Genomic DNA, 121,896 nt, shown 5'->3' with positions numbered 1-121,896 from the left:
TGTATGAAATTCTTTTAATTTTGTTATTGAAAAGGGAAAATATCTTTTCAATATAAATATGACAATATCTCAGTAAAATGAATTTAAATATATTTTTAGATGTCTTTTTAGTATTCTACATGCAAATACCTTTCATTTGATATATAACTCGATAGTTTAAAAGTATTTTTCGAGTAGTGAATAATAAATATCTAATATTAATCGCATTTATGCAAATTGGGTACCCGTGGGACTTATGCAAATTAGGGGTTACGGCCGTACTTGACAACTAAAGTTGTCTATTTTCTTCAAGTAGAGATAGTAAGCTTTCAAATGATGTATAATGTAACTGTATGATGTGGCTGTATGTGTTCAAATTTTAAGATATTGTTATTCAAAGGTTTAAATATTTTTTTTTCAGTATTAATATGAAATATTTCAGTGAAACCATTTAAATATCTTTTTGGATATCAATTTTGTATTCTCCATGCAAATACCTTTCATTTGATATATCACTCAATAGTTTAAAAGTATGTTTAGAGTAGTTAACAATGAATTTCCTAATTTTATATCACATTTATGCAAATTGGGTACCCATGTGAATTATGCAAATTAGGGGGTTATGGCCCTACTTGGCAGCTCCACATCGTCAATTTTCTTGAAGTAGAGATAATAAGCTTTCAAATGATGTATGATGTGGCCGTATGTAAGGTGGGTACATTAAGTGTGAAAATGGGTGTGTCTGCCGCTCGCCTAATAGCTGTGGTGTTTTCGGACAGAATTTCTGCCTTTTACGGGCTGGTTTTGACTTTCACGTTTTCAATCAAAAACGTGAAAGTCAAAACCAGCTTGTGAAAGGCTTGCTGGGGGTCCATAGCTGTGGTGTTTTCAGACGGGATTCCTGCGTTTTACTTTTTGACTTTTACGATTTGGCGGGTTAAAAATCGTAAAAGTCAAAACCAGCCCTTAAAAGGCAGGAATCCCGTCTAAAAACACCACAGCTATGGACCCGCAGCTGAGGAGGTGTTAGCTGTGGGTCCATAGCTGTGGTGTTTTCGGACGGGATTTCTGCCTTTTACGGGCTGGTTTTGACTTCTACTATTTTAACCGCGCCACAGAGCTGTGGTGGTGGCTTTAAAAACTTTAAAGTCAAAACCAGCCCGTAAAAGGCAGAAATCCCGTCCGAAAACACCACAGCTATGGACCCACAGCTAATCATCATAGTGTCCCTGCTGCTCGTTTGGAGCGGAGAAAATTCAGCAAATCCGGTATTTAAAAACATCGGATGCAAATTGATCCAAATTAGTTCAGATGTGTAACAAACCGCCTGTGTTGGAGATTAAACTTTGAATCCATTTGAATCCCAGTTTCTGCTACAGGTCGTATTTAGTTGTCACATCTGTTTTATTTTTATACACTTTCACGAGCTTGAAAACGTCTCATGTAGCTTATTCGTCCCATCTTTGAAATTGTTAGTGTGAAAAGCTAGGTATGACAATCTGCCATAGACCTCAGCATCGGGCCCGGATATTTAAAGCATCAGTTATCGTGCATTATAACTCTATCTATCTGCTGGTTTGAAAACGTTTTTTCTCATGCCTATAGCCAGTCATACTCTGAAGGTTATGCGCACTGGAAATTTAATATAACTAAGACAATTCTGAATCAACGATAAATTTTAAAACGATAAATAAAGAAATAGATAAATAAATAAATAAATGAAAATAATTGACAAAATAAATCAGCCGTATCAATATAAATAAACCGGAAAACTCATGTTTTGAATATGTATTTAATTAAGCGACACAAATTGAAAAATATAGATACCCTGTGAGATTTCTGTCCTCAATATCACAGATCATAAGCTTAGTATCGCTGCTTTTCCTCGACTAAACTCCAAGGACACGGACAGAATTTCATTTTCGAATTTCTCAACTGATTAAATGGGCAACCGTTAGAACATTACAGGAGAAACTTAACTCACAAATTAATGTAAAATGTAAGTTATGTTTTAGTTGTACTCCGTCAAGCTTTCACCGATACAGTACAAAGGTACTCACTTCTCGAACATTCTCATTGGTAAGAAGTTAACCCAGTGACGAGGCCGAGATGTCAATAATTCATGAGGGGCGGGGCTTCACTGATTGAGAACCACTACACTAGGGAGTCTGCAATAATCAACATGGCTGATAGCGAGGATACATCGCCAAAAGGTGAGAAACTTGCAATAATAGTTACTTAGTAGGTTTACATTCAATTGCAAAGTGTGTTGATGGCAAGTTTGAATGAATGCACAAGTCTCTACCAATGTTGGTTACATCGCAGTGACCCGAGGAAATCTCATAGTACGGAAAATGCGAGCCAGTTCAACTGGCAAAATGCTTTGCATTGAGGGTTATGACCTCGCACCCACAAGTGTCGATGTCGTCGGTTTGATTTGCAGTCGAGTATATAACGTATGTATATATAATCCCGTATCGCAACTACCGATCCTTCGTTTGATGATCGGATGTATTGTAGCTTAATCCTGATACAGATATACTGCCTTGTAATTATATCGATGCTGTCTTTCTACTTAGAACTGTTTAACTTTGTCCAGGCTGTTTTCGAACTCTGCGGTTTACGCGCCAGTGCGCGTGTCATAATTATTTCCATTTGGTTCATGTCTACTGTTGGAGTATCAGTCCCGTTATAAACGACGGCTTTGTGGGAGGACGTCAAACAAAGCGATTACTTATAACGGCACTTGATCCCACTTCAGTAGAGACATGATATGTGCAGATATTAGCAAATGAAATAATAACGGCGTGCAGTGGCGTGACCGTGTTCTGCTCTAGCACGGTAGAGTAAATCGTGGTCTTACAGCTGTCAACAAAGTTCAGTTGTGGTTGAAAACGATTTCAAGGCCTATCATTGTCCTGTATATATTGCGTGTACCATGCGTGTATTCTCAGAGAAAGAAGAGTTGCATTTGACCATGGACGTACCACAGATTTTTGACAGTGTACACAGTGGCCAGTATAGTATTAAATAGTTAATACAACTGGCTACGTGTGATATAAGGCTGCATTTTGTTTGTGAATTGGGCTGTTACTATCAGTGAACTCATGACATTGCTATGATACGCCCCTGTGAGAGTGTATAGCCGAGATAATTAATTCATGGCAACTTTGATATTTACTCTATGCATTATCTAATTATGCATCATGCAGCATAGCAAATACAGAAAGTCTGAACTCTGAAAATGTGAGAAAAATATTCCCAGCTAACATCAATACAACATGGCAAAGGGTTACGCATCTTTTCAGAAATATTTCACAAATATAAAAGAGAATTGTTTTAAAGGTACATTCTGTACATTAATTTTCAAATGTCAGTTTTCATATAATCTGATTTTCTCTTGATTGTAATTGTCAGGATATAATCTACACACCATATGCAACAAAATTGTTTTCACACTTTGACCACCATGGTGTGGCCAAAACCAAAGCAGTGGTGATTGTTGACCTGTTTACAGGGACTTTTGGTGAACATGACGTTATTAAAAGATTTGTTATTCAAATATCTTTTGCCTTATTTTAAGGTCTGACTTGATCTCAAGATTATGATTGCTAGTATGAAGACTGAATTTTTGAAACTTACATTTGCACCATTTTAAATCCTTTATTTCTTTTAAATACCTTTCCAATTCAAATTCAGAATTTACATTGAACAATTTTTAGCTACTATAGACTATAGTCTATAGAAGCTATTGGGATGGGTATCCGTCCGGCGTCCGTCGTCAGTCTGTATGTATGTATGTATGTATGTATGTATGTATGTATGTATGTCCGTTTGTGAGGCGTCCGTCCACTCAAATATCTTGAGAACCGCAGTACTTACTGATTTGATATTTGTTGTGTAGATGAAAAATACGATTTTGAGAAACTAGTTTTTTTAATTTTTTGATATTGTTGAAAATAGGCAAATTAATGCCAAAAAAGGTGTTTTTGGTAAAAAATCTTCTTCTTCATAACCGCTGGTCAGACAGCTTTGTTATTTGGTATACAGGTCCCTAGGGGTAACCCAACTTAGACTTGTTCAAATTGTGATGAAATATGCAAATCTGTATTTTTAAGGAATTTTTTTGTCATTTTTGGTCAAAATTTGACTTACATTGTATGTAATTCTTGTACTGTATAAACCCTATCAATTCACCCAGAAAAAAATAATTAATATGATTTTAAATAATTGAATTAATTAGGAAATCATCAAAGCCAAAATAATTTTAGTGTAGAATTATCAGAAAGTTCAACTTTTTTTGACAGTTCATAGCGAAATGCTTACCATCTTGGAGGATTAAAACATGTAAAGGCAACTTTCCTGAATCCCAACTTTGACATATTCTGAACCGTCATTTATTGTGCCCTGTATGTTATCTAAAAGAAATTGCTCAAAATAGTCAATAGAGATAGAGATAGAGATAGAGATAGAGAAAGTTCTAATTTCCATTTATGGTTGACTTGGTAAGGATAAAATAAAATTACTTTTTGAGGAAAAAAATAGAGTGGTCAATAAAAGAGTGGTCAAAGTGATAGGGTTTTTATGGTAAAGCTGGGCTGTATAAAGATTCCTCATGTGCTATTTATAGCAATTATGCAATCTGTGTAAACAGTGCAATGAAAGTGTAACATGATTCCTTATAATGCTTTTGATGACCTTGAACTTCTTAAGTTTCAAACCTTTGTCTCTTCAGTGTGCTTTCTCTGAGTATGTACAGTCTAAACTTATTAAACAGAACTCACAATGTTAATCAAAGATATCCACCTTCTTCATCAATACATGTGTCACAAAAGGTTATTCTCTACATAACTCAACAGAGCTCTGTCAACTGTTGAGTTGCTTGTTCTTTCAAAACCGCTGGTCAGACAGCTTTAATATTTAGTTTACTTGTCCGTAGGATGACCTTAGTGAGATAATTTCATACAGTAAGGAAATACTTAATTTTGTATCCATGTCTATAGTAGCTTCAGGGACTTTGGCCTATGTTTATGTTCACAGCTTATTCCTTCTCTGTTAATATTCTCCTTCCAATGTTCACTAAGTTAGTCTTGCAAAAAATTGCAGTTCATCCCTGTTCATGTGTATGCTTGGTGTCATTTTGCCAAACTTCAAACTTTAAAAAAACAAAATGATAACATTTATCACTCTGTTTTTTTGTTCTTTTTGTACGTTTATTCTCAGCATTTAAACCATACGACTGGGCTGGTGAAATTAGTTAATCAAACATGCCAAGTATGGATAGTAGGCTCTGACCGGCCTGGAATTTTTGCAGTGAAGGTTCATTAGCATAGCATTAATGGTGTACATAGTAATTAAAATAATGGGTCCGTATATAGCGCACATATCCACAAGTACATGTGATCAAGGCGCTTTACAATTATTATTACCCCAGGTCACTGGACCTAATATGATATCACTCAACTCCCTGGGGAGCAAACAACAGCTCACATGTGCAGCCAATAAGCGCAGCAGAGCTAAACACACACATTACATCCACTGTCCTACCAGGTACCCATCACTCCTCGGTGGGGAGAAGCAATGAGGAATAAAGTGTCTTGCTCAAGGACACAACACCATGGCCATGCCGGGGCTTGAACTCACCATCCTGTGATCGTGAGTCCACTGCTCTAGCCACTGGCCCATGATGCCTCCGTACATGGTACATGGGTAGTATTAATGAGCTTCTGTTTGACACGATAATCTGTACATCTGTAAATTAAATGCAAACTGTAATTTGTTGGTCTATCATTAATCATGACAGCTTTATAAATATGATTACCAAGTATTTCCAGAAAATAATGCAAGAATATATTGAATATAGTCAGAGATGTATACCTTTGCTTCATACCACTTGTTGATTGAAATCTTTTGCTATCCCACTAGCTAGTTTTTACTTTTCCTTTGTATATTTAATCACTATAAATTGATAGCATGACTTCCCTGCATTACTTTATAAGAATTACAATGTCAATTTGCGATCTTAGAAATGGGCAGCATAAATTTATTTGAGCAATGCTTGCTTACCTGGTCTGTAGCCAGATCTTTGACATTGCATATGTCAGCAATGAACTTTGCAACTAAAACAATTCTTAATTCCCTGTATTGATCCATCAAACTTGAAAAGTTCAGAAATGATGTACACAATCATGTCAAGCTATCTCAAAGTTGCAAAGTATGTCTGTTGATCTTGATCACATCATATGGTAACCTTTGACACACAATTTGTATTTATTATCTGTATTTGTATCCTAATGTGGTATAAAACATCGATGAATATTTGTAACTTATGGAGTGCTATCATCACTCAAAACATACGGTAGATTGAACTAGTTCAGTTTAACCTTTGAACAGAATCAGGTGATGACCTCATTAGAGATGAAGGGTCATTCCAGTATTCAAGCAAGTTGTTTTTATTTTTATCACTTATGATTTTGGGCAGGTAATCTTTTTTCGCTCACCTGATCATAATTGTTCACAAAAATTATCCATATATTTTATTAACTGCTAGTGTGTATGCTACTATTATTAATCAGCGGTCTTCTAATGCTACATGTAATCTTTGGTTTGTCATTGTTAGATTGATATTTGAATGAAGAAAAGTTTGTGCTTTGTCTAAAGTTGGCAGTTAAATGCAAATTAAAAATACAGCACAAATTTCGAAGTATACTTGATTTGAGGACAGGCAAGTTGTATTTTAAGTAAATATATCTGGGCAGCAGGTTATCTCCTGTCAGATTGGCTCTGGACAAAGTAAATATATGGTAATGCGTCGCATCAGGTGGCAAGCAGCATTAAAAGATGGGGACATACCTAGAGAGGGGGCGTAGTTGATAGCGGAATGCTCCTGACAAACACACAGGGCTGAGTGACACTGACAAGACACTCAAGATATGCTGGACAATGATACTGGTAATTTGGAAGATTGTTTGTATCATGTTCTGGCTGTAACAAAATTGACCTTGAGTCAGATTAGAATTAAACCTACAACTGAAAAGGGTCATAATTATGCCCATTGAAGGTTTGCCCGGTTTGTAGTATTGCAGAAGCTAGAACGACATAAGCTGTATCAGACATGAAAAAATAGAGATATTCACTCAGAATACTCAGACTGATACCAATATGTATCATGATCAAAGATTTTTATAATCTTGTTAAATAAAATTTAATATTTTATTATAACCATTTTCTGATTATTTGAGTTAAATATAAGCTGTAAAATGCACACTGTCATAATAATTATACATCAGTTTAATTCGCCTCAGTCTAAAACAAAAAAAACTCAGTGGATATTATATTGTATCGATCACAAGCATTCTAAATTAGAATACTCATAAAAATTTTCACAACATTCCAACAATTCACATGGAATAGAAATGTTTACTAGTGTGCATAGTCAATAATACAGACTCTATTGAGTGAGGCAGTTCTTGATTTTCAGCAAAGTGCCTATATTTCATGTCAGAGTTCAGCAGGAGATTTCTAGCTCAGTGCCAACATTTCATAAGTATAGTACAGTTCAGTAAGGGATAGGGCTTCAAGAACAGTGACGTACCACCGTACATTTCTGCACTGTCTGAGTGTCTACCAGGGCTCGAAATAATACCTGTCTGCCTGTCCCGGACAAGTAAAATTTGGCCTGGGACAAGTAGTTTTGAAAAGTACTTGTCCAAGTTGAAAGGTAGATTTTTTCAGCCTGCAACCAGTATTTCAACCTATTGACTACAGCAAATATTCATAAGTTTAAATTTATATACCTTTTACAATTTTGAAAATCATTAGTTGGATATTTACCTGTCAGAAAAAAGTAAAAGAAAGTTCGATAATATCTAATCATTGTTTACAGGAGTCAGCCATGTTGATTTATCTAAGGTCACGTCTCAAATCTCTTAGATTGGGAGATTCTCAGAGCCATCTCGACACGCCATTTTGCATACAATACAGACGTGAGTTTGTTGAATTTTCCCAGATTCACTCGTTGGTTCTGTCAAAAACTTCCTATCAAACTAATCAAAAATGACATTCAATTTCTCTGGACATTGTCTCAGGTGAGTCGAAATTAGTATAGTTTCTTAGAATAAATTATGCCATTTTGGACAGGTACTTTTCTCACTGGGACAGGCACTTTTTATTTTGACTTGTCCAGTGGACAGGTGGTTGAAAAAAAGTATTTCGAGCCCTGTCTGTCTACAGTGAGCAGTGTGTTAACATTTGTCAAATGCCTAGACTGAGACAGAAATTCAGCCAATATCACTTGAGTTATATCTACATAATGAACAAGCCTACGATTTGTGTCACATTTCATTTGTTTAGTCTTTGAGAAAGGGTTTCAATATTAAATGTTACTTCAGTGGATGAGGATGTACCAGTAAATATTTTCTAATCTTGGAGTCTACTGTACAAGTGGTCCATATGATATTACTGATGTAAATTAACCATGATTAATAGCTGAATGATATCTAATTGAAATAAAGCAATGTTGTTCGGGACATATTATATCACTACCTTCATAATGTACATACAGAAAAAGTAATTTAAGCTGGTAGCTTTTCCTGTGTTAAATTTTTGTACATGAAATTTTATCACCCTGCAATAATTTGTGTACAATATACTTTATCAGCCGGCAATAAGTTGACTCAATGTTACCAAATATGTGCAGGTATTCTGTGGGGTTTTGCATAAAAGGGATAACTTTAATAAATATTCATCGTAATGGACTGTCAACTGTTGTCGTAAATGTTGTTTGATGTGCGATTATCGATATCATTGTCAAATTATGAATAGTATTTAAGATGTCTGGGCTTATTATAACAATTTAAAAATGATCATATTATTATTGACAGACCAAATACAGATACATCACTCATAATAGTACTTACCAAGTGTAATGTGGAGGCACCGTGGACCAGTGGTTAGGGTAACGGACTCACTATCGGAGGATGGTGGGTTCAAGTCCCGGTAGATCCAGAGTAGCGGATTCACTGTCGGAGGACGGTGAATTCGAGACTCTAGCTCGGTGTTGTGCCCTTGAGCAAGGCACTTTACTCCTAAGTGCTCCATTGGGGTAGTGGGTTATAGGTACCTAATCCTGTAAATGTCTAGCGCCCATTGGATGATGGACTAAATAAATAAATGATGGACTAAATAAATAAAACACGATGTTGTGTCATCTTATGTAGAGGCTGAGCATATATTTTATTACTCACAAAGTGGTGTCTTTAGGGAAAGTTCTAGTAAGTCATGCAAAATTTATCCTGTTAAACTTGAATTTTACAATGTTAAAAAATGTTGCAACCAAATTAACTATAGTTTGTGTCAAAATCACTAAACATATCTATGATCTTGATTAAGATTTTGTCAATAACTGGCAAGATATTATTGAAAGGTAGCCGGGAAAGGGAAGATGTTCACAGTGCTATCTATAAATAGTGTCATCACCATTCATGGACAAGAAAACCTCTGATGGGAAAGTGTCTTGGCGAAATTAATGAATGGCTGGTCAATTTGTCCAATTCCCCAAAAATTTAACTTGAGTCATTGTGTGACATTTCCATCACTAAAAACTCATTAACACAATATACTTGCATAAATAATTGGTTATATGAATAATTTGTAAATATTACAAATTTTAGTGACTGTTACAGGTCTTGCCATAGATAATTGATGTATTGCCATAGATACCGATGTATTGCCATATATACTGATAGATACAGATACTGGTATATTACCATGCAGGGATGTAGAAAATAGCCAGCAGCTGGCAAAAACAACCGGCTGTTAGCTAAAATTTGCCAGCTGTGAAAATTTAGTTTTAGTAAAAAATCAAGACATTTTGCACAAACTTTGTACACTCACTCACCACTTTACCTGCCCAAACTTTTATTTTTGCCTCATGTAACCAAAATTTTCTACATTCCCGCATAGACACTGATGTATTGCAATAGATACTCAGGGGTGTAGAAAATAGCTGGCAGCCGGCAAAAACAACTGGCCGTCAGCTAAAATTTGCTGGCGCAGGCTGTGAAAATGTAGTTGTAGTAACAAATCAGGACATTTTGCTCAAACTTTATGTGCACATATACTACTTGTAACTGCCTGTACTTTTACTTTTGCCACCTGTAAGCAAAATTTCTTACATCCCTGGATACTGATGCATTGCCATAGATACTGATGTATTGCAATAGATAAAGATGTACATTGTATTGCTTCAGATGCAGATTCTGATGCATTGCCATAGATACTGTATTGCCGTACTGATGTATTGCCATAGATACTGCTGTATTGTCATAGATCCTGATGCATTGCCATGGATACTGATGTATTGCCATAGATACTGCTGTATTGCCATAGATACTGATGTATTGCCATAGATACTGATGTATTGCCATAGATACTGATGTATTGCCATAGATACTGATGTATTGCCACAGATACTGATACCAGGGGAAGATATTTTAATTCTTCTCATTCTCGTTTCAAAGGGACAAAGTTGGCCATTTTTCATGAATTTTGTTTGATGCAAGATACAATTTATGATACATGAATTGACAAGCTGAACACTGTATACCATCTATCAACATGTCTTGGGAAGTAGAACATGAAATTGTGGTTGACATACAAAACACAAATGATGAAAAAATTATCAACAGTTAGCATTACTGGCCCTTTAAAAAATCTTTATAACTACACCTTGTTTCATTATTTTTGTCTTTTAGAAATGAACACTTTTTCTTATGCTTCTTCTTGAAGTAATATTGAAACACACTTAGTGTTTGCCTTGCCAACATACTGTGTTATTAGCCTTGCCAACATATTATGTTATTAGCCTTGCCAACATATTGTGTTATTAGCCTTGCCAACATATTTTGTTATTAGCCTTGCCAACATACTACCCTGCATACACCATGCAATGTCATTGTCAGCAAATGAATTCTAGTTCAGAGTAGAATTCAGGTGTCAACAAAGTCGTGGTCTGGCCTTTTTGTGTCCAGCTGGCATACATGCATTCAGCATCATCTCAAAGCGACCAACATCACACACAAATATTGACTGATTTTCATGTCCCAGGCATTGTCTGCGTGGGCTACCATTTCATGGATTTTGGTAGCCTAAAGGAAAAGTTGTATTCTGTGGACATGGGACTACCCTTAATTTAGAGCTCTGTATTATTATTCCTACAAAATGTATCTACATAAATTAATTTGGAGCCCTGATACAGACTCTGTTGATTACATTTTTTTGGATTTTGACAATGTAATATTTAGTATTTATCAAGTCTGAACAAATATTGCAGAAAGTAATTCAAAAGTTACAGCTAATGGAGTTTCAAGGTGATCAAGGTATAGCTTTTTGAAAGCAATTTGAACAGAATGATATGGTTGGTTTACAATCCGTAAAAGGGAACTGGAAACGCATGTTATATGGTTGGTTTACAATCTGTAATTTGGAACTGGAACTACAATACTTTGTTCAGCAGTCAGTGGTTACACTGAATGTAAAGTAACAATGGTATGATTTTTATCGGTAAAGAGCAGTGAATGTTTACACTTCTAACAGCAGATTTGTTTTCCTTTTAATGACAACTGTTCATGCAGTCAGAAAAGCCCAAATACATACTGTGACTATGATTTTGACAGGAAGACAGTTTCAGTTTATTACCAGGAATGTGAAATGACCTTTTTTATCTCATTTTAGAGACAATTACATCATCAATTTACAGTGTGGGAAAATCTGTAACGTTGCTATGTACCAGGGTATGAGAAATAAATTTATAAATTTTATGATCTTATTAAATTTTTTAAAGGTAAATTTGCATTTTTCCTCCAGGCGTGAGTACAAATGGACAGCGTTATTGTGTCTCTAGAAAAGTAGAGAAAAAGCAAATCTATCAGTAGCCCTAAATATTTGCAATGCAGAGTAATTTTTTTATGATTTTTTCAAAAATTAGGCCTTTGAATCTTTGTACTTTAGGGTAAATTTTTAAAAACCCATCAGAAACATATGTTGCAAGCAAATAACCGAGATTGGATAGTGAATAGTAATTTGATATCACCTGTAAGTTATGAAAGCTGTCATGTGCAAACAACAATTGGTGTCTATTGAATGCTATGATGGTGACCAGTACATCAGGTAGTGCATAGTGTAAGATTGAAAGATTGAAAGGGAAAATGGCTGTATGGATGGTCTGAAAATACAGTTTGTCTAATGGGGGTACTGTATTTACCTCTGTCTGTTAACTAATGAGAGTACTGTACTGTAATTGTAACTCTGTGTTGTCAGTCTTGATATTTCTGTTTTCTAGCTGTTTTGACTTTCTCTTTCTTTGCTTTTTCCTGATGATATTGGTGTATCTTTCAAGGTTATACTATGTTGTAATATTCATCTAGATAAGGACATGAAACTGCTACACAATCTGCTCTGAAACCAATCTGTCTCTCATTGATAAATCGACATCCCGTCAGTTCAAGACCTTTCTATCAATGAAAGTTGAGCATTTCAGTACTTTGAACCTTCTTCATTAAACATATTCTGCATGAAAAGACCAGGTTTTCAGCCACTGCTGTAATAATCTGGTCCTTTCAAGCTGCAAACAATACAGCAGTCATCTGACACAATGTTGAAACACTATATCATCGATGCACTTTGACATATAGGCATTTCATTGATGAACTGGTGGGGAGTGGGGGTGGGAGGTGAGTACAGCTCACTTAGTAAATAGGTACAGGGGACAAGTCTTTCAAGAGTTCTAATTATATTTCTGAAAATAAATTCTGAAAACACACAAATTGACAATTAATGACAGTTCACATTTCAAATATAAAACACTAGGCAACTGATGAATAATTTTTTTTTGCATTAGGTTTCTTCTGATACAATAATATAAAAAAATCAGATGTAAAAATATTGTTAACGTAGAAATTGCATTCTAATTAATTAAGCCATGATGTACCCCTTCCTGGCTAATAATGGACAAAAGCAAACTTTGCCGGGAGGTGGTACATCATTGTTATTATTTTATAGTTTTGGCAATCCCGGTGAATTAGTAGATGCAGAAAACATCTGGGCCACAATGCTGGATAATCAGATACATTATCAGTAATAATCTGAGGGTATGAGGGCACAAAATTCACTGGTATTGACAAAGCTATAATATAATTACATGTAGTGGAAGGAGCATAAATGTAAACGACAAATGGCAACTTGATGCATGTAGTTTCTCGTTTATGTATATGGATTGCTGTTACAGTTAATTTACTGTCATTTATGCATTTTCATCTCAAACTTGCTATCTCTCACAACTCCAATTTATGCATTCAAGGTTTTGCCACGTGTATCCGCACACCTTTGTTACACTTACTTCAGAGGAACACAAAGTCATCAAACTTTCTGTAAACCATTTGTATTTCTCTTTAAATAAAAAAAACACAGATGTTCATTTGGTATCAAATTTTTTGTTAGTTCAAAAAATTCAGTGTTTATTATAATGGCATTCAAAAATACCCTTTGATTTTTATTCTCTTAGGATCATACATGTATGATGATTGCTAAGGATGTGTAATCCTGCCACCTTGTTTCAGACCCTTTGCAAACGTCTATTTTTCCATTATGTCATCAGATACACCGTGTTTCATGCTATGAATATGCTATCCTGTATGTAAAAGCTTGCCATCATTAATATGTACACTAGAACTTTCCTATTACAAAATACATCATCTTGCATTAACTCCAAAAAGACTGAAATAATTTATTTTATATAGTCCAGGATGTTTCCTTGTGATTTAATTCCATTCTTTATTGCCAGTATGGCAGTCTTTTCAAGATTATGGGAAAAAGGAAATGAATTAGTGTAAAAAATTCAGCGTTTCAAAAATGAACAAATCTAGAAAACTTGTGAAAAGCCACATTCCTGAAAAGAGTGAGTGAAAAGAGTGAGTCATTCATAGTTGTATAGTTTGCACAACCATAGACCTTCCAAGGGTTTATCTATCGGTATGTTAGAGCTTATGAAATTCTAGTTGAAAAGACCACCTTGTGATGAGTGAGTGAGTCTTTCAAAACAAAAGAAGAAGAATACACTTTGAATCTCAGAAAACACTCAATTCTACTGATTACAGATTTAAGAAATCCAAAAATGAAAACAGGAGGTAGGGCTATGTTCAGGAAGGAAATCACTTGCTGAATTCATAGTTGTATAGTTTGCACAACCATACATGTACCGATAGACCTTCCAAGGGTCTATCTACTGATATGTTATAGCTTATGAAATTCTAGTTGAAAAGACCACCCTGTTATGAGTGAGTGAGTCTTTCAAAACAAATGAAGAAGAATACGCTTTGAATGGGGAGAACAAAATTAACAAGTCATCTCAGAAAACACTCAATTCTACTGATTACAGATTTAAGAAATTCAAAAATGAAATGAAAACAGGAAGGCTATTTTCAGCAAGGAAATGATTTGGTGAATTTGCATGTGTCTGTTGTCCCGCGTCCATAAACTTTTTGCATTCCAAGCTTCTTCTCTGATATCACTTGTATAATTGGTTTGAAATTTAGTATGCAGGTTGCTAGGAGTGAACTTAGCCAGTTTTGTTCAAATTTTAGTGAAATTTGCACATTTGTATTTTGGGGCCAATTTTCATTGTTTTGGTCAAAAAATCTTTCTTCTCTGAAACCACTTGTCCAATTGGTTTGAAATTTGGTATGTGGATTACTAAGGGTAACTGAAGTCAAGTTTGTTCTAATCATGCTGGAATTGGCATATTTAAATTTTTGCAATTTGGTCTACCTGTATATCAGTTTTGTACAAATCATGCAAAAATCTACAAAACTATTTTTGGGACAATTTTTGCTGTTTTCGGTCAAAAAATACTGAAAGTCATCACAGTTCTTAGAATCTCCTTGTCAGATTGCTTTTGCATGCAGATATATTGGTATGACATGATTCACGTTCCCTGATATCTATGAAAAACCTTGCCTACTTATATTTTTTGGGAATATTTGCCAATGTTGGTCAAAGAAAACAGTTGTCTGGACAGTTTAACTCAATGGTTTAACGTCATATTTGAAGCAAGGTTATCAATATTTCGCTCCGCTTTTACCCCCAAGGACACTATCATACAGTGCTTCTATGACAAGGATACTACCATGGAAATATTCAGTTTGTTCCTGATCACCCTATAGTTTCCGTGAGTTCATCAATCATATTTCCGTTTTTTAAAGCCCCACTAGCTGTATCTTTTGGCATTATTTATTATGACTTTAATTCAAGCTAAAATACTAATAAGTTTGTAAGAATGTGCTAATTTAGGTGTGTATATACACTTTTTATTAACGACTCGATGAAACTGTATGGTACCGTATATGCAATTTTGAACAAGGTAGAGATAACACTACGATTAAATGTTTGCCCAAACATTGAATCACAGCTCCATGCGGAAAATCAAAAACTGTGGATACTGTATGGTACATACATAAACTGCACAGAGTAGTCCAATGTAATACACAGGGGTGAATGTTTTCAACTGTGAAATTGTATGTTCCGTTTCCTTTGTAATATTACCAATTTTTGAAAATGGTGGGAAATGAAAATGACCCTTACACTTTGAATTTACTTATCTAATGTTTCACAAAGGAATGGTTTTCTAATGCAGTAAAACCCCATATCCCTTCAGTTTTTCTTTGAGTTCAGCTGTTTTAGTATCATTACCACCCAAATGATGGAAACTTTATGATTAAACCATCTTTGAGTCAAGTGTCTTACCATATACTATACCCATCTGCTGTACTGTTATTTATTTGTGAATCAAAACTAACCAAGGCATATAACATGATACTTGTGTGATCCGGTGATGTCTTTGCGACAAACAAAACTATCAGCTTGAAGCACTTAAACTTTGACAGAAAGAATTAATTTGAGAATTTCTGCACAACAAATAAGTTTAAATCAAAATTAGAATATGCACACATCAAAATGTTCTAAGTGTTCTTTCTTTGGTATTCGGTTTCTTTATGTGAGAATAATGATCTATAAATCTGCCTCTTTCTATTTATTTATGACTAAATATCGACCGAGTGTTTTATTTTTATTTTGGATGCGTACTTTTTCAGTGCCAGGAGGCATGTGTGTCAAGTACCTTCTTTCTACTCAGAGTGACTTATGACGTGTTGATTTCAAACAACATTGGAAAATCAATTTACTCTGTAACACAGTGTACGTTCAGTATTCTCAGTGATAATAGAGTTTGTATGTCTGCAGTATGACTGAAGATACTTGGTATCAACTTGATGGCCTTGATGAGTTTGGAGACTTGAATTTTAGAGAGACCTACGACTGCGCAGTCAATTAATCTCTGTGAAGAAATATATATCAATGAAAGCAGTCAGAGCAATAAGAATAGAATTAATATCAGCGAAAGCACCTTTATTCTATTACATATTGAAAAAACATTACATGTGATTTTCTTGTGACAAGTATTGAGATTGAAAACAGGGAGTGAAATTTATTAAAAGAGCCTGAGGACATATTTTATTGTCAGTGTAATTTACGAAATTGACAGTGTAATAACGTCTTATAAGTTTGTCACCTTGTTTTATTGTACTTCGTTCAAACACAAGAATCTGCCCAGTCTATGCTTTGGATTTTGTTCATAGATAAATGCGTTGCATCGAGGGTACTAGTAAAACATCTACCCATGTATATTCTCAAAATATGACCCATTGTTAGGGATTTCTTTGCAAATTTTGGGAATTTTCACCTTTATTCTGTTACATGTGAAGGTTTTCTTATAGCATGGGACATTAAATGTTATTAATTTTTATTGTTATTAAATGTTATTGACCAATATTCAGGTTTTTTTGGTGAAAAATTGGACCCATATTAGGGATTTTTTTTGTGAAAAAGTGACCCATTTGAGCAGCACATACCAGTATACCTTTTCTATGGGAGTACATCCCATCCCTCCCCCACCCCCCGGGATTCCAGTACACTATAAGCGTCTGTAGAGAACTGTTTTGCATCACCATGTGGTTCAATGGATGTAATGTGACTGTTGTCAGGAAGTATTTTGTGAAAGTAAATTATTTTTTGCCACCTGTAACCAAAACTTTCTACATCCCCTAGTAATGCCTTTCAACAGAATGTTACCAATAAGGACAAATTCTGTGAACAAAGTTTGGGTTTTTTCCCCCAAAAATGCTTAAAAACTACACATTTGTGGACAAAAAAAAAAATACCAGTATACTTATACCAGTGGGTATTAGCCATATTACAACTAACAATGCAGAATCTACAAGTATAGGTGGTGTTGATGAACTCTTTGGATGGAATTTTGAAGCCCTTTAGTAGACGTGGAAAAAGTCCTCCCAGGATGCACCATGTCTTTCTTCAAAGAAACACTCAAGAGTTGAAAGGTCATGACCTTTGGGCAAGATACTCAAGAAAAATGAATATAGCTGCAAAGCAGCAATCACCGGGTTTCGAGACATCTCCATCAACAGGGCAATAGAGAAATACATATGCAAAAAGATGGGAGGCTATGGTAGTATTTGTGAAATCGAGGTCAAAAGTAGTTGAGGTGATGTGACATTTTGTTAAAAGAATTCAATATTATAGTTATCCCTTTATACCAAAAATCAGACCTCTAGCTCTATCACCTTAGCCTAGAATTAGATATGTGCATAATTAATGAGGTCTTGTCATGTGACATATTGACAATTGATTTCTATCCCATAGTAGTCCCTGTGTACCAAAATTCGGATCACTAGCCCTATTGGTTAGCTCAGAATTAGATATGCACATCATTATGAGTCTGGTCATGTGACATATTGACAATTGATTTCTATCCCAAACTACTATCTGTGTACCAAAATTCGGATCTCTAGTCCTATTGGTGAGCCTAGAATTAGATATGTGCATAATTAATGAGGTCTGGTCATGTGACATATTGACAATTGATTTCTATCCCATAGTAGTCCCTGTTTACCAAAATTCGGATCTCTAGCCCTATTGGTTAGCCTAGAATTAGATATGCGCATAATTAATGAGGTCTGGTCACGTGACATATTTGCAATAGATTTCTATCCCAAAGTAGTCCCTGTTTACCAAATTTGGATCTCTAGCCCTATTGGTTAGCCTAGAATGAGATATGCACATAATTAATGAGGTCTGGTCACGTGACATATTTGCAATAGATTTCTTTCCTATAGTAGTCCCTGTGCACCAAAATTCGGATCTCTAGCCCTATTTGTTAGCCTAGAATTAGATATGCGCATAATTAATGAGGTCTGGTCTCATGACATATTTGCAATAGATTTCTATCCCATAGTAGTCCCTGTGTACCAAAATTCGGATCTCTAGCCCTAATGGTTAGCCTAGAATTAGATATGCACATAATTAATGAGGTCTGGTCACGTGACATATTTGCAATAGATTTCTTTCCTATAGTAGTCCCTGTGCACCAAAATTCGGATCTCTAGCCCTATTTGTTAGCCTAGAATTAGATATGTGCATAATTAATGAGGTCAAGGTCACATGACATATTTGCAATAGATTTCTATCCCATAGTAGTCCCTGTTTACCAAAATTTGGATCTCTAGCCCTATTGGTTAGCCTAGAATTAGATATGTGCATAATTATTGAGGTCTGGTCACGTGACATATTTGTAATAGAATTCTATCCCATAGTAGTCCATGTGTACCAAAATTCGGATCTCTAGCCCTATTGGTTAACCTAGAATTAGATATGCACATAATTAATGAGGTCAAGGTCACGTGACCTGACCCAAAATATTTCGGTGAACATTAACAGCCAATGATCGTCTATGTCGAAAAAGAACCAGACTCCTAGCTCTATTGGCTAGCCTGGCATGAGCATTTGTAAATCTATAGGGGAGGTCAAAGGTCACTGAAAAATGTGAAAAATAATACTTTAAAAATCTTCTTCTCAAAATCGGCAGGGCCTATGACCTTGAAATTTGGCATGAAGGAGCCTAGCCCTATGGTCTACAAAAATATCTGACAGAATTTTTGATTGGTTTATTTTTATGCAAATTAAGCCAAGTTGAAAGTTTAATTTCAATATGGCTGCCAGGTCACGTGACCCATTGTTATGGTCATGTGATCAAAAAATTACTTGTGAGGAGTTTTACCTATGTGCCAAATTTGAAGTCTCTAGGTGCAACAGTGTTCGCGTGGCAGTTGCATTTAGAGGACGGAAGAAGAAGAAGAAGAAAAAGAATAATAATAATAATAATAATAATAATAAAAAACGGAACGATTACTAGAGGGTTTCGGACCCGTGGTCTCGAAACCCTAGAAAAATGAACATAACATGGTACGTGTGTGACGTTATCATTGCACCATACGTAACAAAACTGTTGTCATGGTTGCAATAATGTCAGTTTCACTGATGAATAATGTCAGTTTCACTGATGAAAATAATTCCTGAAGGATAATTATAATAATCATATGGAAAACAAATATTTACATTTCGTATTCAGAAAATTTGAAGATTTTATGTTGCCATTGGTTATGTTATTCTTTTATGTTACTTCAATAAAGTTTACATTAAGTTTACTTGAGAAGTTTTTCCAAGATCATTTGAGATCTCAGTCAGAAGGAATGTGTCTTTTGAGTTTGACTTTCCTGTACAGGAGGAACACAATTGATTTTCTCAGAAATTATGGAAGGTGAGATAAGTGTATTAAATAGTGATTGTCTGGATTGAATAGGAAATTAATGAACAACTCAAGTTTGGGATGTGTTACAATGTGTTACCTGGTGGCCGATGTCAGATTGCTGTCTAGTCTTGTAGGGGACCTTTAACGCAACTGAGTTTTAGAATTTAGAGATTCAAGTTTGATGCAGATACAGGAACTGTATACTATATGATAGAAATGTATGTCATGTGACAGTATCAGACAATTCAGTTCTTGATTACATATTTATAAGCTTTTTGTGTTTTGGTATGATATATCATGTTGTATTCCAAGACAGAAAGACAGGAAACAAATTCACATGAATCTTCTAGATGAAACTTAATATGCATGATTTATGTTTTGTAGTGTGGGCTTTAATTGCCTGATAATTAATTTGAATTTGCATAGTTTGAAATTGGAGTGATAATGCAGTATATCTCAGGTGATTTTACCGGAACAATTCTAAATGGGATGAAACCTGATACAGCTATAGACTTGGATTACACAAAATTGAAAAACAATCAAGTTGGAAATGGCCATGGATAATGTGAACATTATCAAGTGCTACATGTACAATGTATATTCAAGCTTGAAATTAAATATTTGACACATGGGTCCGTTTGGACCACAAAAAATTTATTTTTGGTGGTCAACAGTGAAAATATGATGGTCAGCTTTCATGGTTATAACCATGAATGTTACAAACTCAGTGATAACACACCTCTATGCAGTCCATACAGGATTGTATTTGCTTGCATTGCCTTCCTGCTTGCATTGCCTTCAATTCATGTGGAGTTGGCAGGGATCAAACTGCATTTGTTGGACCGAGAAACTTTATTTCATCTATGGATTCAATCTTAGACTGGCGGTAGTGACAGTCTAGCAAGCCAACCTTCTGATTCTGATTTGACAGGGACCTAAAGGGTTCAAATTTTCATGTTTAGTAAGCTGGGGTGTTTGGTCCAACACACTTTTTTAATCCAGAGATCTGCAAACTAGTTAAATGAAGCTGTTCAGCTGAGGAGCTCTGAAATCCTATTTGAGGATTTTCTTTGTGGATTTAGCAGAGTGTGGTATCACTTATATTGAACTGACAATTCTTTACGACTTGATCTGCTTTCAGAGAGATTACTGTGATATGGATAGCGAAGGTAATGTGAATTATTCTGTATTCTACCTTACATTACAATATGTCCAGCAGTATTTTCTATCTGATATCAGTCAAAGTGTTTCACAGGTGCTGACATTCAGTTGGAAAGATTTCTCTTATTTTTAAAAACTTTGAATTTTGAAGAGCTATTGCTCGAAACAGTCAGAGATTTGCCAATTTGCAGTGTGTTAAGTGTTCAGATATGATAATGTAGAACATCACTTGAAAGTACATATAATAAATGTCATGACAGGTGATGAAAAATTTTATCTTGCACTGATGATTCACAAAACACAGAAAACATTTATTTTATTTGTTAGTTAATTTCTAAAATACCTGAAAGAGTGTTATTTTTTTTTGCTTTTCCCAAGTACTTGATGCACACAAAATTATACATCATACATTTAATTTTAGAAGTGTTGTAAATTATGTCAAGAGTGTGAGATTCAACAGTTTTATGATGACATATCATTAGGTACTTCATTTCCAATTTTCATCAAAATTCAACCTTTTAGGGTGTGCATTACATGTTCTTGACATTTTATATTAATTGCCAAGACTTCCCATTAATTCATTGACTTTAACCTTGGCAGTGTGCTGTTTATCATAGTTGTCAATGCTGTTCTGGAAATGGCTTTGGCAGAATGCTTCAGGTTCAGTGACAGCAATAGTAAATTTTGCAACTGTTGGTCATGACTTTGATTGTCAGTCTGAAGGTCACTTCTGGAGTATTGTATCATGATTGGAAATTATGGTTTCCATGGTGATGACCTAGATGTTGTTAAACGCTGAAAAGGTAGCGGTAATTCTGCATTCAAGAATGGTGTGAAGTATATATAGTGACAAAATGATAAATATAATCCATTATGATCATCTTTTATTTTATTCAGTCCTTCACCATGTTTTACACTTCACACAAATTAGAACTGTAGAATAGTCATTGGAACTGACATCAAGTAATAAGTACTATGTAGTCTAACCATGTTAACAGTCAACTCAGAGTGGGTTTATCTGGTTCTCTTTTGTTCCATGTCTCTCAGTCACATTGCCATTGTTGATAAGACTCCTCAAAGGAAGGTTATCAGATCCATTATTCTATTAGTATCCTAGGTCACTCAAAGGCAGATCTAATACTCTTCAGTACCAGGAGAGCTATTGTTGCTTGAACTGTAATGTAATGTAACAGGAATTAGATTTTCTGTCAAATTGTAGGGGACTGCAAAAGACGCATGACACAGAATAGTCTATCTGATACTGTGATAGGTAACTCACACTGCAAGGAAGGGGGGAGAGCTTATTGTATTGGGTCCATCCATCCGTTCCATCTGTACATTTGTCCCTACATCTAATTGCCTTGGTAAAAAGGAGAAACAGCTACAGGGTACAGGACCATATCATTTTGTTTTTCAAAACTAAAACGTTGTCCAGAGCTAGGTTTTGATTGAACAAATTTCATTTAAATTTGTTATAAGGGCCAGTGTACAGATTCTTATCATTTTGTTTGAAGGCAGCATAATCTGATTTCTTCTGACAGTCATTTTTTGTTGTCTTTTATGTCAAGGGCCATAACTTAGACTACTCATTAAATTTTGTAATAAAATTTAGTAAAACTTTTCACAGGGCTAATATTTCTTACAAACTTTAAAATGACTCACTGTCTGCATAAAACTGTGTCATCAATGAATTGTTTCCAGTATGATGCATTGATTTTTGAATTGATGTGTCTAAATGTCATGCTTATGACCAAGTTAATAGCTCAGTTACGGTACTTTCCAAAGCTAGGTTAGATGTTCATATTAAAATGTCATAAAATAGACCCATATGGTCGTACCAGACAATACATGACACTTTTACAGCAGAATTTAACAGAGTGAAGGATTGTTGGAATCTTTTGTGTTGCTGACTGTTCACCATCAGTGGTCCATTATGCTTGGGTTGATAAGTGAGTGTCAACTAGTTGCTTATCAATAATGGAAGTGAAGTTCCGTATTGAGACCATGGGACTAAATCTGATGGAAAGGTTATCTGAGCAAAAGTTGAAGTCTTTCACTTTTGAGGCACATACTACCTTGAAAGACCAACCCATCTCTACATCACATTTCAATCAGATTGAATCAGCACATGACATCCTCAGTTATGTATCTTTGACGTCCATGATGCATTGTAATAATTTGTGAACATACACTCAGAAGACTGCCAGATCTAGAGTAAAAATAAATTGCGGCAAATCAAATTTAGAAATTTAGTGTGCTTAATTTGTTATTTATGCAGAACATAGATTGCATATAACTTTCATGATATATTGAAAGTAGCACAGAAATATCAATGTACAGTCATTGAACTTTCTTGCCTACTTTGCACTGAAAGTTGCCTCAGAAAATAAGAGTAAAAAGGATTGATGAGACACATAATTTACGTCAGGATGGTTTATTTGAAAGGTCATTCTAGTTGTATGTCCTTGTTTTGTTCCTACAAATCACATAGAATTGTAGACTTGCAGAGCATTGACTCAACAACGCAAATTACATGTGAAACTAGATTTGCTCTAGCTACTACAGAATTCTGTCTCTGGAAAAATCTGCATAAGTAAGCTTTGCTCATTATTTTCATGAACTAATTTGCAAAACCTGTTAATTTCCATTGAAATGTTTCGAAATTGGATATGTTAAGTTGCTTTTGATATTGAAACTGGAATCTTTCATTTTATTATACAATGCACAGAGTGTAAATTATTATTCTGACTTACATCTTGTTATTTATCTGTTTTTATATGTATTCAGCTTTATCACATGTTTATAGGCTGTGGCGTTTCTGTAATATGATTGTTTGATCAACAAGATTGGGAATCATGAAAAAAATTGGTGTAATCTCGGAGCCTCAGAAATATTTTCTTTCATTTACTGATAAAAGTTGTGGCCTGTGGGTGTCATGAGAAAAATTGTGGATGTTTTGATAAAATAATGCCTTGAGGCTGGTGTGATTTGATTTATTAGCAGTTCTGTAGATCACTTCAGTTTGCAAATACCTGTCAAGAGTCCTACAGAGCTGAAAGGTGGTTTTTATATACTGTCAAAGGTGATTTTCAATTTCAAAGAATTGTCCGCTCTGCCGATAATGTCCACCTTAAGTTAGTTGTGAATCTTGTCTTCAGATGTCAAAACAAACAACTGCTCAGATATTGATTCAAATGATGAAGTCAAATTATCGCATTGCTGAGGAAATTTGAAATTTAGTGTGAAATTTGCAATGACAGTATAGCATTGGAGAGGATAATTCATATGCAGAGAATTTGAAACCCAGGTTGACAGCAAAGCAGGTGTTTCACTCAGAAGTTAACCAATACCTCACGTACATGCACAACTGGTTTCAGAGATATTAAATCAATATGGTACCAAAAATCCAACACTTTTCAATTTGAAGGGTCAGGCAGTTTTTAGAAGAGAGTTCAATCCTTTCAGAGATTGAATTGTTATTTTAATTACATCCCACAGTGTGCTGTTTGCATTTCAAATAGTTTGCTACAAATGCGTCAGAGCTATTGACTGCTGTAGGACTGCTATATGAGTTTGTCATGTCTGTTTCTTTTGGTATTGAGCAGAGCTAAATCATGGATACTTTGAATAAAATTAGAACAACCCAAAGCTAAGGGAATCATATTGATAGAGGCAAGGGTCATTGTGCCTGAGTTGGTATAAGTGGCACATACTCATACATCCCATTATGGCCAGACCTATTGAATCATTGGATTTTTTCATTTGTGATGTGCATTTCCCATGATTCTGTGCTAGAACTCTCTTCTAATGTTGCGCTTTGGCCGCAATATATAATAATAAACCATACAAATTTTGGCTGTTGCAGTCAGATCAGATCTGGTCAGGTCAAGTCAGGGCTTAGGTCTACAGAGCCCACCCCTGACCCGATTTGTGGCTAGTCCCTGAACCTTTGTTAGATCAGAAATGCACAAATAGTGGATTGTTATTAACACCAGATAATGTGATAATCTTATCAGTGTTTAAAACCTTCAAGACAGTTTTGTTTACTCAGTGCAATCTGTGGAACTGTCTTTGGAAATTGAGGTTTTTACTGCCCCTGTAATCCAATAAAACCTGATGAGAACTGTAACAAACTTAACCGTTCATTACTCTCATCAATGAAGTCTCTTTTAACAAAAATGTCCTCACTAGAATTGTGATTTCTCCAGGAATGACAAGTTTGCGTAATGTCAACATTTGTATTGTGCATTGAGTACCGTAGATCATTTCAGAATGAGTTTACTGAGCAAAGGAATTAAGAAACAGTATAAATTTACATACCAACAAGTTTCCTTTCTGTAAGTGGATGCATTATTTGTAAATTCTTTAAATTTATTTGCTCTCAGGGTAATGTTTTAACAACATTTCATTAAGTGGTTTTCAATTATCACATACTAATTGTTTGCTGCTTTCAATATATTATATCCTGAGTACCATATCAGTGGGAAAAAATTATACATGTTTTCCAAATATATCTTTTATTTAGTTACACTTTCAGACTCATTTATCTATGGTCTGAGTCAGTTTCTATGCTCTCCAATTTTACAATGAAGTCTCACTGTTACATTCTATGAAAATAGTACTGATGAATAATTACCACACTGTTATATTCTATGAAAATAGAACTGATGAATAATTACCACACTGAGTACCCTGCACTAGTTCTTTGTTTGTTTGAACTTTTCATCTTCTTTTCTGTTTGAGTTCTTCTTTGATAAGCTTTATCAAGACTGTGACTCACATCCCAGTAATATGAATCCAATTAAATGTCTGACTTATTCAACTGTAAGAAAACAAAAAAAATATTCTGCAAAGAAAATGACAGTTTCATAATATTCATTTTTGAAGTATAAAGCAAATCAGGTTTCAACTTGTCTTTGGTATTTTGTTTCATATTTTTGAAACCTTTCATGATTCATTGTCTGAACACAAATCTAAATAAGGACTGTCTAAAGTTTTTGTCTTCGATTTCAAGTAAGGTTATATAAGCATTGATGTGTGGTATATTTAGGATGATTTGAAGGTTGTATCATTAGACGCCATCCATGACTTTTAAATCTGGGAGGTTGTGATGGTCTATTGCATCAGTGTCAATTTGTTAGACATTGATTTTATGTCTGATAGAGTCATTCTACCAGTATCGTTAGTACTGGTATGTGATCAAAAAGTGCTTTCCTTTGGCTAAGCTTTCTCCTATACAATCATATGACCATAAAGTTTTCATATATTTTTTTATATGAATGGTGCGCTTGAGAGAGAGTAAAAGTTTACAGATAATGCTCTATTGCATTTGAGAAGTTTTGATAAAAGAATACAGGGCTCGAAATTAAAATTTTATCCTGGTAGTCATTTTGACCACCACATTTTAAATTTGGTGGTCATTTTAAGGAAACTGGTAGTCAATATTTTTTTTTGAACTGAATCATATTATCAGGCTTTTTGTATTCATGAAAAGAGATCAATGTCATGGTGGGAGTCTCTGAACATGGCTGTACCCAAAAAATACATGTCTGTACAGTGAATAAAAAAAAATAATACCGATGTTGGATAAAAAAAAACTGATTTTGCCAACAACTTCTCACTACTGACTCGTGTTTTATTGGAACCCAAATAAAAACAGGTGGCACAATTCGTTCATGTTGTCTATCTTGCAATCGTATTTTTATACTTGCAAGAGTTCCAAAGTGATCACTGCGTTGTCTAATGTTTTGTAATGATAAGTAGAAGGATTTTGAATATTTTTTCCATTGCAAGAAATATTAGCATAAATGTCGCAAAATTAAATTTAGTTTATTGGCACCTGTGAAGGCTCTGTGCCACAAAAAGGAATGAAACGTTATGTGTATCAATTTCTTCAAGGCCAATTGCAATGTTGTATTGATGAAATGGTGCCCTCGCCATACCATCAGACAAACCGGCAACCACTGGAATACTAATTTTTTTCCATGGTGGTCAAAATGACCACCAGTTAGAGAATTTGGAGGTCAAGCGTGGAAAAATGGTGGTCATTTGACGCAAGACCACCACTAATTTCGAGCCCTGGAATAGAAAAACATGTTGACAGACTAGCTATTTTCAGATTGATATTCAAATAAATATGTGTGTAATGTGTGATGAAATATGAGTATAAAGTTAAAGTTGCATCAAACTTGAAGTTTCTGTGTTTCTTGAGATTTTATCAGAGTTATCAGACTTTCATCACAGATCTAAAATTAGCTTTCAGAATGATGCTTGCCCTGGGCATCAGAAGTCTTCTGATGAGAAACTGAACAAAAAAAATCACTTCTAAATGCCATCCTAATAGTAGCATTAAAGGATGAAATTGCATATGCCAAAATTAGCTTACAGACTGATGCTAGCCAAGGGCATCTATGGCCCAAGCAAGCATAAGTCTTACAAAGGTCCATTTTGAGGCTAGCTTTGCTGATGTTACTACCCACAGAAAAAATATATATTACAGTGAGGATCAGACAGTAGATCATGGCTGAGAATAATTCAACACGTGATTGACATTTTGCTAATTCCTTTGACATACTGTGAACCCTGAAGGGAGATGTGTTCACACTGATGTATCACTTGGCTTGCTTAGTGATAGTATTTCAGTCTGATCTTGTATAATGCCTATCAAGGATCTTTACTGTGAAGATTTGTGATATTAAGCAGAAAGATAAACTGCAGTCCTCAAAAGTGTCTATTACATGACAAGTCCATTCATTCAACCCTTCATGTACTTTGAATATCATTTTTTCAGCTACCGGTAGAAAACGTTTTCATTAAGGTAGTATGTGCCTTGAAATTGAAAGACGTAATATTTGCTCACACTTCCCCTAAGGAAACTTTATATCATTCCCTTTTGATATAAAGAATAAAAATCAGGGGCCATCATGAAAAATTTGGTGCTATAGGAATAAATACCCAATATTTTTTGACACCTTAAATTCAAAATGGCTGCCATTGCTGTGATAACTCTGTGGGAAAAATTGAATGTTCAATTTCAAGATTTTATAAGCCAGTGAAAACTCTAAGTCATTTAATGAGCATCAAAATGAAACCATACAAGTGGTAGACCAAGAAAAAGTAATGTACAATTTTGAAAGGCCACAATTAACAAATTACTCAATATTTCCGGCACCTTACATTTGAAATGGCTGCCATCCGGGGTTAACTCTGCAGGGAAAACTAAAATACAATGGCATGAGTGAAAACGTTTAAGTTACTCCATAAGCTTCAAACTAAGACCCCAGGCAAGTGGGAGACCAAAGTGTATTGAGAGTCTGAATATCTGTCCCCGAAGCACATTCTGCAGTACCTTAGTGCAACTTCACCTGTTTCTCAGAATTAATATCCATGTACATTTTCACAGAATAAAATCTGTGTTCAGAAGTTAGGAAAAGGAATCAACACATACCTGGGTACTGATATTTCAGTGTTCTGAAATTATTATATCAAGTCTCAAGCAAAATACTTCCAACTACAAAATCAGAAATTCAAAGTGGAATTAGATTTGATAGTTTAACTTACTAGGCTGTTACACTTGCAAGAAAGATTACAAACATCTATTCCAATATTATAATATGGTTAGCTAGAATCCAGCAATCTGATTGGCCTGAGCAGGGGTTTATATTCTCAACAAGAAGACCTGCGCTACATAACATTTTTAAGCTCGCACAGATTTCGAACTCCAGCTTGTGAGAGCTCAACACGCCGTAATGTCGAACAAGTCTAGGGCTTGAGATTGATTGGATTGTATGATTTCAGTCTGATGCAGCTCAATGAACCCGAAAATGAAGAGTTTGTATAAGCATCGACAGCGATGTAACAACAACATCATTTTGAAAGTTCTTTGGACTGTTTTTTCAAGTAAAATTCTTCAAGTTTGATGTGTATTCACGGTGTCGATGCGTTGCGTAGTGTATTGAATCAACTGTGCATGCGTGCTTGTTCTGAAACGTTCTTGTTAGAGTCTGTGTGAGGCTGGGCGCTCCTGAACCCTCGTTCCAACTTTGGTCCTAAATAATGACATTGTCCACCTGTATTTAACTTTAGCATATTATAATGAGGTTATAAACGGTGCGCTCGGGTAATTGTTTGCGGATATAAGACCTCTGGGGTGAAAATTAGAATATTTAGGTGAAATAATCACCTCGCTTCGCTCGGTGATTATTTCCCGTCAAATATGCTAATTTTCACCCCGGTGTCTTATATCCGCAACCAAATACCCTCGCTTGCCGTTTATAACCTCTAATTGTACCACACTATTTCAAAGAAATATACTTGCATGTTGTATCTTAAAGTAGTTCAAAGTCTGGTAAGAGAGAGACATATTGACGGATCATACAGTACTTGATTCATGACAGAATGAATTACTTCTTTGATGTACAATATACCTTGTGGGATAGAGCTGTGTTGACACTGATGGGCCCTGCCATGATAAGACATGTGAATTATATGGATTGAAATTTCCATATCAGTGAGTAGTGCACACATATCATTTGAAGCCTCTATTAAATGATAATCTACATTTTTTATCTCATTCTACTATGACACAGAAAAACACCATACCGGTACTCTAGATAGAAATGGCAAGTCCACCATTCCAAGACTTTGGCATGACAAGTCATCACACTAACTTTCGATTTTCATTGTCTAAATAGAAAAATAATCCCATACCTCAATACTGGCTGAGATCAGATGAAGTGTCTCACATTTGTTTGGTAATTTCTGTCTCACAGCAGCCAGACAGAAATTCCAAAACTTAGATATTCCACTACAGTCTACTCCTGTGTCAGATTATTTCTCTATCATCTTTTCAACACTTACAAATCATGCAAGTGTTGTACCCAGTATGTCGTTGTAGAAAGCACAGTTGTCAGCAATGAATTTCTTTGCATTATTTCATTGCCCTTCAATTCAAAACATGGTGTCCACATTCATTCCCACTTCACACACTGAGCAAAATATGTTTTTACTGATGTTTTCTTTTCACCAATGTACATGTACATCAAATGGCACTATGTAATCAGTGTTTTTGTTAAGGCTGGTACCCCAGTAAATGTTACCAGGTTCCCCAGTCATTTTACTGGGGTTCCCCTAGGTATTTCAATGCAATCAGATTAGGGGACAGCAGAAATGTTACCGGGGTTACAAAATCATTTACCAATATTCCCCAACCTTAGCAAAAACACTGTGTAACAATTATTTTTGCGATGTGTTTGTTGAAACAACCACATGAAATCTTGCTTTGCTTTATTTTCATACATCACCAACAGCAGGCAATATTATATCACCAACAGTGATCACTAAAAGGGGAGTACACAAAACAGTTCATGTGCATTGACAGAGTCAACCACTGGGTTCTCTTCAAAAAGTTGATTGATCGCAAAGTACCAGTGTATTTTGTCAGATTTCTCCTGAGATGGTATCGATCTCAACAGACTTTTATTCGCTGGGGTGCATGTACCTCCAGTGGTTTTACTGTCTCCAATGGTGTAAAGCAAGGTGGGATCTTGTCACCTAAGCTTTTTAATATCTATATTGATCATTTGAGCTTTATGCTGTCTAATTCCAAAACAGGTTGTAACATTGGAGGACTTTTCGTCAATCATTTAATGTATGCTGATGATATTTGTCTGATTAGTCCTTCTGTCAAGGGAACTCAGAAGTTAGTCAATATTTGTAGTGACTATGGTGATATCATGATATTTTGTTTAATAACAAAAAGACCAAATGTATGTGTGTGAGATGCGATTCATCCATGATTCGTCACATTCCTTCTGTGTATCTCAATAGAGTTAAATTAGTATTTGTCACAAAGAAGACACATTTGGGTTTTGTTCTCAATGATCACTTTCGTGATGATGACGATATCGAGCGACAGATGAGATGCTTTTATATATCAGCTAATATGCTTATGAGAAAATTTTCTCGATGTACCTTTGAAGTCAAGAGTGTTCTTTTCAAAACATATTGTTATCAATTGTATGGCGGTCCAATTTGGATGAAATATTCTGTTAATATTATGAGGAAATTGAAAGTTGCGTACAATAATGCTGCTCGTCTTTTATTGGGTTATGATAAACGTAGTAGTGCAAGCTCTATGTTTGTATCTAACAGAATCAATAACTTTGATGCCTTGCTAAGAAGGCAAATTTATGGTCTAAAGCAAAGACTTCTGAGAAGCAGTAATGATATTGTACGATGTGTGTATGACTCATTATATTTAAACTCCGAAATGATAAAGTTATGGAACAAGCTTCTAATGTATAACTTAACCAAGCTGTGTATATTTATCACCAGATTTTCTTTTGTTGTTATATGGACAATGAGTCCGAAATAAAGTCTATAATAATAATAATAATTACACAGCAGGAGATGATTGCAGGAGTCATAAGCTTTTCACTGACCAATCACAGAAGGGCATTCCAAAATGAATATTTGATGTGCAAAAGTGGAAGTGAAAACATAATTTAGTGGGAAAGCGTTCATGACGCATTTTTTAGCGGTTGTTTTAAACCCAACTTGACATGTCTTCGATGTTTTTAGGAAATAAACCTCTCCAAAATGGCTACACCACAAAATGGCATCTTCAGAGAGTGGCTATACAACTCTTCTTTTGGAGTGACTCTGTCATCAACGATGACTTGTCATTCCATTGTATTAGCATTGCTATTACCAGTACATTAGTGTAAAATATATGAGTTTTAAACTTGCAATTTCAAGTTCAACACTGAATGTGCTGTTTGGACAATTTTTGTTTGTAACCGAGTGTTTCCAAGTTCAAGGAGATATTGAGGTAGATATCAGTGTGGAAAGTAAGATTGCTGACTGATTACCCTTGGTAACGCAGTTCCCAATGATGTTATCTATGTACAATCATTGGTTTATTAAGTCACATGGGTTGTTATAGGATATATTTAAAACAGCTACCGCTGTAGAGTGTACAAAAACTGAACATTGTAACTTTCAATTGTATAATCTGTCTTCACTTCGGTTCCACTTTCACATTATGTGACGTCTCATTTGTCAAATTATACACACGCAGTTTGGTGTGGCGGACAGCGAATGACATGGGTATTCGTCCAACTAAAGTAAATATGATCTTTCACTAGCACTACAATACAGTGTGAGAGCAAATCAATACAACACTACTGTTCTCTCACTCACAGCGTACCAGGGACATGAAAATCCAAAGTTCCTATTCATGAAAGTGGTGATATCTCTTAGACATCTTCTTTGTGATGAATTTCCCAGAGGACTTTGCACAATCCTCTCAGTACTGGATTGATAACCCACCATTCTGAAAAGTCTATGTAATATTATAGTTGTTCGTTCAATCAAACCATTTCAATGGAAAGTATGGAGTCTGTAAATTCTGAATGGCAATGTTTGCTTAACATAACTGAATTGTAAGATAACCTCAATATACTTGTCTTTCAAGATAAGGGAAATAGCATGACTGAGGAAAAATTAATTTTTCATGCAAAAATTGAAAGCAATCAAAGGACAAACTGGCATGTTTTTCATATGATATGTCCTTCATACACTTTACCAAGGTTTCCACTTTTTTCAGTTCCAAACTTGTTGTTGGTTTTCTGAAGCAGAAAGGTATTAGCATTGTTAATGTCAGTACACTTTTTGGTAAAAAAATACCTGGTATAAATTCCATGGATTTCATCAGGTACTAGGTGTTTAATTTGAAAATAATGTCTGTAAGTTTTTTAGTCCCCGCGGACGAAGTCCGGCGGGGACTTATAGATTGGGTCCCGTCTGTGCGTCCGTCCGTCCGTCCGTCCGTCCGTCCGTCATCAACAGTTTCTCAGACACTGCTGAACCAATTTTGTTCAAACTTGGCACAAAGGCATAGCACTATGACCTACAGATGCACATCGATTTATTTTGCGATACGATTCAATATGGCCGCAAGGTGGCCATTTTGTTGCGATTTTTTATGTCTTTGGACCATAACTCAGACATCCTTGAGCAGATTCTGTTCAAACTTGGCACAAAGGCATAACACTATGGCTTTCATATCCATGTCAAATTATTTTGCGATATGATCCAATATGGGCGCGAGGCGGCCATTTTGTTGCGATTTTTCATGTCTTTGGACCATAACTCAAACATCCTTGAACAGATTCTGTTCAAACTTGGCACAGAGGCATAACACTATGGCCTACATATGTATGTCAAACTATTTTGCGATATGATCCAATATGGTGGCGAGGCAGCCATTTTGTTACGATTTTTCATGTCTTTGGACCATAACTCAGACATGCTTGAACCGATTCTGTTCAAATTTGGCACAAAGGCATAACACTATGGCCTACATATGCATGTTGAATTATATGGTGATACGATCCAATGTGGGCGTGAGGCGGCCATTTTGTTACGATTTTTCATGTCTTTGGACCATAACTCAGACATGCTTGAACCGATTCTGTTCAAATTTGGTACAAAAGCAAAACATTATGCCCTTCAACATCAATTTATTTCGTGATATGATCCAATATGGCCGACAGGCGGCCATTTTTTTGTGATTTTTTCATGTCTTTGAACCATAACTAAAACATCCTTGAACTGATTTTGTTCAAACTTGGAACAAAGGCAAAGCACTATGGCATACATATGCATGTATCAATTAACCTTGCGATAGGATCCAATATGGCTGCAGAATTGCCATTTTGTTGGAATTTTGCATGTCTTTGAAGCGTAATTCAAAGGTTATTACACCCGTTTTGTCCAAACTTGGCAGAAAGATCAAGCACTATGGCATACATGTACATGTCAATTTACTTCATGACATGTTCCAATATGGCTGCCAGATTGTCATTTTTTTCCAATATCGCTGTTAGATGGTCATTTTTGGATTTTTTCATGTCTTTTAGGCTTAATCATATGCAAATATTCCTTAACCAATGTTGTTGAGACTTGGTACAAAGATAAAGTACTATGGCATACATATGCATGTCTACTAATTTTGTGCTATGATCCATATGGTCAATAGACAGCCATTTGATTTCAATTTTGGTGTGATTTTTTTTATGTCTTTGAAACATAAACATAGGTCACTGTCCCTCGATGGACTGATTTTGTTCAAACGTGATACAAAGATAAAATACTAAAGCTGCATTTTTGTGCACATTAATTTGTTTCATTATATGATCCGAAATGGCTGATTACAACAACATACCCGATCCCATACCATTTTGAAAATTCCACCAAACCATGTGTATAGTATGTGCCGTCATGACAGTAGAGGCTGTTAGGGCATCGTTATGTGTGATGTAATCAAAAGTTCCTTCAGTGGTCATTACCGGCAGAGATGAATCATTTATTGAACGTTCCTCAGATTACTTTATTATGTAAGTCACAGGCCTGATGCACCTGTTACATCAATGTCATTCCACAGTTACCTAGACCACAGCTACCTAGACACCCAAGATTAGAACAAAATGGACAAGCGGGGACTGTGTCATCTACGATGACTTGTCCATAGAAATTCTTGCTCAAAATACTGTGAAGAAAACAATACTATCCAAGTATTTTATTAGTTGCCTTATTTTCCAAAGTTTTCACAACAGAAGCCATCTCATGTCAATTTTTGAAGAAAAACAAAACACACCTGTTCTAGAATGTGATTCTGACTTCAGGCAATAAATTTTGCGTGTAATCTTGATGTTGTGATCAATTTACAACCATATTTTTTTCGTGTAAATCTTATCAGCACAATCATTACCTATGTATAGTTTCCTGATTGTTATCAAATATTACACCAGAAGGGATCTCAGATTTATTAAACATTGATGACAGCAATCATAAATCAGAAATGTGTGACATAGAGTGTGGTTCAATTTTGTGTCACAGGCAAATTATTAAGTTGGAGCTGTACCTTACGAACACAATTTTTTCAAAGCAATATTTCTCATCAAAAATGACAAGGAAACCCCTCATACTATATTTGCAAAAAGCAGATAATCTAAAGTTTAGTATGGTAGCAGTAATTTACTCGACTATTGAAGTGTGTATATATTTGGAGTACAAAACCTCAATTTTGGTATAAATGATAAAAATCAATTTAAGTCAAAAACTTGGCACTATTTTCTGAAGTAAAATATTTCACTTGAAACAAGAATATACATTAAAAAAAACCAAATTAATGTTTTATTTTGCATTGTCTATCCTCATTCTAAAATAGCAGAGGTTGAAAGACTGACACTCAAAAAAGTGATTAAAATCATGATAAGAAAAATTAAAATGCCTCTAGAACTTTATTGCCAAACAAAATATTCATTTTTTGCTCACGTGTTGGCACACGTGGGCATATGTCGCAGCGATGTCTGTCTGTCTGTCTGTCTGTCTGTCTGTCTGTGTACTCAATATCTCAAAAACGGCTCATCAGATCAGAATCAAATCTGGTACATAGATTCAGTTTGCAAATGGCAAGAACTGATTAGTTTTTGGTGGGTGTGGCTTGCTTACTTTTTGCTCATTTGCATAATTAATGATTTTAGAAAAAACTGATATATATTGACAACGACTGCACACAATTTGATGAGATTCGCTACAAATGTTGATCACACCAAGATATATCAGCTTTGAAAGATATTAAGGGGTGACCTGAAAGATAATTACTAATTTGCATGTTTAATGAAATTTCCTAATGAGGAGTATATATCTGGATTTACTCGATCAAAATTGACAAAACTTGGTATGCATATTGAAGATACTATGATTTAACGTTATTGAAAGTCATTAAGCATTTTACTTCATCCAAATCCTAATTTGCATATTTAATGACCGTTTGAAATTAAGGCTATATATTTGAAGTTACATGACCAAAATTGATGAAACTTGCTTTGTACATTAAAGATACGATGATAGAATATGATTAAATGTTATTAAGCATTTTTTCATCAGCCAATTGCTGATTTGCATATTTTATGAACTTTCCTAATTAGGGGTATTTATCAGAATTGACGAGACCAAAGTTGATGAAACTGGCTATGTACATTAAAGATACTATAATAGAACATTATTGAAAGTCATTAAGCATGTGAAGTTTAGCCAATTCCTTATTTGCATATTTAATGAACTTTCATAATCAGGGATATTTATCTGTATTGACAAGACCAAAGTTGACGAAACTTGCATGTACATTAAAGATACTATGATAGGACAATATTGAAAGTCATTAAGTATTTTTACTTCATCCAGCTCCTAATTTGCATATTTAATGAATTTTTGAAATTAGGGATATATATTTGAATTTACATGACCAAAATTGATGAAATTTGCTATGTACATTAAAGATACTATTATGTAGGCTAACTTTATTGAAAGGCATTAAGCATTTTTGCTTCAGCCAATTCCTAATTTGTGTATTTAATGAACTTTCCTAATTAGGGATATATACTTGGATTTATTTGATCAAAATTGGCATAACATGCTATGTACATTGATGATTATACCAGGTTATATCAATATTGGAAGTCATTTCGCATTTAAGTTTTCATGTCAGCTAATTTATAGTTTGCATATCTAATGAGCTTTCAAAGTTTGGAATATATAGTTTGAAGGACTTGACCAAAGGCAATTACACTTGCTATATAAAGTGGTGATACAATGACAGCAGTCAAAGAAATTAATATTTTTTTCAGCTAATTACATATTTGAATACTTAATGACCTATAGAGTTAATCTGTAGTGAATTATGTTCACTATGTTGATCATAATACTTTCAATGAAGTTGCAAACATGTGGCAAAGGTTCAAATTTACACATAACTGCAATATATAATGAAACACGTGAGAATTTACAGTTCATATCTGGTGTTAAATAGTATTTAAAGAACATAATGTGAAAATTTCAGAAAATGTGCCCAGCCAGAGTAGAGTCAAATTTTTTTGAAATCTGTGACATTGGGAGGAAAAAAAAGCCAGGAAATCGGGTTACCCAGGGGATATCCATGTACTGGGTTACCCAGGGGATATCCATGTATAAACAGGGTTACCCAGGGGATATCCATGTACAGGGTTACCCAGGGGATATCCATGTACCGGTACTGGGTTACCCAGCTGCAGGGGATATCCATGTACTGGGTTACCCAGGGGATATCCATGTACAGGGTTACCCAGGGGATATCCATGTACAGGATTACCCAGGGGATATCCATATACTGGGTTACCCAGGGGATATCCATAAACTGGCCTATCCATGTACTGGGTTATCCAGGGGATATCCATGTACAGGGTTACCCAGGGGATATCCATGTACAGGGTTACCCAGGGGACATCCATTTACAGTTAGAATAACAAATTCAAGATAGAAAAACAAACAATTGCACAAAGTAACATAAAGCCCTTACACAATGTTTTAGCTGAGGTTTTGGAACACTGGTAAATAATCAATGATTTGAGAAACTCAGTAATATTTCTGCTGTCCTCTAACCTGATTGCATTGATCTGCAGAGAGGGACCCCAGTAAAATGACTGGGGAGCCCCAATAACATTTACCTGCTCACTTTCCCTAACAAAAACACTGGTTAAAACAAAGCTCAAACTAAACTGCACATGTAAAATAAAAAATTGAAGCTGATAAAGCATTAACACTACACATCAAAAGAGAAGTAAAAGATCGGTGATTTCAGACATACATGTAATCTTTCATCATTATTTGTCCTACATGTATGTTCTACTTTTCTTTTGGAGTACTTTTATTCACTGTTGGCTCAGCACTCGATATGAAAAAAGCAATATGGTCAGAGCCATATTTATAACTGAAAAAAAGATAATATAAATATAAAATTATGATGTTGACTAAAATATAACACATACTCATGAGTCATACATACATGTACAGTACACGTATACACACAGTTGAATTTATTCAAACATGAATATTGGCCATGCATATGATACTCCCTACATGTACCGAGAAAATCCCCTGGTGGAAACTTACAAATTGTCCTCAGGTATTCTATCAAGTCAATTTTCTTTGAAAGCAAAGCCTATCTTTTTAACGTAAAAGCCAGGCTGCATGTCCAGCCACAAAGATTTCATGAAATAAAGACTTGGAGTTTGCTGTCCATTGATAACAAATGAATACAAACCATGTCTCAGGTGTCTCAGTGTTTGCATTGGCTTGCACACCTACATTCCAAACCCTTGGTGATGTGAAGATCTAGAATGAATTATCCATTGTCTGGACTTTTGAATGCAATTCACTGAGTCAGTCTAACTGTGCGTAGAGCCTTCTTTTCTTACTTAAAATGTCTCTTTCAAGCCGAATCAAGCAGCATGTTTCCAACAATGGGATACTAAAAAATGTACCTGATGTTAAAACATTTAGCTTCCATTAAATCTGTACAGATTGATGTCAGCTGAAAGGAGCTTGTATGAAATACGCGGCGTTAATTGACATATGAACATTCAACAACAGAGTAGGTTTGAGTGAATACGTAAGGTTTTTAATGTTAAAAGAGATAACTTTAAAGGTTACACTTATTGATTTTCATTACAATGATTGAAGCAATTCAGGTGATGTTGAAGTTTTTACATGTTCCACTGGTATAGGGACATGCTCAGTGTTGCATTTCTGCAAGGTGCAGTCATTTACACAAATACTTCAGCAACTGTTATAATAAAACAAATTTGTGCAGTTAGTTTCAAAATTGTCTAAATACCACGCAATTCCAACTGTAGATATTTGACATTTTTTAAAAATAAAACTGCCCCATTGATACTTAACTTTTCATTAAATACTGAAAGAACTTTTTTCTAGATTCAGGAAAATACAGCAAAAGTTACAGCGATGGGAGCTGTAAATTACCATTAGTGATGGCCAAACTGTGATACAAAATCTACTTTAGACAACCTTTGACTTTTTGAATATCTTCTCTCCAAACCATGGTAACCATAGAAACATGCAGGACGGGTACAGATGACTTTGAGTTCAGCTTCCCTCAGGGTAATCTGATCTCAATAGTAAAATAAGACTGGTTTCAAGCTGTAATACCATATGGTTTATTCACTCAGTTTACACATGTGAACATCTCATTCCCTTGAGAGATACTATAACTCAGGATTGATCTTTTTCCCAAAATAATAAGCCCACTTTAATGCCGACACCATTTCCCAGTCTATGCATGAGTGATGATTATTGATTCATATAGTCACTGACAGGGTTTGCCTTCAGGCGTCTGGCTATGTCATATACATGTAGTGATATTCTTAACCCAAGACTTCTGGCTATATCCATCTATCCCTGGCCGAACCCCAACAACTCTGTATAGCTGAGTGGGAGACTCGTCCAAGTAACAGATCTGTGCAAGCAGACAATGCTTACTGGTACTTGTGATCAATGCAAAATGTACTCTGTGCACTCATCACCACCCATGCTACAGTACTGAGGGACTAGTCTCCAGCTTAATGTTGACGTCATCAAGGAAAGTAAAAAATCTGAGTAAATCCATGATGCTGCCTTGTTGCCAACAAAATAATTGTCACAGGACTGGAAGAACTGTTTGAACTAAAATCTTGATAGAAATGTTGAAGTTGTAAACCAGGTGTAGTTTCCGTGCAGCTTCAACATTTCAATCAAAACTTTAGCATTATTTTGAATGACATGAATGTCCTGATGTTTGACTTTACAAAATTTTTGGTCAGTTTACCATAAATTCATTGTATATGAACATCAGCACAGTTCTAAATTAAACTAAATTTTACACATGTAACATTTTTGAAATATTTTTAATATGAGTCAAAGAAGCCATGTTGAACTTTGCTTGTTTACAGGAACAGAGCAATCTATATAATTGTCAGACATACTATGTCATGTATTCCCTGGTTTACTTATGCTGAGTCCACTTTTGTGTCAGCATTACTTTACCTAATCACTGATATTATATATCTAGCAGGGCTCGCGTTCGCAATTTTATTTTTCACGTGCAGTGCACGCAAAGCCCTAAAAAAATTTGCGTGAATACCAATTTCAATTACGTGCAACAAAGTAACAATAGACAAACTGGCTTGGCAGGTAAGTAACCACTTTAATGCCTACATTGAACTGTCTAGTGACGCTAATGCTTTAAACAATGTGGCGAATAAAATACTTTGTACCTTGGAAGTGGTTGTGTTGAATTTTTTTTTCAAAAACACAATGGTATACACTGCAGTACCCCACTACATTTTCGCATATCGCCTACTGGAAAAAAAACGATCGCGAATGTCGCCCGGCCTAGATCCTTTTGTTATGTATAAAAACAATCACGTGAATAACATTTACATACATTATGAAGTTGACACGTGCTCACGCTACTACATTGTTGTTTGCTTGGAGAAGATGAAAGTGCGGGTTGCAAACTTCAAATCAAGAATTTAATACGTATTTTGTTTCATCAACAAGAAATATAAACACAAGTCACTGGGGAAAAGTTCAGACCTATGAGAATGTTCATCATCATAGTTTAGGATCTCTCCTTGATTTTGGTGTACGCTGAGCTGCCTCTGAAAACCTACAGAAGCAGCTAGGCGTACACCGAAACCAAGGAGAGACCCTAGAGTATCATCATCGTCTCGTGACCGCCTTTGAACTCGACCTCAAGGCTTCTGCCTTCGTTTTTGAGCCAAAAAATTTCTCGCGCACGGCGGAAGTCGAACACTGCCATATCTGGCCCCTCTATCGATACACGCATCAGAGTCTGAAGCCTTCTTCCCCTATGCAGCTTCTGAATTTTGATTTTATTCTGTTCTGGCACGAGAAGCCACGTTCACATTCGACGCTCGTTATCGGAATGCACACCGCAATTTCCGCGAGGGATGCGAAGTCGGGAAATGTTGCTCTGTGATTCATAATAAGTTCCTCACAGAAATCGGGCAATAGCAGTTGACGATATCCGTTCGCGAGATATTTAACTGCAGAAAGTCAGCTCTCAGTAGTGCCACATCGAAAAGCCCGTTCTGGTGTCCGAAGTGGTTCACAATCGTCTCCAGGGCCGCCGTACCGAAATTTGCGATCTCTCTCTGTGCAGCTGGAAGACGCTGGGGATTGAATATGATGTCGAATGCGGACAAGACATCAAGGGCATTGATGGGAAATCGGGTATTTAAGTTGTCGATGGTTTGTTCAGGAAGTCGGTGACAGCACGATCAAATTGAGCTTGACGTTGATCGTGTGACTGAAGGACTTCGACGTCGCGAAAGCGTGCACGTTCTCCGTCGAAATGTTGGATGTTTGCCTTGAAGTCGGTTACGCGAACAAGTAGATCGTTATTATCACGTATCGCCGTCAAACTATTGATGGCTGATAAGACCATCACTCGTGGAACGGAAAGATCTAGGTTTTGAGTTTGAAATGTCTTGCTAACTCGCGTAATGGTTGGAAGCACATCCAATAATAGTTTGGTAATTGCAACGAACGAATATTCCTTCACTTTCGTGAGTATTCCATGGGCTTTGGCATTGGTAGTTGCGTCATTCTCGAGAGTTAGGCATATAGCTGGCCAACATTTATCAATCGCTTTAACTGCTGACTCAAGCGATAGCCATCTCACGGGAGTTGGCTTTTTATCACAACTGGAAGTTGTGATATAGTCGAGGTGGTTTCAACCGGTGTTTGATGTCGTCCATTTCCGTAAACGACAAAAAGTCAAAAACTGCTGAACAGACTGCGTTGATATTTGATACCGATACATAGACTGGTTCCAAGGTTCCAATTCCGAAAAATTGAGCCAAACGGAGCGTCGGTTAGACAGTTTTGGGAAATTTCTAACCCCCCTTTTTATCTAATTGATTTTAGGGGTCTTTCATATATGTAGTTTTGGAATGTACACCAATCCTGCATTGTGGACTGTTTTATGAGTTGTTGAACAGAAATGAGGTTTTGATGAATGTTAGAAATATGCAGGATGGCTGATTCGAAGTATAAGAGATTTCTATGGTCTTTTGGGCATCAAAAGCATTAAAAAAAACATATTTCATAGTTTAGATTCTCACTTTTGAGATGACCCCAGGCATTTGTTAAGTTAACATCCTTGAGTCAATATACAGACTTTGACATTCCAGAGATTAAGTATCCACAACCTCACATGTTACAGTCTTTCACTACAATGGTATGGCCCAAACCCATTGTTATCAATGGAGAGTGTGGACCTGTCTACAGGAAATTGGGGTGAACAGGTTAGACAATGACGTTACAAGTTGTAGGTTAGTTATCAAGGTAGCACCAGCATAGAGTCCTGAGCATCTGTCCATGTGTTCTCACAGCAAATTACAGGGAAAAAATTATTTGAGAAGTTTCTCTCCTTTAAATAGAAGTATATTACAATTTAAACCTGTCATGGATAGATTGCTCTCAAATGATCTGAAACACAGTTATTGCCCATTAGCAACAAATCTATAGCAAGATTTATGTAAAGTTCATGAACTTACACAAGGTGTTAGACAAAAGATGACCATGACTTTGCTACTTTTCAACATTTATTTCAATCAGATTTCCCAGCTTAGTGTATAATTTTGTAATCTTAATTACTGTCAACTTAGCTTTACTAACTTATTCATGCCTCATTATTCTTACACTACTGTTATACCTTATAACCACAAAATTTCAAGAGATGCATATATGATCACATAACAAACAATTTACAAATATGTCTTCTGCTTTTTCTCCATATACATATACATGTCTCTTTTCTCATAAAAATGAGCTTAAAATCGCAATGTGATAAATAGTCTTTCAGCTATATGTTGCTCATTGACTTCGTGGTCTGTCTAATTCACAGTGAGTGTGGTTGTTGATAAATGCCGATAATACTAGGCGGTCATTATGTCCAAGCGCCATTGGCGGTATTTTTTAACATAATGACCATAGGTCATTATCACATCTGGAAGTTGTGATATAGGGTTAGCTTCAACTGGTGGTGGACAGTGTCCATTTTCCGTAAACGACAAAAAGTCAAAAACCGCTGAACAGACTGCATTGATATTTGGTAGAGATATTCAGACTAATTCCAAGGTTCCGATTCCGAAAAATGGAGCCAAACGAGGCAACGGTTAGATAGTTTTGGAATTTCTAACCCCCCTTTAACTAATTGATTTTAGGGGTCTTTCATATATGTAGTTTTGGAATGTACACCAATCCTGCATTGTGGACTATTTAATGAGTTGTGGAACAGAAATGAGGTTTTGATGAATGTTACAAATATGCAGGATGGCTGATTCAAAGTATCAGAGATTTTCATGCGCTTTTGGTAATAAAATTGATAAAAAACAACATACTTAATGTTTTAGATTTCTCACATTTGTTATGACCCTTAACATTACAGACTTGATGACATAACTAGCTGCTGGACCTGTTTACTGGCGCATTGATTTAAAGACAAAGATCGTTTTATTTTGTAATAAGGACGTGTGATTTCGTAAAACATAGTCTATTAGCCTGGAAATGTGATTTTTGCGAATATTGCTTACCCCACTGATAAACAGTGTGGTTTGAAAATGGCTGGAATTCGCTACTTCGGGACTTTGTTTTCTGTGTGCATTTACTGACAAACTCCAAACCCGCAGCACCTACCCATTCAGTATTTCATGTACAGGTGTACCCAGAGATAGAGTAGTTTCACAATGTGCCAGTTGTGATCAAGTGCCATTGGCGCTATTTTTAAGTGTTACGTTGGTACTTTCAACCACATCCTGAAGCGCTCGGAGACGTTCGTATCGTTGAGCAGAGGCGTCAAAGTAGTGAAAAACTTGGTTTACAGTGTCCTGATATCGTTCGATTAGTGTTACTGAAGCCGCGGCTTGAGAACTGACAAGGGCGAGTCGATGGGCCACGCAGTGAATGTGTATCAGGTGTGGAATATCAACTTTCAGCCTAACTCCAACGCCACTCCGCTGCCCTGTCATTACGGCTGCCCCATCGCTGCCATGTCCGACTAGTTTGTTGATAGGAATGTCGTTGTCCTGAAAGTACTGAATGACCGCGTTGTATATGGTCTCTGCTTTGCCGTCAGGGACATTAATATTGCCGGCAAACCGAGTCCGTGCCCTTCCATCAATGACCAGCTTTAGATACAGATCCAGCTTCTTGTACACCGCGATGTCAATGCTTTCGTCGAGTTGCAAACCGATAACTCAACTGCGTGTGATGTCCGCGGCAATTTCCTCGCGTATTACGCTGTCGATAGCATCCTGCATGTCTGACACACAATCATGATGCGTATAGATGTTTGCATCAACTACAGACGGACACTCATTCAACTTTTGCAAAGTCAATAAACTTGGAAATAATCGAGATGGCATTTCCTCTTTCATCAGCCAATATGCGCTTCGTAACTGAACAATCAAAGTCTCCTCGCTGGCTTTATTGGCATTGCTTACCGCGGTCACGAAATTCCGTTTCATGGCAAGTTCTTTCACTGCATCAGCATGGTCTTTACTTTCGCTATGGTTGATAAGAGCTGATCGCTGATAGTTGTCGCAACCTATGGTGAATCTATTTTTCTTCTTGCCACGGACACAAATCCTGCACAGCATTTTGGGGGTAGCCGACGATGCATCGCTAAGCGTGAGCCAGTTAAATTGTCGTTCCCAATCTCACTGATAGCGTTTTGTGCGTATCTTGTGTGGAACATCACTGGTTCCTTCGGTAACTTCATCGTGCTTGATGTTACTAGACTGGCTCTCACTCACAGCACTTGCCGTCTTTTGACGTTAGCGACGTGTAATTCAAAGAGCGATAGCTGTCTGCCTGCCATGATTTATAGTCGTTTACTCTAGGATTCAAAACGTGTTCGATAAAGTCGCCACATTTTTCAAAATTGAAACATTTTATTTTGATAATTTGCATGAGAATGTCTGGAAAACGGGATGGTTGCATTGAGTGGCGTCTATTGTTTTGGTTATCACGTACATACCATAGTTGCGAGTGGAGTGATACGTACCGGCCGCCGCGTACTATGCATATAATAATTATTATATGCATAGTACGCGGCGGCCGGTACGTATCACTCCACTCGCAACTGTGGTACATACGTATGCAAGCCATGGCGCCTGGAAGATGCTTATTTAGCTCAGGCAGCGCGAAATTTTCCGTCGCTAGGTTACTGCACCTACATTATCGTGACAATGCAAGGCAGGCGCGGCGTTGACGTCACTGGTAGCGCTATGCGTTGGTATACCGGTTATCAGATATTTTGCGTGCCGGTCACGCAACCGTGACCAAATATTTGCATGCAGAGAGCATATTTTTGCGTGAAAACGCAAGAAATAGACGTGAACGCGAGCCCTGTCTAGCATTGCTAGATTTGGATAATGTGTAATCATATGATATAGAAGGCAAGCCTCAATTAATTATACAGAAAATCAGCAATCCAGTCTCAGGCACGTAGCCAACTCAGGATAACAAACATTTGCATTTTGTTGCAAATTTTAAGCCATCCTGTTGTTAACATTAAAGTGGAATTCGGTATAATGGTAGAGTTAACATGTTGTCATGGTAACTATACCAGGATATTCATTAGACTATATGTTGGGCATTCTGTGTACATTTCACCCATAGAATGCCACTCCCTTTCCAATCGCTGTAAATTTTATGTGTGCATGCCATGCTTCAAGTCATATAAATTATCGATGCATATAAAACACAAAACTAAAGTTCCAACACGAAATGTGTGCAACCAGAATATCAGCTCATCCAAAAATAATACTTTATAAATAAGTTGTAGTTAAATTTAGTTTTTACTGCATCAAGCTCACAGCAATGAATCTTTTTTAGGATTCATAGTGCGATTACTGTTTATTGCAATAAATAGAACGTGTAAGTGTAATCATTTTGGAGCTAAAACACCTACAGCTTTCATGGTAATGTTTATTAATCTCCTAAAAGGCATTCTAATTTTACAGATTTGTCTAGTAAATGATGGCAGTCTGGTTAATGGACTGTAATCTATCAGTTACACATCACAGAAATTTGTTAACCGTGAAAAATTACTTTCTTAACATTTTTACCGATGAATGACCATCAACAGATCACATGCTGCTATTCCCATAATGCCATTTACAGAAAGTTTGGCAATCAAATTTTTCTAGTTTTATTCCGCAACATAATGCCCTTCAGTTTACAAATTGGTTTTATTTATTTCAGAAATTTTGGACTTTTGAAGCTTTATCTTTGTGTTTTGTTACATGTCAGCTTTGAACAAACATTTTACCAATTTATGAAAATCTCTGATATTTTTGTTACAAACGGTTTTATGAAGTATTTGTATATTCACCTTTTAGATAGGTCTTCACATGAAAGCCAGATTGTACAAGCTTACTATGGTATTTGCTGTGGTTGTTCAACAACTCAGATATTAATTAAAGAGCAGTGTGCAAGAGTTTTGATGGAATGACCATATGTGAGATGTTTGCACACTGGTGTTATTAACCTTTTACCTGCCAGACAGTATCACTTCCCCATCTGTCAAGTCAGAAAAAACAGTATTGAGCCAAAGACATAAAATGTATTTTCACCCGCTTGGCTTGGTCTGTTATAGCAGCTTTAATCAGTAAAAATCATGTTTACAGTATCTATGCTTTCAGGTGCCTTCAAACATTCAATTTGTATTGAAAATGCAACATATGGGACATGCTGTGCTCTACTAGTTTTACCAACTTGAAGTTGTCCTGATGGTGACAAATGAACGTGGCATGATAAGAAATTGCCGTTTAATGACAGCAGAATGATTCAGGGAGAGAGAATGGTTGGATTTGAGTGTATCTTAATTCATCTGAACAGTCATGAACCAGAGAATTGAAACTCTGTGATCCCACTATGAAAGCACTGAACATTTCAGTTTTCTCACTGTGAAATTTTAAATTGTTTTCCAGGAGTGACAGCGAGTGACAGTAAATTCATACACATAAAACTCTCTGAATGCCATGAAATATTATAGCCAGTAAATTTTTGTATCGGTGCAAATCAGATGTTAGCAATACTGGCTAATGGTACCTTAGAAATCAAAATGAAACCGTAGAAACTGTAGATTTCTATGAAGCCATGCTGATGTACACTTTTTGACAAATGCTATATCAGAATGTCAAACGTTGAAGCTGTTTGAAGTAGCTAGTAAATACCACGTATTCCACTTTCATCTGCATCCAAATCCTTGATTTACAGAAAATTAACTCCTGAGTGGTGAGTAAGACTTTGGTGCTTCAGTAAGATTAGTATCACTCACAATTGCCATCGGTAAAAGTCAAATCAGCTTTCAGGTTGTATTACAGATGACTGCTTCAAGTTCTCACTGAAAGGAATAAGACATCCCTGCATGTATCAATAACAATTCAAGTAGCTTGATGTATTTGTGTGCCGTATGCATACTGATACATGTATGTGATGGAGAAGTACCGGTACACAGTTCCCTGCTGCAGAGGTTACCACAGCTGTTGAATACCGTACACTGTATCTATATCTAAAACACACCTCTAAAAATATACCAACTTCAAGTTTAGAAAGAAAACTAAATTATATTCGTAGTTCAAATACAGACATCAATATTTAAATCAATGGTCTGATCATTGGAATGATAACAATAAAATGAAATGGTATGTTGGCATCTCTTCCCCCCCCCCCCCCCCCCCCCCCCTCAATGCTGTGTGAAGACTTCATGTCTTTTTAGCTCATTTTCTAAACAGGAAATTTTGATGAATTTTTTTCATAGAAGGAAAATACTTTATAAAAGTCATAATTAGAGGTAAAGTCATGCCCCTGGTGCTTAAAGTTTAAGTATGGCACAGGCAAACTAGGACTGAATTGTCTAAAAAATATGGTATTATTTTCGCAATTTTAAAATCAAATCGCAATTATGAAATAGTGATATCACTAAAACCAAGTTAGTATTTCATCCAGGTAGAGCCTCCCTTTCTGCAGAGCAGCACTCGGTAAAATCGCTTATGTGTATGAGTTGTGTATGACATAGGCGGCCGGCCAGCTGGGGCGTCCAATATACAGATTGTGAAGTATATAAAAAGGGTACTTCAGTATATTGGAAATTTGGACGCCCAGGCTGACCAGCCGCCTACGTCACACATAACTCATACATGTACAGCGATTTAATCAAGTGGTGCTCTGCAGAACGGAAGCTCAACACAGATGAAATACTAACTCTGTTTTAGTGATATCAATATTCATAATTGCGACTTATTACTTTGTAATAATTATAAAAATAATGTCATTAGTGTTATATCAGTACGGGTAATTTGTGAAATATTTATATATATAGAGAAGTTTTATAAGAGGAATTGATAGAATCTAAGGTAAATAATGGAGGTGACGTGGCACTCTACTTGTCATGTGATTGCAACTGATTTGCTGTCAAATTTCAGAAATTTTAACATGGAAGCTATATACCGTCGAGGATACTGGTGTTACTGTCAGAAAACCACTGATGTTGATATGTGTCAGGCTTTTCTTGAATATCGTATAAATCTTGGCCCTATAGGTTGCAACAGATGATATTTGACATTTGTGAGGCAGAGAACTTGTTATAAAGAAGAAGATAATACTTTTCTTCGTAAGATTAAAAAATGCCAGAGTTTACTCAGTGTAGCAACCCATTCTATTCGTCAGTAATTTAATTCCATCTTCAAAGAAATCTCTTGTAGACAGGAGACAGACAGGCACCATTGATGATAGGGAGTAATGTCTCGTAACCAGTGAATTTTGCTGTAAATTTGGCCAATGGTGGCACAAATTGATGTTATTATGTTTTTCAATATGTGACATCGTAGGTCAAAGTTCATGGATGCTTGATACAATTCAGGTGGCATAGTGTAAATTACTAGTAGTTCATATGACTGCAAATTGGAGAAAATTGTAAGATTTAAGAAAATAAAAATACTGATCAGTAGAAAAGATACCAACATGTGAATTGAAAAAGAAATTTCCATACCCTGAAAAAATAATGAACTCAAAAGTCTGAACTGGATCGTAAGACAACTTTGCATGAAGCATTGTATTAAAAATTCATGGAAAATGCCTTTTTACTGGTATACATTTTTAAAAAATATACAGGTAATCTTTTCATCATTCTAGAAATACTGACATAAACAAATCTGGTTTTTACCTCCCGTTTGATAGGACGTACAGGTAATATAGCATTTGGAGCTTTTTTGTATATCTGCATTTAAATATGTAAGGTAGGTGTGTAGTTACTGGTACCCTATGTGTGTATGTGTGGAAATACCGGTATTCATGAAATTGTAGCGGGTGTATTTTTCCTGTACTGATATTGTACAGGTGGAAATATGCTAATAAGGTACATGTACGGTACTTGTTCTGAATCAACCAGACTAGTTGTTGAGTGTCAAATTCAGGGCTAGCTCAGGCATATGCTAGTCCAGTGCTCCAAGATAATTGAATTAAAAATCTAATTTTACTGTGTACTACTACACTATCCACTGTCACTGTTACATGACTTACCGGTATTTCAGATTTCTTCAGCTGAGCATAATATGAATGCATGTAAGTTTTGAGAATTTCAGTCTTGCTTTTTCTCCACAACTCTTCAATAAAACCACTTTTTCAGTGTCATTGAAATAAGTCTTCCAATTAGCTACCTGGTGTTGTTCTCATTTAGTTTGAAGGTTATATTCACAAAATATGAGGCGTTTTTGCTTATTTTTAGTCAACAAACTTCTTATCTAAAACCAATCATCAAGTGGCTTTGAAATGTGGTCTGTAGAATGCTAAGAGTGACATGACTAACGTTAAATGAAGCTATTATGATATTTGCATATTAAGCAAATTATAGAACCAATTTCTTCTGTTTTTGTCCAAATGCGTCATTGAAAGAAACTGTTGGTCCCATGGCTTAACATGGTGTCAATTTCCTAGCAGTGACCTTATTCTGAGTGTTCAATGACCATGAAAATGTCACGTGTATATTTTTGGCCAATTTTTGTTGTTTTTGGTTGAAAGACACATTACACAAATTTACTACTCCAAAAGTGATAAATCTGATACTTTTAAGGTTTGGTCAGCTGGCTGGTTGGAGGCCTACTCTAAGCAACAACCTTATTCCGAATTTGTTCAAATGATAAAATTTGGATTTTGCATATTTCATAGGGGCCAATTTAGTTAGAACACTTTTGTCAATGAAACTTGCACGTCTGACAGTTTTCAAATTGGGTTTCGATGTTCTTTTGGATGACCTTAATTGTTGAAGTAAGTGTAGAAGTCATGTACATGGTCTCAGAGCAAAACTTAGTGGGAAATGGGGTGTGCATGGGGTGATAATGATTGGATTGAACACTTCCTGTAAATGTAAACTTGATGATCAAATTTGGCAAACAAAATCTTTTGAGATTCGTGATCTGACATTAATTTAATTTACCATTGGATAAAATTCAAAAGATCATATCTTGGTATTGGTTGAATCCATTCACAAAACTATGAAAGTTTGAACAGTGCAGCTCCTCAAAGTTTAATGTGTTTTGTTTTATAGAATTAAATGAGTACCTCAGCTCAGCTGTAGTGATAAGTTGTGGAGGCGAAACTTTCCTTTAGGCTCACAAGAGGCAATACTTTATTTACCTTTCAGCAGTAAATTACAAGATATCATGCAGGTGCCCACATATCAATGTCCATTCCGTCTTGGAAACTGAACTCATGCAGCTTAACAAGAATCAATCAAGTCAAAGGGGCACCTTTGTAATGCAAATTGGATTTCTCCATTAAAAAAAATAAGGTCAGATGTTTTCAAGTCAAACTGTTTCCTTTACATCTATGCAATTGCTCAGCCAAGAAATATTGTTTAAGAAAATCCGTTAATTTCCTATATAGGGCTCAGCCCTCGGTGTCGCGCCAGGGGTTAATATTGGCAATGTTGTTTGTATTGATTCATGATAAAATAGATTAATTGTTACTTCATATACGTTTGTATGACAACTATGCCCAGTTTCCCTCTGATGAAAGCAGTTCACGTACGTACACGACGTCAAACCCTGCAGCAAAAATGTTAGATAAAAATTGGCAATTTTTACCATGATAACAGCCTATTGTATCAAACAAGGGACGTATAATATGCCATCATTATCATAGCAATGGTAGCGGCACTGCCCACCTTCCACTTGCAAGCTGAAAACTATAGCGTTCTGTCTAAAATTAAAAACTGGTAATTTTTATCACAACTGGAAGTTGTGATATAGAGTGGTTTCAACCGGTGTTTGATGTCGTCCATTTCCATAAACGACAAAAGTCAAAAACTGCTGAACAGACTGCGTTGATATTTGATACCGATACATAGACTGGTTCCAAGGTTCCAATTCCGAAAAATGGAGCCAAATGGAGTGCCGGTTAGATAGTTTTGGGAAATTTCTAACCCCCCTTTTTATCGATTTGATTTTAGGGGTCTTTCATATATGTAGTTTTGGAATGTACACCAATCCTGCATTGTGGACTGTTTTATGAGTTGTTGAACAGAAATGAGGTTTTGATGAATGTTAGAAATATGCAGGATGGCTGATTCGAAGTATAAGAGATTTCTATGGTCTTTTGGGCATCAAAAGCATTAAAAAAAACATATTTCATAGTTTAGATTCTCACTTTTGAGATGACCCTAGGCATTTGTTAAGTAAACATCCTTGAGTCAATACAGACTTGACATTCCAGAGATTAAGTATCCACAACCTCACATGTTACAGTCTTTCACTACAATGGTATGGCCCAAACCCATTGTTATCAATGGAGAGTGTGGACCTGTCTACAGGAAATTGGGGTGAACAGGTTAGACAATGACGTTACAAGTTGTAGGTTAGTTATCAAGGTAGCACCAGCATAGAGTCCTGAGCATCTGTCCATGTGTTCTCACAGCAAATTACAGGGAAAAAACTTATTTGAGAAGTTTCTCTCCTTTAAATAGAAGTATATTACAATTTAAACCTGTCATGGATAGATTGCTCTCAAATGATCTGAAACACAGTTATTGCCCATTAGCAACAAATCTATAGCAAGATTTATGTAAAGTTCATGAACTTACACAAGGTATTAGACAAAAGATGACCATGACTTTGCTACTTTTCAACATTTATTTCAATCAGATTTCCCCAGCTTAGTGTATAATTTTGTAATCTTAATTACTGTCAACTTAGCTTTACTAACTTATTCATACCTCATTATTCTTACACTACTGTTATACCTTATAACCACAAAATTTCAAGAGATGCACATATGATTGTCACTTAACAAACAATTTACAAATATGTCTTCTGCTTTTTCTCCATATACATATACCGTTACATGTCTCTTTTCTCATAAAAATGAGCTTAAAATCGCAATGTGAAAAATAGTCTTTCAGCTATATGTTGCTCATTGACTTCGTGGTCTGTCTAATTCACAGTGAGTGTGGTTGTTGATAAATGCCGATAATACTAGGCGGTCATAATGTCCAAGCGCCATTGGCGGTATTTTTAACATAATGACCATAGGTCACTATCACATCTGGAAGTTGTGATATAGGGTTAGCTTCAACCGGTGGTGGACAGTGTCCATTTTCCGTAAACGACAAAAAGTCAAAAACCGCTGAACAGACTGCATTGATATTTGGTAGAGATATTCAGACTAATTCCAAGGTTCCGATTCCGAAAATGGAGCCAAACGGAGCAGCAGTTAGATAGTTTTGGGAAATTTCTAACCCCCCCTTTAACTAATTGATTTTAGGGGTCTTTCATATATGTAGTTTTGGAATGTACACCAATCCTGCATTGTGGACTATTTAATGAGTTGTGGAACAGAAATGAGGTTTTGATGAATGTTACAAATATGCAGGATGGCTGATTCAAAGTATCAGAGATTTTCATGCGCTTTTGGTGATAAAATTGATAAAAAACAACATATTTAATGTTTTAGATCTCTCACATTTGTTATGACCCTTAACATTACAGACTTGATGACATAACCCGCTGCTGGACCTGTTTACTGGCGCATTGATTTGAAGACAAAGATCGTTTTATTTTGTAATAAGGACGTGTGATTTCGTAAAACATAGTCTATTAGCCTGGAAATGTGATTTTTGCGAATATTGCTTACCCCACTGACAAACAGTGTGGTTTGAAAATGGCTGGAATTCGCTACTTCGGGACTTTGTTTTCTGTGTGCATTTACTGACAAACTCCAAACCCGCAGCACCTACCCATTCAGTATTTCATGTACAGGTGTACCAAGAGATAGAGTTTCACAATGTGCCAGTTGTGATCAAGTGCCATTGGCGCTATTTTTGAATCTAGTTATTGACACAGGATGCATTTTCTAAAATTCTATCCCAGCATTCTTTGTGTATGCCCCGTCCATATGCACAAGTTTTCTCCCTTTTTCTTCTTTTTATGCGTGATATTAACGATATTTTGCATCAGCGACAAGGTGGATAATAATATTTACTGGCTAATAAGAGGGATATATTTTATAAATGGCATGTTATAAAATAATAATTTGCACGTTTCGTATTTGTTTATTTACGAGTACTCAAAAAAACATGGCGGCGCCCATGAAAGTAGGGTACACTTCCGGTTACTCGCATAGTATATTATGAATATGCGCATGCATAGTCAGTAAGCCGCTGGCACGACTATTAAAGGGACAAAGTCGCCCATTTTTCATGAATTTAGTTTGATATGAGATACTACTTTTATTGTTTGACATGTTGAAAGATACTGAATGAATGGGTGACCATGCATATATTCGAACGCGATTTTAGACAAATGAAACCAGGGCGAAAATGAATTAATAGTCATGCAAGTATATCTCATATCAAACTAAATTCATGAAAAAATGGGTGACTTTGTTCCTTTAAGCAAATGGAAATTTCAGACAACCACTGAAATGCCCACACCACAGTGATGACATCATGATTTGACCATTCTACAAAACAGGGTGTTCTCATAAATTTTTACAATCATATGATTGTCTTTAATACGGTTTTGCAGCTTAATTCTACAAGATTTCTACACAGATGGGCTTTTTACCAAAATTCTTGATAGCAAAGACAATATTCAAAGAAAGTGTTACCCCAGTACATGACAATGTAATAAAATACAGCAAGGTCAATGTTAAGAAGCTAATTAAAAATGAATGTCATTCTCCAACTGCGATGAACTGTTTTACTTATTTCATTTCTGCATTTGCTAGTTGTAAGGTCTCACCAACCCCACTTTCCTCTGTACTGATCAAACTACATTACACATGCATTACCTGAGTGCAGTGCATTGTCGGACAGTAAATGAGTAAAGACATTCCACTAGTTGTGGAAATGTCCAATAAATGAGGTGAAAATTAATTTTTCATGGAAAAGAAACATTTTGAACACTTTACTTAAAGTAATGATGATTATTGTATGGCAAGCTTCTACATGCTTCATATTCACAAATGTTGCTATGGCCTTGAAATTTTTGTTCTCTGGCATTTGAAATCACAGCACAGTCAGAACTGTGTACATATATCAACAATTTTAGATGATTTCATTCTGCTTGACTCACCAATCATATCTTTTTGAATTGATCATGCAGTCTTGGTGACTCTGATAGGAAATACACTCACGCAATTGAACAGCTGTACTTGATGGATGCATGATTTTGTCAAAATCTTTTGTGATTTATCTTCTGGTATGCCATTTCAGGTCAGTTCCAGAAATGACTCTTTCACGTAAGGTGTAACTATGTACCGTATAATATTTCCTGTGATGTTTAAAATACAAGAGATTTTGTCCAATTTTCTGAGTTGGAGGCAAATTCAAATTGAGACCGGACTTGTGAATTTGTGTTTATTTCAAATCATTGTTACAACCTTGTCACTAAAACACTTCATTTGCAGAGAAGACTGACCTCTGATGTTTTGGCATTTGCCAAATTCTTCATAATTTCAACCACTTTTGAATAGAAATGGATAATTTACAATTTTATAATTGTTTCAAATAATATGACAGTCTGTTGTTGCTCAAGATGCAGATTTGGTGATGGTATGTTGTTTTACTTGCTGCTCATGCAATTTTTCTCTTGCCTAATATTATAAACCCAAGTGTGTGCTTATCAATCAACGGAGGAAACTGTAACCAAGTATCTGTAAAGCAGCCAGTAAAAAGCTGTTTTTAATTTGTACTTGTAAGTTATATATGAATTATTAAGTAGTAACACAACCAGTAAAAGGCTGTTTTTAATTTGTACTCGTAAGTTATTTAGATATCATACCCTAATATTTTTCTTCGTTCAGCGAAAGAAAATACGAGTGACGTTATGATCGTGTCACCACAAGTCGAAGACGAAAATTTGCCTAGTTGATGTATTTTGTCAAACTCTGATAGTCATGACTAATGTTTACGATATTTTCACGTCAGATACATTTTGATCGTGGGAGAAATACCAGCCGCCATGTTGTATGTTTACATTGACGATACACTGATGATCGACGCAAAAATAGGTTCGACACACCAAAATTGATGGCATAGACGCTATTTGTCGTGACGTAGAACAACCAGAAAATGAATCCCGTATTTTTTGTTCAGAGACGACAAACTCGGCTTGTGTATGTGATAAATATGAATTATTGAGTAGTAACACTGGAATGCTTGACTGTCTCTGTTAATAGGCAAGATGATGTCATTTATTGAATTGAACAGAGTTTTGTAGGATTGGAATGATTTACTGTCCAATCATAACCTGAACAAATCTGTGTAGGTGTCATCGTGTAAACAACAGTGATAAAACACAATATTGAATGTCGGTAGGATTCTGGTAAGAGTTACACTTTAGACCCCCTTAACCATAATGGTACGGCCCAATCCTGTTATTATCAATGGTGATGGTGGATCTGTACACTTAGAAATAAAGGAGGAAGAAGTTAAGAAATATTGCTGAATATCATTAATCATAAATCATATTAATAGTGTTACGTATAGCACTCAAATATCTATGCACAGAAAAACCCAGCTGGAAATGTAATGTAATTGTCGTTGACATTTGTCTTCTGTCATTTTTTGTCAAATGCAATTTTTAGCTACTATAGACTATAGTCTATAGAAGCTATTGGGATGGGTATTTGTCCGGCGTCCGTCGTCAGTCTGTATGTATGTATGTATGTATGTATGTATGTATGTATGTATGTATGTATGTCCGTTTGTGAGGCGTCCGTCCACTCAAATATCTTGAGAACCGCAGTACCTACTGATTTGATATTTGTTGTGTAGATGAAAAATATGATTTTGAGAAACTGTTTTTTTTAATTTTTTGATATTGTTGAAAATAGGCAAATTAATGCCAAAAAAGGTGTTTTTGGTAAAAAATCTTCTTCTTCATAACCGCTGGTCAGACAGCTTTGTTATTTGGTATACAGGTCCCTAGGGATAACCCAACTTAGATTTGTTCAAATTGTGATGAAATATGCAAATGTGTATTTTTAAGGAATTTTTTTGTCATTTTTAGTCAAAGTTGTACTGTATAAACCCTATCAATTCACCCAGAAAAAAATAACTAATATGATTTTAAATAATTGAATTAATTAGGAAATCATCAAAGCCAAAATAATTTTAGTGTGGAATTATCAGAAAGTTCAACTTTTTTTGACAGTTCATAGTGATATTGAGGATTAAAACATGTAAAGGCAACTTTCCTGAATCCCAACTCTGATATATTCTGAACCACCATTTATGTTATCTAAAAGAAATTTGCTCATAATAGTTTGTCATGATAGGGTGGTCAAATAAATAGACATAGAGAAAGTTCTAATTTCCATTTATGGTTGACTTGGTAAGGATAAAATAAGATTACTTTTTGAGGGAAAAAATAGAGTGGTCGATTAAAAGAGTGGTCAAAGTGATAGGGTTTTTATGGTAAAGCTGGGCTGTAAGATTCCTCATGTGCTATTTATAGCAATTATGCAATCTGTGTAAACAGTGCAATGAAAGTGTAACATGATTCCTTATAATGCTTTTGATGACCTTGAACTTCTTAAGTTTCAAACATTTGTCTCTTCAGTGTGCTTTCTCTGAGTACGTACAGTCTCAATTTATTCAACAGAACTTACTTACAATGTTAATTTGAAAGTTAAAATGTGCTTGGTTAATAGGATGAAAATACTGAGATAACCAGCTCAAGATTCTTTATAACCTGACAGATATGCTGTTTTTTATGACGTGAATCTTCATTTAAGCAAGTCTTGTTTACTTTAATTAGGATGTAATTAACTCTCGTCTATTTGCTGTTATAGACTAATATAGTCTGATGAAATATGCAAATCTGTATTTTTACGGAATTTTTTTCCATTTTTGGTCAGGCCATCCTGAAATGAGCTATCAAAGATATCCACCTTCTTCATCAGTACATGTGTCACACAAGGTTATTCTCAACAGAACACAGCAGAGCTCTGTCAACTGTTGAGTCGTTTGTGTTTTCGAAACCGCTGGTCAGACAGCTTTAATATTTGGTTTACATGTCCCTAGTATGACCTTAGTGAGATAATTTCATACAGTCAGGAAATACTTAATTTTGTATCCATGTCTATAGTAGCTTCAGGGACTTTGGCCCTATGTTTAATGATCATAATACATTGACAATCATTCATGCCTTTTCTAACACACCTATGGTAATTGTAACTCTATCTTATGAATTGAAAAGATGGATTTAGAAAAGTAGTTCAAATGTTTCTCTGGTAAATAAAAAAATCTACGTAGAAATGTTTGAATTTAGGTACTAGGTGCATTATACACAATGAAGACAAGAATGTGAGCTTTACTACTCACCCAATCATTGCAAATTGATGATGTACTCAGTGTTGTTCATGGATAATGACATCACATTCACTAAATTGAAACTTTTCAGTCTTTGATTTTGGTTGACTTGAGAGCATATTTATAACGTTCGATGCACATTGTGTTTACTGCAGAGCTGGGGAAGGTGGCTAGACATTCAATTACAGAACCCTTCAGTTGCTGAATAGTACAGTTTCCTGTCTTTGATAAAAGTTGACAGTTCTTGAGAGAGTCTGTCATGGAAAAAAATCACTTTAGAGGGGAAAACAAATGGAAATGACCTTGCTCTGAGAGCTTTTTAGAAAAAATAGGAAATTTGGGAGTCATTTTTCTGTGCAATGCTGGAAATCCTGACTATGTTTAACCATGCAAAATGTCAAGTTCCTGTCATGTGTCAGTGTTCTCATCACAACATGAAAACAGTATTCATTTTGTTTCAATATTTCAAAGCACAGTAATACTGTAAAGACTATTTTCCATTTTGACTAAATTTTCCTGTGTTGAATGATATAGCCCATTACTTACATGCAAGCAGTGTGAAGCGTGACCAAAATATGCAACCATTTGTATACTGCAGCTTTGACATGCAAACATGTCATTTTAAAAAAGTTTGTCATTCAGTAAGTAACTTCATTATAGGTGTTTTCCTAACTTTTGAAATGCAAATGAGTCATATTAATGTTTTGTTCCAGCTACAAGTTTATCAAATAACATCACTTTGGTTGAACATGACTGACTGAGTGGAGTACTGGGTATGCGTGCAACATGCATCTTCTCCTCATTTTTTGGAGACAGATTTCTAGATGTTGCAATTTACATGACAGACTGCCATAAATAGTGATGACATCGTTCTAGATGTTGGTGAAACAATGTTTGTAGACAGAAAATACCGGTATATTGGGGCATTTGCAGCTGATGACCTACATGTATGTTCCTTGATATACCGTATATAATTCCCTTTGATTTGTTTTTAATATACTGATTTCAGATGAAAAATTTATGTAGCTTTGTTAGATCACAGTGTAGTTACTGTCTGTATAGGTATACTACAGTTGGTGCTTCAATGCCAATATCAGTGACATGGCTATATTTTCTGTAACAAGTCACGTTTTGTGGGCGCCAGCCCTCTAAATTTTTCAGATGCAATGTCAATACTGATGTAATCTGCACAAATATAACTCTTTGTATCTGAGCTGTTGTCATGGAAACGAACGATTGAAGTATAAACCAATGAGTTTTAACTGCACAGTCCCCATTCATTGAACTGGTGACTTGATAAACGGTAGAACCATTGACTTGATAAGTGGTGGAAGCAGTGACCTGATAAACAGTTATTTCTTTTACTTTATGTTTTGTATGGAGGACTATGAGTTAAAAGAGTTAAGTAGTAGAGATACCTGGTATGATATCACAGCAATTGATGTACTGTAACATACTGTAGGCTGTACACCATTTCATAAATCACTCATGGTTTCTGTGCACAGTACCACTACATTGGAATGAACTATCACAGGTATATGTGAATGGACAATGTAGAGAAAGCTGTCCATTGAAGATTTTTGTGACAAAAAAGAAGTCAAGTATATTCCATCTTTTAACTAAAATTATTGTGTTATTCACAATATTAAATAAAATATGCAGATCTTATGTTATTGTAACATACACTGTACCTCTTTTAATTTTACTCACATACAGGCACTCATATATGCTTTGTCTTTTTATGACATAAAAAGACAAAACATAAATACAAGAATTATGAATGGCAGACTACCAGGAGATATTTGTGGAAAATTTACATGTTACCACTGGAATGGAAACAGTGTAGTAGATTATGGTCTTGCAACAACAGACATCATCGATAACTTTGAGTATTTTAAAACACAATTTCACAATTTTTTCAGATCACTGTCAAATTTCAACTCTTCTCAAACTAACAAATTTTAATCCAAGTAGTGTTAAAGATACTGTGAATTTGTTACAAATGCCCCAAAAATGGAAATGGGATAAGTTATCTGTTTTCAATTACACGGATAGATTAGCGTCAGATGAGCTACAAAAAGATTTTGCAGAATTTTTGAATACTAATATTGGTAATAACAAATCTGACATTAACTCAGCCACTAAGCATTTTAATGACATCTTAGATAAAGCCTGCAGTGGAATTTTCAATAGACAAAAGCAGAGAAAGAAAAATTTAAAGAGAAAGAAATCAAAATGGTTTGACAAAAAATGTGATGCAGCAAAAAGGGACCTAATAGCAACAGCTAAACTATTAAATAAAGCTCCATATGACAGTCAGTTAAAAATTATCTATTATACAAAGAAAAAGAAGTTTAAAAAACTTGTTAAAAATAAGAAATTGCAATTCTGGCAAAGCAACTTAGACAAACTAAACAGTCTACATGCTAACAATTCACATGATATGTGGAAATTGATCAAGTACTTAAAAAATAATGATAAAGATAATACTGGAGATTGTGTCTCAGCAGCAACATGGATGGAATTTTACAAAAATTCTTGCTCAATTGAAAATGACAGGTATAATGATTTCCAACAGCAAATTATTGATAGTTTAACATCTGAAGAAACTAAGAATCAGGCTAATCAGCAGCTGGATAAGTCAATAACAACTAATGAAGTGTTATCAGCAATTAGAAATTTAAAAAGTAAAAAAGCAGCAGGGATTGATGGGTTTTGTATAGAGTTGTTAAAACATGGTTCCTCCTTTCTCTGTAAACCCTTAGCTAAATTATTTAATGCAGTTCTAGACACATCCAACTTTCCAGACATCTGGAATACAAGCATTATGACACACTTATTTAAAAAAGGAGATAAATATGACCCAAAAAATTATAGGGGCATTTCTGTTGGAAGTTGTGTAGAAAAGTTTTCTCTTACATTCTAAATGAAAGGCTAAATAGTTTTTTAAATGATAATTATATTATACATAATAATCAAGCTGGGTTTCGCAAAAACCACCTCACAATAGATCACATATTTACCCAGAAGACAATATAATACACAAGTATATTAACAATAAGCAGAATATGTTTGTTTTTTGACTTTGCTAAGGCTTTCGACTCGGTATGGAGAGTTGGTCTTTTTCATAAACTTCTCAAAAATAACATTAATGGCAAATTATACAGACTTATAAAACACATGTACACCAACAAAAATACACATCAAAACAAATAATTTTATCTCGCCCAGCCTGAAAGTTGAAAAAGGAGTAAAACAGGGCTGTGTTTTAAGTCCTAGTCTGTTCAATTTATATGTCAATGACTTGAAAACAAATCTAGACAAAGTAGATACTCAACCACCAGTGTTGAATAATACCCCAGTTAACTCATTATTTTACGCTGATGACCTTGTCTTAATCTCTACTTCAAAAGAAGGTTTGCAGAGGGAGTTAAATACACTACACACATTTTGCTCCAATTGGAAACTTGATGTTAATTTACAGAAAACCCAAGCAATTAATTTTAGTAAATCTCCTTTGATAGATAAACACTTATTTAACTATGGTAGTACATGCATCAAATCTGTTAAGAGCTATACATACTTAGGACTGACAATTAAATCAAATGGCAGTTTTAGTGACACAATTACAAATTTGGCTGATAAAGCAGCAAAATCTTTGTATAGTTTAAAAAGGGTTTTATTGCACAACAAAAAGATAAAATTTTCCCTACATCTATTCAATGTTTTCATTAAACCTGTTTTACTGTATGGCTCAGAGATTTGGGGACAAGATTTCATGGACTACAAGAAGTGGGATAAATCAGCAATTGAAAAAACTCACCTCAAATTTTGTAAGAACATTTTACAGTGTAATAGACAAGCTTGTAATGCCGCTGTGAGGGGTGAACTAGGACAATTCCCACTTCTACTTGAGATCAAACTTAATATTGTTAAACACTGGCTTCATATCGTACAACTGCCACATTATAATCTCGCTAAAGAAGCTTTTCTGGAGCAAATGGTAAACAACACTAACAATAGATCCTGGTTTAACTGTTTAAGTGCTTTAATTAAAGACAATGGAATGGACTTTCTCCTTGATAAAGCTCCATCACTTAAACACCACAAAGTTATAACTGGATTAATGAAAACAAATTTAACAAACAATTATGTGGTCTTTTGGAAAAAATTGATCACTGATGAAATAGTAAACTAAGAATGTACGCCAAAATAAAGCATAATTTTAGATTAGAACCCTACTTAACACAGTTACAAGGTGAGAAAAGAAAATTACTCACCAAACTTCGCATTAGCAATCATGATCTAGCAATTGAAAAAGGAAGACACACTGTTCCAAAAACCCCAATTACTGAAAGATACTGCAATCAGTGTAACACCAACAGTATTGAAGATGAAACACACTTTTTATTAGTCTGTCAGAAATACAAAGTCCAAAGAAAGAACTTTTTCAGTAAAATCAACTTCCCAAACGACAATACTGAAAATCAGCTTATTTCTCTACTAACAAACAAGAGTTCTCTTTTAATGAACAACTTGCAGATTATATTTTTACTTTATACAAACAAAGAAATACCTAGTTATATTTATTATTAGCTACTATTATTATACTGTAATACTTTATCTTTATTGAAGAAAATTTTAACTTATTTTTGTATCACACTTTTATTGCCACAAATGTGATGTAAATCCTATATTTACAAGCAAGCAATAAAATATTATTATTATTATTATTATTTTATGAGCATGAATTATGTTACTCTGTATTAATTAAGTTCCCGAGGAACTTTGTTTTACAGCTAATCCATTTCTTGAAATGCAGAACATGTCATAATCTACCAGTAGTCCTGGTGCTGACGTTACTTTATTTTGATATTTTGTATCCACAGTTGATAACAAGCTGCATCAGATACACAACAAATCAAGTGTTAAGTTTCCAGAGGATGTCCATGAACCTGACATCATCGTGGAGAAAGAGACAGACTCATCAATCAGTGTCAACTTAGGTTTTCTACAAAAAGATCATCGATATGAGATTTCATTTACCATTGAGGATGATGTACGAGGTGAAGTGAAAATGTCACCAGAAGAGCATTTTTGGATCAAAGTAATCGGTGCATACCCGACACAAAATGGTAGGTCATTAAAAAGGTCAAGCATTCCAACACAGCAAACTTTCATTTCTCCAAGGTATTAAAATCAATAAAATAACAGTGTGATGTCATCTCAGTGGAGACTATCATTGATGATGAGTTTATTCTTTTGAGATAAAACCTACACTTTCTGCTGTTAGCCGTATAATAGCCGGCACCTATTTTGTGTTGAACCTTTATTATGAATAGTCTGGTCTTTTAAAGTCATTCTCTGAGACTAATTGTCTAGCGTGGTTAAATGCTCATTAGCTGTATCTTTTTGCGTTTACATACCAAATAGACCATGCAATCTCGAGAAAGATTTTTTCTTCCTGTTATTAAGCTGTATTGTCTTTGAAAATATCTTTGTTCCAATCTTTTTTGGTCCGTTAAATTTACATGCTTACATGTGTGAACCGGTACATACGGCGGCCATATTTGAGTTGCAACTTAAAAATTATTTATTTGTTAAAATCTAAGCTGTGTTTTCATCACAAATGTTTGAAAAACTTTCCCTGATCACACTTTGGTAATCATTTTACCTTAGTTGTATTTTATTTGAAACCATCTTATTAAAAAAATGCAAAAAGATATACCCAATGAGACTTTAATGACGTTGGTCTAGATTAAAAAAGGAAAACAAAGTAAACAACAGATCACATTGGTGGAGGGACAGTAAATAGATGTAAAAGAAGGGATACATAATCAAACACTATACCATAGATGAAAGCAATGCTATGTATGAACATATGAGTCAAATCTAAATGAAATACTAGTCAATCATACCAAAAGATCTCATCAATAATTTAATCTCATAGAAATTATTAGTCCCCACGGACATCGTCCGGGGGGACTTATAGGTTTGGTCATGTCCGTGCGTGCGTCCGTGCGTGTGTGCGTGCGTCCGTCCGTTCACACAGATATCTCAGAGATGCAAGAAGCGATTTCATTCAAACTTGGTACAAGGATTACTTCATATGTCATACAGATGCACGTCGATTTGTTTTGGGATACGATCCAATATGGCCGCCAGGCGGCCATTTTATTACGATTTTTTCATGTACAGAGCCATAACTCAGACATATTTCAACCAATTTTATTCAAAGTTGGTACAAGGACATTGACCAATGTCATAGATATGCACGTCAATTTTTTTTGTGATACGATCCAATATGGCTGCCAGGCGGCCATTTTATTACGATTTTTCATGTACAGAGCCACAACTCAAGACATGTTTCAACCGATTTTATTCAACGTTGGTACAAGGACATTGACCAATTTCATAGATATGCACGTCGATTTGTTTTGTGATACAATCCAATATGGCCGCTAGGCTGCCATTTTATTACAATTTTTTCATATACAGAGGCATAACTCAGGCATATCTCAACCGATTTTATTCAAAGTTGGTACAAGGACATTGACCAATGTCATAGATATGCACGTCAATTTGTTTCATGATATGATCCAATATGGCTGCTGTGTGGCCATTTTGTTACGATTTTTTCATATACAGAGGCATAACTCAGGCATATCTCAACCGATTTTATTCAAAGTTGGTACAAGGACATTGACCTATGTCATACATATCTACGTCGATTTTTTATGTGATACAATCCAATATGGTCGCTAGGCAGCCATTTTATTACAATGTTTTCATGTACAGAGCCATAACTCAGACATATTTCCACCAGTATCATTCAAAGTTGACATTGACCTATTTCATACATATGCTCGTCAATTTGTTTCATGTCATGTAGCAGTAACATGTCAATTATTGAAGTTTCGTAAGTAGGCTGATATGTCAAGAAACATGTACTGCATCAAATTCATGAAACTTTATACAGATGTTAACTGATGTTAAGCTCACATTGCTTTAACATTGAAAAAGACATTTATCAGTGTCATTTTAATTAATTTGTAATTGCATAAGTGATGAACTTTCCTAATTAGGGTGATATAGCCACAAATTAATACAACGTCAAATGTGATGAAACTTGATACAGATGTTGATCTCATAGTGTTGTAAATACTGCATCAAACTTTATGAAATATGGTACCAGTGATAATCTGTTAAGTGTTAGAATTGTATGCAAAAATGTTTTGCAACATCCTGTTGATTAATTCTTAGTTGACTTATTTTATGAACTTTAGGATGGTGGCCTACATTGGTTCTATGTTTTCATGACCATGGAACTCATTCTTGGCCATTGAGCGCCATGTGTATCAAAGTATTTTTATCACAGACCTTATTAATGAAGAGGACTCTATCCTCTCTGAGGACATGTAATCAAAGTACCCATTATTAGCAAGTGGGGACTGTGTCATCAACGATGACTTGTTTACTGTAATTCAAAATATCTCGACTGTACCTTATTACAAATTTAGTATGCTGCTCTTTTATTACCACTAATTAATTTTATGATTGATGGTTTTTTTACTTTCAGAAAATGGACATGATGTGATATTAGAGCTTATAGCAAGGAAAGACGGAGTTATGAGTGAAGAATTCAATCTTGTCAATACCACAGATGAAAACCAATCTGTAAAAGTTGTTTTACATGCAAGAGTTTTAGGTAAATAGTTGGAATAAAATGAAAATGTTAAATTTATTCATCCACAATTAAACATTTGATCACAAAAGTTCATGTTTTGTTTTAAAAACACACCTGCTTTTAATCTTGTCTGATTTCATGAAAAATTTGATCGGCAGGTTTAAAAATTCTACTATTTTTGTCAAATTTTTTTATGTTTCGAGTAATGAAATTTTCTGCCGTTGTTAATCACTCACAAAATATTCCAGTACTATTTGATATAATGGAAACAGCTGACATTCTGGCATGCAGGATTTCTCAACATTCACTTTAGGTTTTTTCAAAATTCAATTCTCTCTCAAAGCAAAGGAGAAGGATTTGCCATTTTGATTTGGAAAAGTGATTGACAGCCATAATATTTCATACATTCACTGAGGGGTCCTTTCCACCATCAGTGTTTTCTCTGCATGTTCATTGAAAGGGGCACTTTCTGCCCCATTCATCAAAATTAGGGGGCAGACTTGACACTTTAGGGGGCAGTCACTTTTGATGTTGATGTGCCTTCCTAGGAAGCGCCTCCCCGATATCATTACGATCGTCACCAAGTACGGTTGCAACGTCTATGTCTCATGCAGCACCCGTGCTAGCATCGACACCATGATGTTTGTCAGCTTGTGATGTGCTCGCCTGCTCTCCATCTTCTGTCGATTTGTCACACACAGATTTTCAGAACTCGACATATTTGTTCCATTGGACACGCTTTGGTCCTAATTTTGGGGTTTAAATCCATGAAAATATGCTCCGGCCGAATGGGTCACTTTTTTACGAAAAAATCCCTAAACATAGGTCGATTTTTATCAAAAAAAACCCTATAAGCATGGGTCAATAACAAAGCAAATGTCCTATGCTTCAGGAAAACCGTCACGTGCAACAGAATAAAGGTGAAATTCCTAAACTTTGTAAAGCACATCCCTAACAGTTGGCCATAATTTCTGAATATACGTGGGTTGATGTAATTGGCAATTGGCCAGCACATCCCCGTATGAAAATATCAGGTGTAGGCCTACCCCTCCTTGGTGCCAATAAAACGATTGTGTTTTATTGTGATCGAGATCGATCGTCTAAACCTAGAATTTTATTCATCATTGATGATTGTTTACTGCTTTCAAACTTTAAAAACATGAACATCAAATTGCACTAGTATCCGTGGAGACTGAACCGCAAATACGTCCTTGGCTGTTATTTTCGATGCGTACACTCCACGTCATGCACGTCACCAAAGCTGAATGACAGGCGGTATTTTGTCTTTTCCGAGGGAGTATTATGCCTAGAGACAACAGCAAATTCACATGTCGCTACACTATGCGCTAGGGACACCCTCAAATAACAAATGGACATCTTTGCTTACTGTGTTTTTTTGCGCGATTTCCGCGCAGTCAGTAACTTTTTCAGGGCAGACAATGGCTCGAAATGCGCAGTTTGCGCAATTGCGCAGTCGAGAGAAAACCCTGAACCATACATGCTAAAATACAATTTATTATATCATGCTACCATATGGCATTCTGATTGGATGAGAGCTCATTAGCTCATTCCATCATGCTAAAATACTGATTTAGTAGTGCTAAACCGGGCCCTTAAGCCAGCATAGAGGGTTATTGCAGAAACCAATGAAGGGTAAGGCATTTAGCTTGCAGGGAAAGGAGGGGGGGTAATAAATAAGTCAAATAAATGAATGCTTAATTTAATAATGAGTATTTTGCAAACACTGAGAAGACAAAGACTATCCCCATGACAACTACAAAACAGTGTCAGCATCCAGGTCTTGCTGAATCAGGAAACACACACTGCACAACTGTTTTTCCAGTCATTCCACTTCTGGATTATTTCAAAACTGCACATTTTTCTGGTTCAGTTGCAATGGTTTGCAGATATGAATGGACAGTGAAATTGATCTAGATGTTATCACACTTGTGTAATTAGTCCCCACGGACACCGTCCGGGGGGACTTATAGGTTTGGTCATGTCCGTGCGTGCGTGCGTGTGTGCGTGCGTCCGTCCGTTCACGCAGATATCTCAGAGATGCAAGAAGCGATTTCATTCAAACTTGGTACAAGGATTACTACATATGTCATACAGATGCACGTCTATTTGTTTTGTGATACGATCCAATATGGCCGCCAGGCGGCCATTTTATTACGATTTTTTCATGTATAGAGCCATATCTCAGACATGTTTCAACCGATTTTATTCAAAGTTGGTACAAGGACATTGACTAATGTCATAGATATGCACGTCAATTTGTTTTGTGATACGATCCAATATGGCCGCCAGGCGGCCATTTTATTACGATTTTTTCATGTACAGAGCCATAACTCAGACATGTTTCAGCCGATTTTATTCAACGTTGGTACAAGGACATTGACCAATGTCATAGATATGCACGTCAATTTGTTATACATATATACGTCAATTTGTTATGTGATACGATCCAATATGGCCGCTAGGCAGCCATTTTATTACGATGTTTTCATGTACAGAGCCATAACTCAGATATGTTTCGACCGATTTTATTCAAAGTTGGTACAAGGAGATGGACTAATGTCATACATATGCATGTCAATTTGTTATGTGATACGATCCAATATGGCTGCCTTGCGGCCATTTTGTTACGACTTTTTCATGTACAGAGCCATAATACTCTCAGGCATATCTCAACCGATTTGTTGGTTTGTAAAGTTTTTTCAAAACTTACTACAGGATTGATAATTGTAGTTGAGTTGCGGTAACAACAGACGGCTGATAGCGTTGTTTCACAGTAGGCTTCCACTATAATTGTTGATAAAGCAACAAAGCCTGTCGGCGGTAGGAACTGATTAGTGTCTGTGTGTGTAGGGTTAAGATTTCCCGACTTTCCATCCCCATTTATTTCGACAACTTTCTCACATACTGCTTGTGGCTTATGTACACCTCTTTTCCCGTGGATCATGATTTTTTTTGCCAAAGAGCTTCATACAATGCAAAGGCAACAAGAGTCTAATGACAACTAGACTCTGACTTGGCTGTGATACAAATGTAACTCAGAGCGGTGGTATAAGGTATAAGGAATGTAATATGATTCTGTGTGTATGTGAAGTGCACTGCAAAGTGTATACGTACTCTCAGGTGTGTGTTTATTATGGGTCCATAACAGCTCTTTGATTTTCACCGCAGTTACAACAAGTCAGTGCAACGTTTGTGGCAAGTTTAAGAACAACTTTACAAACCAGTTACACAAGCGTGATAATATTTAGATCAATGTCACTGTCCATTCTCATCTGAATTCAGTGTTATGTCCAAATTATCCATCCAATAGTACATGTGACCTCACTTTACCAACTCTGAATGTTGCGACACTTGACATGTAGAGTACAGAGTGAGCCAAATCTGTTTTAGTATAGCAAAAAAGCCAGGACTATTGTTCCTTATAATGTATATTTAGTGAAAAGTTGTTAGTTTTTTGTTCTGAATTCTTGACCCATTTTCTGTGTCTGCAGCAGGTGTCTACGTAGTTTTTAACAACTTTTTGTTCGCCTTGAAATGTGAATAAATGCTTGTGTTGTTGTTGGATACTGTGTGTGTTTGTTGTCAACATGATCCAACTTATAAAAATGTACAGTCTCAGGTGCTGAATTTTCGACGTTCCATCTCTCAGATGTCAATTTTCTGCACTTTGGGCTTAATGTGACAAGAATACCCAAATAAGACAACAGAGACAAACAAGTTGATAGAATATAATAGCAATAATCACGTGTACACTTTATTTTGGTACACTTTGCTCCATATAGCACTTGCTATTGGATCATGCTATATGTCATGAATTGTACCAAAATACAAATGAAACACTTGTACTGGTGTCAGTTGTCTTCAAAGTCACTAGAAATAGACATGATTGCTTCAAATTGTCCAGGGACATCTGTTATTTAAATCTTATGACATTAACTGAAATAGGTGAACTTTATTTCTGCAGGTAGACACAAAGGGACGCCATTACTGAAAGAAGGGATTCATTGCATTGGTATGGAAGCACCTGAAGATGAATCTGAAGCTAGTGATTGGGCAGGGTTTGACTAGGGGCAGCTTCAGCAGTGCATTAACATGTACATACATCACTTAGCCTGTCCACCCTAATTCCCTGTAGTCTGGCCCACAATCATCATTAATAACAATGGGGTTTTAGCCAGACCATGGTGTTGAAAGGGTTAAACATGTTAGTTTTGGAAGCATCCAGTGTACAAAGACATCACCGAAGATGAATTATGGGCTTGTAAAGGGATAGCAGTTCAACCTACTGTAGGAAGGCTTGTAGAGTAATAGGGTTTGGGTAGAAAACTTGCAAATATGAATATGCAGAGGTTGAATGTCTGACAGTAGAAGGCATAAACAGCAAAACATGTTTTATGTAATCGTAGAGTTAAAAGAAATTGTGAAGTTCGATATCATCTGTTCTCAATCAGGACTTGTCCGTTGTGGTTTGACACTTTCATAATGACAATTTTTAATCTGTTGCATTTTTTATGAAGTTTATAAATTCATCAACCTCTAAATGTACATAAAATTTGACAGAATATTTTGCATCAGTGATGAGTGCTGAATGAATTTTTGTCACAGTATTGTTCTGGGATACAAATGTGATGTGACTTGCCTGTGAATAAGCTATGCAGCAACTGTTATAAGATATTAATGCACAAATTGCTTTCTTTTTAATATTTTGTCAAAATATAATATGTACAATAAGTGATTACATTCCACTTGCATAACAGTTGAAATCATGTTTGTAGATGTCCTTAGTTCATTTCTGTGAAACCTACAGTATTTCTGTCATTACTACTTCCATTTAAGGTGTGATGTACAGAGAATATTGCCTAATCATTTGTAACATGATTGTTCATTGGCTGCAGTGGATATTCACTGATCATTTTGTACACGATTGCTCATTGGTCACTCGGGACATCAGTTGCAGAGGTTGACAGCTGTTGATTGATTGACTGATAAACAAATTAAACTAGCTGATCCATGGATATCTATCAGAAATTAAACATGTCAATGTTTAATGTTGGGTATCATGGATAGCCTTCTTCCTGATCAAAAAAGTTGGGAAATGAAATGGAAAGTCAGTGTCACATTTGTCCTATGTTATCTCTTGGCAAAGGAAAATCAAATCCCAAAATGTCATGGTGCCATTAGTTAGTGTTTATTTTTGTGGAAAGAGTGATGATCAGTGGATGCATACAGTGTTTTTTACAAACCACATGAAACATAATAGTCATTAGGGGTTGGGATTGAATATGCAGCTAAAAAAACCGTGAGGGAAAACTCACTTTTTGCATTCAAAGTGATTTATCCAGTGATCATTACATGTGCCATCTCTACAGAGATGTTCTTTTCTGCCTTTAACACGATTGGAACTAATTTGGGATAATTGGATGGTGAACTGATATCTTTAAAATCTGCAAATGTAAGTGCATCTGCTTTTCTTTTTAGTTTACATACTTGTTTTTATGAATAATTTGTAATATCGCAACATTCAGCTATAGGGCACCTACCATTTTTGAGAAATATGAAAAATATGAAGATCCAATTATCCCAAATTAGTTCCAATCATGTTCTTGGAAAAACGCAGTGACTTCTAGTGTTGTAAGGTAATCAAAGTTTCCAATACAAACAGAAATACCATGGACAACAACAAACAATAACTGATACTGATGCTTGACAGATTGGGAAGATGATTGCTGTAATATGTCAGATGATTGAGGCACACTGAATTTTACAAAAATGATATCCGGTGAACATTTTGGATCAAATCCTCTGATGCACTTAGAAAAGTCATTGTCAATCATGGCTTGGCAGGATTCATATTTTTAAGCTAAGGTATATACATATAGTAGAAATCTTCAAAGCTTGTGCCATAGACTTACAATGTTGATACAACTCATTGATTGTAGTGAGAGAGAGAGAGAGAGAGAGAGAGAGAGAGAGAGAGGTGTTATCATTCAAAGTCACACTTGCCAAAAATCACCAAAAACTCAAAAACTTTAACTCAAACACATATCATACAGTAATTGCATGATCGTTTGCTTTCAGAATTCTTCAACCCGAATTTGTCGCCAATTTGAAACCTTTGACCTTTCCTACTCACTGAATTTATAGTTTTCTTATATTTCCATGCACATTATCAGGCATTGTCATTCCGTGGCAGAGACGTACAGGATTTTCTTTCCATGATTCAGCATTTGTAAATTTCATGATCACATTGCCGACTTCAAAAGTGTGCTTTGAAATTATTTCTTTTGTACAGCCAATGTTTTTTGTATGATAAGTGTAACATAATACATCGTGAAATAAACCACCATCTGCAAATATAAAAAAATGTGTTCCATATCCCTTGGTCATAAGAAATAGATTTTTGTTGTGCCCCAAAGACATTCATCACATTGCTAGCTGCTGTATATTTTTACATTGTACCCTAAGGAATATATTCATAGATATCTAGTGTCAGCAAAGATATTTTGTATATCTAGTGTCAGCAAAGATATTTTGCGGTATGATTCATTTTTTTGCCGAGTTCAGGTGTATGTTATTCTAACAACAGCCAACTACGGTGGTGTAAGCTCAGGTCTCAATTGTTGTTTTGCTTGTGTTGCACTGTGACCACCACATGGCACACTTTAAGTTATTGAATTGCAATTTAAGATAATGGTGTAGTAGCCTTAACTTGTGGTCAAACAAAATATATAAAAAATTAAATGTATGATAAGTAAAGCTGAGAAATCCAAAATTACTGTTCGTTAATGTAAGTTAGGAGATGGTAGAAATGTGTAGTGATGAATTTCAGGATAATACTTTGTAGTGAAAAACAAAATTCATATGTGAATGACATTTATCAAAAGTGCCTCACACTAGTCTTTCTGAGTGAAGATTTTTGTTCTGTTCTGAAATGAAATTTGATATCTCTGTATTGATGTTATATCACATAAATACTATGGGTGATTTTTACGGTCGTCGTACCCACCTATTAAAACGATCGATGTTGTTATTCCAGTGAAATTTCTATCAAATTGTTCAGTAACTTCGTGGTGTGAACTTTTATCGTAAGATTTTGTCATTGTTTTAAGTTACATGTAGTCTCTATCATGTATTGGGTTTTGTCAACGCTATGGCCAGTGTCTCTCTCTGTAACATACACTTTACAAATTTACCGGTAATGTAAACAACAGTCACCCGCCATGATTTCTTGAAGTAACTTTTCAAAGGAAATAAATATTCCTCTTCGAATATACAATCACTTTGACTGCTGGTTTATTCTGTCTTCCAAGAAAGATTAATCTTTTATGAGTTCACATTTGGTACAAGTAAATATACCAAAGAGAGCATACTGTATGTGGTAAGTCAGTGGCGTCTCTATGTCTGTATGAAAGTATATGTATGTCTGTCCACTTCAAAAACACCAAAACTGCAGCACCTACCATCTTAGTGTTTGGTGTTCAAGTGCACCCAGGGTCGGAGATGTGAATTTGTTCAAAAGAACGATTGGATTAAAGTCTACCTATGAGTGTATTGATTTATCATGTATCTTTCACACCTTTATCACAAGTTAAGGTATTATGTGCCTCGAAAGTGAAACATTTGAGGTGCATAAACTTTCCTTAAGGAAAGTTATGCACTTCAAAAGTTTCACTTTCGAGGTGCATAAACTTTCCTTTAAGGAATCTCTCAACCATTCTCGGGGGTCACCATGCAAATTTTGGTACTAGAGAAACTAATAACCCAAGATTTACCAAGATTTACCGATATTTAAAATTCAAAATGGCCGCCATCCCTCTGTTAACTCTATGGAGAAAAAAATAAAATTTTAGATTTGAGAAAAACTCAACGGGTGAAGTTTTCTTACACCAAGAGCTTTAAAATGAACTACCACAAGTTGTGTATCAGAGAATAAGATTAAATTGTAAAAGTTTGAGAGTCCGAATATCTGTGTCTGAGGTGCATTCTACCTTATACATGGATTAAAATTGCTGCAAACTCAGGTACTACTCACCCCTCAGTGTTTCTTCAACAGTGAAATTACCTCCACTAAGGTTACACTGCCATTGGAAAATATAGGAAGTTAAAATCTGTTTTCTCAAGAGTTTTTCACATCTTAATATCAAGTTTAATCCTAGGTGCAGGTCAGAGAACTCAAGCTAAGGGAGCTGTCATTATTTACGACCTGGGGAGTCGGCGAAATGTTATGGGGTCACTCGAAAATTGAAAAACTTCAAGGGGTGTTGCTGAAAATGTGGAGAGAAAGAAGGGGATTACTCAATTTTTGGTGCAAAATAAATTGAAGCACCTCAAATTGCACCATTGCACACAACAATTTCTCAAATTTTTCAATACGAGAGGGGGACACCCCCCTCTCGTGCCCTCCCCACTTGGGGTGGTCTAATAGTTTTACTAGTAAAAAAAAAACAAGTCGAAAACACCTCTCAGACTACACCGTTGCTCACATCATTTTCTCAAAACTTTCCATGCAAGATAGGGGACACCTGCTTCTCACGAGTTCCCTCCCATGTACTTTCAAATTCCACCCAGTCAGATATCCTAGTGAAAACCCCGTCATGATACCCATCCAAATTAAACAATATTATATGGTAGGATACTGAGTTATAGTGTAAGCTTTTATATCTGTAGTTTGTTTTCACCTTGGATTTCATTTTGTTGGTTTCACCTTTTTCAACCGTCATGAGATAACCGATAATAATCTAGCAAGGTACATCAGGATTTGAGAAGTCTTTACCATTGCTGTATTTTGTAACTTTGACAAATGCATTTATTGGTATTTAACTCTTCTAAGTGGGGGCTCAGTCAAAATTTCTGAGTTAGAGAGGGGGGTTACTCAAATTCATCATGGTTAGCAAGTGGGGGTTTCTTGAAATTTCAGAGTTTCCGATGAAATTCCTCCGACTCCTCTCCGGGCTGTAAATAATGACGGCTCCCTAAGGTCCTACTTTCCCTAAACAGGATTGGAACTAATTGGGGATAATTGGATTTTCATAGGTGCTAGATCGTTGAATGTTGCAACAATACATATTACCGTACTCATAAAAACAAGTGTGCAATGTAAAAAGAAAAGCAGATGAGATTATATTATTTTGTTTATTATTATTTTCAGCATTACTTCACCATCCAATTATCTCAAATTAGTTTCAATCGTGTTCCTATTGACTATCTTTGTGTTTAACCAAAGCGCTTGGCATGACAGTGAGGCCAAAAAAAATTGTGCTCCGATAACATGGTTTTCAAAAATAGGGTAAGTAGGTCGGAAGATTTTTTTCCAAAATATTTTTATTTTTAAGGGACTGGACGTAAATTAGCAGGGGGGAGGGCCGGGGGATTTCGTAAGAGAGTGACCAAAAATTTATGACCCTCCCCCAAAGCAAGGCTGAAAAATTTATGACCCTCCCCCAAAGCAAGGCTGAAAAATTTGTGACCCTCCCCCAGTGTCAAAACAATAGAATATTACAAATTGATCGAATTTTCAAAGATAAAAAATTGAGGTGGGGATGTAAAACACAGGGCAATATAGATGGATACCAGCAAGGGATGTCTGCAAATTTTTTATTTGCTTCTGCTTTTGACAAGAACAAGTCTAGACATGGATGTCAGCCTTACCTAAGAATACTTTCAATGACATGGTGTCAGTCCCATTTGACCATAGAGCACACTTACACCATACTCCATTAAGAATGATTGTGATAAGTAATGCTCTTCATCTCAAATGTTTTCTTATATATTAATGCACATGCATGTGCCTGCCATTTTTTCTAAGGAATTATAATTTAATATTTATCAAAATATCAGTGAAATTCATAATTTTGGAATGTATCACATTGACAATTGAGGGAATACTGGAAACACAATGTGACACTGATCTCCATAACAATGATATATGGTCATGTACAATGTATTGAGCAGTTCAATCTCTACATGGGGAGGAAATATGGGAAAGTACAATGTATGTTTAAAATGTGTTCCTGGTACAGATATAGAACTACATGTGTGCATGACCCCATTATTCACTGGATTTTATAATATTCCTGATAGACCTGTGTAGTCAGAGAACTGAAAATACCTGTACATGTGCTCATTGCACTCATATCAAATCCAGTTTTACAAAATGTACTATTGTGTTCCAGTAGACAATGAGAAGTTTTGGTCATGTTGCCCTGTTTGTGGGAAAGGTCAACAGAAAGGCTTAATTAGCCTATTCAAGCAATAATTTAAGCAAACAATTCAAAGTAAGGTCATAGATGGAATGCTATTATATAGTGTGAAGTTATGGTGTTTTAACATTGACAAGACTTCGTCAATTTTTGTGCCTCGTTTCTTTGCATTTTAAACATATCACAGAGAGCAGCCTAGATAAGAGAGGATAGACTGATCCTGATTTGACACAGCAGTGGCAAACACTATTTCATGACCAATCAAGTCTCCATATTCTGAAATGACATTGGGATATCACCATATTTAATCAAGTTCAATCTGAATACGTGATCAACATGGCTAATCCACTCTATAAATTACCCACATTAAATTTCAACAAATGTCATATATCCTGCCTTCACAACACAAATGAACACTATCCATTCCAAAGATAGTACCCACGTGGTAAAGCCAATACAAACTTGAAAAATGCCACAAGTAGCCATACCAATCAGATAACTGTACCTAAATATTTAAGTATACTAAAATCACTTTTCTGGAATCAAAATTATTAATTATCACACCAAAGCTTACTCTTAATTTCAAACAATGGTATCTCTAAAATCTAAAATTCATGTACCTATAAAGTGACTGATGCAGGGTGGAGCTTGGCTTTAAACTTTAAAGGGAAGTGGCTTATGAAAGAGAGGGAACTTTTGTTGATCAACAAAAAGTGGAATGAGAAATAATATTGTCAAATAGTTAGGTTCAAGATTGACTACATCAGTGGAACAATGTAAGATATTGTGGTAATATCCAGCAGTGTTTTTGTTAAGGGCGGTACCTAGGTAAATGTTACCAGGGTTCCCCGGTCATTTTACCAGGGTTAGCCTTGGTATATCAGTGCAGTCATACTAGCGGACAACAGAAATTTCTGAGGGTTCCCAATGTTCCCCAATCTTAGCAAAAACACAGTTGTCCAATGTTTATTAACGAAACACACAACATGTACACTGGGCAGCCAGAGTACCACGGGTTAGCTGAGGAACAATAGATTGGATTTGCTACAAACTTTAATGGCGATAAGAATAGCAACAAGATAGACAATCCTATTTAAGATAATGGTGGGGAAGAGATACACAGAGAGTTGGGAATGAGCACTTAATAGAAAGTAAGAGGCAGTGTGCGAGTGATGTCATGTGAGCTAGCATAATTGTCTATACAAACAATTTTGCTTTCTACCTTTAGTGCACCGACAACAAGCCCCAAAATTTGTGACCTCCCCCTTAGAGGAGCTCAAAAATTTGTGACCCTCCCCCAAACAGAGGCTCAAAATTTGTGACCCTCCCCAAAATCCCCCCGCAACATTTCCAGAAAAATGTATCATACACATAAAAGGAAAAAAAAACATAAAAGACATCCTTGTTCAAGCAAACATCAAATGCCAAGTAACGAGCGCGTGATTTTACAGATTTTTTCTTTCTTTTTTTTACTTCCGTGTGTACATAGGCCTAAAACGTTTAGGGTTGGCAAGTAAAAAATAAGGGTAGGTCAGGTAATCGGAACAGCACAATTTTTTTGTTCTGTCTGATCAAATCTCCAGGGAAGTTCCACAGACATTCAAAAGTTTAGAAAGGCAAAAAAGCCCAACCAAATAAAGCAAAAACCAAAGAATTGTTGACATAAGGTTAATCAGGTTCATGAACCTTACAAATTCACTCGAGAAAAGAATTTTGTGCATGCCATGGTTTGCTGTTTCTCGTCCCGATTAATTTTGGGCCGACACGATAAGAGCTAATTTGGGATGATTGGATTTTCATATTATTTGAAGTTCTCAAAAGTGCTAGATAGTTGAATGTTGCAATAATGAAAATTACTCATAAAAACAAGTGTGCAATGTAAAAAGAAAAGCAGATGAGATTACATTTTGTAGATTAAATCGGCATTACTTCACCATCCAATTATCCCAAATTAGTTCCAATCGTGTTTGGGGTAAAATGCTAAGCTGATGCACCACTGTTTCGTGGCTGAATGTCTTCTCAAACAAATATCCACCTACGAGTGGAGGATTTTATTGCAAATGTTGACGTACTAGGTGGCTGTTTATTCAGAAAAGGTCAATGGTATGCTTGAATATAAGCTAAATCTGCAAAGCACATACATTCAAGAAAAACAAACAGAAAGAACTAGCCACTTTAGGAAATTCTTGCACTCGGACGTTACACGCCCGGTACTTGTCCACACTCCACACATACACAGGAGAATGTAATAAAAGTACGTTTTCAGAATTTTACAACTAGTCCAGGAATTTGTTTACACATGGGAGACATGGTAAACTTCAAAGGGAATCTACGTTGGTACAAATCATGATGCATTATGGGAAATCCCTAGTACTGTGCACCACAGGGTATCACGTGCAATATTTGTCTAAAAGTTATGAATATGATCAATAAATGTCATGTATTCAAAAGTATTCAAGTAAACTTTTTTCATTATACAAGCCTTACCTGTGTCTAGTGTATGCTGATCACCAACATGGGAGCTTATCACCATGACCAAATAACTCGTTAGCCGTTCATAAGGTAGTAGACGGAGCAGCTAACGAGTTATTTGGTAAGGGCGATAAGCCCCACGTTGGTAATCGGCAGAACAAATTAATGAAGGGGATTAGGGAGGGCAATTAACAGATATGGACTGTTTTCTTTGAAATACTATACAGAGATAGCTAGGGTAAAGTAATAGGCACACACTAGACACAGGTAAGGCTTGTATAATGAAAAAAGTTTACTTGAATACAGGAAATTTATTGATCATATTCAAAACGTTTAGACGAACATTGCTTGCGATACCGTGTGCTTGCACCAAGCAGCTATGTCACCCTTTGCAGACTTTTAATGTTTTATGTGATTACTAGTTGAAGAGGTACATCGACGATGACAGAGTCTCCATTTTGTCTTTTTTTGTTTGCGGATGAAAAATGACTTCACACAGAAAATGCTGAAATATACAGATACACAATTTATTCAAGTCAAATTATTCAAAATACATTTATTATCTACACTGCCATATAACTACCTGCAAACAGGATAGGCAATATGCAACCCCCTTCATAAAAATATGTACTTTACTAAAATATCATTTTATCCAGTATAACAGGTGATTTACACCTGTAAACAATAATTAAATGTATTTTTACCAAACAGAATGTCGTCTGGAAAAATTGAGATATTTGTTTAACAGACTTTGAATCTAGCCTATTAATTGCTACACGTATTTTGGAAAAACCACACTGGTGACACCATGCATTATTATTGCAATGGAAGATGTCAATGTAGTATTGGGATAATAGGTTTTTTAAAAATCTGGGAGCTGTATCTATCCGTGTAGCTTTCCACCACCATACTTATGAAAATGCCAATACAATGGTTTTTATTTGGGTAAGACAAGGTATTACTGTCATACTGGACACTGGAGTTGGGCACAATGGTTTCACTGTACAGTGCTGTTCTTTTGGAAGACTTGCTTAACATGAGTTCAAATACCCTCTTTTACAAGCTCTGGTCAGATAAAAATTAATAACACATATTACATCATCAATCAACCATTTGTGTCTCTCAGCCTTTCATCGGTGAATGGAACACCTCTACTAGTTTTTCAATACTTATGCAATAATGAGAAATTCTGTCTGGTTTTTGTGGTCCTAATTTTCATTTTGTCCTCTTTAAAGGGGTAAAATCAGCCATTTTTCATGAATTTTGTTTGATGTGAGATACTACCGGTACTTCCATTGTTTGACATGTTGAAAGATACTGAATGAATGGGTGACCATGCTTATATTCGACCACAGTTTTAGACATGATAAATGAAACCATCGAGAAAATGAATAAATGGTCATGATCATTAATTCATTTACGCGATGATTTCATTTATCGGGTCTAAAACGGGGTCGAATATATGCATGGTCAACCATTCATTCAATATCTTTCAACATGTCAAATAATGTGAGTAGAATCTCATATCAAACAAAATTCATGAAAAATGGCCGACTTTGTCCCTTTGAGCACAGCTAAACTTGTTAGTCCTGTGAACTGTACTATCAGCTATCCTACACTTTCAAAATATCAGCTGGTCCACTTGACAACCTCAATGGCCAATTGACACAGTTGGGTAAAATAACTGATGACCCCTGTGCTTTGACCACTGGCCCTGGGCACTTTGCTGACATTATGGATGTGCTGACAGCTGTTGAATTTGTTGTTTTTCCTGAATTTACTAAAATTCACGGATCTTCTAATTGTAGATAACTGACCTGACAGCTGTTGAAGAACAGAAAGTAGTTATTAAGGATCCTGGATGATAATTCAGTTACTGTACAACAAAAATTAGACATAATCTTAAAAGTATACAGGCAGAATGAACCTCAGGGAAACGTTTGAGTGTTAGACTAACACTCAAACGTTTTACAATACTCTTTGATCTACAACTTGTGTGACACCTTTGAAGCTCATGGAGTTAATAAAGTTGTTTGTGGTTTATTTTTTGTGAAAATCATATAATTCGATTTTTACTCATATAGTTTACAAAAGGATAGCAGCCATTGTTTCTCTAGTACTCAATTTTGCATGCTGATCCCTGATTTTTATTCTTGATTTTATAATGGAACATGTAAAGTTTCCCCTACAGGAGCTCTGAGCAAACATTTTTTAAGTTTTCAATCTCAAGGTAACTATTGTAGGTGTTATCATAGACCCTTGAGAAAATTCTCCTGGTGCTACAGTTTACTGCTTATAAAAAGTAAAAATAACTCAAAAATGTGGGAAGAATTGTTTATGTACTTCCCATGGCAGATCAATATATCAGTCTTGGATAATATTAATAAGGAGATGCATGGTAAAATTCCCCTTTTTTGTTCAACATAACTTACAATTCTGTAACTGTGATTAAACACATGATCACATTAAACAGGAGAAATTCCAAAAAACAAAGCTCTGGAAGAGACAATGAATTTCTATGGCTTCGCGCTAATAAAATTGTTGTAAGATTGACAGTATTAACTGGCATCTTTTTGCTTGCATCCATAACAGCATCAACTTTACTGTATTAAAGGCTGGAGTCATCCCATCTGCAGCTACATAACTTTCTTATCGATAAACACTTCTTTTCAGAAACAACGACAAATATCAAGCACAAATATGAAGCGAATTCAGCATTTGATGCATGTTAATAGTTCATCAGTATTGTAACTTTCAAATCACTACAAGGCTTCGCCCAATGAACTGTGGTTGCTTCTCTTCATTTATGTGGAGCTGCTCCAGCCACAGTCACAAGGTTCAGTACTGCAGCCACTTTAAAATTTGGGATATGCACAAGGAATTTTGGGATATGTTGTGATTAGCAATAGAGCTGTAGTATGGGTCTCATATATGCAGCCACAGACGGGATAACCCCCTCCCTTTAATGCCAGAAGAATTTAATTTAAAACAGTTTCAACATATATTTACAAAATGAAAATTTGAAAAGTGTTGAAACAACGATATGGATAACATTGCATGTAAATTAAATAAATGAACTTAACAACTTTTCATTCATGTCTGTGACGTTTTACAGTGGATTTTAGTTAAACTTCACAACTCACTATGTGAGACAAGAATGTTGTACGTAAAATACAAACCATAAATTCAAGTATCACTTCACAGATTGTAGTCATCAACTCCTACATAATTACAATTGCTGTAAATCAACATGTGGTCAGTGTGTCTTGAAAGGAAAGCTTGTCTGCTTGATTGCATCAATTTGGTATTGCTGATTTTTCTCAAGAGCAGCCGGCTGGGGAAAGATTTTGTGTTCTCAGCTAAAAGCATATGCAATAGAGCTGTGAGCAATTATAGATTTGTTACTATTCATTCTAAACATACAGTACAGTACTGTAGCTGCCTGCACACAACACTTGGCATATGACACAGCCATGACACGGATGGTCCAAAGCTCCTGGTTATAGTGTAGGTTTGATTATAAACCCTTGAAAAAATTCTCCAGGGGCTACGGTTTTATTAAGAAACTGCTTAATAAAAAGTAAAAAAAAATTCAAAATGGGGCAAAATTGCTGATGTACTTCTCATGATGGATCAAACCATCAGATGGTAGGCTGACCCTTGACCTGTAAGCATGGACAGTTTTTTGCAAATACACTTCATACATTTTATTACTGTTGACACAGTTAATGAATTGCCAAATGAGCTGCCATGTGTATCTCATGGAGGTACAAGCTTACAGTACTGTCATGGATCATTCTACATGGTGTATGTATCAACAATTCCATCTGCGATGAGACACACGCATCCAGAAATACACAACAAAACTATATTTCTCACTACTTTGGAGGGTTTGTGGCTAAGGTATCCACTGATATTTGATCAATGTCAAGTTTAGAAGATCTATTTTGAATGATTAAACAACGATCACTTAATGACCCCTACATGTAGATAACCTTACATAATGTATTTTTGGTGGTACACGTTATTCAAAATTGAACATTCTGCTGCAAGAAAAGTACACAGTTTTGCTTGTAGGTACAGTGATAGTTCAGTACAGAATTCAGTAAACACAATTGGTTGTTACAGAATGTCCAATCAAAAAGGTAGATTCGTGCCAATGAAAATACCAATATGTAAGGTCAGGCCTGATGTGAGAGCCCACAGACAGGAGTCAGGCCTGATGTGAGAGCCCACAGACAGGAGTGAGGTATGATGTGAGAGCCCACAGACAGGAGTGAGGCATGATGTGAGAGCCCACAGACAGGAGTGAGGTATTATGTGAGAGCCCACAGACAGGAGTGAGGCATGATGTGAGAGCCCACAGACAGGAGTGAGGCATGATGTGAGAGCCCACAGACAGGAGTGAGGTATGTGAGAGCCCACAGACAGGAGTGAGGCCTGATGTGAGAGCCCACAGACAGGAGTCAGGCCTGATGTGAGAGCCCACAGACAGGAGTGAGGTATTACTAAGCTTTTCAATTCATGGAATATTGAAGGCGCATCCTTAAATACAAGAATTTTAGTAGACTTTTTCAAATTTACAAACAAATTTCAATATAACAAACACAGCAACACCATTTAATTTTCCTATCATCTTAATACAGACTTTACTCATGGGATTAATATACAGGCCTTCAACCATCAATAGCCCTTATACTGCTTATAAGACTACAATTTCAGATTGATCAAATTAGCCCTACATACATGTAGTTCTCATGTTATTATCATAAATACAACTTTAATCTGAGTCTCTCATTTCTAACTGGTGATATATGCCTTAATGTATACTATTGTACTGCTGATGTGATAGTCTGTTTTACATCTGTTGTCTTTGATTTGAAAAATTTGCAAAATACAGCAAATTTGGATGAACCCACATCAAATACATCTTTGGTTCTATGCATGGACTAACATCAAAAGGCACTGCTCAAAGGGAAGCAGTCGTTGGAACTGCGCGTGTGCGACTTTCTTGTTTACAAACAATGTATTTCATGCACTCTAAATAGATGCATCATGTCAACATAGCTGCAACATTTAAATTTTACAATGTACATTATGACTAACATCTTTTAACTTTCATTAATCGCCAACATACCTTGAATGCGGTGTTTACATCAGTCATAGGGGTCCCTAGCGACCTTTGAGCACAGTTCCAATGACTGCCTCCCTTTAACATGATTTAAATATCAGTGTTATGATGATAGTGAATGGTTTCAGAATTCTGTATTTACTGGAGGATATGGTTTGTTTGTTTCTTAATAAAACATGGAGGGAAGATAACATATGGTACATATTATACGTAAAATTACTTAATATGAAATTGTGATTGGACTCTTGGGATGAATGGCATTGTTGCACTGTGGTGTACAGTGAATGTGTACTTTATCAATTTCATTAAAAACTCTGCACAAATCTACAGAAGAATGCCGTAGTGACTAAAGATTTGACCTGACGTTGAGAAATGAGAGAGAGAGCAGTATCTGACAAGTGTCACTCTCTTGAACAATGAAGTGTACAATATTGAGAAATACAGTTTAATCCAAAATCAATGCCAACAGATTATCTTTAGAGAGTGACCACCTAAATTGTAGCAAAATTATGGAAATTAAGTGTTTTCACGGTACATTGATCTTTGGTCCAATCTTGCAGCTTTGTATAAAAGAATTTGGTTCTTAATTTTATTAGGAATACAGGAGTGAGACAGTCTGAGGTAATGAAAAACAGATCATCGGAGAAATGCCACAAAAGATGAATCAATATGAAATGAATAGATGTACATGTAGCTTCTCAATTCCAGACTAATACATTCAAAGCAAAATTTATTTTACAAATTGATCATGCTTGGAAGGTTGTTTAACAGGATAAGATCTGAACAAAAAACAAAATAAAACATTCTTTGCACGTTGGAAGATGAAAGATTAATGGGAGCTGATAAAGGATGTAAATTGTCATATCTAAAATAATAGAGTCTGTTTTTATCAAATACCAGACAAGTACTATTAGAAACTGAACAGTGCGCAAGTTACCTTGCAAGTAAGAACACATTTGAAATCGGCAAACAGTTACTTACTCTCCTCATTGGCACTCTACTTGTTTTATTGACCAGGAAAACTGATTGATTTATCATGCACACTGTTTATATGTCTGTCTGTAAAGGTCTGTCTGCCAACCCTTGTCAAAATTTCTTTCCCACATCACAATTTGCTGGCAAGACTTTTAACTTTGAAACATAAAATATAACAGATAATGACATTGTGAATTCAGACCTGCTTGCCTGTTCATCCAACCTTTCTGCACTAACTTAGCATTGCTGGTGTTTCATGAATTAAAGGTAATATAACATGTAGTGTTGATATGTGTTCTGTGCTGGGGTTTGTGTGAGCTCTGCGGTGGGGCATACTTGTAGTTTAAATTTACTGAATTACCATCGCATATACAGGATATGTTTTATGATTAACATGAATGCTTCACTAGCCAAGATATCTTCATTGAAAGCTGAATTTACAGAAATTGACACTATGGCAGTTTTGCATCTGATATATTCCAAATATATTCAAAAATGTTTCACTTCTTTACATCATAGTTGCACAACATAACAGTGGCAATGGCCATGACCTCTATGGCAATGTCTTTCTGTTGAATCCATATAAATGGGAAAGCTCAGCGTAGTGTACATGTAAAGATAATTCTTACCGTGATCATAAATAGGGTACATTATGATCAAATTCTCTCCTGCTCCTACTCACAAAGAATGTATTTTGACAATGAAAAACTATACATTACAGCCGCAATGCCCAAATGTGATATCTGATATATTGTACTCTAGATTTTACTGTCTTCATTGCGTCAGCAGAGTCGTCACTTTGATACGTCCATCCATTGATCCAGTGAGACACAACCCACAATTCATTGCTGTACTCCAGTCCACACTGACAACAGGAGTTCTATGACCTAGCAGGGTCAAAGTTCGGGTCAGCCCAGCAGTACTGTTTGGCAACTGAAATTGTATAAGATAATATTTTATAATTTCATTGCAAGTAAATCTGTGAAACGTTCATGAATGAATACATGCCACTGATCTCTGGCCTTTTCTATAAAAACTAACTACCCATAACTAGCAGAATAAAAATTCAAGAGCACAGAAGCAATTTTTCATCAAGTTGATCGATATTACAAATATTTCACAATATTTCTAAGTTGACTTGTTACTAGTAAGGTCCATTGTACTGATACTAAAAAGTACATGATGTTGGGTGAGCCTATACGAAGTAAGAAGACTTGTTCTTATTAAATGAATCTGCACAGCAAATGTGAATGGAAATTTCAGCAAAACTTAAAACTTTGAACAATGAAATATATTCTCAATCCTATGATAAACTGTTGATGACAGTTTCCTATGTAGTAAATTATACACAAGCACAGGATTAGTTTAATTGGTAAACTGTGTACTTCACTGGCAGCAGACTGATCAACTGCAGACCACATTATCACCTAGGTAAAAGTATCAATATGCAGTCACTTTCCGATTTCCTTAAATTTTCTTTGATATCTTTCTTTCAATGTATGTCACTGGACCAGTTTGTGAGTCACTGTTTATCAACTGTATATATCAGTGTATATAAACTCCATATGGAGAGAGCATTAAATCAATAATATCCAAATGAAGCCTTCTGAAAGATACCATTATTGTGCAGAATGTCCTGTAAAATAATGCTTGCATGCTGTACATCCATGTATAAGCCGTTACCCTATCCAAGTTTAGCTAAAATACGGGAATTGCACAAAAAAATGGACAACAGCATGAGTGGCAAGTCCTGGCTAAAACATCAAGGAAGAGGACCTTATTGCTGTTTAGATGTGAACCAGTAAAGGTCTGCTACTTTCTCACTCTATTCAATATGTACAGAGAAACTTTTTGTGGGATGGAGTGTGACTGACTCATATGACATGAATGTCATGAAAGAAAAGTGAGAAATGGTCACCTTTTTTGCATAGGTAAGCTACATGGTATCAAACTATGATAAAAATTGAAATTTACTGCTTTTATGTTGAAATAGCATGAGAAATGACACATCTGATGTTTTCAATAGTACAAGGATCCACCTCCCCTACTAGCTAATAGAACGGTCTTCAATTATGTTATGTGCACTGATGCATGAAGAATGACATTGAAGAAGCAGACTGTTGTTGTCTGTACCAGCTTACCTCTATTACAGTCTAGAGCAATATGACAACGTTTGGGAAAAGTTTTAACATAAAAAGTCTAATTTTGAATTTAGTGCTGACATGGCTGCAAATCTAATAAAATTATTCATCAGATTTCAAAGCAGTATTCTTATCCTTTCACGGATCAGCTTTTGCAAAAATGTACCCATTTTCTGTGAGAGTGTCACCAACATGATCAAGTTTGTAAATAGCTGCTCAACAAATCTCAAGAGACACTAATTCTACATTGTATAAAAGTTTGACCAGGAAAAAAATTGTGGTCATAGTCTTTGGTTTTGATATATGCAAAAAGTCAGCAAAATTAATACTGTCTTGTGGATGATACATAGGGACACCGATGTACAAACCCCTTCCCTATATTTTTTTTAATTTGTTGCTCACCTAGGGGTTATACTTAAATAATTACTGTAAATTCTCAAAGTGACTTGAACAGTGAATTATTTTCTCAATCCCAGGGTAAACGGTTGATGATAATATTCTTTGCAGTGCACTATACACTAGAACAGGATTAGTTTTATTTTTAAAATGTCCACTTCACTGGCAGCAGATTGTTCAAGTGTATGGTAGATTACATTGCTACAATGCCGAAAATGAATTTTATTGCATGTCAGCTTCTACTAATACATAGTGTTTCACCTAGACAGCGGGATGGGAAATTCCCCCTCTGTTGACATGTTGGCACCCCCCAGTAATTTGTCAAGAGGACACCAGCCCCAAATGAAATGGTCCCAGTCACACCTTAGAGATACAAGTAGAACACATTAACTGGTGAAATCCCCCTAAATTTTCTGGTACAGGTGGAAAATCCCCCCTGTTGATGCCATCCTGGATGAAACACTAAATACATACCTTGTAAATAACACCACCATCTGTAGCACACGTTAGTATATGAGTACCTTCAACATCAAAGGCAAATAGCTTTCCTCTTGGTGTCTGAACCTGTTTGTATCCTGAGTAACCGGACAAGACAAATGGACCTGTGGCACCTGCATGGATTGTTAGTTCACATATCTTCTGTCCAGGCCGATGTGCACTCCAGTTTATGAACTGGAAATTCAAACAGAAGAGATAATCTTGCAAATGTTTACTTTACTTATTTATCAGAGACTCAGAGCTATGCACACTGTATGGAATATTTGCTTTTGCATATATCTGGCAAGGATTTTTTGATTTGCCTAACTGTACACACTTGCCTAACTGACCAAGTACACTCTTGCATGGATTAACAATTGTTTTTTTTGCCTAACTATATACTGCAGTGTTGTCCTTAGAAGCCGGGTGCCGGGTAAATAACCCGGCTGTTTTGCATTTTTTCCCGGCTACTTTTGACGTCATTAGATTATTTTATAGACCTGTAATTTCGGGATTGCACTGCCAACTGTTAAACGGCACACGTATGATTAACAGTTTCGCGACCTCTTTCCCCGCATGGAACTGCACAAACATAAAACAGTTTCTAAATACCGTTTGTGGCTTTTTGAGCCCGATCTTTTATTTGTTAAATAGTGTGATTGGCTGATGGACGCGCCTATGGTGCTGTCTTTGTAACGAGCAGTGTAATTGGTTTGATTAGTATGAAGGTCATGTTAGGTCATGATTTTTAACGATGGCGTCAAAAAGAAATGTGGCGTCTGCCACTGGCACCTTGCCAATGGAATATTTTACCCGAAGAAAGCCCGTTCGAAAGGTATACTTGATTCCAAAAAGATATTTAGTTTACGTATGAAAAACTTCAATTTCGCTGAATTTGTGAGAAAAAAGCGCCAAAAAGATGTGATTCTGATCGATGATTCGAAGTTCATGAGACTGCAGCTAGTTTTAAGCCGCCGGGCTGGCTGCCAACGTCACGGTCACTACGAGTATATGATCTCAACAAATCAAGTTATTCTCAGAGCAATACCGACGCATTTTCTAGATTTAAAAAAATGAGCTAGAACTGATTTTTTTAGAAGCAACTGTTTATTTGAATGGGTATTTTCTTTTCATTTATTATTTTTACGTAATAGAATCCACGGTGACAGGCATGTGTGTTGCCGACCTGCGCATCATCGACGCGTCACGGCTCACGGCTTCACCTTTGCGCTGATCCCCAACAGGACAATACGTCGTGGATTCCGGCATGGGTTCAATTTCACTGCGCTTCTCCATGTTGAGTTGCCCGATAGTGTCTTCCGATGGACCCTCTGAATCATATTTTTCACGGACTCGTGGAGCCAATTTGAAAGAAAATAGAGTTGTTCCTTCCGACGCCTTGCTGCATATATATCTGCTTTGATCAAATTTGGGGACAGCGAGACGCGATGATCTTGCGCGGTTTGCATTTAATTTGTTGCAACATTTCTGTCAATCACTCACTTTGAGTCATAAGTTTCAGAAACTATCGCTAGCCTGAAAATTAGCAACTGACATGGTAACGTGCCTCTGACTCGACGCTGCCGATTTTTCAGACTGCACTCAGAGAATCTGAAACTTTCCACATAAAATGAGTGATTGACAGAAATGTTGCAAAAAATTTAATGTTAAAGCGGCACTAGTACAGAAATTTGCGAGAAATGGACACTTTCTCGCTGTATTGCGAGAAGTAAGCGAGAAAACATACTTTCTTGCAATCAAGCTGCGAGAACTGTGCTTTCTCGCATGCATCTGCGAGAAATTGAATTCTCGCAATCAATCAGCGAGAACTATGTTTTCTCGCTCTGCATCTGCGAGAAATTGTGAAATTTTTGTGAAATGCTTACACAGAAGAATACAATTTCTCGCAGATGCAAAGCGAGAAAACAAATTTCTCGCTGACTGATTGCGAGAATTCAGTTTCTCGCAGATGCTGAGCGAGAAAACACAGTTCTCGCCAGCTGATTGCGAGAAAATTAAATTCTCGCTGAGTTCTTGTGAGAAAATAATGTATTCTCGCTTACTTCTCGCAAAAAGCGAGAAAGTGTCCATTTCTCGCAAATTTCTGGCAAATTTCTGTACTTGTGCGGGCACTCATCTCGTCTTGTTGTCGCCTAAGCTCAGTCGCGGAGAGTGCTTTCGCAACCGTTCGCGTATAGAAAACTCATAACAATGAAAAAATGCGTAGAGACTCAATCCAATGCGATCGACTCTCTACGCATTTTTTCATTGTTATGAGTTTTCTATATACGCATTTTTTTTCGTAAATGCGAACACCGTTACAGTGAATTATCTTACCGATGTTGTTCTTAAGAAAGCGAATGTGTTTTGATTAGAATAGATTCGATGAATGAGTTTGATGGTTTTGGGGAAACTACTATGTGGTAATGAAGAATGGGAAATGAGCAATGAAATGAGCAGACAGCGGGTGATTTAAGATTAAATGTTACATCTTCACTGCAAATAAAACCATAAGTGTGTCATAAATAATACAAACAAAACAAAATCATGTTTGTTTGTTTTGTTGTATGTGAGCCACGTCTAAGACATACAACAAAAGTACTGTTTCAGTCTCAGCTAAATGTCACCTCAGATGTCACTAGAGAACACCATTTCCACTCCAAAATTTCATTTTTTTTTCGCCTTGCGAGAGGGGGACACCCCCTCTCGCGCTCTCCCCCCTCGTTCGCTACGCTCACTCGCCGCTCGGTCGCTACGCTTCCTCGCAGTCCAACCGTCTACTTTCTTATATTACCCGGCTACTTTAAATATAAGGACAACACTGATACTGTACCAAAAATTGACCTTTAATCACAAATGAAACGTACTGTAAAACACTTTGAATTAGCTGCATGCTTTTGAGCTAAATGGGAATTTGAATTGAATTTGAGGATTCTTAATTAGCTAAGAAAACACTTTGACCATTGCTAATGCAGGGAAATGTTTGAATTAGCAGCATCTTAAATTAGCAAACCCTCGACGCTAGCTAAATTAGCTAAAAGAGCATGCTAGTTGAAAAGACATGTGCAGTGGTTTTTGTTAAGGCCAAGATTAGCTGGGTCCCCAAGTAAGTTACTTCAGTTCCCCATTATATATCATTGTAATTCTATTATGGGAAAACAGAAATGTTACAGGAGTTTCAACACCATTTTTAACTATCTGCCCAAAATTAAGCAAAACACTAGTTAGGTTCAGTTGCATGATGGACTAATTTGGGTGAAAATAAACATGTGCAGGATTAATAAGTTGATTGAACCAGGAATTTATGTCTTCTGAGATTACTAGCCTAGTCTACAAGACAATAAACTACAAGAATTATATTTACCTTGCCATCAGCTCCCATGCTGTAGACAGAATTTTCATCTGGACTGAATTGGACACAGTAAATCTCACCAGTGTGGGCATGCCATCTTAATATGCATTCGCATCGATGCATATCTGTTAAATTATCAAACCATCATCTTGTCATTTAAACTAGAGCTGATGTCTACATTGTGCTGTGAAATGTCGTACAGTACCTCTGACTTTATGTAGCAAGTCTCATGAGACAAGTTGGAGATAAATGGTAGCAATGTCCAGTGTGTTCATACTGTATTTACATTAGGACTTCAGAGTGACTGTGCAATTACATGTACTACGCTCCTTAAATTCTGTTCACAATGGTAGATGAGGGGGTAATGTGCAGCATCTCAGAAGCTGTCAGCAGTAGATGAGATATGTCTTGTCTTGAAGAAAAATTCTTTTGTCTTTGATAATAGATATACCGGTATATTGCAAATGAGTGGAAGTAAAATTCATATTAACTTCACAAACCATTAAATATTTGTTGAACAGGAATATCTCTGTACTAAATATCAGGGTCTGAGCACATAGTTGAAGAGTGGACTTACCAAATAATCGTATCTGTCCGTCTGAGCCTCCAGTCACCATCAAATGTCCATTATGATTAAACTGTGTACAGTTAATACAGGCTGTATTGCTTTCAACTGGCAGAAGATGCTACAAAGAAACAGATAAGAGTGTTTTCAGTGAGAGATATGGCTTTATATGGAGGTTATACCAATGAGCAGATTATCCTCTTCTGGGAATTCTGTAAAAGTATACGAAGCAATGTATAAAAATGTGATACGGCAGGTATCTAGTTGGTTTCAGAATTCTTTTACATGTAATGGCTCTTGCATTTGCAAAATGTTAATTTCCCTTGTTTGGACAGTAAATCTGACAGACAGTCACACAAGAACAACATTTCAATATAACTACATAGTCTCTACGCTAAAAATCACTATAAATCCAAGGACCTTCAAGGATTATTTCAGATGTTTTCAAAAAGTATTGTGTGATATATACGACCATTTTCCAAAACTGTTCATGTAGCAAGCATTCGGAAACCTTCATGACAACATCCAATGCATTACTTAACAGTGCAGATGCTAGGTTGATTAAAAAAGAAATTCCAGGATTACCTCTAATTTTTCGGAGAACTTCAAGGAATGTACAAACCCTGCAACCATCATTGTGAGGGCAGGTTAGCATGGAGACGACTACGGTCTGTGCTCCATCATGATAATGATATGTGATAGCGCCCTCTGTGACAACATTGCTCACCTGAATCCTCATAGTTTTAAGATCCCAGTAGGCTAGGTTCCCTGACCGTAAAAGGGCTGACAAGTTCAAATATTCTGAATTGCTGACATCTACACTTGACCTTGTGGCCTTGCTAGCTGATGATATAAAATGTGACCCACTCGGATTGCAAGATAGAGATATTATTCTGTAAGAAGGAAGACACACAGAGTACAAAGAAGAATGAAAAGGTCATATTTACAAGCAACTTTGACACATGATAAAATCAATTTGACAATTTTAAAAACATAATCATGGGGTTTTTTGAAGTTCTTTTCCATCTTTTTTCATTGTGATTTTATGATATCTTTGAGTGGATGGAGAAAGCTTGTGTGAATGGATGCATAGCCTTTTGAATATTTCTTCTTGTGAGAAAAGTTAAACATTTCTGAACAGACTTACCTTGGACATGAAGAATCTGTTGCAACATCATGGAGAGTTTTCTTAGATTCAGTATCAAACAGTTTCACTGAACCATTGCTACTGCCCAGCAATAACTGAAGGGATAGAGTATTATCAAACAAATAAAATTCTTCTTAGATCAAGCAATACATTTTTCAAAGCAATATGAATATATTATGACAAACACTGACCACCCAATGACCATGGCTGGGATTGAGATAAATACTGAAACAGTGATGACAAAGATGACAACAGAAAAAAGAGAAGGATCAGCAGGAATGAGATTAGACGTCTGGGTAAGATCTGAATGTGTGAAAATCTGAATCTGAATCTTGCTCTGAGATTAGAATGTAATGAAATTTTAAGCTTGATAATGAACAGATTACAAATCAGAAAAAAAAAATTCCATTTTTGTCACTTTTCAGGATTTGAAGCAAGCAGCTTCAAATCCCAACATCTACCTATGGAATGAAGACAGTTTAGCAGTAATCCGTGTTTACAAACTTTTGATTGTCTTTTCAAACAAGCAGAAATATACTCACAAGTCTTTCAACTTTTGTCACCCATTCCAGAGATAGCAACGGTGATTTGGACATGATTGTAGCACTTGTACTTGTAAACGGTGAATATGTCCATACTCTACAGGATCCATTCAAAGCCAAAAGATAAAAAAAGAACAAAACTGAAGTATTTCCTTTAACTCATCACCCCTGTACAGTATGTAGACATTAAAGTTAGCCTTATAATTATTTGGCAGTCCAAGGGTTAAATATGATCAGGTTTGGTGATATTTTTCAATCAATGTTATCTGTATAATCTTTACTTTTTGTAGTGAACTGATCCCCATAGTGACTTTCTGAGATGACTGTAGTTCTAAGAGGGCAATGCATATTACACAGCATGTTTTGCCTTGTCAAGTTTTTAGAACTATCAGCTGAAATTTCTTGTCATTTTCATAACACATCATCATTTTTTTCAATCATTAAATAAGCTGTATCTATATCTTTTGGCTAATTTTTTAGAACTTTTGTTTTGTGGTTTCCCTACACTTTCTGCATTGAATCCCTAAACTGTAATTTAATGCCAAGAATTTAGCACATCAACATAACCTATATGAGTATAATCTACATTGTTATTGTTGAAAATTGTATTCAAGTCCAGACTAGAATTCATTTGTAAACAATAAACAATGATCACTACACACATACAAGCTGTGTTGACAAAAAGAATACTCAAAATTTCAGCATGACAAACGGATTAGGGTCAGACACGGTAGTTGATATACAGAAGCAGAATACTGAAAAACTTGCCACAAGTTACAGCGTATGTCCCTTTAACTTATTTAGTACACCTGTATCTTAACAAATGGTTAGCTGTAGATAGCTTGTAACACTAGAGGGCGTTTGCAGGATGCACTAGTTGCTTGATGAGCAAGTAAATACTGCTAAACAGTTTGCATTGTCCAAGTTATATACAGATGCCAGGAGACCAGTGAGTTAGTCTACGAAATGTTAGAAATCCTTCAATAGTTCTAACCCAGAACAATAATGATGCGACATATTCTACAGACTGCAATACGCCCAGATCACATGATGGCAGTACATATGTACAAACAAACTCATGGATATGCATATGGAAATATTGTGCACATATTTCTATGTGCCTTTGTGCATATAGGTTTATTGGACTGTCATGTGTCCATTCAAATTTGGGATTTAACCTAATGTGATAACTACCAGTTACCTGTACGTATGCTATGACTTACTTGACAACACCGTCAGTATCTGCACTGGCCACTGATGTACCGGTGGATGAAAACCTACATTGTGTGATTGATGAATGGTGTTCTATGTATTCATCCTGACTTAATATGATAAAAGGCTCCCCAGTACCAAGGTCATCTGAAAGATGAAAAATCACTGAGAATTATTTAGTTCTGCAAAGAAACAGTTAGGCAAAACAGGCTGGGGATACAGCACTGACCATAATGGTACATTTAGGAAATTTTATTTCAGTTAAACATTAAATAAAGAACACTGAAGAACATTTTATTAGTGCCATGAGTAACAACTTGAAAAAAATATACTCTATTTGGAGCGACACTGTAGCATATCAAATCAAATATCCAGGATTCCAAATCATCCATTACCCAGGATTCCAAATCATCAATTACCTTGCCTCTTACTGGCAGCATATTCAACATTTCCCATAGTGCTTTGTGTTTGTTGGTTTGATGACTTCTTTCCATCTTTCTCCAGTGCTTCACTCAAATTAATGCCTGTATCCGTGGTACCGTATTCAGCAGATTGGATATTTGAGACTTGTCTTGGGGACGGATTGTTAATTGGTGCCTTGGAGAATAATTCCTTTCGGATTTTATCATGTTCTTGTAACTTGTTAGGTTTCTGTTTGGGCACAGTCCACTGTCAATGAAAGAAGATTACCATTCACATGGACATCAAGCTAACGTATCTGGCTTTATCTCAAAAGTACAAGGAATCACTGAGTACTAAATATGATTACAATCTTATCTTAACACAGTATACCGGTGGGGTTATGGTAGTATGTGCCTTGAAAGTGAAAGACTTTTAACTTTTGCTCAAACTTTCTTCATGCAAACTTATAACCATTCTCTTTCAAAGTCACAAACCAGCGGTTATTGTGTTACTATAAATTTACTGATATTTGACATTCAAAATGGCTGCCATCCCTGTGTTATCTCTCTGAGAAAAATACAATTTCCGATTTTCACAAAATAAGATGGTGAAAGGTTCATTTGCCACACAAATGGTACATTAGAAAGGTACCGGTATTGCAAAAATTTGAGAGTCTGAATATCTGTTCATGAGGTGCATTCGTATTTAAGTAAACAATCCTTTTTCCCATTATTGGACTAATGGATCTGATAAATATCATAAAATTATCTGTAATTTCACTATGACATGGCAAAATGTACAATTGTTACATGACAACAAAACGGACCGTGATTGCAATAAACTTTATGAGACAAAATGATGATACATGTAAGTTTTCCAAGAAGGGCTAATTAAACTACTGTGTTACCACACAAGCTAATTCACATTCTTTGAGATAATTTCATCTTCACCTTCAAAATGATTAATTAGCATCACATGCGATTACTCATGCTATAAAATAATGTACCACATATTTCTTGGCATGTAAATGTCTAGCCCTGACAGAAAGGAGTTCATTTAATCTATATTCTCTATCCAATACAACACTATGAGTAATCTCTTCATAAGATTGACAGACTCAGAACACAGGGCTTCATATTGTCTTCATAGGGATATATTCTTCTGGTTCCCTGGCTTCTATTACAGCTGAAGAGGGTATATTTGGCACACCAAATTAGATAATCACCCGGAAACTTAGCTGAACAATTTGCTATATGACCTGGCATTTACCTAAACAAGAGTCTGTTTTATATTGTATGAAGGCTGACAATGAATCCCTGTTCTACAAACAGGAGCTATGGATCAAAAGTTTAATGTTTACAAACTTAGCCTATCACTGGTGCAAAACAATTTGATTAATTCAACAGCAATACTACCATTCAAGTTCCTACATATACACTGACTTTAAAGGGACAAAGTCGGCCATTTTTCATGAATTTTGTTTGATACGAGATACTACTTATATTGTTTGACATGTTAAAAGATACTGAATGAATGGGTGACTGTGCATATATTTGACCCTGGTTTTAGACACGATCAATGAAACCATCGCAAAAATGAATTAATGATCATTACCATTAATTCATTTTCTTGATGGTTTCGTTTATCGTGTCTAAAACCGTGGTAAAATATATGCATGGTCATCCATTCATTCAGTATCTTTTAACATATCAAACAATGTAAGTAGTATCTTGCATCAAACAAAATTCAGGAAAAATGGCTGACTTTGTCCCTTCAGGTGACAGCCATACAAACAAGCAGCTTCTTTACAATTGCCAATGTTTAAAGACATTTCCACAGTACTTTCTGTATTGATTCAATCATTAATCATTTTTGCAGTTTCTACAACTAACGACACTCTGATTTGTTTACCTGTTGTTGTTGTTGTTGGGTAAATGTTTGTTGCATTGGTTTACCAATTTTCCCTCCACTGTCTTTCAACTTCACCTGTGCAGATCCACTGTCATCCTTCTTCAATGCAGTCACATTTGCTCCAATTTTCCTCGTTGTTGGAATGCTGCTGCTGAGTTTGGAATTGTTTGTTGCCATGGTAACAGCTGTTGAGTTGATTGGCACATTTCCACTTGTTGCTGCTGTTGCTGCAGCCATTTTCTTTCTCTGCAGAGGAGCTGACAGCGGTGCTTTCAGTTTCTGTACAATGTTACTCTTTGGTTGATATTCTTTAGACATATTTTCTCTGTTAGGAAAGTTATAACATATTATATAGGTCACTCCATACTCATTACTTGCTTTCTGTCTGACGAATCAGTTTACAATTTTAGGTTTCAATTTTATTATTTCTTGATCATACATATTCCAGTATAATATGATTTCACTGCGTCAGCATGTGGTAACAAGGACTTTACTCTTTTAAAACTTTGTATATAATACATTATGATTATACATTGAACATTTTCTCCAAGAAATTCTCTTATTTTGTCTATCTTTGCTTTACAGCTGAATTTTTAAAAAAGAAAACTGACGTAAGAAGAGATAATTGCAATATTCTTCCGTATTAGTAGCCATGTTCGTGTAAGCACCTACCCTCAAATTTGAATGAAAGTTTCAAATTAAGATAAATTCAGGCAAGCACCCCTCCGTTTCTATAAGCACTATGGTAGAATTTCATAGGAATGATGAAACACATATTTCAGGCAAACACTGGAATATTGTGTCCTTTGAGATGTTGAAACAATTAGATATTATTCCCTAATATTTTTCTTCGTTCAGCGTAGGAAAATACGAGTGACGTAATGACTGTGTCACCACGAGTCGAAGACGAGTGGTGACACGGTCATTACGTCACGAGTATTTTCCGAGCTGAACGAAGAAAAATATTAGGGAATAATATACTTATCACATGCACAAGCCAAGAATTCGTTATTTTTTGCAAAATAAAATAAGTTTTCCATGACGATTCCGCGTTTAAACTTTTGAACTACTTTCGAATAAATATCAGTACGCCGTGCACAAGTTGTCAATCATTTCCAGTCGTCTGTAGTGTGCGTCAACGCTCAAGTTCGTTCGTGTGTGGAGCAAATGACAGCTCTCGGTCTACACGTAGGCTACCTTCCGCAAAGTTATACTCTATTTCAAAGATAGTATAGTCCTAAAAATTTATCACAGAGGAAGATACGCTATTTTTCGGGAACAAATATCGACTGAATCTCGACGGCGCGAACACTGCAAACGTCGCGCCTGACCCTGCTTGCAATGCGTACGGAACCCACGGTATACGCGACCAGCTTCGAGTTTGTTGTTTCCGCAAATTATTCACGTAATTCCTTCGGAATATACAGGCGTTACACTCTTGTGTTTACATTGTTCTGATTAGTAATGTCGTAGTCTGTGAAAATATCGATTTCATTACTTTTGATCGTGAGAGAAACATCGGCCGCCATGTTGTTTGTTTACATATTTACGAGCACACCGAAGATCGACAAAAAAAGGTCCGACGCACCAAAATTGATGACATAGACGCGGGTTGTCGTGACGTAGAACGACCAGAGAATAAATCCCGTATTTTTTGTTTGGAGACGACAAACTTGGCTTGTGCATGTGATAAAAGACTTTATCATTCATTCATGGCGACTGTCCGGGAATTACATTATTGTCTATGCTTTTCCTTTTGTTTATTAGTTTTAAAATAAGAACTGGCTAAACTTCACAGGTGTTTGGCTCACACAATATACAGACCTGTGGTTGCACTTGCATCTGTAATCAAAGGATGTCATATTTATACACAAGCATTGTTTGTTTTAATGCCTTTTCCATATTTAATAATAGTAAATACAAAAGAAATAAAGTTGCCAAAAAGAAATTGGTAGCGCAATGGTGTCGATAGGTCAAGACCGCAGGTTATTTGTATAACGCTACAATGCAGTTGCAGTCAATTTTGGACATATCAGGGTTTGGTCTGGTTAAACACCCAACATTATTTCTGAAGAAAATTACATGTTCCGGACCCTGGGTGCTTATACAGAGAAATACGGTACATAAGAGTCAATGGTTTGGAGTGTAAAGGTTGGCCACTATTGCTTTGAGATGGCCCCATGTATTGTGGGTACTATTTTGCAGTCAATGAACCTAAGGTCCCATCCTTGATGATACCAAGTTGTGTTTCTCCTCAGAACCTATACAGTGTACCAGTAAGGAATCACACTGACTCCCTCTGCCTCCAAATCACCATTACTTACCAAACCATCTAAGGAGATGTAAAATCATTCACTGAACTTTACACACTGGTATGTACTTGGTAATGAAGGATGTGAGATATCAAAACTGAACCAAAATATTGAAGGAACACTTACTTTGGTATATCAGCAAAGTCTTCATTGATTTCTTTGATGGTTCCAAATACCACCACTGGGTCTGTCTGGGATTGCTCCATGTCTATTCTCTTCAAAACTGAAATCTGAGGGAAAAACAACAACAAAATTGTTATCACTTTCATCTTCAACTAGATGTATTTCCAAGAAATAACTCAGAAGATTAACTTTCTAAGTTTATCTCTGTGTATAGATGTGTGTGTGTAAATTAACTCTTTACTTACACCGGAATTATTATTATCATACATTGTACTTCACCTTTTCCAAAACAGAGTTAACGTGCAGAAAAGCAGTGCCCTATTGAACTAATTACTTGACTCAAATCATAACTTCTATGAAAATGACTTTATCAATTTCAATCTGAGGTAAAAATCCTTCAAAATTGAAACACCTAAACTTTTGCTCAAACTTTCCTCAAGAATTTTTGTTCTGTATGTCAAGTGGAAGATCTTCTTCTACGCCGCATAGAACATTGAAACACCCACTATTCAGCTAACTTGTCAAGACAATGTGTATATGTGGAACATTGAAACACCCACTATTCAGCTAACTTGTCAAGACAATGGGTATATGTGGAACATTGAAGCACCCACTATTCAGCTAACTTGTCAAAACAAAGGGTATATGTGGAACATTGAAACACCCACTATTCAGCTAACTTGTCAAGACAATGTGTATATGTGGAACATTGAAACACCCACTATTCAGCTAACTTGTCAAGACAATGTGTATGTGTGCAACATTGAAACACCCACTATTCAGCTAACTTGTCAAGACAATGGGTATATGTGGAACATTGAAACACCCACTATTCAGCTAACTTGTCAAAACAAAGGGTATATGTGGAACATTGAAACACCCACTATTCAGCTAACTTGTCAAAACAAAGGGTATATGTGGAACATTGAAACACCCACTATTCAGCTAACTTGTCAAGACAATGTGTATATGTGTGAAGTGTTGAGACTAGATTTCACTGGTCAACAACGTCAATGCAATCTAGATGATGAGTTGACAAGCTGAATGGTGAGTGATTCAACATGCTTCGGGCAGTACAGCAAGAAGCTGTAATTTACATTAAAAACAAAAATAGCGAAATAACCATAAAGAGTTACAGCTACTGTTCCTTTTTAAATTTGATCATTATTTACACATGCCAGTTGCCATAGTTACTTCAACTCTGTTGTGATCTGGCCTGATCAAGTGACATTATCTTTTCCTTTATCCAAACTACAGTACATGTATTCAAGGAAACTTAGGTCCCACCACTGTACCAGCATAAAACCTGAACATTCAGCAAGTACATGATATAAACTTAACAAATGGAAAAGTTTTAAAACTGAAAACTTTGACTCCTTACTTGTTGTTTGAGTTGTTTGTTGTCTTCTTCAAGCTCCCTCCTCTTTTCCTGCTCCTCAACAAAACTCAGTAAAACTGGCAGCGGTAAAAATCAGTTAAGGTCAAAGAGTTTTATGTCATCATACACATGTAGAATACATGGTATTCAACACAGAATAAATTAGGTACATATTGATGAGGAAACTGTTCCCTTGCATGTAAAGCCATGGATTGACATTTTTCTTACTAGAAACATACCTTTCAGATGTGTGTACTCTGAGGAGCATAGCAAGACAGAATGGAAACTGGTGAATACATTGATAGTTATGATGATGTTTCAGTCTCATCTTTCAAGTGGAACTAATATTGAACATTAAATTGTGCAAGAAATTGCAATCCATGTGATCAGTGAATGGACTGAATCAAAAGGGATTTTTCCGCAGTAGCTACTGCTGGTACATATTAAAGGAAAACCATTGACAAACACTACTTGGGTCTGTATTTTAATGACTGCAATTTACAATTTGGATAGGCATGGGAACAGTTGTAACAGACAACCTACAACAAACTTATGTTGGAACATCACATTGTGGGCAGAGAGCAGAAGCCATTTCATTTTTATTTTGTTTACTTGAAAGTTGCAAATGTAGTTTTGGAATAGTCTAAAACCGATGAAGTTTAACATGCATGTCTAGATTTTTACTGTGAAACACCATGCAAGACTGATATTTTACACTAAACATCAGTAGGATAGAGCAATATGGACATGGGTACCATATATGCTATGAAGTATAATAACCGAGAGAAAATACTTATATGCTATATACCAATTGCTGCAATCATTTACTAAGGCATACTACCTACAACAAACTAATATTTGGTATTAATATGTAATCATTAAAAAAACTACGATTTGTATAAATCTCCCCATCTTTCACTAAATAGGTTATTAATGCAACCACCAAGACATTGTACTTAACACCGCAAACCAGATAAGTGTTAAACCCTGAGACACAGACTATCTATAACAATCTAGACTACATACCGCAATATTGCAAACATGGTATCCTGGTACATAATGTATATTGCAATCATCCAGCCATAGTATCCTGATGTAATTATGAATTTTATGAAGACAGCTCTTGTTAACATGCTGTATCTTTTTGTGTTTTATTGGTTGATTCTTCATGTATTCATTCATTAATGCACTCACTCTATCTCTTTAGCTTTTTAGTATTTTAATTATCAGAAAGGATATGCATGGACTGGAAGATGATACTGAAGAAATTCTGCAGTGATATGGTTAGCGTCTCTTGCCACATCTTGGTAAAATACAGTTCAAATGTTTGATTCTGTTCTGGGTTTTTGATGAATGGAAGAACTGTAACAAAGGCAGACAGCAGTAGATGTGATTTAATTATGAAAATTACCACAGATCACGGGAAATGGAAACATTGCATGCAACACTCTGTGTATGTGTATGTGTATGTGTATGTGTATATGGGTAAAATGCAAAATATGTACAGTCAAACCTCTCATAGTGGTCACCCTTACAGAGCAGTCACCTCTTTATAATGGTCACTCTTTATAATGGTCACTCTTTATAATGGTCACCTTGTGGCAGTCCTGTTACATTTTACATGTTAAAGACCCTCTACAGAACAGCCACCTCATTTAAGAGGTCAGTGTCCACATGTACAAAAATCTGGGTGTAATGGTCAGCATATCTGACTCTGAATGACCTCTATCATAAAACTTGGACTGAAAGCAAGAAATAAGTTTATGTTATGTACAAAGGCTGTAAAGTAAGCTTTCAAATATTTGTCATACTTAGTTCATCTTCTCTTTTTCAGAATATTATTGGTTTATGTGAAATTATCTGTAACCCTTATCCTGCCAGTTCATTTGTCAACATCACAAAGTTGGTGAAAAGCAGTTAGTGATATGTCCCGTACATTGGACTTGTACATCTGAAAGCCCATGACACAGATACTGTACTGTAAAGATAATTTTAATTGATTGAACCTTCTGTAACATACCATACCAAGTAGGTGAAAATGTGCGTAGGTTTTGGCTCAACATAGCTTTTGACTGACTCTGCAAGTGAAAAATGACAGGCCTGGCAGGATAACTATTAAACATGAAACTCACCAAACCATTCCTTCCATTCTGGTTGCATTTGAAGTTCAGCAGCCATCTTGTCAAAGAATTCACTAACTTTGTCATTTCGTCCATTCTGAACAGCATGGATGACGTAAAGTCTGAGAAAAATGGAAAAAAATAATGTGACATCCACACAGCAATATGTAACTCTTGCAAAATGCACATGACAAACAGAACTCACTGAGTTTAGGAGGAAGGGTTTCACTCAACTATGATTATCAAATTTGTGCCGACTACACTCTACAATTATGCTGCAGAAAAAAACAGCATACCGGTAAGACTGATATTTGAAATCATTGTCCAGATTTTGTTCGAAATGTTTTTGTTCACTTGTTACTCTTCCAATAGCCTGTTCCAGTAATTTCTCATATTAGGGGGAAATCAAGTCATCATTTCACTGTCAGATTTTCACACTTCCAAACTACAGTACAGTGGAAGCTTAAGAGGTTTGACATCAAATACACTGATTTTTACTTCAGTGTACTTGCAGTGAATGTGTTCCAATCATCCACAGTCACTTATAGAAAGAATTGATGTAAATATTAAATTTTGATATTTAAATACATATTTTTCTTTTCTGGGAAAGAAGTACACTACTGCTATTACCACAGTACTAGTGTACCCTAAAGGGAAAAAAAACAACTTGAGTCAAATTAAAGAAAACTAAATTTCACATGAGTCCAAGACTTGCATGGCGCAAAGCACCACATGGTGCGTCACAACATTTCTAAATAGCTGGAGATGCATATCTATGATTATATTTGGAGGTGAAGATATTTCTGATGTAATTTTGGGGTTTCTGTTGACAGAATTCTCATCTCCCAAAGAACCTAGCTACCTGCCATAATTGTGTATTGTAATTCATCATACATGGCTAGAGAGGATAAATGGTCATAAAGTAGTTCCAAATGCATTTATTTTCCACTCATGTAATAAACATTTTATCTGATGCACTGTACAGAGGCACTCCGCACGCTAAAAACTGATACAGGTCTGCATGTCAGTCATCAGTGTACTACATGTATGCGCACATACTTTGTTATTTGCACGAAAGGCCATATTACCTGTTGGAGATATAGCGCCATCTATCATTGCATGCCTTTCTCAACTCATATTCTCATGCAAAGAATGTGAGAACACAACCAAACCAACAGCGGCCCTACACTGACTGATCGCTTGAACAATGAGACAAACCTAATATCAGCATGAACTCTTTAAAGCCCAAATAGCGTTTAAATTTACATGCCACTTTCGACACTTATGACAGTGTTATAAAATATTTCAGTATTTAATGGAGCTTTTTCAAAGAAAACTCTGGGAAAACTTATGACAATTTGAGATTGGTTTATTACACACTCGCAGCTATTGTGGATTTAACAATGCTGTACTCATTTATTTTTTTAACAGAAACTCATTGAAAACATCAATTGATGAGGATTATCATTTCCACATTTTTTATAGCTGTGTCAGTGGCAGGTCAAATTAATTGTATTTTCCATGGGTTATGAAGCTTTACCTTGCCCCATAATGCTTCAAATTGACTTAGCAGACACACTGCACAATAGAGAAAGATTAAAACTTAACACTTCTTAGTTATGCATTATCTTGAAGGAAAACGGAATGCCACTCAGCTCATTTATATGCATTTATATCCACATCAATATTTACACATTGGTATTTGTTCTATTCAGGATCTCGTACCTTCCTGCGACGCCCAGGCAATAGTCAGCTCTCAGAAGGCATTTTGATTGACAATACATTAAATTACAATCTTCAGAAGAAAAACTCACCTCAACAAGCTAAGTTCGAGTCTCCTGACTGTAGAATTATATGTGTATTCAAGACGAGCAAATATTCTTTTGTCTAAATGTTTCCAGTAGTTCTTGAGTCCATCCAAATCATACACTGCAACAAAGCTATATAGATGATCCACTATTTTGTCAGACTGTAATTGAATAAAACAGAACATATAGATGATCCACTATTTTGTCAGACTGTAATTGAATAAAACAGAGCATATAGATGATCCACTATTTTGTCAGACTGTAATTGAATAAAACAGAGCATTGTTAAAACTTCAATGAATAGTTGTTTGTTCTTCCTGTACAGCCTGCTGTAGATGACTTGCCTTTTGGAGAGAACACTTTCTAGCTTTCCATTGTAGGTGGGGATACACAAGATTTTGGTACAATGCGTGACATGTAGCACAAGCCAATAGGCAAGTGCTATGTCACGCATTGTACCAAACACGCACACAGTATCCAACGATAACATACACATTACATTCATCAACATCGTATTTTATTCACATCCAACGTGAACATTTAACTTGTTGAACACTGACTGTTACAGACGCCTAGACACAAATGGGTCAAGAGATCAAAGCAAAAGACAAAGTAACAATTTTTTCATAAATTTATTGGCTTTTTTGCATACTAAAAACAGAATTGTCTCACTCTGTACCATACATGTATACGCCAATTGCTGCAACATTCGTATGTGAACAGTGAGGTCACAGGTGCTATTTTGATGAATAATTTGGACGTTGACTGTACCAGAAAATGTGCATTTTTTAAATTATCCAGACTTGGGATGACAGCAACTGTGATCAACAGTTGTGCAGAGTGTACTGCCCGATTCAGTGAGAGTTGGAGATGATACTGCTTGTTGCATCTGATGTCAACTTTCATTGCAGTCGCAGGGGCCAGGACAGGAGTGATTGAACTTCTTGGTCTACATCGTTAGAACACCTGACCTGGTTTGTTATAGTTTGAACTTTTGGAAGGAATATCTGACACACCATTACTCTGAGGAAGTGTCAACTTATTTGTGTATTAATGAATACTAGCTTCATTTTAAAGAGTGGTATTATAAAAGTTCATTTTGTGTTGCGTCTCGACTCCCACTGAATCAAGCAAAGTGCATGGTGCACTTTTGCACCAATGCAATGATTTATGTACTCCATACCCAAATGTGCTGCTTCGAAGATTTCTTTCATCATTGACCTCAACTTATTTTCACCAAGAGATGAGTTAAAAACCCATATTTCATCCGTGTATTGAAATTCGGACTTTGGTCTTTGAAACAAGCGGACAGTTTTGGATTAAATCCAGATATGTACGTTCAAAGGCACCAACTGGACAATATTCAAATATGCTGGTTTAGGGGCCCATTTTAGCACTGCTTTCAGTGCTAAAACAGTATTTTAGCTTCAGTGGAATTGTCCTATCAGAATGGTGCATGGTAGCATGATACAATATAATTATATACATCAGGGCTCAAAATTAGCGGTACTAAGTCCCGTGTCAACAGCCTACCAACTTTTCCCCGGGGCTACCTAACCCATGAAATGGTAGCCTACACAGACTACCAAAGCCTGGGACATGAAATTACTTAGCGGGCGACATGATGTTGATCGCTGTGAGATGACCGACCCTCAAACAGTCAACCCAGCTGGACACAGAAAGGCCAGACTATAACTTTGTTGTGCAAATTAAAAGGCGACAGTGCGGTCTACTTTGTTGCGACAAACTTTCAATAAAATATCATTATCTGAACTGATGTACTTGGATGACAGGTTCGGCAAATGATGGCCAATGAAAATTCATTTTCATAGTTATTTCATCACAATGTATTAATCAAGGCTTGCAAGGCTGGGGAAGTGAAATCTGGCGATGCGAAAAAGGCTTGTATCATGGAGGTAGCTTGAGGACGGAAAATGAAAGGATTTTAGGTAAAAAGACATCCTCAAGTTTTAAAGACCTGTACTGCAAAATCATAGAAATTAGAACCTTTTCTGAATCTTGGCCTGGATCGGTATGCACACTTAAATTTTAGACTAAACGAGAAGACTGAAAATTAGTGGACACACCTTTGATTGCAAACTAAAAGGTATTTTCTTAGGGGCTCTAAAGAATACATGATGGTGTGAGTGGGCTCCCTAGGTTATAAACAATTCAAACAAATTCTTTGTGTCCACTAATCCTAATTGCCGACTAAACTACTTACACCATGTTCCACAAGGCATAAAGTATAGCATGTCACGGTCTGTCATAATATACAGCAAACGAGGATCGTCCTTGGCTCTGCAATAACTTGAACACTACATCAAAGCATATCCGAGAAAAAGCCTTAGATTTTATGAGAATTTTGAAACGGGCATTAACTTTTGACGCACAGATGTACGATCTTATTTGGTTTCACGATACACAAAAACTACACTGCTTCGACCCGCCCCCTTAACCACTGACAGTTTCCAAATAAATCTCATACACTATGTTGATTGTTGTTGTGAACACGAAAGAGGAATATCCTATTTCTGTGGTCGATTACTTTCGTTCAGTGGCACTACAACAGAGATCTAACTTCACATCTTTTACTCACCCGGAAAGATTTATCTCTGTCAGACTTCAGGTCAGCTTCAAAACTTTTCAAAGTTGTCGTAAAACCTCGGTACAAGAGATAATCTCTTATCAGTACGTCGAGTCTCCCTCCAGCAGCCGCCATTTTCATAACTGAGATCAGGGGAATCCCAAAAGGTCAGGGGTTTCTGTAATAAACAGCGCCCTCATACTTTTGGCCACAGGCTGCTGTAAATTCCCGGTTCGCGGTTCAACAGTGATAAAACCATAATAAAACTAGTAAATAGTGAACAAATATGTTGTCCGTTCTCACTCGGGGTTCTCACGACGATGACAACCAGCCGGCCTTGGTTGGCACTGCCAAGAACATTTGGGGAACGAGCACAATCAACATGAGGGCAGAAGAGAAATGGGGAGGGAGACGAAAAAAACACTGTGTCGAGGGCCGACTGACTGAGAAAAAGCCTCAGATACAAACTGTGGTCTATGAAAATAATGACCTTGTATAGATGAAGTGATGCTCCATTAAGCCTATTGGATTATTATAATCGTCAGTCATCGAAGTACAGCTGTTTCATCGGACAACGTTAGAAAACAGTTTTGCAGTAACCTTGTTCTCCGGGCTTGTTCTACCTCATTCAGAGTAGTGATGTATTTGTACAAATGATTTCAATCAATCAATCAATCTTTATTATACTCAACTCACACTAGCAGAGAGTGTGGTATGGTACATTCCAAAATTGGACAAAGTACAAAACTGAACACTTTCGAGAGGACAACAAAGTATCCAAGTCGTACAATAAGCAAACTGTTTAACAGTGGGAAGGCTACTGGAGGGTCAGCACAAATCAGTGTTCTTCAAGAATATAGCAAGATCTAGAAAATTATACTCCATAACCCTTTTAAGGGCCGTTTCTTTTTGTGTGACACCGGAAAAAGTGGAGCAATCTATTCCACTTTCCTGTTCAGTGATAAACTTTTTACATGAGAATAATAAATGAAACTCATCATCTATTTCATTGCTATCACATCTGAGACAAAGTCTATCTTTCAAAGGCAATTTTGGCTTACTTTTCCTACCCAATTCAATATTTAAACTATCATCACTCAATCTACATTTCGATAAAGCTCTGCGAAGAGTAAAATTTGACAAATTATTTAAGCATTTTTCAAAATAAAATCCGGTCTTGAAAGTTCTATATGTACGCAATTTATTACTACCTCCATTTTTTCTTGTGTACACATGCTTATGGGGCGAATAGTCCCAGCGCTGAATAGCTCACGAGGGACTGTGGTGTTTCCGGTAGAAGGCCACTGCAGTATGTTTCTGCATGGGAATGGGAATTTTCAGTGGAAATTTTTTCACAGGACAGGGGAAAATCTAGTTTTTTTCATCTCTGGGTAGGTAGCTTCATGTCTGCAGGGGAAGTGGAATGACAAATATTGAGGGAATTTTTTTTCAGGACAGGGGAAATCGCCCGGTGGTGGCAGTCCCCGGGTTGGTGGGTACCCATGCGCGTTACCAAATTCACGGAAAAGGGAGTGTTTTTCTTCAGTCATCTCGGAGATTCTAGGTCCGTGAAATCGAGAAAGAGGGGTACTTTTTCAGAGTAACCTCCGAGATTAGGGGTAGTCCTTTCATAATCTCCCTAGGACACTAAATCTGGTCTAGTCTCACTCACAAAGAAAATGAAAAACAGTACCGTACGTTTGTATGTACATATGATTAGAAAGGACTTTCTACAATAGAATATAAGAGACCATTGTCTCTTAACTCCAAGGTTGCAGAAAATGTCGTCATCACTGTTAATGTATTCGAGAACGATGGGTCAAAATACATGTACTGCAGAGGTGAAGTTAGAGAGTTTATGTTCAGCGATATGATAATGAAAGTTACATTACATGTAGAAGATAAGCTGTATGACCTAGCTAAGCCAGATGAACTTAAACTAAAAGAATTTGTGAAAAACATAAATGCAAAATCCAGAAAAAAGACTGACAATGTGAAGAATAAGCAAAGAATCCTAGAAACACGAGGGACAGTAGATGATGGGGTGTATTGTCACACAGGAGCCAGCAGAGAACTCCAGATCCAAACGGATAAGAAAGATGATTGTGTATGAATGTGACTAAAATCAGGTGAGGACAAACATTTGTGATGTATGTACATGTATACAAAGTCAACCTCCAGGGCCAACCCTGGAAGTCAACATACTAACCTCCTAGATTTCGAAAATAAGGGTATGTTTTTTGCAGCTAATTTCTCCCAGATTTGCCACAAATAGGGGGTGTTTTTCTCAGAAATATTCTAGGAAAGGGGGTACTTTTCAAACTTGGGTAACAAGCATGGGGGTACCTACCAACCCGGGGACTGCCATCGCCCGGGGAAATCGGCAAGTTTTTTCGCCACAGGGCAGGGGAGCTTCAAACATTGACAATGGGGAGGGGAAACAGGCAAAATTAAGTGGGGAGTGGGTAAAAATGAAGTTTGAGTGCGGGAGGGTAAGTCGGAGTATGGGAGGGTAAGTCGAAAAATTTTCAGTGGGTGGGCACATTATGAACAGCTAATTAATTACTCTCATGACTTAAAATTAGTCAGTTCACATTACTTGTCATGCACAATATATGCACAATATATCTTATCATAGTAAAGATCCCTTTAAGAGTGCATCTTTTGTTGGCTGCACCTGTGACTGTTTGACAATTCCAGAGTATAGGGACCTCCAACCTTTTGCTCAATGCAAATCATTTGTACAAATACATCACTCTGAATGAGGTAGAACAAGCCCGGCGAACAAGGTTCCTGCAAAACTGTTTTCTAACGTTATCCGATGAAACAGCTGTACTTCGATGACTGACGATTATAATAATCCAATAAGCTTAATGGAGCATCACTTCATCTCTACAAGGTCATTATCTTCATAGACCACAGTTTGTGTTTGTGAGCACTGACAACGAGTATGTGGGCATGAGAAATGACATGTTACGTAATAAGCTTAGTTGACAATCATGTGTAGAAATGGTTGACAATAAGCAGTCGAAAGAAACGTTCAGGCTATATTATTAATCTAAAAGATATCGCTAGTTTTCTAATTATTTATTTGTTTTCATAGTTTGCCCCATACACATTAATGTGCCGTATAGGACATTGAAACTTTTCGTTGAAATTTCATAATAAAATTTTTGTACACATACATACGTGTATGTCCTTTTAACCTACATGTATTCTAGCTAGTGCATTCATATCAATTGTCGAACATAATGTAAAGGCACAGATATGCAGCTTGTTTAGTGTGGGGAAATCTCATAGTTTACCACCGGCAGAGATCCACATGTATAGCGAAAACAACATTTCTTGTACACAGATGTACATTCAATAACCCTACTCTAGTAAAGAACATTATGTTTAAAATTAGCTATACAAAGTGGCCAATTTCATATGTGTGTATTATGTGTGTAGCCTTTATTAGTTCTGTATACATATGATACAGACAAACATACCAAATTAGCTACCTACCTACCTACACACATATGTAAATATATATATATATATATATATATATATATATATATATATGCATGTTATATATAGCTAGATCGATCGACAATAGACAGATAGATAGAAAGATAGAAAGATAGATAGATAGATAGATAGATAGATAGATAGATAGATAGATAGATAGATAGATAGATAGATAGCTGTTATGCCAGAAGGAGCTTCTGATGGACTGAGTTTTCGCGTATTCAGGTTTGCATCTCGGCCCGACTGCATGACAATCTCTTTCGATACTAAATGTGGTATTTAGATTTTGGCATACGTCACGGCTGAAATCATCGTCAATGAGTTCCACAGAGCAAGGTCCAAGACAAATTTCAATAGCATTACATATTATTTATTCCAACGAGACATACAGATGGGTTATTTCAGTCATATACCAGTGAGTTGCGATATGTTATGCTTAGGCCTACACGAAAACACGATGGGAAAAAGAAAAGTTTGTACCGCAGAACGTATCATGTGCAGCGCTTTAGCGATCTGCAGTCCATAAACGAAAATAAACACAGATAAAAATGTGACAAAGGCACAAATCGATCAGTGTTCCTTCTCCTTCTTCGGGTTAAAGGGAGGGTTGTCGGAACTGCCTTTCGCGACTTTCTTGTTTTCAAACAATGTATTTCATGTACGATATCTAGATGCATCACGTCAACATAGCTGCAACATTTAAATTTTATGATGTACACTATGACAATCGAGTTAAAATTTCATCAATCGCCAACATACTTGGATTGAGTGTTCAGACTGGTCGTATGGGTCCCATACGATCTGTGAGTTCTGATGACAAACTCCCTTTAACATCTTCCGAATGTTCGGTTGTAAAACTAATGTAGTGAAAACCACATCTGTGCAACTGACATTGAAATGATATTTAATGTAAACGAAAATTAAAATGTTACTATCAAACTATATTCTCTAAATCTATGTATTCTCAGTAAACCCCTGAAAAGTGAATTTTTCAAAAAGTATAGTGTTTCCTTAAAAAAAACTACATTTCACGAGTTATGCAATGACTGATGGATTCAAATATTAATATTTACAAGACGTCGGTAACTTACAATCGATAAGATAAAATAAGACAAGTAAATAGAAAACTGGGAGGGTTGTGTTCTTTATAGATATCTCTCCCTCTTGTATTTCTACACATAGCTACACGGAAATATATGTATGAGTGATTATATGAATAGAACTTAGCTAAGTGAAACCAATATCTAATTGCAATTATGGTCATGATAATTGTACCACGTTTGCATTCAGTCTGATTAAAATCAGATGTAGAGTACGGCGACGTCCTCTTATGCTTACGCAGTATTCTCTCGCTGTAGTGAGAGGTGACAGCGAGAGAATACTGCGTACGCATAAGAAGACGTCGCCGTACTCTACATCTGATTTTAATCAGATTGGTTTGCATTGATCCAGCACCACGAGAACAGCGCCCTCATCCTTTGGCTCAATGGTTCAACACAGTGACTTCTGTTCCTTCATATACTCTGCGCATGACTTGGGCAACTGCACCAGCCTCAGCAGGAGTTCACAGAGGTCATTGCAAGCACTGATACACACGCTGAATGGAACACATAAAACATAGAGCCAGGCGAACAGTCCTGCGATTGGCCAGGCCAAAAATATCAGCACCAGCAACCAGAAGATGGACCACAACCAACTGCAGTTTCCCATATTGATGACGTCACTTGGAGGATACTACCAGTCCTTTATCATGGAAAGAAGGAAAGTCCCATATAAAGTTTGGTTTTAACAATAATATGTAATCCAATAGCCAAGTCTGGAATTCTTGTTTTCGAAATTGTGAATTATTACACCTGAAAACTTAGTTCTGCTATTTGAAATATTAAATTTAAAGTCACACGATGCAATAGCTTTTCGGCTTCTTGAAGTTTGCTCGTTTTTATGACCGTGTCTCACTTATATTGCACGTGCCAAAAATCAAATTAACAAAACGATCTATAACTTCGAGATGCTGTGTGTGAGATGTTGTATCTGAATTCGATAAAGCTTACATATGTCATTAAAAAATCCCGCTGCAACATCTCATTCCTGTACAGTCATTCCACCAGTAACATTACATTTGCAGCGATCAAATGAGTCGTCCTGACAACGCCAACCTCCGGGTATTTTCTAACCGCCCATGACTCATCAAACTTTCCCTTTGCATTGCAAGGAGTTTGCGCCTCCACCGAGATGTTTCGCGTTCTTTCAAGTGACCGGCAGTTGAACTTTAATAGCGAGCGAGACTTACCGTACGTGCGTGTAGATTTTTGTCCTTAGAGTTTGGTGTGAAATGTCGGCCCTTGGTCTGTGTTCAAACCCACTGTCCAAGTCAATACCTAGATAATGCAAGTGAAGAAAATATGTTCTTCAGACTGTGTTATTCTCGACTACTCGTGACAACATAGTTTTTGTTCCCTATTTCCTGCATTTAACAACGGGAATCCTTTCCGCTGTTTCAATGGCCAAATCTATTCATAACTGGCCTTTTTTGACTCACGTTATGTCCCTGACTTTCACTTCTCCTTGTTTGCATTGTTGACGGACGGCGGTTCAGAGAAAATGATTCCTTAATTAAGAGTTCTCTTGAAGCGGGAATATGATTGACAGCCACTGACACAAAACATTGGTTTCATACAGCTTCGTTCTAGTCCTTCAGGACAAATACCGTGCTGAACAAGAGTGCCCGGGATATAAGGTCAAACGGGACCTAAGTACGTGCTGTAAGACCAGTTTTCTCCATTTATGTATATGCTTGTTTTCGTAGACAGATACTGCATCTTGCACAGTAAAACGGGCTTGCCTGAACATCCTATATATTCGGTATAGACACTTCAAAACATGCCTTTTCAAATCCAAAAACATACCAGAAGGCATTTCATGTCAATGAATTCAGCTTTACACATATTGTGTTTTGTAGGTCAGTGAGGTCCAATCCGCATTCCTCTGTACGCCTTGTAACGCTGTAAGATGTTCCATTTTAGTTCAAAAGAAGTTTTGGATTATTTTGCAACTTACCTGAGATCAACGGTCCGATGTTCTGTCGGGCTTCACGTTCTGCGATTGACGCAGCTCACAGTTTGAAAGGCAACTGAACGGAAATATTATGAGACTCAATTGCAAGTGAAAGTCTCGTGACACATGACCTCATGCGACGGTGTGGGTGTCATACGATGCAAACGCCCTATTTTTAGAACAATTAAGTCCTTGTACTACAAGAAAGTTTAGTATCTTCAGGTATTAAAGAACGGGCGTGGTGCCTAGTATCCAGACAAGGTGCGTGTTTGAGTTCTAGTCCTGAGAATTATGACTATTTAAAAGCAAACATTTAAGCACAAATTAAAATACTGTTGATACAATGTTGACTGTGGGGCATATGACATTGCTACGTCTAGAAGATTACGTAAGCATGCATTTCTTTCCTGTTGTCATAGTTTCCGGATTGGTAGTATTCAATGTTCAAGGGTCAAGGGTTGTCATTGAATGGTTGTGCTTGATTTTACTTTTGAAAAATGCACATATCTTTCTGCTGCATGACGATAATAAAAGAAAGGATCTATGGGCTACGTTTATGAACTCATGCAAATACCCGCGTTATAACACACACATGCAATAAGCAGAATAAGCGTATGCGACTCGGGGGGAAAATATCAACACTATTAATAATTTACATCTAGTTTGAGTTTGAAGCTTGCTATCGGAATAAGGTTTTCACAGTCTTGTTTTTGTGAAAATCGAAAAATAAATGTTCCGAATAGAGCTAACGCAATGACCTTCTGAATTGAGGGAGTGACGAAAGTATGCATTTATTTAAAAGCTTGGAAGTCACCTGGTGCAGACAAGCATTCCGCCAGAATTTTTCATATGCTGTTCTGCTGAGCTCTGTAGTACAGCTTGCAAGTTCTTTAATATTAGAGCACAGGAAAATTTCCTGGAGCTTGGAGGAAGGTATAATTTTTCCAATTTTCATAAAACGGGTTATGTGATTTTGTCGGTAGTTATCGTGGAATCTCTTTGCTCTCTGTAAGCGGTAAAATTTTTACCAGATTGTTATACGATAGATTGAGTAATCGGGATGCTGTAGCTATACAAATGAGGGGCAAGCAGCTTTCAGAGCTGAATATTGTACAATAGATAATATTTTCATAAATATACACACTTGTAAAGTGTTTAACAACGAAGACGGGTCGTTTTTACTGCGCCTTTATAGATTTTTAAAAAAGACGTTTGATAGAGTTAACAGACTAGCAGTGTTCTTCAAACTTGGTAATGCTAAGTGTGACAGGAAACATGTATCGCACACTGCAATCGCTGTATCAAGAACTTGTGTCAAGGCATGTGTCCGAACCCTCTCAGGATTAACAGATTTTTTCGATTGTCCAGTCGGAGTAAGACAAGGATGCATTTTGTCTCCACATCTCTTTTCCTTTTTTATTAATTATCTACGAGAAGAATTGAGTGCAGACCACGTAGACCTTTTCCCGGTTATCCCACAATGCATTGCAATGGATATATCAAACGCTGAATATACACTCAAAACATTGAAAACATACTGATTTGTGTTAGAAGAATGACACAAATTTTCAATGTCCAATAATGTCCCGTGTATATTCTAACCATCAGCGATGAAAATATACTTTCTATTGTTAACATACCCTGCTTGTACCCTACGGCTAAAAAGTTCTATCTATGTGTAACGTACACTTTTGTATACCCTTGCGCGCACTGCATCATGGAACCAGTAACAGAACTATTTTAGGTGATGTCGATTGTTCATTCGGCCTTGTTACAGTTGTTAGGCGTTTTTTTAATATTTTGTTTGCCGATGATCTCGTCTTAATGTCATACAATGCAATTGGACTACAAAATTACTTCCGCCAAAATTAAAATTGTGCTGTGATACTAAGAGTTAATTTAAACAAGACCAAAGTTGCAATTTCCAGGAATCGGATGAACTCTTGCTTCTACGGAAACAATGTTATTGAAAGTATTTCATTATATGTACATTGGGGAACTGAAACGATCAAGAGGGGTATCTGGTTGAGAGCTGTGGGACAGTTCGCTGACCAGGTAATAAAAGCTCTACCGTAATGCTATAATGTGAGGTTTCGGACATAAATCCAGGTATTTTGTGAACAACCTTTATATACAAATCTACGATGAAAAATCATATTTTTTCTCAAATCACTTAAAATCAATAGATTGATTCAAGTTAATGCAGTGAAATTTTCACATCTCATCGTACAATAACACAAAATTAATTTACTTTGAACAGTAAAGACTTTAATTTAACTGAAAAAAATGACTCTCAAACTTTTGCAATTCTTTTCTGATATACCACTTGTGGAGGTTCATTTTAAAGCTCTTTGTGTAAGAAAACTTTTCACTGGCTTAGTTTTTCGAAAATCGAAAATTTTATTTTTTTTTACATAGAGTTAACACAGGGATGGTGGCCATTTTGAATTTTAAATGTCGGTAAATCGTGGGTTATTTGTTACTCTAGTGCCAAATTTGCACTGTGACCCCCGATTTTTATTCTTGATTTAGTAAGAGAATAGCTGAAAATTTCATGAAGAAAAGTTTGAGCAAAAGTTTATTATAAGTCTTTCACTTTCGAGGCGCATACAACCTTAAAAGAGTGAAACGGTATATTTGTTTTTGTGAGATGTCCTGATATACAAAAATTCAGCTGAAAATAGAGGCAATAAACCGATAAATAAATTTTATCGAGCTTGATAGCCTACCACTCATAAATGTTCTTGTTCTTAAAAATAGATTCATGTTTCTAATTGAGATTAAAGTGTCAGTAAAGTGTTGTCTCTCAACTGTCTTGGAACACTTTTGAATAGAAAACGTGCAGTTACCATCATCCATGTCATCGTTCGAAAGCATTTCGGAAACAACGGATGCAAATTAGGCTTACATCGGGCCTCACACTCCCAGCCTTCCGATCGACTATCCAGCCAGGCAGTGCCGCGCTGCGAGCACCTGCACCTCTGACAAATATAAGTGGACAAGTATGTTATATGCAGACTCCCTTCCTCACGCGGGGTCAAACATGGCCATGGTACAATGCAGTGTTGTATGATAAACACTGTGCGAACTAAATCAGGAAGCAAGTTTGATGGATCGTATCAAAGCTATGAAAAACGATATCGGCCGACCATTCTCAAGACTAATTTCATCGATAACGACAGATGTCCATCAAAGGTTATCGGGCCTCGAAGGATATCAGTGCCCTTCACATGCATACTAGTAGGCCTTACCAGGTCTTACGGCCAAATCCACGGTCCCTCCACAGTTGCGAGTGGAGTGATACGTACCGGCCGCCGCGTACTATGCATATAATAATTGGTTATATGCATAGTACGCGGCGGCCGGTACGTATCACTCCACTCGCAACTGTGGGTCCCTCCACCGTGTCCAACCCAAATACCGAGGCAAAACGTAGAGCTACAGTACTGCAAATATATATCGTCGCTAGCAACCGGCCGAAAGTGCTGTCAGGTTGGAGGCGCTGTACTGAACGTTTCAAAAGCGTCTTGGCCAGTGGCGTGCGCGATTGCAAAGATTTTTGAAATTCGTAAAGTGTGACACTCCCTGAAATATATGACGTAAAGCTTCAGAAGTGGTAACCAATCACAGATCGTTGTCTGGTGAATGGTGATGAGCCTTGGAACTCTTCGAAAGAGTCGCTTTTTCGCGTCTTTACGGTAGATTTAAGCACAGGCGTGATGTTTTCTGGGTAGTTTCTATAAGTGTAGTTTATTCTACGTTGCGACGTTCTCTTCCGTAGCCTAATCACCAATGGTGATTAGGCTACGGAAGAGAACGTCGAAACGTAGAATAAACTACACTTATAGAAACTACCCAGAAAACATCACGCCTGTGGATTTAAGGCATTGGTATAGGGCATTTTTCGTCCAATTTTATCACAAAAAGTCGAAATTAGGGCGTTTTTAGGATATTCGTCTGGCACTGCACTGAGCCATCGCTAGCAGACTGGGATTCAGTGGGAACGCGCTCAGCGTGTCTGCTAACGGCGGTCCTACTAATTACTGCCCGTAACTGCCCGTAGCTGCCCGAGGACTGCCCGAGAACTGCCCGAGGACTGCCCGAGGAGCAAGTAGGCCAAATTTCGCCAATTTTAACACTAAGCCAATAGCTTGAACTTATATTATGCCTGGCTAACCAAAAATATCATTGATTTAGTGTTTTCTTTAGCGGCTTTAGAACCCGAAAGACGCCGGGCTTTCGACGAGAAAGACGTCCCCATCTTGATTGTGAGATCATACCATTCAGTGCAAGGGGTGGTAGGCTATCAAGCTGTACGCACTCGGCGAGGTTATTGTACCACCTCTCGGACTAAATGGTATGATCTCACTATCAAGCTGGCGGATGTCCTTCGAGCGGGGCCGTCTTCAGAGTTCCAAAACCGCCGGAGAAAACATCAGGTTAACGCCAAATCAATGATATTTTTGGTTGGCTGGGCATGATATAAACTGAACCTATTGGCCTAGTGTTAAAATTGGCGAAATTTGGCTCACTTTTTCCTCGGGCAGTCCTCGGGCAGCTACGGGCAGTATTAGGTACCGTTCAGTTTTTACGGCCGGGGGGGGGCGGCAAAATCCAGGGGGGGTCATCAAAATTTTGGAATCCGCAAAGGGGGGGTCATCGCTTTTTCACTGGTAAGAAAGGGGGGGTCACCAAATTTTCATAAACATAATACCAACAATAAAGTTCACTTTATGCCATTGCCATGATCGACCCTCTTTACCGGCGGGCCGCCTTCGGCGGCCCACTACAATAAATATACATTATGTATTACCCATGACCCTCTTAACAGGCAGACGCCTTTGGCGGCCCACTCCAATTAGGTTTACTTCATGCAATGGCCATGATCACCCTCTTTACCGGCGGCGGCCCACTCCAATAAATTGACTTTATGTAATACCCCACGGCAATCTTAATGGCCGTGCGCCTTCAGCAGCCCTGTCCAGTAAAGTCTACTTTATGCAATAGCCATGATCGACCCTCTTTACCGGTGGTACCGGTGGCCCACTAGAATAAAGTTAACTTTACGTAATGGCCCATGACCCTCTTAACCGGAGGGCTGCCTTTGGCGAACCACTCCAATAAGGTTTACTTTATACAATGTCCATGGACATGAGTTGTCTATTGAAATGAAGTTAAAAATTGCCTTACAGTCGTCCTAATTAACAGACGTTTCAATAGATGTGGCTGAGAAGTTTGTGCACTGGCATCTCTGCTACACAAATAAAGTGCGCGGCGTACCGGAGTTCAAATCCAAACCATGCGGGTAAATTTGACGTATGGGTTTTAGTTATTTTTAAGCGGGGGGGGGGGGGGGGGGGGTCATCAATTTTTTTCGTCTGACAAAGGGGGGGTCATCTTTTTTTCACGAAAAATGCAGGGGGGGTCTATATTTTTTTGAACACCGGCGACAAGATTTTGCCGGCCCCCCCCCCCCAGCCGTAAAAACTGAACGCTAGGACCCGCTAACGGCGCACAGAACGAAATTTCAACTGGTGTACGATGTAGAAATTGTAGGTCAGAAGCATAATTTCACCCAAATTCACAGGTTTCGGAATGACCATCATTTAGTGTGTGAAGTGCCGAATATTTCCAAGTATATTTTTTCTAAAAGGATGTAAAATCTTCTCTTGTTTTGCCCATGTTGACGTGAGCTGGTAGGTGTTATAAGGTCAAAGGTCAAATAGGATGGTCACGGTGTTTGCCGAAACATTCAGCGAAATTTCAGTCTATTAGGAATTTCATTCAGTGGTTGTTACATGAGCTTTTACTCTACTTAATGTCTACTATCAATTTTGTTTGAACATTTTTTGTCTTGAAGTTGAAATATCTCATGATATCCCATATAAGATTTGGACGGGAAAATATACTGTAAGTCACGTGACTTGGTCAAAAGCTTAAGATTTGCCAAAATTTCGTTTATACAAACTAAAACATTCGTCTCAAATTTCAATGAACGATGGGTCGCAGATTAAAATAAGAAATCGTTGTTATCATATGCAAGTGTAAACTTTCTCTATCTTGGACGCTTCTTTACCGCAGAGAAAGCTTCTGTCGTTCAAGGAAGTCACTACATGCATTTTCATTTCAACAATATACGGTATCAGAGGACGCGGAATCCAGTAACTTTGACGAAGAGGGCCAAAGAAAATAAATGTGCTGTTCCGACAACCCTACCTACCCTAGTTTTTGCCTGCCGACCCTAAACTCTTTAGAGCTACGTAAACACGGAAGTAAAAAAAAGAAAGTAGAAAAAAAACCCGTAAAATCACATGTTCGTTACCTGGCATTTGATTTTTGCTTGAACGAGGACGTCTTTTATGTTTTTATTCCTTTTACATGTATGATACTTTTTCTGGAAATGTTGTAGCCAGTGTTTGATCGCCCTGAACCCCTGAAAAGAGCATATTTAAAAATAAAACTATTTTGGGAAAAAATCCCTGCCGACCTACCAACCCTATTTTTGAAAACCATGTTATCGGAACAGCACAATTTAATTTTTTTTGGCCTAACCTGATAACTTTAGGTGTTATTGGACGCTATTTGAACTTGACCTTTGAATTTTACCTCACAACACCTGTACATCAACAAGGGGGGGGAGACATGATTTTAAATCTTTAACAAAAAGATTTACTTCTACACGTTCAGTACTTCACCAAGTTAATAATGGTCAATCCAAAACCTGTGACTTTGAGTGAAACTGTGCTGCTGACCTACAATTTCTACCACATGCACTGCGCTGCGCGGGTTAAAATTTCGTTCTGTGGACTTGGCGAACGCGCTGAACGCGTTCCCAGTTTGCTCGTGATCGCCAAGTGCGGTGCGCAACGGGCTTCCCTAAGGCTAAAACGTTTTAATATTGACTTTTCCTGGTAAAATTGGACTAAAATTAATTATATAAAGATCAAGCATGGTGACCCATCTTTTTTCTCTGATATTTTATTATTTTTATATGTCAGAATTCAAAAATCTATGGTAACTGTTAAGGGACTGGACATAAATTACAGGGGGGTGGGCCGGTGTTTTTTGGTGGTGGGTCGCCATTTTTCGCGCAAGCATTTTTGAAGGGTCATAAAATTTTGTGCAAACCTATGGGGGAGGGTCACTTTTTTCATGCATCAAAGCTAAACTTGCATGTGCACGTATTGAGGATTATGGAATACTGAAAATAAGAAAAAAATACCTTCTGGCAGTTTCATTTTCTGCCATTTCCATTTTCGGCGCGCCCTAAAGGCGCAAGTTTTAGGGTATATTCAAAAGTTTATTGATGATCCAAGCAGCCACATTGAGGCAAAAGATTTAGGTTGTCATGATTTCTACTTACCCAACTCCTCTGTTGTACATAACTTTCCCTTATTATGACTAAAAGTTTCAACTTAGTCTTTCAATAACAATTTGGGAGATAACTGTTCATATTAAGTCCACAATCTCTTTATATGACTTCAAACAAACTTTCAGACAACATTTGATCAATCAGTAACAGGATTCGCTTTTGCAATGTAGTAATTTAGTGATTTCTACGATATTGTAATTATATCAGCGCTTTTCTTCTTTTTTATTTAAAGAACTATTTGTTATTGTTATTATGAGCCCTCTTTGCTAACTTTGATTTTCTGACAAGTTTCATGACGGGGTTTGGGCTAGACTAGCTGTAAGCTATTTCCCGACTCCCCCATTTACCCTCTACTTTGTTATTTTCTCCTCGATTTCATGTGGTATGTATCTGACTTTTTCAAATCGGGTAAATAAACCAATTATATTTATTGAGCCCGATGAAAATTACTCATTTAGTAACTTGGCCGCTCATTAAAAGTGTAAAGTGTAAATAAAATTTTGAGAAATGATGAGAGGCGTGTCAATTTATTTCGCACCAAAAATGAGTAACCCCCTTCTTTCTGTCCACATTTTTAGCAACCCCTTGTAGCTTTCAACTGTTTGAGTGACCCCCTTCAGATCCGACTCCCGGCCGTAAATAATGAAGGCTCCCTAAAAAACAAGCAAGCATAAACAAACAAACAAACAAACAAACAAACAAACAAACAAACAAGAAGCCAGCGTTTCCTGTGTGTGGAGTTGGTCAATCATCCCTGCATAAGGATACACCGATCCAAGGCCGTGATTCCTGAGACCAAACTAACGACATCGGTTCTCATCTACTCTACTACCAGGTCAAGACAACAACCCTTTCGTACAGAGCAATATAGGGCAATATATAACCATACTTTTTTCACTTTTTATAAATGACTTAGTTACCGAGTTGTGTGCTTTAAATTGTGGTATCACCATAGGAGGAACTAACTATTGTATGTTACTTTACGCAGATGATATTGTACTCCTTTCTGATTCGGAAGCTAATCTTCAGAAAATGTTAGATCAATTTAGTATTTGGTGTAGAAAATGGAGATTGTCTGTAAATGCTTTGAAATCAAAAGTTGTTCATTTTCGAAAAAATAACGACGAACGCAGTCGTCACGGCTTTAAAGTAGGTCATTATATTCTAGACTATGCATCAAAATATAAATATTTAGGAATTGTTTTCGACGAACATCTTGATTTTTCAGTAACTGCCACAGCTCTGGCTGATGCAGCTAACAGGGCCCTAGGTGCTCTGATAGCAAAATTTAAATTTTTGAATAATATGGGTTTTAAGACATATACTAAAATATATGAAACTTCGATTGTACCAATCTT

At 36.4% G+C, this 121,896-nt stretch overlaps 2 protein-coding genes and 1 long non-coding RNA gene across 4 annotated transcripts; 1 reads left to right on the top strand and 2 right to left on the bottom strand.

The window, feature by feature from the left end:
• Positions 1–2,012: 2,012 nt before the first annotated feature.
• On the top strand, positions 2,013–72,625 carry LOC139119797 (adipose-secreted signaling protein-like). Of its 2 annotated transcripts, none has more exons than XM_070683698.1 (4): positions 2,013–2,192; positions 62,531–62,776; positions 65,221–65,349; positions 69,314–72,625. In XM_070683698.1, exons 1-4 carry the CDS (start codon positions 2,102–2,104, stop codon positions 69,415–69,417), a joined length of 570 nt encoding a protein of 189 aa, XP_070539799.1. In that variant the 5' UTR covers positions 2,013–2,101; the 3' UTR covers positions 69,418–72,625. The 2 variants fall into 2 exon arrangements, with proteins under 2 accessions (XP_070539799.1, XP_070539800.1); XM_070683699.1 differs by lacking the exon at positions 2,013–2,192 and adding an exon at positions 20,689–20,862.
• Positions 72,626–82,615: 9,990 nt separating this feature from the next.
• Positions 82,616–106,771, bottom strand: LOC139119795 (WD repeat-containing protein 91-like). The gene is made up of 16 exons (XM_070683696.1): positions 106,612–106,771; positions 104,019–104,173; positions 102,217–102,326; positions 101,325–101,446; positions 100,088–100,171; positions 98,710–98,813; positions 96,272–96,596; positions 94,378–94,627; positions 93,970–94,105; positions 92,747–92,843; positions 92,205–92,299; positions 91,785–91,950; positions 91,070–91,178; positions 90,505–90,617; positions 87,138–87,335; positions 82,616–85,059 (listed from the first exon to the last, which is right to left on the bottom strand). Exons 1-16 carry the CDS (start codon positions 106,738–106,740, stop codon positions 84,901–84,903), a joined length of 2,352 nt encoding a protein of 783 aa, XP_070539797.1. The 5' UTR covers positions 106,741–106,771; the 3' UTR covers positions 82,616–84,900.
• A 4,228-nt stretch (positions 106,772–110,999) lies between these two features.
• LOC139119794 (uncharacterized) lies at positions 111,000–113,306 on the bottom strand. Its single transcript, XR_011548995.1, has 3 exons — positions 113,170–113,306; positions 112,403–112,490; positions 111,000–111,855 (listed from the first exon to the last, which is right to left on the bottom strand). It is a non-coding gene; the product is annotated as an uncharacterized lncRNA (long non-coding RNA).
• Between the last annotated feature and the right edge of the window lie 8,590 nt (positions 113,307–121,896).

This window comes from Ptychodera flava, chromosome 20 (genome assembly GCF_041260155.1).
Source record: "Ptychodera flava strain L36383 chromosome 20, AS_Pfla_20210202, whole genome shotgun sequence".
Lineage (NCBI taxonomy): Eukaryota > Metazoa > Hemichordata > Enteropneusta > Ptychoderidae > Ptychodera > Ptychodera flava.
The sequence above is the reverse complement of the archived record's forward strand: the minus strand, read 5'-3'. Positions and strand labels throughout refer to the sequence as shown.

Excerpts from the sequence above, each read along its gene's own strand:
- LOC139119795 (XM_070683696.1), bottom strand. The coding sequence starts at position 106,740 with ATGAAAATGGCGGCTGCTGGAGGGAGACTCGACGTACTGATAAGAGAT. Across the intron at positions 92,300-92,746 it reads TGACAAAAGTTGAAAGACTT|TTATTGCTGGGCAGTAGCAA; the intron begins GTGAGTATATTT and ends CTATCCCTTCAG. Across the intron at positions 90,618-91,069 it reads CGGACAGATACGATTATTTG|ATATGCATCGATGCGAATGC; the intron begins GTAAGTCCACTC and ends ATAATTTAACAG.
- LOC139119797 (XM_070683698.1), top strand. The coding sequence starts at position 2,102 with ATGAGGGGCGGGGCTTCACTGATTGAGAACCACTACACTAGGGAGTCT. Across the intron at positions 62,777-65,220 it reads TGCATACCCGACACAAAATG|AAAATGGACATGATGTGATA; the intron begins GTAGGTCATTAA and ends TTTTACTTTCAG. Across the intron at positions 65,350-69,313 it reads TTTACATGCAAGAGTTTTAG|GTAGACACAAAGGGACGCCA; the intron begins GTAAATAGTTGG and ends TTATTTCTGCAG.